General features: G+C 44.8%; 9 protein-coding genes and 1 long non-coding RNA gene across 17 annotated transcripts; 4 read left to right on the top strand and 6 right to left on the bottom strand.

The window, feature by feature from the left end:
• Positions 1–22324: 22324 nt before the first annotated feature.
• On the bottom strand, positions 22325–25601 carry LOC134132751 (uncharacterized). Its single transcript, XR_009956945.1, has 3 exons — positions 24892–25601; positions 24739–24787; positions 22325–22993 (listed from the first exon to the last, which is right to left on the bottom strand). It is a non-coding gene; the product is annotated as an uncharacterized LOC134132751 (long non-coding RNA).
• A 15101-nt stretch (positions 25602–40702) lies between these two features.
• Positions 40703–47397, top strand: LOC134132719 (uncharacterized). Of its 4 annotated transcripts, none has more exons than XM_062564445.1 (3): positions 40703–40814; positions 41847–45850; positions 46116–47397. In XM_062564445.1, exon 2 carries the CDS (start codon positions 42011–42013, stop codon positions 42968–42970), a length of 960 nt encoding a protein of 319 aa, XP_062420429.1. In that variant the 5' UTR covers positions 40703–40814; positions 41847–42010; the 3' UTR covers positions 42971–45850; positions 46116–47397. The 4 variants fall into 4 exon arrangements, with proteins under 4 accessions (XP_062420429.1, XP_062420428.1, XP_062420427.1 ...); XM_062564444.1 differs by having other exon boundaries at positions 41196–45850; XM_062564443.1 differs by having other exon boundaries at positions 40703–40818; positions 41196–45850.
• Positions 47398–50647: 3250 nt separating this feature from the next.
• On the top strand, positions 50648–62276 carry LOC119217801 (ras and Rab interactor 2-like). Of its 4 annotated transcripts, none has more exons than XR_009956908.1 (11): positions 50648–51050; positions 51260–51449; positions 51527–51641; positions 52513–52585; positions 52708–52793; positions 55218–56552; positions 58925–59007; positions 59181–59406; positions 59635–59766; positions 60338–60453; positions 60745–60858. XR_009956908.1 is itself a non-coding variant. In XM_037471728.2 (11 exons), the coding sequence occupies exons 1-11, from the start codon at positions 50983–50985 to the stop codon at positions 61609–61611; spliced, it is 2799 nt and encodes a 932-aa protein (XP_037327625.2). In that variant the 5' UTR covers positions 50861–50982; the 3' UTR covers positions 61612–62276. The 4 variants fall into 4 exon arrangements, 3 of the variants coding, with proteins under 3 accessions (XP_062420425.1, XP_037327625.2, XP_037327626.2); XM_037471728.2 differs by lacking the exon at positions 60338–60453 and adding an exon at positions 61285–62276 and having other exon boundaries at positions 50861–51050; positions 60745–60908; XM_037471729.2 differs by lacking the exon at positions 60338–60453 and adding an exon at positions 61285–61424 and having other exon boundaries at positions 50861–51050; positions 60745–60948.
• A 2597-nt stretch (positions 62277–64873) lies between these two features.
• Positions 64874–72305, bottom strand: tmem132a (transmembrane protein 132A). Its single transcript, XM_037471811.2, has 13 exons — positions 72168–72305; positions 71728–71954; positions 71427–71639; positions 71134–71318; positions 70362–70502; positions 69975–70229; positions 69729–69881; positions 69349–69544; positions 69095–69238; positions 68113–68315; positions 67120–67339; positions 66837–67028; positions 64874–66449 (listed from the first exon to the last, which is right to left on the bottom strand). The coding sequence occupies exons 1-13, from the start codon at positions 72280–72282 to the stop codon at positions 65544–65546; spliced, it is 3150 nt and encodes a 1049-aa protein (XP_037327708.2). The 5' UTR covers positions 72283–72305; the 3' UTR covers positions 64874–65543.
• A 7518-nt stretch (positions 72306–79823) lies between these two features.
• On the bottom strand, positions 79824–88556 carry LOC119217835 (uncharacterized). Its single transcript, XM_037471802.2, has 6 exons — positions 88372–88556; positions 82181–82555; positions 81029–81163; positions 80406–80456; positions 80228–80293; positions 79824–80129 (listed from the first exon to the last, which is right to left on the bottom strand). Exons 1-6 carry the CDS (start codon positions 88421–88423, stop codon positions 80059–80061), a joined length of 750 nt encoding a protein of 249 aa, XP_037327699.1. The 5' UTR covers positions 88424–88556; the 3' UTR covers positions 79824–80058.
• Positions 88557–90419: 1863 nt separating this feature from the next.
• On the bottom strand, positions 90420–97265 carry vps37c (VPS37C subunit of ESCRT-I). The gene is made up of 5 exons (XM_037471793.2): positions 96732–97265; positions 96239–96352; positions 95069–95240; positions 94828–94910; positions 90420–94244 (listed from the first exon to the last, which is right to left on the bottom strand). The coding sequence occupies exons 2-5, from the start codon at positions 96329–96331 to the stop codon at positions 93516–93518; spliced, it is 1077 nt and encodes a 358-aa protein (XP_037327690.2). The 5' UTR covers positions 96332–96352; positions 96732–97265; the 3' UTR covers positions 90420–93515.
• A 1593-nt stretch (positions 97266–98858) lies between these two features.
• si:dkey-9i23.16 (uncharacterized protein LOC571915 homolog) lies at positions 98859–108418 on the bottom strand. The gene is made up of 7 exons (XM_037471809.2): positions 108339–108418; positions 107182–107300; positions 103078–103147; positions 102868–102978; positions 102473–102529; positions 101996–102181; positions 98859–100464 (listed from the first exon to the last, which is right to left on the bottom strand). Exons 1-7 carry the CDS (start codon positions 108390–108392, stop codon positions 100357–100359), a joined length of 705 nt encoding a protein of 234 aa, XP_037327706.2. The 5' UTR covers positions 108393–108418; the 3' UTR covers positions 98859–100356.
• Positions 107171–113990, top strand: tmem176 (transmembrane protein 176). The gene is made up of 8 exons (XM_062564780.1): positions 107171–107304; positions 107445–107514; positions 109090–109218; positions 109848–109958; positions 110122–110178; positions 110476–110625; positions 111624–111740; positions 113113–113990. The coding sequence occupies exons 3-8, from the start codon at positions 109093–109095 to the stop codon at positions 113170–113172; spliced, it is 621 nt and encodes a 206-aa protein (XP_062420764.1). The 5' UTR covers positions 107171–107304; positions 107445–107514; positions 109090–109092; the 3' UTR covers positions 113173–113990.
• Positions 113991–114312: 322 nt separating this feature from the next.
• Positions 114313–116752, top strand: tmem109 (transmembrane protein 109). Its single transcript, XM_037471801.2, has 3 exons — positions 114313–114800; positions 115021–115123; positions 116119–116752. The coding sequence occupies exons 1-3, from the start codon at positions 114594–114596 to the stop codon at positions 116484–116486; spliced, it is 678 nt and encodes a 225-aa protein (XP_037327698.1). The 5' UTR covers positions 114313–114593; the 3' UTR covers positions 116487–116752.
• Positions 116753–118282: 1530 nt separating this feature from the next.
• Positions 118283–128331, bottom strand: wu:fc21g02. 2 transcript variants are annotated; one of them, XM_037471787.2, is made up of 15 exons: positions 127836–127994; positions 125604–125649; positions 124331–124478; positions 124161–124218; positions 123854–123935; positions 123539–123654; positions 123161–123329; positions 122668–122795; positions 122491–122574; positions 122359–122388; positions 122209–122277; positions 121985–122119; positions 121494–121622; positions 120362–120524; positions 118283–120170 (listed from the first exon to the last, which is right to left on the bottom strand). In XM_037471787.2, the coding sequence occupies exons 2-14, from the start codon at positions 125647–125649 to the stop codon at positions 120399–120401; spliced, it is 1320 nt and encodes a 439-aa protein (XP_037327684.2). In that variant the 5' UTR covers positions 127836–127994; the 3' UTR covers positions 118283–120170; positions 120362–120398. The 2 variants fall into 2 exon arrangements, with proteins under 2 accessions (XP_037327684.2, XP_037327683.2); XM_037471786.2 differs by lacking the exon at positions 127836–127994 and adding an exon at positions 128210–128331 and having other exon boundaries at positions 118283–120524.
• Positions 128332–141402: the final 13071 nt, after the last annotated feature.

Raw genomic sequence — 141402 nt, 5'->3', positions numbered from 1 at the left:
GTAAAACTGACAATGTGCGAGAAGACAACAGCTGTTATGCACGGCCTGTTTTTCCAGGTATCTTTGTGCGTGCTGGCAGATGTAGGTGATGTCAGCGCTTGTGCAAAGAGTACGTGACTAACCACTTCTGCAAAACACTTTCGAGGTACTACAGATAATAGTTGTCCACTTGACCAAACAATGGACACCCGAGCTTAAAGCAAAGCTCAAGCTGCATTATTATTGCGAAACTACTTGAACATTTTTACTCCAATAATCCCATTTTGGGGGAGGAGGGGCATGGTACGCTTCGGCAAACCTCTGACCCGTCCACTATCGTTCCCACATGTCTTGAATGTACTGTGAATATCAAACCACACAGCGGTCACTCCACACACTCGGCTGCGTGTGCCGTTGCGATACGTCGCTTTGCAGAAACATCCCTCCTCAGAACTGTCTCGGCTTTCATTCACGTGAAGCTGAAAGGCTCCACACCGATATCTGGCCAACTGGCTGGAACGTATTCTCCCTCCACTATTCTGCCCTTCAGCCCCTTACAATAACAAACAGTGTACACTACAGGATTTTCAAAACTTAATTTGTCACAAGGGATTATTTCGAGAGACTGCACACTGTGATTCTTCCTCCCGAAAAGTGCAGCAAGACATTTCTGCAAAAAGACAACTTGATTTGTCATCAGTTTTGGATAAACGAGTATGTGTATGCCCAGGCCCTGAGTCGGCATCTTGCACTTCTACTGAGTGTTGCTAATTGGCATTAAGTGGGATTGTTGGGTCCGCCGTCTGCTATGTCGGAGCACGGATTGAGAGAGGGATTTCTGGTTCCCACTATTATTGTGCTGTGGAGAACAAGTGGGACACTGCAGGTAGGGGCTGCACTTAGGAAAAGATAATGCCATTGCCGAGGGAGAGAGTGGAGATTTCAGACACTGAGCCGACGTCTGAGAAAAATCGGTTGATTAAAGCGGCTGCTAGAAGGAGGGGAGGCAGCTGGAGCCATGAAAAGCCACACAGACAGTTGGATTTTTGTCTGGGGTCTCCAGCTTTTTAAAGAGTGAGACAAAAACAAGGAACAGGGAACAAGGGACAAGGAACTTTCTTCTTGAGTCATTATACGATACATGGACGTGACGTCAAAATAATTTCCGTTAAGTAAAAGGTCGGGACCTCAATCACCTGCCCGGCTCTGGCATTACAGAGGAGTTTGGCACAGTGTGCGTGTGGAGCAACTCAGATCTTTATCCAAATGCCTGAGTACGACGAGTACGAGACTCTGGAGACCAGCTGCCAATGGAAATTTGATGCATCTAAAATCCCCTTTTTAGGATGGTCTCTACTCAGGCCTGATCTGTTGGTGCTGTTGACGCCTTGTGTGAGTAGGATTGTGTTTATTGACCTTGTGTTCAGCAACTTTGAGGATTCCTGATGAGCGATTTGGATGATTTACAACGATTTGTAAAGTTCACGTTCAGAGCTGACTGTGAAAGTCGACTCCTTTGTTTTTGGTAACCACATTTAAAATCAATGTCTATTCTGCAAAATCCATTATACACAAGGAACCTTGTGTGAACAGAAAAGTACCAAATGAATCATTGTGAGGGTTTTGCCTTTATTAGGAAAATAATCATGTTTAATCACTTTGTTGTATTAGTATGACTTAAACCCAAAGTAGAGCTGTGGTGATGTTAGTAGAGAAGTGTGTCCATTCACAGTGCAACGGTTCCGTGACACTTAATAGTGGCGCCTGTCTTCGTCTAAAGGGTTAAACGTACAGGGCGCTGCATCGTGGGACATTTGCGCTGCTTTCCCACCAGCTGCTACTGTGGAAATTCACATTCTCCGTTGTGGTCTTCTTGTCAAGGGATCGCGTGCTGGTGCAGGCGGAAGCAGGACTCAAATGCAGGTTCTTCAGACGTGTTCTTTATTCAAAACAAAAAACTCACCAGAGACTGTGCACCAACGACAAGTGACATTTAGACAATGACGCGACAGGGGACAACAGGCACACGGGGCTTAAATACACGAGGGAGGTGCAGGTGATTGGACACAGGTGGAAACACTCAGGCAATCACGGGACAAGGCAGGAAGTGAAGTTAACCCAGGACCACAAGGAACATGAAACTTCAAACTAAAACAGGGAAAGAGACCAAACCGTGACAGAACCCCCCCCTCAAGGACCGAATTCCAGACGGTCCTAAAGGGGAGCAGAACCGGAAAAAATCATACAAGGGGAGGGAGGGTGGGGACCCGATGATCCTGGGCCGCGCGGGGAACTCCGGGTGACGGCGGCCATGTGTCAGGTCCTTCGGGGGGGCGGCCGGAACGGGTCTCGGGGGGTCTGGCGGGTCGGCGGCCGGGCCTCAGGGTCTCGGGGGGTCTGCCGTGGCGGCGGCCGTGCGTCAAAGGGGGGCGCCGAGCTGTGCGGCTCCGGCGCTGTCGCGGCGGGGGGCGCCGAGCTGTGCGGCGCTGTCGTGGCGGGGGGCGCCGGGCGGTGCGGCTCCGGCGGCCCAACCCCTGACCCCACCCCCCCCTCAAGGGCCGGATCCCAGACGGCCCCCAAGGGTGGGGGGGAGAGGACCAAGGGATGGGAGGGAGGGGGCACGATCAGGGGCCGTGGGGACGGGCCAGGAGCCTGGACTCTGGGGGCCGGGACGGGCGGAGACTGGACTCTGGGGGCCGGGACGGGCGGAGACTGGTCTCTGGGGGCCGGGACGGGCGGAGACGGGACTCTGGGGGCCGGGACGGGCGGAGACGGGACTCTGGGGGACGGGCGGAGACGGGACTCTGGGGGACGGGCGGAGACGGGACTCTGGGGGCCGGGACGGGCGGAGACGGGACTCTGCGGGCCGGGACGGGCGGAGACGGGACTCTGCGGGCCGGGACGGGCGGAGACGGGACTCTGCGGGCCGGGACGGGCGGAGACGGGACTCTGCGGGCCGGGACGGGCGGAGACGGGCGTCTGGGGGCCGGAACGGGCGCTGACGGGCGTCTGGGGGCCGGAACGGGCGCTGACGGGCTTCTGGGGGCCGGAACGGGCGCTGACGGGCTTCTGGGGGCCGGAACGGGCGGAGACAGGACTCTGGGTGCCGGAACGGGCGGAGACGGGGGTCCTGGGACCGGTTCGGGCGGAGACGGGGGTCCTGGGGCCGGCTCGGGCGGAGACGGGGGTCCTGGGGCCGGTTCGGGCGGAGACGGGGGTCTTGGGGCCGGTTCGGGCGGAGACGGGGGTCTTGGGGCCGGTTCGGGCGGAAACGGGGGTCCTGGGGCCAATTCGGGCGGAGACGGGGGTCCTGGGGCCGGTTCGGGGGGAGACAGGGGTCCTGGGGCGATGGTGTCGTACATGGCCTGGATGTGGGTGGCCAGCTCCATCATCTGCTCCCAGCGTGCGCTGAGGACTTCCCAAAACGGGTCTTTAACGTTGAACCCTGCTGAGTCCTGAGGTGGTCGCGTCATTCTGTCAAGGGATCGCGTGCTGGTGCAGGCGGAAGCAGGACTCAAATGCAGGTTCTTCAGACCTGTTCTTTATTCAAAACAAAAAACTCACCAGAGACTGTGCACCAACAACGAGTGACATTTAGACAATGACGCGACAGGGGACAACAGGCACACGGGGCTTAAATACACGAGGGAGGTGCAGGTGATTGGACACAGGTGGAAACACTCAGGCAATCACGGGACAAGGCAGGAAGTGAAGTTAACCCAGGACCACAAGGAACATGAAACTTCAAACTAAAACAGGGAAAGAGACCAAACCGTGACACTTCTGTGTCTACAACATAAGTTGCATTTTAAAGTTATCTGGGAAAGAGAATGAAAAAATAAAGTGCGTGTCCTTACGTAGCAGTATGGAACATTTCCTCATTAATGATCCAGTCTTAATGTTAAGCAGGGTCACACAGCTGTTAATTAATCACACACACAGCCCCCATCTGCTGTCTTTCAGAAACCATACAGTCAACAACTTGACCTTATCTCGAAGATTTGAAATGGATGTTTTGACCTCATTTCTCCCCACAGACCAAACTCCTTTTCACATGGTGTGTGTTGTCTTCCCCCCCTTAGCAGATGCAGGTCCACCCGAGCTCTTCATCTTCAACGAGTTGTGCGCCCTGAGGGACGAGCCGGGGCCCTGCAAGGCCATTAAGGAGCGCTTCTTCTTCAACATGGACACGGGCCACTGCGAGCTCTTTGAATACGGAGGCTGTGGGGGACACCGTGTCTCCAAAGACTCACTTTCTGATACAAACTCAAGTAAACCACAGTGAAGACATCATTGATACGATCACAGCACGTGATGCAGCCTTGCGTTGTTATGTTGTTGTAATGTTGTTTACAAGTGAAGAGTTTGTCCTTCCTCATTGAATTGCGCCGGCACCTTGGGCATAAAATCCTATCACAAAGTCGTTTTCTTGGTATGTGGCTAAAATGGAACATTGCCAGCACATTAATTCTGAAGTTTTCCTCCAGCCATCTGGTTAATGAAAATATGGGCACATGGAAGAGAGGCTGCCAGCTTTGTGTTATTTATAGGTTACACTGACTAAACTGAATTGAAGTTGAATTTATTCATTAAAACTAGTGATGACCTCATTTGATACTCAATATACCGGGTTCTAAATCAATAAAACCACCTTCTCGTTTCTGGTGGCCCGTTATACAATTTGTCCCTTGCTCTGTGCGTATCTTCTTTGAATATTGTCGTTACTCTGGTTATAGGTAGGATGCAAATAAAAAACTTTTCCCCTTTCAAGCGCTGATATTTTTCAGTTTGTGTAAAGTTCTTAGTGATGTTGGTGAAAAGAGCCACATTTGTGTGACGCAGTTGAGTGGACCTCCTCTCACGCCACACGCATCATTAGAAATGCATATTGCTTTCTTTCTTTAATTGAATTTAATTGACATCTTTCCAATGAAGATTTGCACATAGCACACAGCATACACAATCAGTATGTAGTGTGGACCCAGCTGTATTTTAAAAACAACAGACCGCTACGAGCCAATAGTCACAATCTGGTCTGTCTTAATAACTAAGATGAATTGGTAGGTTGATAAACCAGTGAATGAGACATTTATGAAATATGATATATAATATATATGTGAATAGAATTAGAATTACTAGGTTCAGTTCTTTAGCTTCCAGGGGATTTGTATGGTGGAAATCTTCTTTGATGTAAAGGAAAACATGAAGAGCAGGCGCTGCGCAACAATTGAAACATGAAAAAATAATGGAATGAAATGCAGTCGGGCTCTTAGGCCTCTGGGAATCGCTTTGAAACATTCATTCTCCCTCATTTAATTATCACCATTTAATCTGCTGAGTCACACCTCACATCAACGTGATTCATACCTGTCTCCTCTTTCATGTTTTTGATTGGGTGAGAAAACACTCCATGTGCCTGTTTTTTACATCAACAATAAGTTAATTTATTAACCGCTGGATTTAATTGACTCAGATGCATTGTGAGAGAAACAATAACAAAATCAATATTCATGACTATTCTAACCGAACTATCACCAAATTAAACAAAAGATAACAGATAATAAGGGTAAAACTAGCAAAAATGTCTTTTCAACCTGAAAACCACCCAAACAATGTAAACAGCAACATCTTCAGGCAGGAAGGTGAACTGCACTCATCAGATAGTGAGCATTTAGAGCGTAAGACATTGCCCCGCAGCTGTTGGCAGTGTTGTGCCTGAATGCGTTCATTGAACGATAGTTCATGAACTCGTTCATATTTTGGGTGAACGTGAACTGAACGTACTGTATTAATGCCCGATGAACGTTACAGTGAACTTGTTCATTCTGCTGTCTGTGAACGGCACGTTCTTTCAGGTTAACATCGTTCAATGGGGTGCCAGATTTCTATAGAAAACACACCGTAAACGCGCCTTAATAAGTAGCGGAAAAAACACCCAATCTGACAACACCAGCCACCAGTGTCACACCGCCGCTTGCTTCATCAAAAAAAAGAAATGCATGGAGGCGACAGCTTCGTGTAGCAAAGAAGCGGCATATAATAATTTAAAAGAGTTTTATGAAGTTACTGACAAGATCGGTGAGGATGGGAGGAATCTGAGCTTTCTTTGCAAACATTTGCACCTTAATGATAACTGTCGTGTTTTTATTCCTTATTTAAAAAAGCCCATTCAAGCAGCATGTGTTTGAGAATGTACTGTAGGGCTGAACGCTGCAGCTGCTGCTAGTGTGGAGTGAATGGACAGCAACATTAAAGCAACAATGGGGAAATGCTGTCCCCTCAATGCTAATGTAAACCCTGGTTGGATAAGGATTCAAAATTGGATATTAAGATTAAATCTGATGCATAGCTTCAGTGTAAAAACTGATAAAATAATTGCTGTCTGTGGTTCTGGTCTGTGGCAATAATTGTTTTAAATAATAGCTCGAGCAACGTATGGAAAAAACTAGTTCATTTTTTGGAACTGTGAACTTAGTTCAAAATTTTTGAAGTTTGAACTATGAACTGAACTAGCTAATTTTAAAATGTGTGAACTGAACTTTGAACTAGTTCATGTAGAAAGTGAACTTTTCCAACACTGGCCGTTGGGACGGCTTGCGTTCAGTCAGACGTCTCCACAGATTTCTAGTTTGACTTCAAACAGGTGGTAATGTGGCACATGACGTATGACCGGTCAATTGTTGTCTTGTTGCAAACACTCAATGGCTGCATGTCTTACACAAGATTTGAGAGCTCAAAGGGAAGGTTTGCATTATTTGCAGCGGGGTTGGAGGACGTACCGTCCACTGCAAGCGATGCGTCTCCAGCACCAGTCTGTTCCTGGATCAAATATACCACATCAACAGTACTATCGAGTGCTTCAGGCCGCTGATGATCATATTTAAAGTTACTGATTCCACATCAAATTCAGAGTCAGAGATTAGGTGACAGCTACATGAGATAAAACGAAAAAGAAAGACATTGTGAGGTGGGGAATACAGTTCTTGCCGTGAATGTTTCATTTTCAGCCTGCAAAGGAACATTGAAATCTGCAAAACATGTTACCGTCCAGATGTCGAGACAGAAGTGGGCCAGCTGTGAGCCAGAGGCCAGTGATAGCACATTGTTGATTTAGGAGTGTACTCATGTTGAGAAAAAAATGACAATATTCCATGCCGCGGCCCTGAAACAAAAGATGGCCCCTGAGTGCCTGGTTACACTGGGCGATGGCGTGCTTATGATTGGAGGAGAGTCCAGTTGAGGGCGGGACCTTCATCAACCCATGTACTATTCATGCAACAATTTTTTAATAAGACTTAATAATAGTTGTAACACTTGTTCTCTCTCTTGATGATAAGAACCCGTGTCACCTCCCTGAAGCTTCGGGTCGGGGGCTGCTGACTCGCTACTTCTTTGACGGCAGCAGTCAGCGATGCAGGCATTTCTTCTACGGCGGCTGCTTCGGCAATGCCAACAATTTCAAGAGCATGCCGGAGTGCCAGGCCAAGTGTCACAGCCCAGGTAGGCTACACGTTTATACTTATTTAAAATAAAGAGTGGCCAACACGCCAGCTTCCAGACAGCTGCATTGTGAGGAGCAGTTTGAAACCAGTCAATAAACGCTGCTGGTGTTCGGCAGCTGTGAATATTTTAAAGACCTCGTCATCTGGTCACCCTTCAAGTCAGATATAATGACTTAACCACAAAGCAAGATGCCAGGTGTACTGCAGACCATTACATCTCATTTCACTTGATTTTGCACGTGTAAGTTGTTACAAAGTGAACAAAGCACTCTCAATCAAGCAGGACTTGTTTGTCAAAGATGGTGGGGGCAGGCGAAGAGGCAGGACTCAGACACAAAAACAAAAACAGACTTTAATAGTCCAAAGGGTTCCAAAGCCAAAAACTCAAAATAAAAAAAATAAAAAATTCAACACTCAAAGTACAATAAACAACAAGGGACAAGAGACCCACAGGGCTTAAACACACAGGGGGGGAGGGGGTGCAGGTGATTGGACACAGGTGGAAACATTCATGGACACTGCAGCCAATCACAAGGGAAGACGGGACAAGGCAGGAAGTGAAGTTACCCACAAGAGACATGAAACTACAAAATAACTCATGAACCCAAACCGTGACATTGTTCCCGCCTTAAAATTCCTTTAGAGACATAAATTATCAAAGACAATAAGGAGAGAGTCACTCAGCTGTGGACATTTCCACAGACAGAGAATCAATTTGAAATGGGTTTTTTTATACAAATACCAGACGGATGACTGGCTTCATTAGTGTTTCAATGCTAATTCAATCAAACTATTTGAATTCTGATTGATCGCTGGGATCCATCCATTCTAAATATAGGCATTAGCTCATTGGATGTATCTTGACTAGCTGTGGAGACACACAGTCTCATGTGGTACTTCTTATTTTTCTCCATATAACAGAGCCCTCTGAGGCACCAGAACGCCACACACCTGCTACTGCGAAATCTGCTGCTGTGCAGCCAACCACATTCACGGGTAAGACTACATACGTCCCACTTTAAGTGCAATATATTTAGTGTGTGTCATCTAAAAGAAACAAAGTGAAGGGATGCCATCTTAGCATCAGTTAAGAGGTTAAAAATAAGGTGTAGCTGTCAGAGTTCCCCCCTCTGGACCCAGGTAAAGGCTGGTTTAGGTCTCCCTCTGGTGGATCTGGGAGAGGTTGGCCTCGCACGCACCTGTCTCAGCTCTGCAATCACGCACCTGCACCGGAGCCACAATCAGCTGGATCGTTACTCACGTCGCGTATGTCGACCTCAGTCTTCGCGAGTCTCAGTGATCAGCACCCAGTCGAGCCGGCTGTTGTTCTCTTTTCATTCCGTGTAAATCCCGTTACTTACCTCTTGTCTCACCTCCTCGGTTACAGTGACACCTGTCTGTTCCTGCACGTGAGAGGACCACTGGGTACAGCGCACTGTCGAGGAGATCATCTCCTGGGACCCACTCCTTCACCTGCACTCCTCACGCCCGCTCCTGCTGCACCTCCACAGTCGTGTCAATTAATAAACTGACTAATTCACTCACCTCCTGACAGCTGTGTCTGTCTGTTCTGCGTTTGGGTCCAGCCATGTCCCAACCTGACAGTAGCAGATTATTCTGGATATTTGACAAGTACATTTATTTGTTGAGGGCGCTGAATGTACACTCACCTAAAGGATTATTAGGAACACCATACTAATACTGTGTTTGACCCCCTTTCGCCCTCAGAACTGCCTTAATTCTACAAGGCATTGATTCAACAAGGTGCTGAAAGAATTCTTTAGACATTTTGGCTCATATTGATAGGATAGCATCTTGCAGTTGATGAAGATTTGTGCGATGCACATCCAGGGCACGAAGCTCCCGTTCCACCACATCCCAAAGATGCTCTATTGGGTTGAGATCTGGTGACTGTGGGGGCCATTTTAGTACAGTGAACTCATTCTGTGGATAAACAAACATGAAAAGAAATACATGATATAAAAGATAAAATTATGAATACCAAATACCACCACAATTACTAAAAACACAGATTTGGAACTGAACATTGTAAACGCAGAAAGTATTCAAGTATATAACCGTGTAAGTAATAATGTGAACATTTCTTCAGTAAATACAATAGTAAAAAAGTACAAATAATAATAAAGTGCAAATTTTAAAGTGCAAATAACCATACATAAGTATAAACCGCACAGTAGAATTTACTTTACCAAACATTTTTACTACCATCAGTTGTCAGAGGCACAGGCCTGCATTTCCTAGTTGCAAAATCAGCTATCAGGTCAACAGTTTCAGTTTCTGAGCCATGTCCCCATTGATTTCCAAAGTTAACCTTACCAAGAGCCGTTTCCCACTCATCATTTCATTACGTTGTGAAAGTGTCACTTGTAGCTAGGCTACTTTTTCACTACATAATAAGATTGTTTGAACATAATTGATAACAAACGCAAAAAAAGCATCCTGAAGTGCAAAGCAAACTAGGCTAATAGGCTAATGTTACCTGACTATATCTCTGATGGCTAAAAGAAATAGCAGGCCCAATTTAAGCATAATCAGAAATACCATTGCTAGCTATCTAACGGTAACAGAAACGATAACGGTAACATCAATGATAACAAAAACGTAAATGATAACATAAAAAAAAAATGAAAACAAAAACGGTAACGGTAACAGAAACTTCAGGCGGCCCGCAGACGAGTACCGAATACGGCCCACCGGCGAGCCGTGCGGACATTATGAGCGCAAGTATATGTGGCCAGCCGGCCGCCCGTTGACCGCTAGCAACGGTCCTCACAAGAAAAAGTTTGTCTTACCTCAGAGCGACGCGCGAGCATCATCCCGCTGTCTTTTCTTTTTTCTTTTGATGCCTTTTCGAAGCCATTTCAAAGCTGTCTGCCACATTTGAGATTTGAGGCATAATCGAACAAACTGCCCTACGCGCAGTGCATGATGTGCGTGTGCGGAGCGCCGGCACTGCCTAGCAGTCAGAGTGGGCGTTAACACAGAGTCACCAAAGTTAACAATCAGGTCCTGAGTGGGAGAGTTTTTTCCGGTAGTAGTTCGGTCTTGTCGGGGTTGATCTTCAGGTGATGAGCGGACATCCACTGGGAGACGTCAGTCAGACATGCAGAGATCCGTGCCGCCACCTGAGTGTCCGAGTCGGGGAAGGAGAGAATTGGGTGTCGTCGGCATAGCTGTGGTAGGAAAATGATGTGAGCGAATGACGGAGCCAAGAGAGTTGGTGTAGATTGAGAAGAGGAGGGGACCCAGGACGGAGCCCTGAGGAACTCCAGTAGTAAGAGGACAAGGTTCCGACACTGATCCTCTCCAAGTTACCTGATAGGTGCGGCCGTCAAGGTAGGATGAGAGAAGAGACAGCGCAAAACCTGTGACACCAAGTTCCTGAAGGGCGGAGATAAGGATCTGGTGGTTTACGCACGGGTTCAGACAACCACGAAGCCGGAGGGGATCTGACAGTCCGTCGAGTCTTAAGCGGACACAGCGAGTCGAGACAGGAGGACAGAGTTGTTAGGAGAGTCTCTACGGCAACGTTTGGATGCAAGAGTGCGAAAGAGTGGGTTGAGGGGAGAGCTGATAGAACAGAGGAGGCCAGGGAGGGGTGAGAGAGTGAGCGAATATTGCAGCGGACGGGTATAGTCGGTTGATGGGGTGGGGTCGTCGGTTGGGGAGAGCGGAAGAGAGTATGAGACAAAGTAGTAATCAGAGACATGGAGTGGAGTTACAGTGAGGTTAGTTGTAGCGCAATTCCTAGTGAAGATGTAGTCAAGGTGATTACCAGCTTTGTGAGTAGGAGGGGAGGGATTGAGTTATAGTACAAAGGAAGAAAGTAAGAGTATGAGGTCAGATGACTTCTCTGTCGGGGTGCTGAAGTCTCCTAGGAGGATGAGTTGAGGGCCATTTTCAGGGAAGTTGGACAGGACAATGTTCAGTTCTTCCAGGAAATGACCCAAAGAGCCTGGTGGACGGTATAACAGAGATAAAAGCATCGGAGGCGACAGCCTCATGTAAAATTCTCCACTGGAGGTCCGCAGTCCGTTTTTTGAGGGGAGCTTTGTATAAAATCCTCCACTGTGGGCCAGGTCCATTTTGTCCCAGTCGGTTGGACCACACAGTGGGGAGCCTGTTGCATAGTCCAGTTCTGTTCGTGCATTTCACGCAATTGAAGTAAAAAGTAGGGATGAGCGAGTACAGCATTATCTGTATCTGTATCTTTTGAACCATATGAATTATCTGTATCCGTATCTGTACTCAGATTGGGCGGGGCCTAATCGGAAAGTGGGCGGGGTTTAACCCGGAAGTAGGAAGGATTTACCATAGACATGTATAGAAAGGCTAGATGGCTCAAGAGTCAGCTGTGTCGTCACTTGGTGGCCATCTTAGGTCAGGAGACTGCGCTGCTGCTCCCTGCTGCTGTGGACGGAAGGTGAGTGACATACGCCAACTAAAATGCTCGTAACTTGCTGAATTCTTGACGGATTTACAAACGGTTTGGTTTATTACAAACCTTATTATTATTTATTATATTCTTAATAAACTCCGTGGCTATAATTTTTCACAAGTATGCAGTTAAAAAGGTCAGTGCGTGAAGTAAAAAAACAACTAACTGGTTAGAGCCAACTGAAAAAAAATCCCCCAGCTCCGGGATGAGGTACAATTCAGGAAACGGGTCTGCAGGGTCTGGATCCACTTCTCCTGGCTTGTAGTTCTGGATGAGGCTCCTCTCTTCCACAGTCAGCCTCTGATTCCACAGCTCCAGGAGCCTCCTGGTCACCCGGACAGACTGCAGACCCAGCAGAGAGCCCAGAGCCGGGACGTCGTTCAGCGTCGGCCCCACTGCGTCCACCAGCTGCTGCAGGCACAGGACTTGTGTCTTCACCAGTGCCCCCGTCAGGCCAAGGGTGCTATTGCTGCTGATGTCCAACCTGGCTTTGTGAATCAAAGGTTCTCAACAAACAGTACAGAGAGTACGACTGTGGGCATCTTTTACAATTAAAAAGGGCCCACGATTTTAAAACGCCCTGATAAAACGGAGGCAGCCCTTTTAAATTTAAAAGACTGGAATCAATTAAAAACAGAACAGTATCCAGCCCCAAGTTGTTTGCACGTCTGAGAATGCAGCTGGTCACGTCTCTCCACACCAACCCGAACGGACCCGTAAGATATTTTTGAACAAACTGAAGTCTAAAAGTGGCTTTCCGGCTGGCCAAGTGGACAAGGTACTGACGGAAGTCGACTTGCATCCTCCTCCACATGGTGCCGTGATGGTCTGAAATTGGGACCTGACCAGTGCACCCTGAACTTTAACGTCAAACAGGTCGGCCATGCATCCTCCTCCACATGGTGCTGTGATGGTCTGAAATTGGGACCTGACCAGTGCACCCTGAACTTTACTGTCAAACAGGTCGGCCAGAGCCATTTTTTCCCTTTGAGGACTTCAAGATGTCCTCGATTTCTTGTAGATTCACTTAATCGTTCTAGTTCCACTATATCAGTTTTCAGGTCCTTCATAGATCTAGCGATGTCTCTGGTGACGTTGAAGGTGTGCTGTTGACAGAGGAGCCTAATCTCGATCTTACCTTGGTCCCACCACTGCTTAAGACTGCTGAACTCGCTCTTCCTCAGCCTAAAAACACCCCAGAAATAAAAATGGACCTCTCTGAAATTCTTGTCAAATGTTAGAAAAGTATTAAAATGCCAATATACACTTTTGGGGACAACATCTCTTATAAAAACATCACAAATAAGCAAAGAATGATCAGTAAAACCGGTAGGAACAATGCTGCACATTTTAAAAATATTAAAATGCTGCTTTAAAACATAGAAACTATCAAGCCTGGCCGAGAAGAGTCTACCTTCTCTAAGGTGGGACCACGTGTACTGACGGCAGTCAGCATGCATCCTCCTCTACACATCCACCAGGCCATGGGAATTGACCAGCTGTGAAGCTGGATGTGGCTCTGCATTAGTGCGATCTAAAGATGCATTTTCTGTACAGTTAAAATCCCCCCCACCCAAAATAAAAAATCCTCCGGGGCACAGCCATTCTTAGTACGTGACTTACAGGTGTATTTCTGTTAAGTTACACTTCGAATTGCATTATGGGGACTTCATCTCTGCCAAATCAGTTTCTGGCGGCCATATTCCATTTGTACAAAGCGGGATAAAGCGGATTTGACCTGCATTTTAGCGGTAAGTAATTTTATGGAACATATTAACAAGTAACAAGTTTTCTTAGCAGTATTAGTTTTGAAATGGTGGTACTTTTATTTGTCAAAGTCTTGATGGGCTTCTTACGGTGGCCCTGAAGTGCAAATCACAACGGCAAATAGTAAAACACAACGGCAAATAGGAAAACAGAACAACAAATAGGAAAACACAACGGCAAGAAGGTGAACACAACAACATTAACTTCTTACGGAAAGGGTAGGGCCTTTCTATCAGAGGACGGACCCTTCTGATTGGACAGACGGACTGACTGTCTTTTAACAGGAAGTACTCGCTCACTAGACTTTCATTCGGCGCTAAAATACGGCGAAAAGTACAATGTTTTTCGGTAATTGCGGTCAAAAGTTGTTGCGAACAACCAGAATTTTTGCAGTGGTTGTGGGCAGAGACTTGGAGAAAGTGTGGAACCAGAGTCTCAACCGACTGATGGACCATCTTCAGGTAAGTTACCGTAACCCTATTTGAAGCTAATGGTGGGTTTACTCTGCTTGTCGTAAATGTCATTCCTGATCACGCTAGCTATACACCGCACATTCGATTGTATTAACGTTAGGTAACAATGAACATTAGTTTAAAAAATACGTAACGTTAGTTATGTTTATTTGCATATTATGATCGTTGGCAGACAATCGTGTCGGCACCTCAACATCCCTGCCTAAAACTTCCCTCCCTCCCCTTGTGCCTTTCAGATATTTAGTTAATTATTTACGATCAAGGTGATAATAAGATCAGATATGTGTCAAGGAAACCGTGTTCTCAGCCATGTGTTTTATTTTGTAACGTAACCTTTGTTTCGTTCTATGAACCTGTAATGCATGCTCTGCCATTTTATAAGAATGCATGTTGTGCTTCCCTGTAGTATCACAAAATCCTCCGTCCAACCCAACCCCAAGAACAAAAACCTTTCTGGAATACCGGAAGAAAAAAGCAGAGGAAAGGCAAAAGTTTTCTTTTGGTAAAATGCGGGAAAAGAAAAAGGAGAAAAGGAAAGTGCAGGTAAGCACATGTGATTTGATATAGCTCAGAGTGAGAGTGAATAATTATATAAACTCTAGTGTTGACTTGATGTCGGCATATCATCATCATTTGAACCCTATACCTAAGCCCCCTGATAGGGTCAATTCAATGGCAAACAATATAGTGTTTCTTCAAGTAATGTTGGGAGATTAAACAGGTTTCTGTATTGTTGTCAATTCACTCAGAAAACAACATAGAAGTCCCTGAGTTTATCTATTGGACATATTTACTTTTCAACTGATTTCTAAACATGAATTTTCTCCGGAAATTAATAAAAAAGCGCAATTGGCATTATTTGACCAAGATCAATGGTTGCTCTGCTTTCAGTCATATTTTGAATGCAAGGTCCATTCGGGGGTCTATCTGTAACATTTGCCAACAGAGAAAAAACACTTTAATTTAGCACTGTTATTTTTTCTATTGCAGATTAATCTTGGCTTGATGACTGCTCAGAGGGGTGTTTTAAAGCCAATACGTGGGAAAACCATTCCATTATCAATCGACTCTGACGTCACTGCTCAAAGTCTTCTTCATCAGAGTGTGAAGAAAATGAGGGACTTCAACCAAGACTTGGAGGAAGGAGCCTTCATCCTTCTGTATCCAGATGAATCTGAAGTTATCAATACACCTGGGACTGAAAGACCTTTTATTCTAGAAGAATATAAAGCAGCATTGGGAAAACCATATTCAAGAATCACACTTTTTATCTGCCTAAAGAAGGACTTTGAAACGGGTAAGTTGTCATGTTTTGCCACAGCCATTTATTTATGAGGTTTTACCTCTGAGTGATAAATACAATAATAATAAAATAGTAAATATACATAGTCCCCCATGGTGTTTTCTGCATTCATGTTAAAATTACTGCAAGTTGCAGTTGTAGATGGAAAAAAAAACATTCAGTGAACTGTTTCTGGGGCAGTGTCTCAAACCAGCTTTCCAGTCATCCCTTTCTTCTGGATGTAACTTCTTTTTAAATGTCTGTCTTTGACTAACACCAATCAAGCTAACTTTAATTGTTTTGTTTTTTTCAGTTGGAGAGGTGTTCAACATTTCTGACTCTGACACGGAGATTGTGATAAAAAGACCCCCCACAACGCTTGACCTAGCTGACACACTGGTGAGTGCTATGTAGAGCATTTTTGGGTGTATTTTTTTCAATGAAAATGTTGTTTTTGTTTGCTGTGTTCTGATCAACCCCCATTGTCTTTTTAATTCTTTACTACAGCCATGTGAACCTCTTCATGAAAGCAGTCGAATACAGACGAATGCAGAGGATATCGGCCCAAGTACCTCCGGATGTCCTGGAATGGCAAGAACATATTACAGGTTTGGTTTTGGGGCTTTTGTTTTAAATAGTCTAGAACAGGGGTGTCAAACTAATTTCAGGTTCAGGCCAGATACTGTCCACTTTGATCGAATGCGGGCCAGACCATTAAAATGTTGTGGGTGTGTGGCCCGGGTCGATTATTATCTTCCTTTAAAGGCGTCCAAACCTTCTCCTCTTGTAATTCTCATGGAAGTACACAAAACAGCGGGCATCTAAACTAGTATCAGAGAGGGCCAGAACACCAGACAGCTGGTTTGTATGTAAATGCTGGGGGTTGACAAAGGCAATGTCAATTTTACCCACCGAACTGTCATTCTTCAACTATGACAAGGTAAAATTGGTTTTGCAATCAATTACCCCTTTAACACTCTTGAATATTGATTAGAAAACACACAGTATGTTTCATTATATTATATTTTGTGTACATATTTTCTTTTTGTAGCAACTACACAGACCTGTATGCGCCTATTGTCATTGACGATGACGAAGATGATGAAGTTCTAACTGTCAAAGAAACAAATGAGGCATGTTCTTACGAACCAACGTGAGTCATGAGTGCATGAGTATTATCCATCATTTTGTTTTGCACAAAGTACAAGTAGTCATTAAACAAATAAACATCACTGCCAGTTTGAGTTACTGTGCTGAGAAACTGTTAAAAAAAACAAGGTCAATTAGAGAGATGTCTTTTTGTAAGGAACTCCATTCCAATTTATTAAAATGTAGCCTAATGTTTTATTAACTGCTTACTGTCCTACACAATGTAACTTTTCTCTTTTCTTGTATTTTCTTTTTGTTGTTAGGCATACAAGTGCACCTGAAATAATTGCAAATTTGGCACTTCCCATTGACCACAAGCAAGTCAGCAGATTCAATGTGTCCAGATCTAATGTATGGGACGGTGCTGTCAGAGGTTTTCAGCGTAGCACATACTCCGAGGAGAATGACATGTTTGTTAAGTTTACCGATGATGCTGGCACCTATGAAGAAGGCCTAGATACTGGCGGACCGAGGCGGGAATTCCTCACGCTTCTGATGAATGATCTGAAGCATCGCGCTATCTTTGATGGACCTCCAGAAAGCTGCTACCTGGTGTACAACTCCACAGGTGTCTTTTTGACATGGCAGTTTTTGTTTGTTAATGTATTTTGATGAAAGTATTATTTTTGTTGTACATTAAGTCCCACTTTCTGCCAAAATTAAGAACTTTAAGGTAATCTTTAAAAAAAAGTCTCAATGGAAAATAATGGGGTCCTGTCACCTGGACCACCACCTGAATCTAACAGAAAAGTTGCAATTAACAGAAAGATGGCCTTTAACTGTCATTTTTATGTACTCCGCATGAAAGCTGTCAGGGAGAATGAATATGTCCTGGCAGGAAAGATCATTGCTGTGTCGATAGTACACGGGGGACCAGCAGCACATTTCCTGTCAAAGGACCTCGTAAACCACATTGTAGGGAATCCCAGTTTCGGTGCCACTGTGGAAGATATTACAGATGAGGAGATAGGGAGAGTTCTGCATCAGGTATGAAGTGACCTTGATTCAAGTGTGTTTACTAAGAGCACATGCAATTGTTCGTAGTTCAATTTCAGAGTAAGGTCATAGTGAAATAAACCAGAAGATTCAGACACCACTTCAGTAAGACAAGTTAAAATTCTTTTTTTAATCAGGAACGAGGTTTTCTAAGCCTCAAAGTCTTTTTAACAGGTCCAGGAAGCAGAATCTGTCGAATCTCTGCAAAATGTACTTCTGCAAAACAGCTCCATGTTCCAGACTGCTGGATGCTTCATACATGTGAAGACTTCTGAGGACATGAAAACTCTTGTAGAGGAATACCTCAGATGGTATATTCTGCACCGAAACCAGAGTGTTATTTTAAGGTAATAGTTCTAAAGACTCAATCTCTGCCTCCATTTATTAAATTTCATTCAATCTCATGTTTAAAAAACACATACTTTCCAGTCTCATGATTTATCACTTGAATGCTTTAAAAGTGGCTTCAGAGGATTGTGAGATTCACAACTGGTAAAACGTTTGTTTGATCATTGTTCCTACTAGATTCAAAGAAGGACTTGCAAGTCTAAGATTTTTGACCGCACTCCAGCAGCATCCGTCCGTGTTGGCCCCACTCTTGTGCCACTCTCCGACAAACCTGACAGCTGCCGACATGGAAAGCCTGTTTAGACCACACCTCAGTCCAGCAGGAAGTAATAGTCGGCAGAAAGAAAGCAAAGCCCTTGGATTTTGGGCAGATTTTCTTCTTGATTGTGAAGGTTTGTTATGGCTTTTTTATGTTTTTTGTAAAAAGTGAACATTTCAAAACTCTTGACTTTCTTGTTGGATGATAAAGACACTAAAACAATGTTGACGTTTCCCATTCAGAAAAGGCGACTGCTGTGTCCCTGGAGGATGTACTGATGTTTTCGACAGGGCTCGCATTACTTCCACCTGCCGGAATAACACCACCACCATGCATCGAGTTCTTGACAAATTCGCCATTCCCCATGTCAAACACATGTGCAAATACACTAAAGCTCCCCCTCCTTGAGACCTACAGTGTCTTTAAGACCAACATGGAGTTTGGCTTACAAAACTCTCCGGGGTTTGGGTGCATTTAACTCTGCCAAATCTGAATTTTTGTGCAGTTCATAAAGCATAAAAGAGTACATGCTCAGTTCAGTTCCAAGTATTTTAATCAGTGCAATATGTTTTGCTGAACAGTCTGTTGAAGGTAATCCTGCATGTCTGGATCGCTGCATGAATGAAGTGTTTGCCTTGACTCTGGAAATGTATCCAGTTCCCTGTCTTCAATGGCCAATCCACAGTCCCTTGAACCAAACCTGCATAGTGACACAATAATTCATTTTAAAAGGGAAAACCAAATGTAATTTAAGTGTGGTGCAATTTATTATTTAATACACATATTTGTGTAACAATATGTATAGTCAATTCATTGTCAGTTGATATGGAGTTACCTGTGAGGCAAGAGATAGAGTTCATCTGGAATTCCCCCAGGACATGATGCAAGTCTGGAGGGTCTAATCCTGTGCTTATTCCAAAGGTCTGTGCACTCATCCAGGTCTTTTTGCAGGACATCATTAAAGCAGAACCTCAGTATGTCCTGATGTTCATGGCTGCCATTAAAGTGTCCAGAGTCTCTCAGGTCTCCAAACAGGTCCATCCAAAATTGAGCCCTAGGAATACAATTCATTTAGGATTCTTATTTTACACAAAAGGATAATATAACTATTGATGAACTACAATGAGGCTATGACAAAAATAATGAACTGCTGCGAATATCAGCTAAATTTATCATTATGTGAATGCATGAGTGGATGCCCACCTTCTGTTCTGCTGAAATACATTTTTATTTTACGAAAATATTTTTGGCCGGATGAATACTAACAGTGTATTACTTACCTTCCTTTTCTCAAAATGGTCCACCACGCCTCGATACGTTGATTCCCTACCGATGATCCATAAGTGTGGCTAGAGGAGCCTGCGTAGTAGTCTGTATGCTCGTGTCTGAGGGTACACTGTATTGCAGCCATGGTGCCATTTTCTGTTCCATGGTCCGTCCTCAGTCTCATTGGGACCACACCACCACTCTTGACACAATTGATATAGTGGTAGGCGATTACCGATGGGTTGTTGTTGGTAGTCCCACAAACAAGCCACATGATCCTTCTTGAAAACCCGTCTATACATCCTGAGAGAGCCAGGCCAAAGGGTTTCAGCTTATCGTATCCATCTACATGCCAGATGTAATTTGGACCCATGGAATGATAGGTACGCCTCACAAACCTCCGGCGTGTTCTTGCATCCGTTCCTTGTGGATTTAGTTGCTTCAGCAATCTCATAACTGTGTGTCGTTTAACACGTAGCTTGTGTTTTTGCTGAAGGACTTGCCACATCGTCCGATAGCCGAATAGTTGCCCTGGTCCACGCAGCTCTGTAATGATGGCGCGTCTCACTTCATCGCGTTGTGAATAGTTTTTCCTTCTGTACAACCCTGCTTCTCTCAAACGTGACTTCAAAGTGCGTATACTCATATTAATGTTGTGATGGGTGGACAACATATCAACAATCATGTTGTATGTATGCCCTGCATCAAAATAATTTGTTATAATAGCGAACGTTTCTTCGGTGGTAGTCATGTTTTCAAAGAGGGCGCTTTTCCGTGTTTTTCTTTTTCTACTTCCTGTTAAAAGACAGTCAGTCCGTCTGTCCAATCCGAAGGGTCCGTCCTCTGATAGAAAGGCCCTACCCTTTCCGTAAGAAGTTAATGTTGTTGTGTTCACCTTCTTGCCGTTGTGTTTTTCTATTTGTTGTTGTGTTTTCCTATGTGTTGTTGTGTTTTCCTATTTGTTGTTGTGTTCACCTTCTTGCCGTTGTGTTTTCCTATTTGTTGTTCTGTTTTCCTATTTGCCGTTGTGTTTTACTATTTGCCGTTGTGATTTGCACTTCAGGGCCACCGTAGCTTCTTGATTACATCCCACTTAGACACTACTGTAGAGGTGGCAGACTGCTGGTTGCTCTTAAACACAATCCACCATGGAGCCTGTAAGGGAGATGATCAGAAGCACACTGCCTTCACTGGAAGAGGAGCAAATAGAAACTCTTGTCACAAAGTTGACGGATATTGAAGTTACAAATCTGGAAAACTGCACGTTTTTAACAGCAGCTGACATGGATGGGATTTTGTTGTTGATACAGTCCAGGCGGCTGATAAATGCATTCTCCTCAGGTAGTGTCAGGATCCGGGTCTCTCTCTCTTCCCCTCTGCCATATTCATTCATTTGCCCATTCGTCTCACCTTAGCGCACACACCCACTTCTCCCATAGCCTTTCTATCCACCTGCCGCTCATTACAATCAGTTCTCGCGCCGCTTGCTGTGACACCTGTTTCTCGTCATGCCTAATCACCCTGTCGATTTCTACCATGTGTTCCCTTTGTGTCTTGTCGGATAATTGTATGTCTAGCTCTTGTCCGTAGGAGAGCTGCCAAGCACCCCATGTATCATAGTTATGGGTAAGGATATGCATGTCTATACTAAAAATATATGCAGGTGTTGTGTATTTGTTAATTCATTGAAATATGTATGTTATTGATTATGTTTTGCAGATGAAGGAAGATACAAGATTTCAGTTGATGAAGTCACGGGTAACATCGTTGGCTGTCCACTAGTTGCTGTGAGCTATATGTACAGCCTATATTATGTACTGAATATAAAGTATTCAAAGGGAGCAGCCCTGACTCTGGAGTTCATCCAGAGGTAAGTTTTATTTAATATTGTCTGTCTGTGTTTTATAGTATTATTTATTTTGCAATGTCAAGTGACATTTTTGTTTGCCACAGGTGCCTGCTAGGGATAAACCCAGAACGCGGCACGAAAGCAGAAAAGGGGGGAAACAGTACAATGTCCCCTCAAAACTGCTTTGATTCCTGTCGGATCCGTATTATTTCCTTCCCCTCCATCCTCACTTTCTTCCAACTCACCCAAAGTGTCTCTCTCACCCACCAAAACACACTCATTCACACCGTACACGTCTCCCATTCTCACCCCGTGTAGGTCGGTCACAGAAGTGTAGGTCGCCACCTCCGCAGCCGCGGCAAGAGGGACCTCCGCCGCAGCCGCGACAGGAGGTACCCCCTCCACGGCCCGGTCAGGCGGAATCGGGTCCCCGCGCCTCGGGCAGGCACCCACGGTATGCCCCTCCTCGCCGCAACCAAAACATTTCATTGCCAACAAAGTTGCAAAAATCACGTACTCGTAATCATCTATCTTAACGTGGAAGCAGATGTTAAGCTCCGCGTTCCGATTGTTAAGAATCATATACACTGTAAAAAAAAAAATCGTAAAAAAACGGATAAAGTCCTGGCAGAAAATTACCAGGAATTTATCCGTTAATATCACAGACACTTCTGTTAATCCTAGAATGGATTATTCCGTATATTTACTGTATATTCTGTTTATTCACAGACACTTCTGTTTATCCTAAAATGGATAATTCCGTATATTTATAGTATATCCTCAGTAGCATTTGCTACCAAGAAATGTCTTCACCACAGAAAAATCTGTACCATTTCTATGGGCAGTTTCTTTAAATCTGAAACATAAAATTCTGAATACATTTTCTGGTATTCCACTCTAATGCTAAAATACAATGACAAATGGTATCCACCACAAGACCAAGGTCATGTAATGAGTTAAAATAACTAAACATTGAATACAGCAACATGATCAAATACAATCACAACATATATAAATTCAACATGTTTATTTTTTATGCCATGAAGGATATGCATAAAAGTGCATTCAATGGTTACATTTTTAAATGACAAGTTTTTTACGAATTATTTTAACAATATGCAACAATATGCATATTTGGTTTGCAATATGCGACAATATGCATATTTGGATCAGACTTGTTGCTTTAAAACAGTAACAAACAGAATAAAACCAATTTAACATTAAAACTATTATTCATAAAGTGCATTCCGGGGATGGCCTAGATCATCATGAGATCTTAGAATTTGTATAGCTTTAAACACATAACAGACAAACAATGCATCGAACGAAAATTCACCAAAAAAAATGGTGCGACGCACAATTAAAAAGTGCTCATTTTGTATAAAATTGTTTAAATAGCAAGAAAGTAAACAACGATACATTCATTAATAACATGACAATAATGGTTTTGAACCAAAAGGTGGTCAGAAACAAGTAAAACAGCTTTTCTACTTTCTTTTAAACGTTTCCAAATACATGGCAAAACAGCTCAATTTGCCATCCATGGATTCTCAAAGTTGTTTAGTTCAAACAGGAACTTCAGCAGTCTTGGAGGAATGGGCTGGTGTTTGGTCCCCTTCTTCTCGGCCTTTGACCCTCGCTCAGGATTTATTCCCAGGAAAACTCTTAAAGAAATGGATTTTGTTTTAAGCAACACACGTAATGAAATGCATGAAACCGACAGAGTAACACGCAGAGCAAGTAAAATCCTTGTAAATCCAATTTGAATATTGTTCCATAACAGGACAACTACCGTATTTTCGCGACTATACGCCGCACTGAATTACAAGGCGCACCTTCAATAAATCGCCAATTTTAGAACTATTTTCATATATAGAGCGCACCGGATCACAAGGCGCATAGAAGTAACTGCAGTAAAACGTTTGACTGGGGCTGCGTTATGCATCCACTAGATCGGGCTGTGCTAAATCAAACGTTATTAAGCGTTCTGAAAACTCTTCACTCCCATGGTAACGTTGTTCAAACGTTAATGTGGATATTAACAATATCTCTTTCGTTATTGGTTAATGAAAACATTCTTGGCAAATGCTTTGGTGCATCTTGCACCGAGAGGCAGCGCTGGAACAGACGGTGGCGCCTCGCGGCGGACCGTCAGCGCGATCCCGACATCCAACTACGAGCTTTAATGTACTGTAGCGACTCTCGCTAATGAATCTCTGGACAATGTGGTTATCTTCTGGTTTTATTGTCGAGAAACAGGCTATTGTCGGCCGTAGCCTACGCCGAACAAAAACACACCATCGCTCTCCAAAACAACAATTCCCGCGTCCCCATAGGTGGCACTAAGATGAGTGACGTCACATTGTGCGCCCTTCACTGACCATCCCAAAACTCTGTAAAGTGCAATGCCGCTCCAGAACATGAAAACATAGTCCGTTACAATACGCTGTTGGAGCTGGAATTACCGCGGCTGCTGGCACCAGACTTTCCCTCCAATGGATCCTCGTTAACCAGTATGGATCAACCAATTGAGCCATATATACGGCGCTCCGGATTACAAGGCGCACGCGCCGTTTTTTTAGGAAAAAAAGGATTTTAAGTGCGCCTTATAGTCGCGAAAATACGGTACTTGAATAAATTAACGTGATGGAGTACACCTTTTCAGCTGTTGTGCGACCGCTTTCTAAACCTGCGTGTTTTCCGTGAAAAGATACAGGCAATGAAATTTTCTGTTCACATTAACGCCGCATTTTAAAGTCCGGTGCCAACAGAGCACCTGTGCCCGGTATCTACCGGACGAAATAGCAACTAGGATTACAGTGCAACTTAAATGTCTGCATTGCGCTCTGACGCTTTAAAAAGGATGTGGTTAGAGGTTAGGGTGCAGGGAACAACTGATTGGCTCATGGAGGCATGTGATCAGAGTGGTTTTATGGAGCTTTGGAGAAAAGAAAAAAAAACTGATACAGACCATTCTATGCACCGATTAATTCATTTTAAATATTGCTCGATCACGTGAATTTGATTATGATTAAAAATATAAACAAAAAAAATAACAAGGCACATTCACTTCAGAAACCCACTGAAAACATAATTATTTAGATCTGGCTAGCTTACATTATTTTTACAAGTGGTGTCGCGTTTGTTCAACAAACCCTCCTCATTCTACAGCAACTATTAAACCGGATCCGACAGTAACTAACAGACCCTCCTCCTCCAACACTAATATTTATCAGGACTTTTACTCCACCACATTTACACTGGATGAAGTATTTTAGCCATGTAGCTTAAATTGACTGGCGCTTTGCACAGAGAGTAAAGAGTTGAAAAAAGTAAAGAGTTAGAGTTAACAGTAAAGATTAAGTGAAATCCATAACATGCGTGCCTAAATATTATACAGACTACATACCCATGATAAGGATGCAAGGTGTGCTTGGGATGCTCAGTCCATTTGACTCCTGTTGTTGGAAAATGAAATATCAAAGAAACACAAACGTCATGAACTTTGTTTCCAATGTATATCTGCAAAACAAAAACAACATAATAAAAAGTATACACCTACCTCACTTTGGTAGAAAAGGAGATCGGGCTTTTCTTTGAAGAACTTTGCAATGCCTGAGATCAGTTGTACTGGATCTTCACCTGGTGGCATCTTCATCCCATTTGAGTCTAGGTAGTCTTTGATGCTCTTTCCCTTCATGGACATTTCCTCTGCCAGCTTTGTTTGCACTGGTAAGCCAATGAGCGTACATGTGTGGTCAAACAGGTGAAGCGCTTCAAAAATGAAGGGCCACTCTTCCTGTACAGTTTTTACAGTGCTTCCTTTGTTTATTGTTGCACGCTGGATGGAATATGTTTCAGTCATCAATTTGCGAACACACAACTCTTGAAGAAGATGGGTTTTGAAGGCACTTTTCAAGTCATCTTGTTTAGACTCTAGTTCTGCTACATCCTCAACAGCAGGCTGCCACTCCACACACCCATAACGATCAGAGAGGGTAGACTTTTTCCTTTCTGCGTCTTCACCCTTTGCTGCCTTCTTAGTTGAGCTGAAGGTAAATGGCCTTCTAATATTTTCAAGTCTGTTTTCTAGCTGTATGAACAGAGCATCATATCCTGTTCCAATGACTTTACTTCCATTGAGCTCTCTGTCTTGAAAAGAGCAGGGATGTTGTCCTACAATCTTCTCGCACTTTACTGAGTACATCGTCAATGACTATCCGAACCAGCTCTCTTCTCTCTTTAGGCATCGGCCTTTTCTTTTCACTTAAGGCAAGCATAAGTTTTGGGGGCATTTTGTGCCATGGGACATCAGCTGGCAGTTTTCCCCCGCACCAAAAGCAGGACAGTTGTTTCACTTTTGATAACAATGCTTGCTATTTCCCCCAACTGCAGTTGTCTTTTGGTATATCTCTGTACGACAAGCATACCATTTGCATATGAAGTGCCTTTAACTTGCACTTTATCTGTAACAACGGAGTTAGATGAGTTAAGTCCAAAGTCTGAAACTGCTGCCCTTATGCCACCATCATAGAGCTCAGGATAAAAGCTAGTGGAGTTTGACACCTGAACCTGGGGGCTGAAAAAACTGCCCTGACTCTGATAAGCCTGAAACAGCTGAAGTCTATCAGCGAGTGACTTAGTGACATTTCTGAAGTTTCGACTTGACCTGATACATCTTTTGAAATAGCTATGCTTACTTTCAAAGCGCATGGTCCAAGTATGTATGAGTGGACCAAACTGTAGACTCAAGTCTGCATAATGAAGAAGATAGTGGTGTTTTGGTCTCAGATTTGAATGTGGGAATAACTCTTGCCTCATTTCCACATACTCTTCAGTCAGTACCTTCATGTAAGCAATCTGAGACTCTGAGAGGCTAGGTGCACAGACAAATTCAACTAACTCCCTCAGAAGAAGTACCAGCTGCCCGACAGCATTGTCAGCATCTTCAATTCTGTCATGTACCAAAATAGGCAGGAACCGCAATAGCCACCTGTTTTGGGCTGCATGGCCTCCAAGCCTTTTTCCTTTGTTTGGAATTGAATTTGGCTTGTTGCTGCTTTCTCCTGGAAATAATTTGAGTGTCATTTAGTGACTTGTAACAGAGCCACTTTTCTTTAATTAAGCACTGCAAACACATCGCCAGGTCATAGTCCACAACACCCTCGAACAAGTCATGTGCTAAACATGGCGGCAGCCCAGGCTGACACACGTGGAAATGTGAGAGTTTGTTGAAAACACTGTTGCCTTTAATGCCCTTATGCATGGTCACTTCAGGGTGACTCTTGTGGGATGTGGGGTTCTCTGTGTGTGTCTTCTTGTATTTACTTTTAAGCTTGTAGAATAGATGTCCGCTTGTAGGACAGATGGCGTGACCGGATCGGTCCTTATAAGGCAGACAATGTGAATGGTGGAAGAGAGAGCACAGGAAAAATGAAGATAAAATCATATCTGAGATAACACACCTGCGACCGAAGGGAGAGCCAGTTTGAACCCTGTGGTGGCGGGCGTGGTTTCTGCCCGGCTGCAGGTGGGAGAGAGGGGGAGTGGCTTGGGGAACAGTGCCAGCTGGAGACAATAACAGCCAGCTGGGGATTATTGTGTGTGCTTTTTCCCCCCTATTTGAGCATGGAGGCGGGGGTGAGCGAGAGGGAGGAACACGAGCGAGCCCGACGCCGGCACACTTGACGTGGAAAATAAAACTTGTTGCACGTGATCCTGGCTGAGCGTCCCTTTATCCGCACGACCCACGCACATTACAAACCCATTTTCAGGGCAAGGCTGCAGGAGAGAGTAGGCAAGGCATTTGTTACAGAAGGATGAACTGGGTTGAACCAACGTTCAAGGGCACCAGAGGGATTAAAACAGGTCAGTGTCAGAAGGCAGGCAGACTTTGGAAGGGATTTGCTTGCGATGCGTATTTCATTGTCTCCAGATATATCTGCGGAGAATTGCTCATGTACAACTTTTTCTCTTCTAAATAAATGTTAAACTTTTTAACTAATTTCCTGTAGTGGATTCCTCTCGTCAACCAACTCGGGTGGATAAGGAATATCCTAACACTCTCCAAAAACTGCACAGACTCATTTTAATCAGCAGGATCTCTATGAGTGAAAACTGTGAGCGGGTTAGACAGAAACTCATCTTTTGTGACTAGACAGTATCTACAGAAATACTGAGCAAAACTGAAATTTTCTGTAAACCCACCAATCATGTGGGAGCCCAGATTATCTCCCATTATGCATGCAACAGTAGCTCTGTTTATCTTATCCTCAAAAGACATGCTCTTTTCCTCCAGCTCACACAAGTCTGACACAAGCTCACCAAAAACTTTATCCACTCCAAAATATTTACAGTCTTTCTCTGTACAGAGACTTCCCTTTTTCAACATTGCTCTGAGACTATCCAGTAATGGAATGTAATGATAGTATCTCCTTTGACCTCTATCATTGTAGCCAAGTGTCACTTCAACAGGCTGAACATAGTTAAAGTGCGTCTTGTAAGAATACTGCAGCCTTCGATGGTGTGTAGTTAAAGGACCACTTGCATGCAAGGCCTCATGCATAGGGCTCTGCTCATATACACTCTTCCCCAGACATGTTAATGTTTCTGTTGGAACACCATACTGTTCAAGTTCTTGAGCTAGCACATCCATTGTATACTCCTGTTGAATATCCTGGAGAGTTTTCATCTCATTTGCTATCTCTGTAATTGTGGAGGCTGGGACTAAATACTTTGCCTGCAAACCCAAGTAAAACCGAGCTAGATTTTCTGTGTAGGCATCTTGCACTTTATCATTCTCAGCAGCCTTACTTTGGTCTACTTCAACATCATTACTTTCGTCTGCATTACTCACATCAATTCCTTCATTCTCTGCAACATGTGCCCTCTCACCTGGAAAATACTGTTCTGCAGGTTCACACAGATGAACAGGTGCTATCTGGGTGACACTCCACCCTCTGTGATATCTGGACAGATGAGATGAAAACGATGTTTTTACATTAAATGTCTTAGAACATCCATTAAAGGGACAAGTTACAGTCAGACCCTCTTGTATGTGGTCACTCAAGTGAGACACAAGCCGTTTAACATCTGCACATTGTCTGCTGCAAAAATTGAAGAAACACTTCAACTGCACAGACACACTCCGGTTCCAAGTTTTTCTGAAATCTGTGTCTGGGTGTGTTCGTGACATGTGAACAGCAAGGCAGTTATATGAGGAAAAGCTTCTTCCACAATCTTTATGGCCACATGATAAAAGTACATTATTAAGATGTCTGTGTGATCTGCAGTGCTTCAGGTATTCTGTCAATGAGAAGCATCTAAACTCACAGACATTACAAGCCAACATGACGGCACTCGTTAACCGGCGTCATCGGCGTTAACTATCTTTAGCCGGCCCAACTAGCCAAAACCGAGGGCTAATGGCTAAGCTATCATTAGGGGCTAAACTTTAGCTAGTCCCTTGTCTTGCCAACAGGTGTTCGCTGGTTAGCAAGCTTCTAATTCTCACGGAGTGAAGAACGTTTCAGAGCGGCATTCAGCTGGGCATTAGCCTGATAGCGGTGTGTGGAGACTGAGGAAACCGCCTTCACAATACCTGCTATTTCCGTTCGTTATCCTCTGCACCGAGAGAACAACGGGGGCTCAGAAACTGCACTAAAAGCTCAGCCCCCAAATAGAAGGTTACATTCTGCTTATCCCGGTAAGGTTAAAACGACTGTAAAAAAATATGACGGAAAATTCCTTCACATTAACACGGTACATTGTACCTTATATTTACGGACTTTTCTTACAGTGTAGAGGTGTCTATGGTGAGACACTACGTGTTTCAGTAACTGAGACCTACATCCAGACAAGATCTTTTTGATTGGTGACACCACCTTTCCGTGTCTGGAGAGTTCTCTGCTGAGAAAATCGTCGGTGATGAATGAAGGGACGTTTGATAAAATCACCTTCCTGGCCGGTTGCGTTAATGCCAATACTTGTACGGACATGTCGTTTACCGTGAGGCCCGCCTCAACGACTCGGTTCACCTTACCCACCTGGTCCAGGAAAATGACTATGGCCCCGTTCATCTGAGCGGCCGATTTTACGCTGTAAAGCCCGATGTCCTCCACGCTGTACGGAAAGCCACCATGCCATGGCGTCCTAAGGACGCCGAGCAGGGAGACACCGGCAGGAGAAAAACACTAAACAAACAAAACAAAACAAAAACTCTCAAAAAAGATTAAAGTGAAACCCAACTACCTAACCACATTAAAGTAATACACGTAAACTAGGGAAAGAAAACGAAATAAATTCGAAAAAACCAACTCACTCGCTCGCAGACCCACTCACACACATCCACTCACTCCCAGCATGCACCGAGAGAGAGGGAGATTTGAGGTTTAAAAGAATCCTTTACCATGGAGCCAGGGTATACTTTAAAACATACACAAGTAAGAAAAACACCAACAACATAACTATCCAACCAGCGAAAAAAAAAATAGAGACAGATGTCACAAATGTCTACTATTAAAAATTGAGCACCAGTTCAGCACCAACATCCTCTAAGCAAAAAATGCTCCTGGTAGGCAGGGCTGGACTGGTAATGGGGCATACCGACGCACTTGGGGGCCGGTCAATAGGCGTATACAATTTTTTATTTTTTTTGCTTTCGACCGGCCCATAAAGCAGGGACAGCGGCCCATTGGTTCATTTTCCATACTAACACTGGGCTGGCCCAATCGTCTCTTAGCAGGCTCCACCCCTCCCTCTCCGTGTGTCAGTTAGACGCATTCAGTGGCTCAGAGCCAGAAAGAAATGTGTGGATTAGGATGGAGAAACAAAAACTTAAGAGCAAGGGGGGTGCGGAGAAATTGCGGGCCAAAAAAACCCCGACATGTTTAGTGCTGTAGCTTCAGTTTCCAAAACTACTACAGTACCTGACGACATTTTGCAGAAACATAGGGTTGCCAACTCTCCCAACCCCAAATCAGGGACACTTTCGCGGGCTGGCGGGGGTGCTAGCGGTCGGCGGCCGGGCTGGCACAATCTATTTTTTCTTTGCAGCGCCAGCCTCACTGCTCATTTTAACAGATAGGACAGCTCTCACCCGGCACCCGCGCGCACACTGGTCTGATGCGTCACAACTTCAATCCTTCAACTTCAATAACCAGGAGTTTTTCGCGCGTCATTGACTTAGCAGGCTGTGATTGGAAATCAGGACTGGAGCTGTCAAATCCAAATTGCCCATAATTTGTGATGTCCCCGGTAATACGGGACGGTTGGCAACCCTACAGAAACATTAGGTGAACATAGCACATGGAGGAGAGGTGCCTAGCCATAGCGATAGCGGTGCTTGCGGCTCGCAGGCAGCAGAGGAGAAGGTGCAGCAAGTGTCCGGGGCTTACAGTGAAGTCCAGGAGGGACAGAGTGAGCAGGAGAGTCTCATTGAAACGGTAAGAAAGCAGGTAGCTGAACAGGGAGGGAGTGTTAATCAGGGCGGGTGCATGAGGATAGTGTGTGTGGGCCTGGCTGGGCCACAACGAAGGTGATGACGATTTAGCTGTCAACTCATTTAATGAATATTATAATAAGGCAACAAACATAATCGTTGTCGGTTGTAGCTATTATGAAGTCTGAGTGTCCGGTTGTCATTTGTCAAATTGTCACTTAAAAGTTACTGCAATGGCCACTCAGCTATAGTCAAATAACACAGCATAAGCTATGTAAGGTGTGCGGGGTCAGGTTTGGGAGGAAGACGCTGGAGACCAGTCTGCCAGTTTTTAATTCTTTTATTTTTCTGCTTTTGCAGCACACGTGCCGGCGTCCTGCTCGCTTGTTCGGGGGCCTTTCTTCGCTCGCCCGCCTCACTGCTCAAATGGGGAGAGCACACACACACAATCATTGCCCGCTGATCGTTATTGTTTTCACCTGGCACTGTTCCCCGAGCCACTCCCCCTCTCTCCCCACTGCAGCCGAGCTGAAACCACGCCCGCCACCACATACCCCCACCGCCCGACTTAGGCCGGGGAGCCGTCCGGCCTAGCTCACTCCCCCCCCCCCTCCCTCGAGATGGCGGGAGAGGAAGTCCGCCACAACCATCTGCGTCCCCGGCCTATGGACCACCTTGAATTTAAACAGCTGCATGGCCAGATACCACCGAGTGATCCGGGCGTTAGTATCCTTCATGCGGTGGAGCCATTGGAGCGGGGCGTGGTCCGAACAGAGGGTGACTGAGCGTCCCAGGAGGTAGTAGCGCAGGGAGCCCACCGGATTGCCAGGCACTCCTTCTCCACCGTGCTGTACCTGGCCTCCCTCTCCGACAGTTTCCGGCTGATGTAGACCACCGGGCGGTCGACCCCCTCGACCTCCTGGGACAAAACGGCCCCCAGCCCTGTGTCCGACGCGTCGGTCTGCAGAACAAACGGGAGAGAAAAGTTAGGTGTGTGGAGGAGTGGCTCCCCACAGAGAGTCTGTTTTACCTTCTCAAACGCCCGCTGGCACTGCTCCGACCACTGGACCGGATCTGACGCACCTTTCCGGGTCAGGTCGGTCAAGGGGCTGGTGAGGTCCGCAAACCCGGCGATGAACCGTCTGTAGTAACCTGCCAGCCCCAAAAACCGCCTCACCTCCTTTTTCGTCTTGGGGCGCGGGCAGGCTGCAATTGCCGCTGTCTTGTCTACCTGGGGACGCACCTGCCCCCCCCCCAAGTGGTACCCCAAATACCGTACCTCCCTCCGTCCAACCGCACACTTCCCCGGGTTGGCGGTGAGCCCGGCCCGCCTCAGCGACTCCAGCACCGCGCCCACCCGCCGCACATGCTCCGCCCAGGTGGTGCTGTGGATAATGACGTCATCCAGGTATGCGGCTGCATATGCGGCGTGCGGACGCAGCACCTTGTCCATGAGGCGCTGGAACGTGGCCGGGGCACCGAACAAGCCGAAGGGAAGCATGGTAAATTGGTACAAACCATACGGAGTGGAGAAAGCCGTTTTCTCTTTGGACTCTGACGACAGGGGAATCTGCCAGTAGCCCTTAGTTAAATCCAGGGTCGTAAAAAAACGTGCAGTGCCCAGCCGGTCCAGGAGTTCGTCGACCCGGGGCATTGGGTAAGCATCGAATCGTGACACGTCGTTCACCTTGCGGTAGTCCACGCAGAACCGCACAGTCCCATCCTTCTTGGCCACCAGAACGATGGGGCTGCACCAGGCGCTGTTGGACTCTTCTATTAACCCCATCTCCAACATCGCCGCCAATTACTCCCGAACCACTTTTCTTTTGTGTTCTGGTAGTCTGTAGGGTCGTGACCTCACCGTCACCCCCGGGGGTGTCTCGATTCGGTGCGCTATCAGGTCGGTGCGGCCTGGCTAGGGGGAGAACACATCAGCAAACCGCTCCTGCAACTGGGCAATATCTGCTCTCTGGTCCTCAGAGAGATGACCCTCACACGGGAGCGGGGTGGGATTGACCGCTTTTGGCACCTCCGGCCCCAGGTCCTCTCTTTCTGATACTGTGGAAATCAGAGAAACAGACTCCGCCTCCCTCCAGGGTTTCAGGAGGTTGAGGTGGTATATTTGTGTAGCCCCGCCCCTGTCAGACCGCATCACCTCATAATCAACATCCCCCACCCTCGACCTCGAAGGGCCCTTGCCACTTAGCCAGGAATTTTGAGTTGGAAGAAGGAAGTAATACAAGTACCTTTTCTCCCGGTGTGAATTCTCGCAGCTTGGCTCCTCTGTTGTACAGCCGCTGTTGTCGTTCCTGGGCCTGGAGCAAATTCTCCCGTGACATCCTACCCAGTGTGTGGAGCTTTGCTCGTAGGTCCAGGACGTACTGGATCTCGTTCTTCCCGGGGCTCGGACCTTCCTCCCAGCTTTCTTTAATAAGGTCCAGCACCCCTCTTGGTGATCTGCCAAGCAGAAGCTCAAAGGGGGAAAACCCGGTGGAGGCCTGGGGAACCTCCCGAACTGCAAACAACAGAGGGTCAAGCCATTTATCCCAATTACGTTCATCGTCGCTAATAAATTTACGAATCATGGACTTCAGCGTCCTATTCATCCGCTCCACCAACCCGTCCGTCTGGGGGTGGTAAACGCTGGTGCGGACGGACTTAATGCCCAGTAACCCGTAAAGTTCTCCCAGTGTGCGCGACATGAACGAGGTGCCCTGGTCTGTTAGAATCTCTTTCGGGATTCCAACCCTGGAGATGACCTGAAACAGCACTTGCGCGACGCTCTTTGCAGAGATATTGCGCAATGGCACTGCCTCCGGATACCGGGTTGCGTAATCCATGAGGACTAGCACAAAGCGGTATCCGCGTGCGCTCCGGTGAAATGGCCCAACTAGATCCATGCCGATGCGCTCGAACGGGACCTCCACCAACGGCAGCAGCCGCAGCGGGGCACGCGGGATGGCTGGTGCATTGACTAACTGACACTCCGGGCAGGACGCACACCAGCGGCGCGCGTCCGCCCGGATGCCTGGCCAATAAAATCGGGCCATTATCCGGTCCAGTGTTTTCCCGTATCCCATGTTACCCGCCATCGGATTATAGTGAGCCGCCTGGAAAACCATTTCCCGGCGGCTTTTCGGCACCAGTAACTGTGTGTTTTCCTGCCCCGTTCGAGTGTCACGACTCACTCTATACAGCCTGTCCCTAATCAATGAGAAGTGCGGGTACGACAGTGCTGCGTCAGGGCGCACCAAATGACCATCAATTCTTATCACTTGGTCGTAGGCTGAGCGTAGAGTATCGTCCCGAGACTGCTCGAGTGGAAAATCTTCCATGGAGCGGAACTCCACGGTTCCCCCTCTCCCCCGGCGGCGTCAGTCGACCTCGCGTCACCGCTGAGCACAGCACAAATACCGCATGTCCCTGTCGGTCGTGAACGCACCCCCGCAGCCTCCCCCATTAGCGCGTTAAATCCCTCCCAATCCGTTCTCAAAATTACGGGGTGCGTCAGGTGGGAGCTAACCGCGACCTTAATTCTATATTTTTTCCCCTTGAACCTAAGTTCGACGGACACTATGGGATACTCATGAATGTCCCCGTGCACACACCTGACATTTTCACCCGCGACGCTTCTACCAATGCCCCCGGCCGAACCAGGCTCTGATGTATCATGGACTGCGAACAGCCCGAATCCACCATCGCCTGGCGTGTACCCCCCTGGATTCTTACCGGAACGCGGTACGTCGCTCCCGGGCCGGGGGAGGGTGCTTGAGCGCCGGCAACCCGGATCACCTGCCCCACCTCCATTAGCGGGCACTCCCTCCGTAGGTGGCCGGGCCGCCCGCACCTCCAGCACTCCTGCCCTGGCGCTTGAGAACCTCCCTGTGGGTCAGGAAGGGGGCCGGGGCCTGCTGTGGTTGGGGGGTCGCGGTACGGGGCCATCGGTGTACGCCGTGGGGCCGGTCCGGGTCGTCCTGCCGCCTGCTGCTGGCTCCATCCCTGGGGTGCCGCCGCGGGTCGGGCCGGCGTTGGCGCACCCTCCCTGTCGCCCGGTCCGCGGGGGTGTACCGCCAGGTGGTCCTCTGCCAGGGTGACGGCTGCCTCCAGTGTCGGTGGGCGGTGATACCGGACCCACGCCGCCGTCCGGGCCGGGAGCCCCTCCACGAACTGCTCGAGGACAACTTTCTCGAGGACGTCCGCGGCTGATCCCACCCCGCCTGGCAGAAGCCACCTGGCGGCCGCGTCCTTGAGCCGCTGCCCGTAGGCGAATGGCCGGTCCTCGGGTCCCAGCCTGGACCCCCGGAACCGCCGCCGGTGGTCCTCCGGCAGCAGCCCCAGTCTGTCGACCACTGCCTTGCGCACCGCCACGTAGTCCCGCCGGGCCGCCGGGGGCAGCCCCATGGCTGCTGACTGCGCCTCCCGTGTTAGCAGCGGGAGCAGCCTCACTGCCCACTCCCCGGCCGGCCATCCGCATGCCTCCGCCGTTGTTTCGAAGGCCTCCAGGAATGCCTGTGCATCGTCCTCCGCCGTCATCCGGTGGAGAGTCAGGCTCGCCATCGCCGTCGGGATCGGTGGTGGTTCCGCCCGCGCCACCAATTGGAGCAATTGATGGCGCCACCTGGGCCTGGAGCGCCCCCAGGAATTGGCGGTTGGCCTCCGCCTGGTCGCGCTGGATCGCTGCCATTTCTGTCAACATCTGGCCCAGTGCGAGCACTGGCTGGGCCGCCATCCCCTGCCGTTGCTCCTCGTCCGCCATTTTTCCTCTCCGCCGAGTTGGGCGCCACTGTAGCCGTCTCTGGCTATCGTTTGCCGGGTTCTCCGGAATGAGGGCACGGACACTTGTCGTATTGCAGAACTCTGTCTTTATTCGTATTATTTACACCGTGTTGTCTGCTTGCCGCTTGTTGTCGGCGCTCCAGCCCGCTCTGCTCTCGGGTCCTCGCTCTCCCCTCCTCGCTCGTCCCCGCCTTACTCCTTAAATGCAAGGGAGCCCCCACACACACCCACAGCTGATCATTATTATTTCCACCTGGCCCTGTTCCCCGAGCCACTCCCTCCTCTCTCCCCCCTGCAGCCGGGCTGAAACCACGCCCGCCACCACAAGTGGGTTTTGTTGTGTGCTACTGCAATCAGGGAATGCATCACCACGTTCAGGAGGGGGAGGGGGGGGCGATTACGTGGCAACGGAATGCGATGATGACATCAAGTCATGTGTCACTCACATAGAACTTCAGAGTGATCATTGATCATTGCCCTTCTTCACAAAGGCTCTGGCTGCTCGACTTAAAAATAAGACGAAAGGCCCTTTAGGGTGACTGATTCAGGGCCGGCGTAGGGAGTTGGAAAAAATGACGCGTTAGATGCAGAATTAAGAATCTCATCAGCTCATCCATCTACCGCCCGGTTCCCGTCCAGCCGCGCATCAGCCCCAATAACACCTGGGGTTGACAGCGCCCCCCTGCCAGGTCCAGGCAGGGAGCCACATCCTCATTCATTGCTAAATGTCATGCAAAGGGAAAACTTTTATTCCCTGTAAGTGTTGTTCTTTTTCTAATATCATAAGACGATAATATAGGACCAATATCACAGAAGATAATATAGGGCTAATATCAAATAGCATAATATTGGACTAATATATAACATAATATAGGACTAATATCAAATAGCATAATATAACATAATAACAAGTTTTCCCTTTGCATGATATTTATCAATGAATGAAGACATCCAACGAACTGAAAAACAAACAACAGTTCTTGGAGTCTGAAGTAACAGGGTTACTCTGCACCAACGCCAAAAACAACCAGTTGGCTTCAAAGCACAAACTGCTAAAGATCGAAACAAAGGCTCTGGCTGCTCGACTTAAAAAATAAGACGAGATGCCCTTATGGTGGCAGGGCTCATGCACCTTAAGCCATGGGACCAACTTCAGTTGTGGAGCAGCGGTGATGTTTAGATCAGCAGCTAATGCAGCAGTTTTGTCTGTCTGAAGTATGGAGGACCAAAAATTACTTAAGTATAAATAAATGAATAAATGTGTAAATAAATACATAACTAGACTAAATATATAAATAAATGCGTAATTAAATGAATAAATGTATGAATAAATAAATGCATAAAGAAATGTATAAATCAATACATTAATGTAATAATATAAGTTGATATCTAAACAGAACATAATTAAATAAATCGATTTCTACATTTCTGTATATCTACATTTATTTATTTATACATTTCTGTATTTCTTCATTTATTTATTTATACATTTCTGTATTTCTTCCTTTATTTATTTATTTATACATTTCTGTGTCCGTATGTAAATGAGCTTAGGATGGGCCGAACCTCATTCTTGAGCAGGATTGGTCACAGGAGTGTGATCGCTCCTGGTCTACTATTAATGTCTTACACATGTTGTTGTAGCTAGCTCTTTGCAGAAGTCTTCGTTAGCATTTGGCAACATGGCATTGTTTTTACAAACCATTTCACATCAATTGCTAGCTTTAGCAAACGACATTCTTCAATTTCGGCTGGATAAATTGACAGAGGACTTGGCTCAGCTCAATGCCGTTATGGATGTGGAAGTGGACCAAACAGTGTTCGAAAGTCTTTAAGAAGCTGCACGCCAACTTCATATCATCCCGGAACCAGAGGAGGCGACCCAAGGACGTCCGTCGTATATTTTACCTCCAAACATTATTGAGGCGCATTTACTTTGGGGTCACACCGCTGGTGACATAGTGGAAGTGTTCAGAGTGTGCGAGAGAACAATTTGCCGCAGTATGGAATCAGGTAATAACCCCACGTGTGTTTTTCTGGTTTAATTTTCTATCTTTTAAAAGTTGCACGATTTTTCCGCGAAATGTTTATTAGTGGTAATGTAGCAGGATGACTACTTTTCCAGTGGCTCTGCCCACTCGCAGTATTGTCCCCCTTAATTGTTTATTATATAAGGAGGGATCTGTAGATCTGCTCGCTCTCTCTGGCAGCTGGTACGCACCTCCCCCTTCCGGTTTACCTGGCTGCAGGTTCGGCAGACGCTCGGCACTCTCTGCAGTGTTGCGCAAATTGTTCCACCGTGCAGCCGCTGGCAGGTCGGTTGGTGGCTCGTTCTGTCCCGGAGCTATGCCACGCTGAAGTCCCGACTACCCTGAACCGTATTTGGACTGCTGCTGCTTTGTGGGGGGGATAAAACCCACACTTTTTACGGACATTGCCTGCTGCTGCGTTCGGGTGTTGAAATCCCGGTGTCCGTATTTTAATGCCTGTTGTATTGTGTTTTCATGTTTAGCTGCCTGAGGCAAGGGAGATTTTTCGTAATCATTTTTGTAGCTATTTTGGATTATTTGATGGTTCAGTTCTTTGAGTTCACACTGTAACCTGTTTCTATATTTTCTTTTTTTTTGGATTTGTATTGGAACTTTATTGTTGTTGAATTTATTTTCAGTCTCCCATTAACTGTCCATCTTTGTGATTCCAGGTGCTGAGGGCCTCACTGGTGATCCTGTTTAGTGATGGTGTCCCTTCGTGTGTAGTGTCTTATTCACTCCCCTGATTTGTTTTGCTTTGCCCTTGTGTGTTTGGAGTGTTAATATTGAATTGTGGTGCTCCTATTTTAAGTTTATACCTCCACCCCTCACTCACCTTGAGCACGAATGCCCCAGCCCTGGAAAACATGATAATTTATACTAATAGGATAACCTTTTTAGATTTGAATTGTGCCAAATAAACTGTTGTATATGTTTTTGGAAACACATCTCCCGCCTGCTCAGTGTAACGAACTTGTGTTGTCCTTTTGTTTAGATTTAGTAATTTACCTTATTCATAGATTTATTTATTTTCCCTGGGTGACTTCTCCCAGGGTGGCGTTGCTGGTTTCCTTTAGTTTCCTTTTTCCCTAGTTAGAATATAGATTATCGGGGTAGTTCCTACCCCACCTCACGCTTGCCACAGTAACTTGGATGAACTTTTTACATAGTCTGCCATAAAAGGTTTGCCTGAGTCGACAGTAGGTGACCTCTTAAACTAAGACGTGGTGTTCCTGTGTTTAAATAAAAAAAACAATTTTTGGAATTAAATCAATTCCATTTCATGATCAGGGCAGGATCCCAGGAACTGTTAGTTAGTTAATTAGTTTAGGTATAAACAACGAGATTTCTCCCATCTCCTCCAATCATCATGAATGACAATGGTTTGCGTGTATGATGTGGTAGCTCACCATTGTGACCGGGCGCACAGCTGCCCCTGTTACATGAAGATGACTTCAACAGCACCGTCCATGGTCGCGTTCAGACAAAACACTAACATCACGTCTGTCAGGTTGACCAATAAATTAGTAGAGGAGGTCTGCAATGCCCTGCCAAGTAACCTGAGAGCAGCTGCAAGAAACTGCTCTGTCTGACCAGTGGGATGAAGAGGGCGAGTACAGCCCTCCCACCCTGCTCATTGCTCCAGCTGTGGGGGACAGAAACGGAGGGGGGAGGAAACAAGCTACTGACGTTCACAACCCCCTGGACACGTTTCAGATGGCAGGGAAGAAAACAATAGGAAATCAGCGTGAAGGTTGTGAACTTGCGCTCTCTGGTGGGGTTAAAGGAGTTGAGATGGACCGAATTTCTTGGCCGAGGCGCATCCCCGAAGGGCAGCTGGAGGTGTTTGTATAAACCACCTGTGCACGGTGCCACAAACAGATACCGGGCACACCTGGCTCCACACATTGGGGAGGAGTGTGATTTTTGCTGTCAGACTGAGACCCTAGAACACTTGTTTGTTCAGTGTCCTCGGCTCTCAGCTCTCTTTGAACTTTTGAAGGGATGGTTTCAGGGTCTTGGAGAGGGCTTTTCTCCTGTTTTATTTATATTCGGTCCGAAAAACTGCAAAAAAGGCTGTCCACACATTGATGAACTTTTTGTCTTGTTCTGCCAAATTGGCCATCTGGCTGACTCAAAAAAATAGGGCCAGGGGTGCTGGTATTGCAGACCCGGTGAAGGTGATGAAGGGACTACTGAAAGCCTGAATCAGGCTGGAACATGCCTACTACCAGACTGTGGACGATGTGCAGGCTTTCCAGGATAGATGGACTACCGGCAGGGCTGGACTGGGACAAAAAAAAGGCCCTGGCATTTTTGCTCAGACCGGCCCACCACAATCGGTCGGACACAACCACCAACCAGTACACTATCCTTGCAGTCCCAGTAGATATGCATATCTACTGTTCCGTTCCCAAAAACCCATACAAAGCTGAGAACTACTGTAATTGCCATGGACCAGTTTACAATTGCAAGTATAGGTTACTTTGTTTTAAAGGGATAGTTCACCCAAAAATGAAAACTGTGTCATCATTTACTCACCATCAAGTTGTTTAAAACCTGTATGATTTTTTTATTCTGCTAAGCACAAAGAAAGATATTTGAAAGAATGTCGGGAATCAGACAGGTGATGGACCCCATTGACTTCCATAGTAGGAAAAAAAAATACTATGGTAGTCAATGGGGTCCATCAACTGTCTGATTATGACACCAAACAACATTTACCTCTATTTGTTGAGATACTTCCCATAAAAAACCTATACAAACAATTACTCACACAAAACGTCCTGATAGTATATCAAATTTAGAGTATTCACTTGCCGTAAAATTGCATATATTGATGATATTGGAAATTCAGAAGAAACATTAGAAAATATCTAGTTAGTTGAATATACAGCTTTCAAAATGCAAAGTGGGTTTTTAACCCCAAAATAACATACGTTAGCTACCTCTCCTAACGTGTAACTCATTGTGGGCGAGTAATAATACGTTTTTTTCTAGAGAAGAAGAGGCCGTTATGAGTTTTAAAAGGAAACATTATGTAACCGGTGGGTTGTTTGTCCCTAATGAGCCGCCGTAGAGGGAATTCCCCCCCAAGCCGGTACGTAGACTTCCGCATACCATTACATTAGCACTCGTATATAAACACACAGCAGACACCCGTACTGACGCTACATCCCTGTGCCACTTGCGCCAATCGTGGTCCCTGGGGCGGGTATTCCGCTCACTGCTGAAGGCCTGGTAGGTGTGTTTGTGCTCCTCATTTTTTAGTGAATTCTCAGTTCTCCTTTTTGTGTTTTAGACGCTGGCTCAGACTGCTGCGTGTGTAAAGGAGGCGGCCTGCTATGACGTAGCCGCTCTCTTGTAGTCATACTAGGTAATGCCAGTTTACAAGTAGAGAAGGAATATTTATTACATGTGTTAACTCTTTCTTGTCCTTACAGGCGCTGAGTGCCTTGCAGTTTTTTATTTGGGTCTAATTGGCATTTAATTTCGTTTTTGTTGTTTCTTTATTTAATTTACTTATTTACTATTTACTGTGTTTGTTTGGTGCTTAGTTGATTTTAATATATTGAACCCTGTGATTGGGTACTTGTGCTCATTGTGTCTTTTCCTGCTCAGGGTCTGGTCCGGGCGTGGCTTCTCATGGTGGGGGATTTGGTGATAGAGTTACTCACTGCTGCACCATCACTCCTTTTGAATGCCGTGGTATTTTGCACCTCCCTTCACCACTTGTACATTTTCAGTTTGCCTCTTTTCTTGATTTGGTGTGTGTATGAATGTGTGGCACGGAGCGTAGTGAGTGCTCTATTCCAGCCCCTTAGTCCTCCATCGTTGTGGCCGCTACTGGCCAGCCCTGAGTGTGGCTTTCTCTCTTTCTGGTTAGCATTGGAGCACATATGTTATAATTGGTATTTTTAATGATTATATTTAATACAATGAAATAAAAACATATATTTTCCTATTTTTAAGTCTCATTTCGCCAAATAAATTGCTCAAAATTGTATAATTTGTGTCTGGTCAATTACTTGTTGCATGCCACCATTATTCCAGGACCCAGCGGTCACAATTAGAATATCCCAAGTTGCAATTGAATAAGTGAACTCTCAACTCTGCTAGCTACAAAAACAGTGCCAAATAGCTTGTGGTGGCGGGCGTGGTTTCAGCTCGGCTGCAGGGGGGAGAGAGGGGGAGTGGCTCGGGGAACAGTGCCAGGTGAAAACAATAACAATCAGCAGGCAATGTGTGTGTGTGCTCTCCCCATTTGAGCAGTGAGGCGGGCGAGCGAAGAGAGGCCCCCGAATGAGCGAGCAGGACGCCGGCACGTGTGCTGCAAAAGCAGAAAAATAAAAGAATTAGAAACTGGCAGACTGGTCTCCAGCGTCTTCCTCCCAAACCTGACCCCGCACACCTTACAGTGGCGCCCAACTCGGCGGATGACGGACAAAAGGCAGCAGGATATGCCGACCCAACCGGCGCTCGCACTGGCGCAGATGATTGGGGAGCTGGCGGGGATCCAACGCGAGCAGGCAGAGGCGAACTGTAAGTTCATGGGGATGCTCCAGGTCCAGGTGGGGAGGCAGGCCCAGGCGCTGGAGCAATTGGTGGAGCGGTCGCGACCCGCACCTCCACCACCGGGGCCGACAGCGTTGGCAAGCCTGACCCTCCACCGCATGACAGCAGAGGACGACGCCCAGGCGTTCATGGAAGCCTTCGAGGCAACGGCGGAGGCGTGCGGATGGCCGGAGGGGGAATGGGCCGTGAGGCTGCTCCCGCTGCTGACCGGAGAGGCGCAGACGGCCGCCATGGGGCTTCCCCCGGCGGCCCGGCGGGACTACCCCGAGGTGCGGAAGGCCGTGGTCGACCGGCTGGGACTGCTGCCCGAGGACCACCGCCGGCGATTCCGGAGTGCCAGGATGGGACCGGAGGACCGACCCTTCGCCTACGGGCAGCGGCTCCGGGACGCGGCCGCCAGGTGGCTCCAGCCGAACGGGGCGGGGACGGCGTCGGAGGTCGTGGAGAAGGTGGTACTGGAGCAGTTTGTGGAGGGGCTCCCGGCCCGCACGGCGGCGTGGGTCCGGTACCACCGCTCACCGACGCTACAGGCAGCCACCACACTGGCTGAGGACTGGCGGTGCACCCCAGCGGGCGGGGCGACCGGGAGGGCATGCCGCCATCCAGCCGAGGAGCAGCCGCGCCACGGGGATGGAGCCAGCAGCCGACCGCGGGGCAGCCCGTACCGGCCCCACGGAGGGCGCCGATCGCCCTACACCGGGACCCCCCAACCTCAGCAAGCCCCGGCACCCTTCCTGACCCGCCGGGAGGTTCTCGAACGTCAGGGCAGGAGTGCTGGAGGTGCGGGCAGCCCGGTCACCTGCGGAGGGAGTGCCCGCTGATGGAGGTGGGCCAGGTGATCCGGGTTGCCGGCGCTCCATCACCCTCCCCCGGCCCGGGAGCGACGTACCACTTTCGGGTAAGAATCCAGGGGGGTACACGCCAGGCGATGGTGGATTCGGGCTGTTCGCAGTCCATGATACACCAGAGCCTGGTTCGACCGGGGGCATTGATGGAGGCGTCGCGGGTGAAAATTAGGTGTGTGCACGGGGACATTCAAGAGTATCCCATAGTGTCCGTCGAACTTAGGTTCAAGGGGAAAAAATATAGAATAAAGGTCGCGGTTAGCTCCCACCTGACGCACCCAGTAATTTTGGGAACGGATTGGGAGGGATTTAACACGCTAATGGGAGATGGTATTTGTGCTGTGCTCAGCGGTGACGCGAGGTCGTCCGACGCCGCCGGGGGAGGGGGGGAACCGGCGGAGCCTCCCGTGGAGACTCCGGCGGTTCCCGAGTTCCGCTCCATGGAAGATTTTCCACTCGAGCAGTCTTGTGACGATACTCTACGCTCAGCCTACAACCAAGTGATAATAATTAATGGTCATTTGGTGCGCCCTGACGCAGCACAGTCGTACCCGCACTTTTCATTGATTAGGGACAGACTGTATAGAGTGAGTCGTGACACTGGAAGGGGGCAGGAAAACACACAGTTGCTGGTGCCGAAAAGCCGCCGGAAATAATACGAATAAAGACAGAGTTCTGCAATACGACAAGTGTCCGTGCCCTCATTCCGGAGAACCCGGCAAACGATAGCCAGAGACGGCTACACCACTATATACTCACATATACATATATATTACACATAGTGGGTTATATATTCTAAAATTACTTTAAAGAGAGAAAAAAATCTACTTATGAGCATGAGAAAAATCTGTAGTATTTTTTTTTACCTTGCACACTATGTTAAAATTGGATGTCAGCGTACCAAAATACAAAGACAGTGAAATTGCCAAAAATGTGTTATTCACTCAATTCAAAATAGCGGAAAAAGACATGCTAGCGGTCGGCGGCCGGGCTGGCACAATCTATTTTTTCTTTGCAGCGCCAGCCTCACTGCTCATTTCAACAGATAGGACAGCTCTCACCCGGCACCCGCGCGCACACTGGTCTGATGCGTCACAACTTCAATCCTTCAACTTCAACAACCGGGAGTTTTTCGCGCGTCATTGACTTAGCAGGCTGTGATTGAAAATCGGGACTGGATCTGTCAAATCCAAATTGTCCATAATTCGTGATGTCCCGGGTAATACGGGACGGTTGGCAACCCTACAGAAACATTAGTCGAACATAGCCTGGCTGGGCCTGGCTGGGCCACAACGAAGGTGATGACGATTTAACTGTCAACTCATTTAATGAATATTATAATAAGGCAACAAACATAATCGTTGTCGGTTGTAGCTATTATGAAGTCTGAGTGTCCGGTTGTCATTTGTCAAATTGTCACTTAAAAGTTACTGCAATGGCCACTCAGCTACAGTCAAATAACACAGCATAAGCCCCAGTCTACCTCATCTGATGGATTTCTTGTCCAATCTTTTTTGATTTGCTTCCACTATTAATGCTCTTTTAGAGATCCTAAATTGAGACTCTGAAAGATCAGAGAATAGGAGACAATACAAGAGAAGAAACAAACAGATAAGTTCCGTGTGCCACATTATCATGTTAAAAACGTTTACTTAGCTCTCTACCAACCCTTTTATTTCCCTTCTTTGCCTTTCTCAAAATTGTAATATGCTTCTTTAGACAGAAACGCTTTCGTTTGTCTAACCGGTCGAACGCCACCTCCCTCTGCACCACCCCAACAGATCAAATGGACCTGTCAATGTCGCCCACCGCCGCTCCGCCCGCCAGTCCGTTGGCTGTAATAGCCGCACCCTCTCCAGCGTTAGTCGTGCCGACTTGCTTTCTCCGCGGACACGCGAACCGATTGTGTGCAACCTTGCCACACTCAAAACACCTGAGCTGCCCGGAGCTGGAGCTGCTCTCTGAGGACGCAATTCCTTCGAAAGCACCTCAACAAAAATCTCAAAGAGTCAGTTTTGAAACTCACCTGCTTAGCACAAAAGATTATTCTAAGACAATCGAACACGATTCAAAAGAATCTGACACTCGCACGACCCCTCACGCTCTCACTCACCAGAACCGGAAAGAGAGAGGGAAAGAGAGAGGAATTGCGAGAAGTGTGACAATTCCATTGCGGTGGCCACCTCGGTTTGTGTACCCTTGGTTGGTATGTGTGGCCGAATCGATATTGGTAATATATTAATGAATGCACAGAACAGACACGTGTCTTTATTGTCATTTATACGCACGCCGTGTTCTCTGTACGTTCGGAGGCTCTTTTTCGGGTTTTACGGACACGGCCCTGCGAATGTTGCGAAAGCGGTCCCGTGCTATTTACGGATCACCGCACAGTCACTCGCCCGCTCGACACCGTAAAGTACAAGCCGTATGCTCTCCCGACATGTCGAATGTCTACCTGTGCGGTCCCGGTGAGTGTCGATGTTGTCCCGTGCATGTGTGTGTGCGTGCGCCAACAGGTAAGCTCGCGAGTGCATCCCAAGAAATCCCCACGAGGCAAACCGGGGCGAGGCAAAATGATCCAGGGTTCTTTCTCGCCGCAGGGCCTGACGAAGCGGGTGTGGAGGGAGCCCGGAGAAGCCGTGACCGTCAGGTGCCGATCTTCCCATCCGAACACTGAGTACCTGAGTCTAATGACAGGTCCCTGCGGTGACGTAAGAGTCCTGTTCAAAGACGACCAGCCGGGGGGGTGGCACCGCCGCCCTGGAATACCAAGGCAGACTTCGGTGTAGCGGAACGTTCCCGGACATTTTATATACTCTGCAGTGTGTGGGTGGGAGATCTGCTCAAGCCTCAGCAGTAAGTGTTTTGCCCTGTTTTGCTGAATGCAGTAGTAGCATGCACTAATGGCAAGGAATGCTTTTTGTCCACCCCAATTGTGGGTTAGAAACTTGAAATTATGACTTAAGATATGCGCATGCTCCTTCGTTGTTTGGTAGATTCCAAACCCTATTGGCGACTTTTTGTCAACAGCGACGAATCCAGCGACCTTATCTGGTTTTATTGGAGACTTTTGTGGTGTCTGACGTGAAAGCACGTGTTGTTTTGCAATTACTGTCCTCAGAGAGTCTCACAGAAACTTCGAGGCTTGCAGCAGTTCCAGCTGCACTCTTTGCTGTCCTGGCTCCCAGATGGTGGAATGAGCTCTCTGACGACATCAGGACTGCAGAGAGCCTCTACATCTACTGCCGAAAACTCAAGACACATCTCTTTAGACTCTACCTTGAGTAAAACACTAACAAACTGTAGCACTAACAAATCATAGCACTTAAATTATACTTATAATGGCACTTTTCTATAACATGTTTTGAAACTGCTTATTTGATGAAAAGTGTACTTTCTTGTTACTTGTCCTTCTGAGTTTGTATCTCTATGTGGAAATGGACTTATTGTAAGTCGCTTTGGATAAAAGCGTCAGCTAAATGACATGACATGCCACAACGCCTTGCACCACGTCACAGTCAAGCATCATCTTGTGCTGCATTACAGGTACCAAACCCAACTCCATACCTCGCATCAGAATAAAATCCCCTGTTTCTGTTGCAGGTGAAAAAGGCAATGCTGATTTCAAAATAAAGGAATGCTTTGCACCCGTGTCTCTCAAAATCTTTATAGACACACGCCCCTCCCTTCCCACCAGAAAAACTACAGCATCAGCAACAAAAGGCTCAAAATCATGACTCTCTGGACTAACATTCAAGATTTGGCCCCTAAACACTGGAACAGGACAGAGCTGTAGCAGATGGATACAACTTGCGTTTATTCCTATTCCGTAACACAGGGCACTGATCTTACCAATGGCCCGAGCCGTGACAATAATGACTTTTGCCACCATCATCTCTCACCCATGAGGCTTTAAATGCATGCGTGGGACGGGCTACTAAAGACTGGACCCCAAAAGGAGCGCTCCCGAAGTTGTTACCTTCATGTCTCCGATCAAGGGTTGAGCACCCTTGACCAAAACCACTTTTGTGCAACACAAAATCGTCCGCCAGCTCAGCTGCTCTAAGGGTAGTGGTTGCTTCCTGTTCACTTAAATACGTAGCAATACACGTTACCAACGTGTATCTAACGTTACCAACACGTGGCTAACGTAACCAACACGTGCATTTAAGAACCTCTTATCAAAGAACCGAGGTTATGTTAAGTAACCCAAAGTTATTTTTCTGACTTCGTTGCGGTCACTATGGGAGATAAAGACCGCTCCCATGCCATTCCAAGTCATCCCAAGCCAAGTCCAAAAAAAATTAACCCGGTAAAGACTCTCACACGGACGCTGGCGCGTTGGCCTTTAGCACAGTGTGTGCTAACGACGGCCCTGAGACATCGAGCCTGTAAAACCTTACAAAAGTGTGAGGTGTAGACCAGCTCACTGCCGCACAAATATCCTGCACTGGAACACCCTTGAACAGGGCCCATGAAGAGGCCATACTCCTTGTGGAATGAGCCCTCAAACCCTGGGGGGGCTGCAAACCCTTACAACTATAGGCTAGGGATATGGCCTCCAGCATCCAGTGGAACAGCCTCTGGCGTGACAATGGCTTGCCTTTGTGAGAAGTGGCCCAGGACACGAACAGCTGATCTGCTTTTCTGAAACCTGCTGATCTACTCACAGATCCATCCAAGATGGCGCCGCATATGGCTGCCTCGGTGTTTCGGTGCTTTTTGTTTTTTGTTTTCGTCATCTGGATGAGTTCGCAGAGGCTGTAACTTCCTACATCGGCTTCTGTGGGGACGAGTCCGCCTACAGGTGGGAGTCTGACCACCTGGTGACGTGGTGCAGCGAGAACAACCTAAAGACAGTGGAGATGGTTGTGGACTTCAGAAAGAACACAGCCCCACCTTCCCCCCTCACCTTGTGTGACTCCCCCGTCACCACTGTGGACTCCTTCCGTTTCCTGGGCTCCATCATCACCCAGGACCTCAAGTGGGAGCTGAACATCAGCTCCATCATGAAAAATGCTCAGCAGAGGATGTTCTTCCTGAGGCAGCTGAAGAAATTCAACCTGCCACAGACGATGATGGTGCACTTCTACACGGCCATCATCGAGTCCATCCTCTGCTCCTCCATCACCTTGTGGTACGCTGCAGCCACAGCCAAGGACAAGGGCAGGCTGCAGCGTGTCATCCGCTCTGCAGAGAGGGTGATCGGTTGCAATCTGCCGTCTCTCCAGGACTTCTTCACTTCCAGGCTTTTGAAGCGGGCCAGAAAGATTGTAGCCGACCCCTCCCACCCCGGACATGAACTGTTTGTGCCCCATCCATCCGGCAGGAGGCTGAGATCCATCAGGACTAAGACCTTTGTCACTTTCACTTGTCACTTGTCACTTTGTTTAGCTGGTGCACTTTATCTTTATTTCTAATTTTATCTTATCTCCTCTTACTTACTAACCCATAGCCTTAGCTTTAGCGCACTAACCCATAGCATATATTTTATTATATTTCAATTTTATTTTTATCTTATTGCTGCATCTCTTCTGCATCTGCAGCTCTTCCGTCATGCACCAACCACCACAAGACAATTTCCATGTATGTCCAACATATTATGGCGATTAACGTTTCCTGATTCCTGATACAAATGCAGTGCTTGCACTGGGCACAACGTGTTAAGTTTTCGTTCCCCTGAGGAGGAAAACAGAGGTGGGTAAAAAGCTGAGAGCTCCATCGTGGGACAATTGTACGCTGCCTCCAACACCTTAGCCACAAAAGCCTGGTTGGGCTGCATTCAGACCCTAGTGAGCCCTGGAGAAAACTGTAAGCAGGAGGGGCGAACGGATAAAGCCTGTAAGTCACTCAGACGCTTTGCTGTGTTTAAAGCCAAGAGGAATACTGTTTTAAGTGAAATAAACTTCATCTCCACTGCCTCTATAGGCTCAAACGGGTGTTGAGAGAGGGCCTCCAACACCACCAATAGATCCCACAGAACCAGGGGCCTGGAGACGGAGTGCACTCATACAATCAAACGCTGCAAGACTGTATGCAATATGTTTGTGAATGTGTGACGAATCAAGCAACCGAGGCAGACACATTTGCTGCTGTCGAGTAAACACAAACACGCACGTGTAGAGAAACCAGTAGGTTTAAAAAATAGTAGGAGTATAACGCCATTCTTGAACGCTTGCTCTGGTTAAACATGCAAGAAAAACATCAGTGGTTCTTTTCCGATCAAGTCCATTTCAAACAAACACAACACGTCGGGTTTTAATCAATGAAAGCGGTGCCTCATGCGCGCCGTTGCGCAATAATTATACGCGCTGATTCACCATCGTGGCTTCTGAAACTTCAAACATTTCCATCGCTGTGAATACGGACTTATGAACTCCACTCGTTTGGCCGTTTTCCGAGAAACAGCGAGATCCTCCTTGTGGAACTGACAAGCAATGGCAACTGAGTGGCACCATGTGGCACCTCGTGGCACGCAGTGGCAAAAAAAGGCAAGTGAGTGGCAATTGCCAGTAATTCAGTGGCAAGTCCAGCGCGAGCATCACAACGGCACGCTGAGTGGGCCGAGCCAAGTTTTCCAAGAAAGTTTTTACTTCATGCAGTGGCTATTTGTCCTTGGGACCAATACATCATTACATGTCAAAGGGCCACTGCTGCACCTACTTTTATTTCTTTGAAGCAGCAAGAGAGCGGATTATCCGGGGGATTTTTGTTTTTGCATTTATTCTACAGAAGCCACCAAACACATAAAACTTGGCTGCCTTTGCAGTGCTGCTCTGACTCGCTGGTAAAAACTATATGTCACCGAGATGCTGGTCCCATACCTGGCTATGCCCTTAAATAACCTCTAGGTGCCCACAGTATTACCCAATTAATTAGTGGTCCAATTAACCAAACAATTAACCAAAACTATGCATATTCAGTGACAAAAAAAGATTAAACTAAACTGACTACAAAAGCTCTCAATATTATATCAACCTAAGAAACCAAACAATAATATTTAAGAATAAATAACAAAATAATAGCTCCCACAGTAAGATTGTTTCATTGTGTTGAATTAATAACCCCAAAATGCAGCAGTTCGAACAGACCCACAACACTGTAGAAACAGAAAGATAACACCACACAAGTGTAAACAAATGTCTGCTGTTGTTCAGTTGGTTTCCTGTTTCATTGTGTCTCATTTCGGCGGCTGCATCCTCCGGACGCTGCTCATCATGTGTCGACCAATTCCGTCACTTCGGGCGCCACGCCCAAATGAAACACGGCTTGGGTGTCCCCTCTCTCTGTGTTTGTTTGTCTGTTATGCTTGTGCTCCTTTTTTTCCTTGATCTTTGCTCTCCAATATGTTCCCTTGCTCCCCTGCATGTATCCCTGCGTCTATTTTCCTAAATGTTTTGTTCCATTTATTTGTAGACTTTTTTTTTGATAACCCTGCCCTTCAAGATTGAAAAACCTTTTCTTCAAAATGAATCTACCCTGTGTTACATGTGTAGCTTTGCGTTGTGTCTTTCCCATCATTCTCATCATTCCTAAATGGTTCCATTACACTTCCTGTTTGTGTTCTGTGAGGCCATTAGACAGAATGCACTTTCATATCTTTCATCATTATTTAAATTGTGGGCTATAAGCCATGCGAAGTGACAATCCTGCATCCGTTTATTTTAGTTAAAAAAATGATGACATGACCACAGTGTCTCCAAAGTAGAGTTGCCTGGCTTTAGAGCACAGCGTTCTGCATGTGTGTGCACACAGAAGCTGTCACCGTGGATGTTGATGTGGGTCGTTATGTTTCCTGCGTAAAGGAAATGAGGTCTGCACACAGGAAACGGCTACCCTGCCCTTTGTTCCAGACTTGACCAGCACAGTCCCTCCGTCTGTGGTTTTCTTCATGTTTCAGTAACGCTGCTGCTGTCCCCCTCCTCGTCACCTTGTTCCCCTCTCATTGGGTCTCCTTCCAGCTGATTGATACATTTGCGTCAGAGATTATGGAGCTGCAAAGTGAGATGGTCTTGACCTCTCCAGCAGCTAACAAAGAGCTCATGGATCTACGAGGGTAAGACTAAATTTCCTCTTATCTCCAACTTAACTGGTGTGGTCTTTGTGGTGTCTGAAAGTCTTTTAATGAGCCACACGATCTGCAGTCTGTTGAATGTGATTTTGTTCGCCAGTGTTTGTGAACGCCTCTACTCATTGGTACTAGTTTCTCACCAGCAGATGGCCAAAGAGTTCCATTCTCGCTCTCTCTCTGTGTTTCTCTGCCAGGGAGCAGAAAAAGGTGAGCGCCGAATACCTGCAGTCCGCCCGCTGTGGGGGTCAGCGGGATTCTGGATACGACTCGTTGGGAAGGAGGATGAGCATGTTGGACAGGCTGAGTCAAACCCATCAGGTGTGGCTGCTGCTGGCCGTCAGTGAAGAGGAGGCCGGCCGGATTCTGCTCAAACAGCCTCCTGGGGTGAGGGTAACCATCTGGATACAACTGCTAATGCGTCTCGACTGTTGTCGTCACATTGTCTCTTTCAAAACTCTCAGGGTTTCCTGGTCAGGAAGTCGGCCGCCCTGCAGAGAACGGTTCTGTCTGTGCGTCTGAAAGAGGATTCAACAGGAAGTCCAGTCGGCCACTTCCCAGTCAGAGAGAGCAAGTACAGTAAGGAACATGATTACAAGCCGTGTCTCATTTGGTGAGCTGCATCTTCATGAGGAACCTTCACAGTCTACGTGGGCTGGGTCCAATACTAGACTTGAAGTGATATCTCAGGCTCACTTTGATCAATTTCTGTTCATAATATTATATTATCTCTAAAACTGTCACAACCTCAGTAAGATATTATTCTCTAAAGTTTGAAAGTTAAGGTTAAAGTGTTTTTTTATTACTAACTACGTTTGGATGCAGGCGGGCATCCTGCCGTTGAAACTAAATGCTGCCATGTCATATCAGACTGTCAAATAAGCCAGCTCCAAAGCAAAAGGCATTGCCGCTTATTGGTTCAGTAAACAGTGGACGGAGGAGTACCTTGATGAAACGGTTTGCTGAAGAGGGCTTTGAACCCTGCTACTAATGTCTGTACCAATCAGTGGAGATGCAGTCTCTTGGAGGACAAAATGAAGATTTTGACCTACTGATAGCACTACATTAAAAAGTCAACGATCAACAAATTCATCAGACCTCATTCCTTAGAATTTCTCAATATAACAATCCATTTTAAACTTGCTTACACTGTAAAGAGTCAAACTGTCAACCATCTGTACTGAAAGAAAAAGCAGGAACCACCAAAATAATTAAAGTTTAACCTAAGACCTTGTTTCTACAACATTTCTGAATAAATTATTTGAGAAATTTAGTGTAGATCGGAGTGAATGAACTCAGCTGATCAATGAAAAGGTCTGACTTCTTCTAATAATCCCCTGTAGTGACCGAATAAAGGCTCCAAATACAAACGACCTGTGAGCAAATACAACTGGCGTGGCTCCTATTTTTGAATTGTAATTCAGACTGTTAACATGTGCTTTGTTTGCAGCCTTTTCTCTCGAGGAATCTGGGATCTGCTTTGCCGATCTGTTTCGCCTGGTGGCGTTCTACTGTATTAGCAGGTAAAACAATCCATCCATCACATCCCTTCCCTCTCTGGGTTTAATTTTCTGCCAAAATAAAACTATTTATAGTATAGTATTTCTAATCTTTATTCTCCCTCGCATTATTCATCTTTTCATAGGGATGTCCTGCCTTTCACACTCCAACTCCCAGAGGCCATTGCCTCGGCTCAGAAAGAACTGGAGGAGACGGCTCAGCTGGGAGCAGGTAGTCTACTGGTTGTTTCATTGTGTGAATTGTCATAATTTTTTGTAACTAACCCCTGCCAGGTTCTGCACCACGTGTTTGTTCAGAGCCCAATGCTGAAGCCTCCACACAGACCTTATCTATACAACACTATGAATACAAAATGCTGGGCTGATTGATAAACAGGTTGTTCCATTTATTGAAGTGTCGCTGAGCAAGACTAACATCTCCTTCGGTCCCTTTACGGCAGCACACTGCTCCCACTGTGCGGGATGGGTTAAATGCTGAGAATAATTCCCCCACAGGCATTAAGAAAGTATACTTCCTTCTTCTTAGTTACTGTCATTTTATACATTTTTGTCTTATCTATAAATGAACTTGTTTAACCAAACAGGCTATGTTTGTTGACCAAAATGGTCCATCAACCCTTTCATTAGAAAATCTCCCTGAGAGAACATAGTAAATAGTGAGAATGATTGGAGAGCAATAACTGTGGGACCCTTCTATCAGGATGGAGAGAAGTCTGATATTTGACAATACAATGAATCTCTCCAGTTGCTGCTAGGAGAATTTTGGAATTGGTACAGGGCTAAGCTTTCTGTTTTCTTTATGCCAAGCTAGGCTAACTGCCTCCCAGCTCCAGCTCTGGTGCTAAAATGCTAATGCAGGAGAAATGCCCCTACACATTTTCTCTAACACTAAGTTAAATGAATCTAACAATTTTGTCCCATTCATCAAACAAAAAGTAAAGAGGCCAAAGTATACCAGACTGAACCTCAAGAGCGAAAACGGCACTGTTTAATCTCGGTGTGCTACAACATGCTAACACTGGACTAAACAGGCAAACAGAGACAAAGCAGACAGTATTTGTGTGTCCCTTCTGCTGAGCATTCAGGTCTGGTTCCTTGGGCAGCACTTCATCTCTGGAAGTTATTCCACGTTTGGCTCTAGGAACCTGTGAGTCAGCTTCCTGCGGTAGGAGCCTTGGACATAGCTCCGAGCTTAGTGTGGGGGAGAAGGGAGTGGCAAGTGGAAAGCTATCCGCAGCGAGAGCTGACAAACATGAACAGTTGCCCTCCTGTGCTTGGAGGTGGGAGTAATTCCACACCAGCCCGACATAGCTGCTGCGGAGTGCATGTCATTTCTCCCTGGTGGTTGTGATTCAGTAGTCCCATATAAGTTCGTCCCAATGGCTTAATGGTAGGAGTTGACGGCTGAAGAGGCGCTCCTGTAGCTAGAATGAATACAGTTCATGTCGTAACAGACATCCACACGTCCAACAACCTCCTCTGTGGATCCGCTGGAGCTCTTCCATGGAATATATATATGAGATCCTAAGCATGCACTGAAATGACTCCATTGGACATGAAGGAGTTAAAGCAGGGCCTCCTTCAGCTAACCCATGCAGTCTTCAAGGGAACCTCCCCCTTCACAGGAACGCATCTATTTAAAGTCTCATATGTTGGTGAATCTGTGTAGCACTTGTAAAACTCAAACAGCAATTGTCTCGACACTCCTGCCCTTTCTGCCTGCATATTGCCTATTGAGTTGAATATGCAGCCGGAGAGACCTGCTTTGATCTGTTTTGCTGGTCATAATCAAAGTATCAAAAGCTTTAGTTTGAGAATTTGTTTTTGATGAATGTTAAGTCAGTAGTGAATGTGCTTCATGGAGTGGGCTGCCTGCTGACAGACTCCAGTGTCAGGTAGTCATTGATCACATGGACCAGCATGCAGTCTTCGCCCCCAGAGGTACTACAATAGCGATGAATCACAGCTCTTTGTGGTCGATGGAATGCAAAAGTTTAGTTTCCATTTTTAGCCTGCTGAAGTCATCACTGGCCTTATGCTGCAATCCCTGCAGAGATATTTTAGTGGCCTGCTTTTAGATTTGTACACCGTTGTTGTATGTACATCATCACACTAGGGCTTTTCACGTGTTATCAAAGCTGACTGTGCTGCCATACAGCTGAAGATAATGGATGGATCCATTGGAACAGCAGCACCGAAAGGCGCTGCTTTGCTTTGTCAACATGAAAAGCGGAGAATATCATTTGAATGAGTTTCACTGGTAACAGCAGCTTAGTTTAATAACGGAACATTGAACTACAACTACTCCGTAGCCTGTAGCCGTATGGGAGAGGAAAAACCAACAGGGTGGAGGGGTGGAGGAGCTGTAGCGGCGTGTTGTGCCCTCCCACTCTGTGATTAGCATGGGCGACTCCCTCTCTGTCTCAGGGTGTGTGTTGGCACGCTGTGACTCTGAGCGAGGCAACGGCTGGGCTCACCAGCAACACTCGAGAGAAGGACTGTGCTGTTTGTGAGAAAAAGTTGACCTTGCTTTTAGTTTTTCATTTTTCTCTAGCAGTCTCTTAGATTTAACGCTGAGCCTTGAGTTGAGGGGAGGTGTGAGTGTCGCTTCCTGACGGTTGTGTCTCCATTACAGGCTTCTGGAACACCCCCTGTCCCCGTCGTACCCTCAGCCCCCAGCAATCTAACAGGGAGAGGGAAGTTGAGGGGTCACGGCTGGGACACACCGGGACTCTGTGGGACAGTGCACCGTCGACCCTGCGCTCTGTTGCTACTCCGTTTTCTTTTCCTCTTGAGAGAAGACGTTCCAGTGGTCCTCTGTGCTTTGTCGACCCCTTGTTTCCCCAGACACATCGCCAGTCCCGCGCTGAGGAGCCCCGTAACGAACTGTACAATGAGAAGTCATCTGTGAAGCCGCTCAGAAGCAGCCGAGGCAGCGAGCAGGACAAAATCCAACCGAACGTCAAATCGCCGCCTCCTCGCCCACGTCCCCCTGCTCCTCCCCCTCCCCCTCGCCAGATGCCGCGCCGGCGCCCTGCTCCACCACCACCTGGACCTCCAGCAGCAACCACCAGAATTGAGAGCATGCCAAAAGCCGCTACTATATCTTCACGACCGCAGCCGTCCCTCAGCAGGCGCCCGGCTCCAGCTCGACCAGCGATGGGTTCCAAGCATAGTGGTCTGTCCAAAACCGCCAGCTCACCAGCCGCTGTGCCCTCAAACCAGCCCTCCCCGAGACCTATGAAGTCTGATCTGGAAGCTCATCGCTGCCACATTGCCCTGGATGACGAGACCATAGCTAAAGCTCTGGCCCGGGCCAAGCTTCCACCCTGCCAGCCTCAACTTGCACTTCCCGTCGACATGCTTGGGAGTCTCTCCACTCCTAAGGAGAGGAGACCGCAGCGGCTCAGTGACATTAGCATGTCCGCTTCCTCCTCTGACTCACTGGAACATGTGCAGTCTCCTGGATTCTCCCTGGGTTCTATTCCATCACAACGCCTCACTTGTCAAGACCCAGTGGAGGTCAGCAGTGAAGATGAGGACGGAGAAGAAAACTTCGAGGAGGAAGACTATGGGGTCAGTCTGGAGGCCGACCTAGAAACACGCTGCCGTCCGTCCTTCAAAGCGCGAAGGCGAAAGGTTGGCGTCAGTCTAAGTACTGACCCCTTCGTCCTCCCCAGTGCACTAAAAGGACACCTCCTTAAGGTGGGCGATATGCTGGGCTCCCTCAGGAACCCTGAGAAGCAGGCGGTGAAAAGGATCGCTGAGCTGTCCAGGGACAAAAGCTCATACTTTGGCTCCCTGGTCCAGGACTACATCAGCTTTGTTCAGGAGAACCGAGGCTGTTGCACCTCGCAGCTGGATTTTCTGCAGACTGTCAGGCAGTTCATGACCCAGATGAAGGCTTACCTGCGCCAGAGCTCCGAACTGGACCCCCCTCTAGAGTCACTCATACCTGAAGACCAGATCGGTGAGTTTGCCAAGAATGCTGTGAAACTTTAAACCAAGACATGTGTGGTTGGATCTCGACTTGGTGAAACCTCTTTGTGTGTGCTGTGTTTTATACATCCCATTTCCTTTTTTCCTTCCAGTATCATTTGTTTCTAATTTCAAAGTCTTTGATTTGTTCCTTGAGGTTGAGATTGTGAAAGTTAAGTTTGCAAAGGTGAGCTACTCCATCAAAGGGACAGCTCATTCCAATCAGATTATTGTGCACTTGAGTATTTGCATGAATATGTAAGTGTCTTTGCACTCATCGCATGTCCCTTGTCCATTGTAAAAATAACAGAAAAGCCTTGTTCACAGAGCAGAGGTCCATTGTGATGGTGCTGACAGACCACAGAAATGCACATTAAGTGTGTCACACTCAAATGTTCCCTTTGGAGAGGGGAAATGTGCATGTGATTTTACATGAAGACACAATGGAAATAGAATTCGGATGAGCTGGAATTCCTAACTCCTTTAGATGTGCTGGAGGCCTTATTGTTTAAAGGTTCCTCAAAGTAATTGTTCTTAATTCTTCCATGTAGAAAGAAACATCTATCTGCATTCCCAGAGAATGAGTTCAAATAGAGCAAAAGTAGTGTGCACCTCAGTTTTTACAGGAAGGTAACAGTTGACAAGGGGTGGGGGTGGAACTGGCGCTTTCATTTCTGGGAAAAAAGAAAACTTCTCACTTGTGTACACACTGTTTTATCGTCCTTTCAATTTGGTGAGGAAGGCTTTGAACAGGCGGGGGGGCCAAGGGGAAGCAGCCTTTCTGGAGGGAATCAGGAAGTCCGGTCAAAAATCAGGAAGTCCGGTCAAAAAGGTGTGTGTCCTCAATGCTTCTCCTTGAGCCCACAAGGGGATAAGTGGGGTCTCTCGGACCTCCCCTAGTTCTTCCCTTCAGGCGCTTTTCCCTTAGCGGTGTGCAGTAAACACCCATAACACCGTGCAGAGTTTTTTATGCCATAGTGCAAGTGCAACACCCCCCCCCCACCCCCCCGACTCACCATAAAGTTTGTCATTTTTCCACAAGAGCAGGGTTCTTGTTTGTGCACGTTCGCCTGTTCATGCTGTTGCAAAACAAGCAATTGCTTGTGTGTAGCTCATTGCATGTGCTTGAGGCTGGGATGCTGCTGTGTGATCAATCCCAGTTGTGCATTTGTAGATAGTTGAGGTCAGTGTTGTGCCTGAACGCGTTCATTGAACGATTCATATTTTGGGCGAACGTGAACTGAACGTACTGTATTAATGCCCGATGAACGTTACTGTGAACTCGTTCATTCTGCTGTCTATGAACGGCACGTTCTTTCAGGTTAACATCGTTCAATGGGGTGCAAGATTTCTATAGAAAACACACCGTAAACGCACCTTAATAAGTAGCGGAAAAAACACCCAATCTGGCAACACCAGCCACCAGTGTCGCAACGCCGCATGCGTCATCAAAAAAAAAGAAATGCATGGAGGCGACAGCTGCGTGTAGCAAAGAGGCGGCATATAATAATTTAAATGAGTTTTATGAAGTTACTGACAAGATCGGTGAGGATGGGAGGAATCTGAGCTTTCTTTGCAAACATTTGCACCTTAATGATAACTGTTGTGGTTTTATTCCTTATTTAAAAAAGCCCATTCAAGCAGCATGTGTTTGAGAATGTACTGTAGGGGTGAACGCTGCAGCTGCTGCTAGTGTGGAGTGAATGGACAGCAACATTAAAGCAACAATGTCCCCTCAATGCTAATGTAAACCCTGGTTGGATAAGGATTCAAAATTGGATATGAAGATTAAATCTGATGCATAGCTTCAGTGTTAAAACTGATGAAATAATTGCTATCTGTAGTTCTGGGCTGTGGCAATAATTTTGAAAAATAATTGCTTGCAGCAACATATGGAAAAAAATAACTGAACAAGTTGGAACTGAGAACTTAGTTCAAATATTTTGAAGTTTGAACTAGTTCATTTTAAAATTTGTGACTAGTTTATGTAGAAAGTAAATTTTTCCAACACTGGTTGAGGTAGGGACGAGCATATTTGAAGGCCATGTGTGTAGGAGGCAGGTACAGAGCAGGTCGTTGTTGAGGTCCAGCTGAATGAGTTCAAAGTTGTCTTTACACAGTGTTGTTATTGTATACATTCCAGATGCTACTGGCTTGGTGTGCCCCCCTTTAATGGTGTTTGCTCAGCTCTGTGTTCAAATTAAACTATATATAAACGTCTTCAAGTTGTGTTAGTTGTGACAGTTGTGACATCTCACACTCAACTGAAACTGCAAAGTTGGGTTTAAAGGTTTTTTCCTCAATGATATGTGATTATTGGTTTGTATTAATGTGAACCATGTGTGTTACTGTCATGTTCTACAGACCGGGTGCTAGAGAAGGCCATGCACAAGTGTGTCCTAAAGCCTCTGAAGAGTGTGATTGAGAAGGCTTTACAGGACTTCCAGGTAAGAGATTAGTCTTTTCGTTTCTCCACCATCCCATTCCACACAATAAGGAATCACCAGATTCCCATACTCACAAGAAAAGGATTAATTATTAGCTAGAAGAGGAGACAAAAGTATCTAGTCTAAGTATCTGGTCTTTACTGGTGACCTTTGTGGTCTGTGGTTCTCTACAGGTGAGCAGCGGAGCTTCGCAGCAGCTGAGGAAGAACCTGGCCCTGGTTAAGACCAAGGGGCCACAGGAGATGGGGGCAGACGGGGCTGTGCCTCCTAACCCCGAGGCGATCAACAAGATCCGCCACAAGTTCCTAAGCATGAGGAAGATGTACTCCCCCGAGAAAAAGGTGTCACTTATGCTGCGTGTGTGTAAACTCATCTACACCATCATGCAGGATAACTCAGGTAGGGAGAAGTGTCCCCGTGCATGTAAAAGTAAAATGGTTATTGCAAGGAATGACTGCATTCAATCCAATTGATCTGACAACCTCCTCTGGGCTTTGACCCTGGCAGAGGGTCGGAAGTCTCCTCTTTGAGGAGTATTAGATGCTTTGTGAACCTAATTCTTCAGGTTGTGTTTACAGCGCTGACCCACCACACCCATCTGACTGCTCTGCGTCTGCTTCCTCCCAGGGAGGATGTTTGGCGCCGATGACTTCCTGCCCATGCTGACGTATGTGTTGGCTCAGTGTGACATGCCTCAGCTGGACATAGAGATCCAGTACATGATGGAGCTGCTGGACCCGTCCTTGCTGCAAGGAGAGGGTAGGTCCTTTTGGTCTGCTCCATCTCGAACTAAAGCTCAAAATAACAAGTTTTATAAATAATACGTTTTGAAAGTGCTGACCCTGATGAGGACAGACGACAAAGAAGTACCAGAGTTGTTAAAAATGTACATTAATATGGAACAAACTGCCCAGTTTAAGTTCTTTTAGCTTTGTAGCTCGAGTTTGTTGAGGCCATAAGTGACTCTTCCAGAGTGATGGTAACGATACCACACTGAAAGCTAACGTGAGCCACTATAAACTCTGGCTCATGCTCATAGAGTGTGTCTGGAAGGAATGTATTTTTAAGTTTTACAGTCTCACTTGGGAGGATGAAGTGCAGCTACTCACAGGGTATGATCCATGACAGACTTTCCATTTGGAAAGGTTCAGCCTAAAGCGCTTTGGAGTGCCTCAACCATCACTGCAGTATATTCATGAGGTGCCTATTGCTACTGCAGCACCATGGTCAGCAACTTCCTTACCGCTAACACTTGTTGGTACATGCTTCTCAAATGAATGCACAAGACTTGAAGACTTTTCTTGTCATTTTGTGGTTGTTAAATCTTTAGCATCGTAGCACATGTTCTGCGGGACCTCTAAGTGGAGCGGACTTCTTTGAGACGGCTCGACAAAGGAAAGTCCTTTTGACATTGGCAGGAAATTCCAGCGTGTTTGATTTGTAAAGGTTGGTGCAAGTTCAGAGGATAAAAGGAGGTCGACTCCTCCCAGAAGGAAATATTTTCCTCTCTGCGTCAACCTGTCTGGAGAAATTATCCCATGAGCTTTCTGTACGTGCCAAAGTACGTGGTGTGTGTGTGTGTGTGTGTGTGTGTGTGTGTGTGTGTGTCCTCAAGCTTGATTGCATCCTGATATGATTAGTTTCTATTCCTAAAGAGGAAGTGTTCACCTTTTGCTTTTGTAATGTCCACTGGTTTCCTTTCTACGTGACTAGCTCAGTTTGGGTTCCTTTTTTCAGGAGGCTACTACCTGACCAGCGCGTATGGAGCTATGACCCTCATCAAGAACTTCCAGGAGGATCAGTCATCGCAGGTTCTGAGGTCTCAGGTCAAGAGCACGCTGCACCAGTGGCACAAACGGCGCACCGCCAGGCACGCAACGCAGTCTGTCGACGACTTTCAGGTATCGCTCCTGACCTGAACCCGACTTGAACATCCAGGCAGTGAGTCAAAGTTGTACCGGTTCTTTAAAAAAAATCCAATAATCCAAATGTCCCGTTCAGCATGAGCTTCGCTACCTTTCAGCCCTAGCCAGTGAAAAGTAAACACAGTACTTGCATTACAGCACGAGGACCTGAAGCCACACTTTAATTCATGTTTTTGTGGGGAGAGCGCCCTCTGGTGCAACATGAAACCACTGCGTGGGATTGTTTTCGTTCTTTGGCTTTCACTGCATGGCTGCATTTTTGTGTGTGTGTGTGCCCTCTTGACCTTCTTCATTGTGGATATTTGCATCACTTCCCAATGTTGACATTGGACTTTTTGTTCCCCCCCTGTAGAACTTTCTCCGTGTAGCCCTGCAGGACGTGGACCCCAGCTGCACGGCCAAAACCCTTGTCGTGAACCTGCACACCACCACCGAGGAGGTGTGCGCTCTCTGCGCTTACAAGTTTAAGGTCTTGGACCCTGACTCCTTCGCACTGTTTCTGGTCACCACGGACACCAGCCAGCAGCTGGCCTCGGACACGCACCCTCAGCGGATCAAAGCCGAGCTCCACGGCGGGCCTCGGACTCACAACTTCCACTTTGTCTACAGGAAGGTCCCGAACCTCAACCTCTCTGTCCCCACCGTCCTGCACAACGGGAACTGCCTTCCAGTTGAATAGAGTCCTTCTCAGTACTTGTGCTTTGTGGTGATGGGTGTAGATTATGTGGTTTTTGGGGCTGTCGTAATGGAAACAGAAATCAAGTTGTACATAGATGCAGATGCAGACAAAACATGATTGCGGTGATTAACTTAAGAGGAGCGACCAAGAGGGAGGAGGAAGAGTGGGGTCAAGACTGGCTGAGTTTGGGTCAAACGGGTAGTCGGTCAGGTGGTTTTAGGTTGTGCATGCTGGTTTGCAAGATTTTGAGTATGTGATTTATCATAATGGAGGGGAAATGTTTCTTGGACATGTACGCTAGCTTAAAGCAGAGGTCATACAGTTTAATATTGCATTTAATGTTACCAGCGGTTGCCTTAACTGCTGCTGTCCAGGCTGCCTTCAAAAGGAATTGAATCGACTGAAAGCTTTGAGCTAAGAATTTTAAATTGTATTGGTTTATTTTTATTGCTCTTATTATATTTTCATGCAATTGCTGGTCAATTGTAGCTTTTGTTTGGACTTTATATTCAAATTTCCCAGCACTAAAGTCTTTTCATTTAATATTACTTTAAAGGAATTGAATTTTCTTAAATGAATATATCAAAACTCTATTTTAAAATGTTTCTATTGGTTATGGAGAGTTTGAAGATGACTGGAATTAAATGCAATCCTCTCTAACATCTGATTTGGTCAATCTTTAACTTCTTCTAAGTTATTATTTTGACTGCACGCTATTTTAGTGGGTGTCTAGATGTCATCCGCTTTAATTCCCACCCAAAACATGCAGCAGTCATGAACACGACGTGCAGAGCCTACAGCAGTCTCACAGAGGGTCCATCTGAGGGTAAGGTTTGAAGTTTATGTTTTCTTCTGCATGTTGAATGTTTTAATGGGATGAAGGGCAGGCTCCTGATTGGTCAATAATTTACAGACGTCAGAAGCAGGCTTCTGGTACAGACACATATTCACTGTATGACATTCTGGAATTGTTACCACTGCTCACCATTCATCGCTAAGAGTCAAACCACATTACTGATGTTGTTTTTTCAAACGTATTGTTGTGTGTTGGGTACCTGTTTCACAAATGATTCAGATGTGGTCATCCATCAGACCCCCTTTATACTATGTTAGCTGGTCTGAATCTCTTTTTCTTCCACTGACATGGCCTCTTTAATTGCTCTTAAAAGCCCCCCCATCAAGGCAGAAGATGTTAAATCACTGCAAGCATCTACTGTTTGAGGTTGCTCCAATTTAACACAACAAAGCCAAACGATTCGGGCCGGCCATCAAACCTCAGATGAAAAACTATTTGCAGTATTTCAGAGTAGGATCCTCCATCAGTAGGATAGCACTGGAGTCAGTGATATTTTTAACCAGTGTTGGACATTCGGCGCATGCTGAGCTCCACATGATGAAGTTCAGTCTGAAAGGCGGATGAATGATGACCTTGTGAGCATGAGAGGAACGATCAGTTAACTTCCTTCTTCAATCAGGTCTGTTGGTGTATTTCAGCCCAACAGATGGATTAAAAGAACGTCTTACAACAAACAATACTAGTAACGCAGTAAGGAGGATTCAAAGAATGCATAAATCAAGGAATGAATGCATTATAGGAAATGTACCTTTTACTGTATACAAAAATAGAAATACATTTATACATAGACATTTATACACACATACATATACATTACATTCATACACACATATACATGTGTCCAGTTGTGGTTTGGTTTGCTTGATTTGTTAGATTTCTGTCCAGCTGTGAACTGTAATAGCTTTGAGAAGAAATGAGAACAGCCCAAATGAGAGGGACACTATGCTTTTTTTGTTTTATATCTTTTTTTATTTTAATTTGGGAACAGACAGGCGACTGTTTTCAACCAGCAGGGGTGTTGGAAAGGTACAAGTACATCGGAACAGTTTGAGCACAACAACATGAAGCCGTGAGGAATCTGCAGCCTCTCCTGGGCAGGTGAACTGGTTCGGGTTGAGTCCTAAGGTGTCGCCAACGTGCTGCTTCATAGAAAGGGTTGTTACTATTCAGAAATCTTGGTAGCAATCACTGACCACGCAGAAGAAAAAAAAACATGTTGTGGTTTGCTTCTCCTGCTACCATGGAGAACCTTGGGATAGTTCCTCTGCAGTTCCTCCATGAAACAGCACTGGTTTTGGGCCTTGAAGTGGCTCACCCAAAGGAGCCACACAGAAGCCCTTGTGTACTGAAGGCTGGGCCTCTTTCTGGACTAACCCTCCCATAACTTAAAACATGCTTAGTATTTAAATTAGGGCCAGGACTTTAGCGCGTTAATTAAGATTAATTAATTACAATGTGAATTAAGATTAATTAATTACACAAAAAATAACACATTAAACCTTTTTTACGCATTTTTACACTTATTTTTTGCACCGCGGGACGTTTCTCACTGGATGAGTTTCGGCGTACCGATTATACTGGAGCACCAACTAGCGTTCATGACTTCAGACAACAACAAACCACAGTGAACAACGAAGAAGCTAACGAGACCGTGTGGGTTGGCCCCGTGAATGGGAAATTTTATTATAAAAACAAACGGATGGAAGTGTCGATAAGAGCGTGGTTGTGTGCAAGCTATGCAACAAGGAATTCGCATCGAGCCTCAAGTATCACCTCAACGCAAAACAATTAGCAGCTAGCGTGGACGTTAGCCCGACTCCGAGTACAAGGACCCACACCCAACCCACACTGCACCAGATGACTGGTTTAAGGACCAGGGTAACTAAGTCCACGTCTGAAAAAATAACCAATGTTCTGAATGTACTTGAAAGTATTGGTCTACTTAAAAAAAACCTAGTTTACAGAAGGTCTACTTACCTATAGGCTACCTGAATTTCTGAAAGTACTATATTTCTAAATATGCTATTGCTACACTGGAATTGGTTGAACAAAAATAAAAATCCATGTGAAAAAAATGACTTCTCCCTGTTCTCAGGTAAAATATTTGTATGTATAATATATGCGATTAATTTCGATTAATTAATTACAAAGCCTCTAATTAATTAGATTAATATTTTTAATCGAGTCCCGGCCCTAATTTAAATCATTATATTCCAATTCCGTTCTTTGCCGAATCCTTTTGAAGATGATGCATTCTATTGCGTCTGCAGTATTATACAAGTGCTTTGTTTTTCTCTTCAGCACCATCAATGCTGTGCAGGTTTAGCTGCACAATGGGACACATTTAGACAGAAAAGGACAAGCCGACAGAACTCAGAATGCTAATTACTTAAAAATTGTTGCTGTTGTGGGCAAACTGATGTTCAGGATGATTTGCGAGGCATCCCAAGGAACTCATGTTGTCAAGTTATATTAAACAAAGCCTTCTCTCCCATCTCCTACAATCATAAATATTGATCTCTTCCATCTGGTGAAAAAAGTGAGCAGACATGAGCTATTCATTTCAAGTGCCCCAATATTCATATATACAGCCTGATACTTACTGCCTAACTTGCTAAACACGGTCTTCTACAAATGACATCACCATTCAACACAACACAACTGCATTGCAAAATACTTTAGGAGGGAAACACATTTGCTTTCGATGTATCACAGACAAAGTTAATAGTTGACATCGAGAGGAGGTGAGGGTGGAGGACAGGTCAGAATGTTTGTCTTCTGTCCGTTTGTTGCGTTTGTGGCCTGTTTCACAAATGTCTTCATCTCAAGCCAAAATATGTTTAGTTTGGCATGGAAGATTAACAGTAGTTTAAGATAAAAAAGTATTTTGTTGTTTTTTACTTTAGAAGGAAATATGATTCCCTCTATGTAATGTGTGGGAATGTCCTTTTAGAGGGGACATCCAATGGTCTCTTAGTGTAATATGACAGCAACATAGTGTGCTATTACCTTGATGACCTTTCTGTTACTTCTGAGTCCAGGTTTGAGCTACAGTTCAGCTGGGCCTGTGCATACTTCAGCAAATGATCTCTACCTCTTTATCTAACTCAATGTTGTTCGTCTCATCCTGCTGCTTCATCTGCACTTCACAGTCTCTTTTATTCCACTCGTCTTCCTCATCTTCTCTTGTAGCTCCCTCCAGTTCTCCCTCCCTCTCTTTCTCCAGGGCTGTCCTCTTCCGGTCTCGCAGGGCACAGGGCAGACAGTTTGCCAAGAAGAGGACAGCGCAGAGACCGAGCAGAGAGAGGACAGCACCCAGTCCTACCTCAAGCTCTCTAGCTCCTTGCCCTTCCGCCTCCTCCTCCCCCTTTCCGTCTTTCTCCTGGCTGGGGGAGAAGTACACGGCGCCCTCCTCCTGGCTGGGCATCAGCATAGCTCTTTCTAGATTGTTCCGTCTGACCATCTCTCCATACCCCACCTGGTTCCAGTGCCTATCAGGTCTCTTCCCACTGTTTTTGTCATAATAGTCACTGTTTTCTTTCTCACCTTTGGCCTCATCAAAGTTTGATGCATAGATGCTGTCGGATTCATCCGGCGTGCCTGAAAAGTCGAGGTCAAACCTGTCCACATCATCGTCCTTATCCCCTTCTGGCTGCAGGAAGTCTAGGTTGACTCTTATCCAACCAGATCCCTTTGCCAGCCTCCTGGTCCCGCTTCCTCCACCGGTTACCGTCCAATCCCTATCACTGATGGAGTTGGAGGTGATTGGCTTGTCAGTGCAGGTTGAAACCAAAAGTTCTGCAGGCAGTAAAGGCCCGCCTCCATCCCCTTGGGCCAAAATGCGTGGGCTGGAACCGGGCATCACAACAACCACCGTCTCAGCCAATGAGGAGAGACGTAAAAAGAAGGGGAGGTCACTAAAGGAGGAGAGGAGGGAGGCGGTGTCATCGCTGAATTGGAGCCAGACACTGATGGAAGCTTCCTGGAGATACACCAAAGGAAATGAACAGGAATCAACTTTACTGATCTTTTTCTTCATAGTAATTCTTTAAACATTGTCTCCATTGTTTCTCAAGTTTTAATTTAACTATAAATACAAACTCTTAAATAAACTTAAATAAAACTAAACTAATAACCACACGTGTAATTTCAAATTCATCACTGAACGCTAAACATTCATCTAGAAAATGAAGTGTCTGCCATCACTTGCAAACGCTTTTGTAACAGGAATGAATTCAATATTGGGTGGTAAATAGTTCCGACATTCATACACCGTAGGCAGAGCCTTTGAGATCTTCTGATTGACAACCTGCTCGACCACTGAGCAACTAATGCCTCAAAAAGTCATCATCAATCGGCCGTCAGTCACCTGATGGCGGTTGTAGAGGATGTTGTAGGCAGTTACTGTCGTTGTTACAATGGAAGGATGTGTTGGGCTAGCAGTGACTGACATGCCAAGGCCACTGACCACTTGCACAGACAGGTCCCCAGGAGTTACGGGGTCAGAGGTCACAGTGATGTCACATCTCCCCAGCACGCCATCCCACTGCTCGGAGACGATCTAAGAGAAAGAGAGCATGCAGGATGATGATAATGATGATGCCCAGTCGGGTGAAGACGTTCAATGGGATTGATATACATCTATCACCGACATGGAGTGACGTCTTTCCTGGATGTAAACCAATCAGGTCGTTGTGGGCGCCGAGGGAAGCCACTCGAGGGTCTTCTACTCTCAGCCAGTTACGGACCAAGTCTGTGACATCCACGAACCAATCGGATGAGCTCAGGAGGTGTGTGGTTCTCCCCTGAGAATCCTGAGCTGTGAACCGAGTCAGAACCTGAAGGGAGGAGCGTTGATACACCGGTACACACCTGAAGAGACAGGACACACATGTTGCACTGCATTGATCATCCTTGTGTCACCATCCGTCAGAAACGTATTAGGTTTTCTGTGGGAATGTATGACCTCAAGTAGAGCTATGGAGTTTTCTTTTGAGTTTAGGTTCTCACATGCAAATGGGACATGGGTGATAAGACTTATAAAATACACACTCAATGCTTTCACACTAAGCAATTGACCGAGATGGGCTGATATTTAAAAAATGATCCTGCAGGATTATGTTGCTCTGAAAAATGGAGATTTCAAAGCTTATCCAAGGAATCCGAGGGCTGAAGATTTGGATTCAGAGTTGGTGCTTCAAGCCTACCTTTAATCTGGTCAAAATTTGACCGGCACGTCTAGATCGCTGCTGGAGGTTGACCCTCACAGAGATTTGGTCAATTCTGAATGTAAACATACCTTCAGTTTTTTTTTTTGCAAGAAAAACTCGACAGAGAACCTTCGAAAGTCTTGCCAGACTGATGATGGCACTAAAAAATCCAGTCTTGTCTACAGTGATACAGTGATAACAGGACAATTCATTCAGAACATCACAGGGCCACAAAGAGATTACGTTGAGACTTCACAAGTTTAATACAGTCTAAAAGGTTGGGTGTCATCGCTTTAAAAAAAAAATCTATTTGTGATGGCCTACTATTTGAACCTCATTAGAGGAAAGCTACAAAAAACAAAGTATTGCTCTATTGCATGAACTATAAAGACAGTAAATAAACCACAGTGAGGACACACTGGGGGTGTTTCCTACCCTGTCTTTGTGAAGTGGCTCCAGCCATCGATGACGTTGAGAACAGGGTCTGCTAAGGACACTTGCAGGGGCACTGAAGGAGCCCACACCTCCACACACACGGAGCCCCGAAGCACACCCAGTAGAAACTCCACCACTGCACAGGTGTTACCCAGCCCCGATTCGCTGCCATCCACAAACAGGGTGGAACAATCGGTGGACACCTGTGTTATGAAGGTCACATTCAGAAGGCAAGTGCAGAAGACTCCCATTAAACTGGCAGTTAAAGGACATTGGGACATTATTTTTTATTTGGTCCTGAGAGAATCTATCAGGACCAAGACCTCCCATCACACAAACAGTTTCTTCCCTTCGGCAGTCGGGCTCATCAACAGAGCCTGGTCCCCAATGACTGACCCTGACATCCCTCTCCACCAGTTACTCCCTTCACACTCCACATGCACATACACTCACAACGCAATTGTGTAGAGTATGGTTATTTGTTCGCTGGTGCACTTTTTCTAACTTATTTTTTTAATTTAAATTCCTTCTTATTCTTTATTGTTAAATTGCTTATTATATATCCCACTAACCCATAGCTTTATACTGTATTTTGTACAGTAGAGTCAAATTGTAAATTTGTAAAGTTAAACATTTTCTTGCATGTTGTCTTATCTGTCTTGTTGTCGATTGTCTTACTGTCTGATGCACCAACTGCCCTGTCAAATTCCTTGTATGCATATTGACATATTTTGGTAATAAATGTTCCTGATTCCTGACACCATTGACAGCCTTCACGAGATGACTGATGGTGTGGATAGTGCTGCGTGAAATCTCCGGCCCGTGTCAGGCTTAAACCACAGTCTACATCCATCTGATGAGCGAGACTTGGACAAAGGTGATGTTATTCTTCTCAAAGACAGTTACAAACGTTAGCAGTTAGCAAACATATATGATCAGCCTGATCCTTGGACAGATTTGTTTGTGTTTCACTGTGTTGCACCTTAACAGTGTTCTCGTTGGTAGAGTGGCACGTGACTGCAGAGGTGACATCTGACACCTTCCCAGCATGGTCTATGGCCAGCACAATGACAGGAAGTGACACTGGCTGGTTGGTCAGTATGGCTGTGTTGATGATCGTGTTACTCTGAGGATTGAGAATTAGAAAAAGAATACGTTTGAACAGATCAGATTGGATGAATCGTGAAACATTTTTGGTTAAAGTGCATGGATGAACTCTGGATTTGGATGAAGTACCTCTGTGATGGGGGCGATGCTGAAGATGTGTCGATCAGCAAATGAGAAGATGCTCACTGCTGCTCCATGTGGCCATAAGGGCTTTACATGCCCGGAGAACTCCACCCACCAGTTAGCAGACACCGTCATTGCGACACCAAAGCTTCGCCTCAGGCCGTGGACTGACAGACAAACCACCTGGTGTAGTGATGTGGGACTGCAGGGCAACAGAGATCAAAGACTGAGGTGCTAGCATGTAGAGATCCGTCACGGTCCAGACTTTCATAGTATGAAGTCAGGTGAGAAACACCCAAAGTAGTGGGCTAAGACATGAGACACATTCCTATTTAAAGAGGAGTTTAGTGAATTTGCTGGCTATTGTGATTGAACTCTTGACCTACTTGTGTGTGTGCCTGTGTGTGCTGTGTTTGTGGCACAGGATGGTCACAACGTCATGTTTGGAGCCTTGGCTTCGCTCCAGGGTCACTGCCCACAGGTCAGAGGTCAGAGTTTTCTGGGCCACCATTGACACCAAGCCTTTTTTCACTTTTAGCCTGAAGAGACACAGAGATTTTGAATGCAAAAAATCTGATTGGTTGGTAGCCAGTGACACACTAGTTCTTGTACTGGTGTCATTTTGTGTTTACCTTATGACAACAAACTCCCCACTGAAGTTAGCTCTCAGATTCAAAGACACTCGGATGGGCTGTCCTATCACGACAGGACCCCTGTGATAGCGAATCATGACATGGGGGTCCAGGCTAAGCTCTTCCTCTTCCTGCGTGTTCAGGCATGTTTCTTCTTCTTTGGTCCTGCTCTGCTTTCTCTTTTCCTCGTTCAGAGTCACTGCTTTGATGTGGAAGAGCTGCCTCTGGGACTGGGCTCCTCTGTCCTCCACACATCTGGATTGACGGACAATACAGTGCCTTGCATAAGTACTACTACTAGTACTCAAAGGGGGTGAGTAGTGATGTAAGGAACAGATCGATTTATGTGAGAACGCCGAAAAGACATGTGCTTGTTCATTCGCATACCTTGGTGGTGTCAGATCTAGGTCAGTCACGGTGTCGGAGGAGGAGTAGTAAAGTTGTATTTGGTTTGTGATGGGAGCCCGTTGGTATCTGAGGGCCCATGGAAAATGGCCCAGAGTGTCCTCATCAAAACCTAGAGGGTATCTGAATGAAAGCACATGTTTATGGGTCACATACGCAATTGATTATCATCATTTATAGTACCAGAAAGCATATTAAAACATATGAGTATATACTTTGAAGCCAAATCAAACTGTTTATAAAATATACTACCTTTGGTGCCTTAATCCTTAACTTGTTTCTTTCCATGGATTGTACAAATGCAATGATATAGTCCATGATTATGAATTAGGGTTTACAGATATGTACAATTCCTCCTCAGCATTTTGGAGCTTGTCCATTGCTGTTAAACCTACAGATTATGGTTAAAACTAAGACTTCTCACATTCCAAGAGATGTGGGCTGTTCTGAGATTCATGTCCCTCTGATACTCGCTGGATAGATGATACCTCCTCCTCTGTGGCATTACAAACACTATTCCATTTGTGGCTCCAAAGTAAAAATCTGCCTTATGTTAGGTCATTTGAATAGAAACTTTAGAATCAGGGAATCAAACAGACTGAAATATTTGTCCCTTTGAAAGAGGCACGATGGAATCATTGCAGCGCTTCATAAACCATTAAGATTTTTTCCATGAAGAAAGTCAAATATATGAATTTGGAAATGTGCATATTATCCATCTGAGTTAGCCCTTCGGCTCATCGAAGGGTAAGACCTTGGTTGGTTGGCCACGTTGCCGCGACGATGCCCTCTCCGCTGCCGTTCTCGGGTTTGCATCCAGCGGCGGTGGTAGGTGTTACTGGGCCACTTTTCCATATCCTGATGTGATTGGTTAGTGTGTTGATCCTCAAACCAATCCCTAGGCAGTGTGAGAGTTACCACGCAGAGCCCGAGTGGAGGCTGGCAAACGGGACAGATGGGTGGATGGATAAGAAAGGGAAGGAGTGCAATGAATAAATGAGAAGGACCAGGGGAGAGCACTTCAAGGAGATGGGATGTGGTCCTCACCTGTGTGATACACGAGGCTTTGTGCTCCTCAGTCTCCTTGAAGGCATGCAGGGTGACGCACGTCCCTTGGGTGCTGTTTTCACCTTGCTTGTGAAACAGTGTCCTCACCCTGAACCTCGCGTGGCCGCTCTTATCCCTTTCGCTCTCCACATGCTCTGAGAGGAGAGATGCAGACAGAAGGGGAGACAGAGGGAGGAGAGGCTCTGATAGGAGCTGTGGAAAATGAAAGAGGTATGTTACCAGTTAGCCTTACCATTTTCAGTAGACTAATGTCAGCTACCTCACTAATCTCTGTCCGCACCTGTGTAACTGAGTAAGGGCCAAATGAAGCCTGGAAACCTGGTGTGGGCGCATTACCAGGCGGGCTTACCATGAAGAGGCTTTGGGAGGAGGAGAAGGGGGTGAAGTTGGAGAAAAGAGGGCCCAGCTCCACCTGAGATAGAGGGAGGAACTGCCAGGCCGGAGGGACAACCGACATGTGGACGGGCAGGGAGAGAGGGAGAGGAGGCTGCATGAGGAATGGAGGGACTGAGGGAATAACACAGGAAGGATGGGGTAGGATAGCAAAGTTAAGAAAAAAGTGAGCATCAATCAACTCTGTAAAAACGATCGTTTTTTAAGATGTTAAAGCCCAATTCTCAAAATATGTTTGCCCCTTGTTCTTTCATGGTGTAGAATTAATAACACTTGTTAGGTAAAAGTACCAAATACAAAAAAATAATTACCATAGAAAAGACTCACCTAAAATCCAAAAGAGCAGCAGGATGCTAAGTCCTCTTCTGCCCCAGCACACACCGGCCCAGCTCAAATCTGCCATCTCTACATGCAAAAACATTGAAGTATTCAGCATTACCATGTCCAAGGTCCATTTATGAGCTTCTTATGTCGCTTACAAACAAAACACATGCAGGTCTTCATCAGCTTTAGGGAAGGGAAGTCCTTGATCCTCAGAACGATGAAGCATATAAGTATTACAGCCGTTAGTCAGAATTGCAATGTATTGGTTTCTTTGATGAAATTGCGCTTTCTTTCTTGGGTTTGTATCCTTATGGTTGAAATGCACTTATTGTAAGTCGCTTTGGATAAAAGCGTCAGCTAAATGACATGTAATGTAATGTAATTTATATGGAAATTTATTGTCAATTCTTTGTGTCATTCAGTATGAAAAGAACATGCTAAAGCTAGGATTATTTAATTAACACATTAAATAAATGCATCCATGTGCAATGGTTACCTAATATTAAAATCACGCACCCAACTGATAACTTCTACACCTTAGGTGGCAGGATGAGACCCACTGAACAAACACAAATTTAATTTTAAAAATAAAGTTTGATTTTTTTCCAGGGGCCGGACCAACAGCTTGTCACTATATGAAATAACCAGAAAAGGGTGCACATTGAATGGAATAAGCAACCTGGGCCCCCTTCTGGTGCCCGATCCGGGGGGGTGGGGTTGCTGCCCAGCACAGACCAAACAATCCAAATGAAGACACTCTGTCCCGGTTTGGGTTTGATTCCTGTTTTATCTTGCAGTTTCCTGCCTCTTGTGTCCCTGAGTTAGCTTCACTTCCCGCCTTGTCTAAATTCTCTGGGGAGGTGAAAGTGATGAGGCACAGGTGGATTCGATCACGCCGAGGCACACAATCACAATAGCTGAAAACACACAAAAGAAACAAGATATTGGAAAAAGTCACAGTGTCAAGGAAAGATGGCACAACCACACTCAGAGGCTTTGAAGGCACGCCACCTGTAATAACCACTGTGGTGGCTCGGCTGCAGGGGGGGCAGAGCGGGGGAGTAGCTCAGGGACACGTAATGGGCCTCAGCTGCAGTAAATCAAGTAATTGTTTGTCTCCTCATTCGTACGTCCTCGTTTCGGGACCCCCCCAACGATCAACCATGTTACAATCACCTTTAACAGAAACGTAAAGCTAAAATAGGGCTTCATCTGGTATATTTTATATTTAGGGTCGGGCTGTACTTCAGGCACAGCACTGGCGTTTAAATCCCCAAATCCACTAGTGTCCGATGTGGGCAGACTCTCCGCACCAAATAGTGTGTGAATGCTAGTTACTGATGGGCATGGTAGCTACTGTCATCTGTGTGTGAATGGGTGAATGATGACATGTAGGGTTAAAGAGCTTTGAGTGGTAAGAAGACTAAAAAAGAGTTCAACAATCCATTTACCATATTATATAACTAAACATTGAAACATTTTAAGCTGTCATTAGCAGACCTTATCTTAGCTTTTAAACCAAGCAACCATTAAAGAAGAAAGCAGCACTGGAGTACAGTAAAGTATGCTTCAATTTTTATTTATTTATTTACTTTTTCTTAAATTTAAGTGCATCCTAAAGAACATTAGTTTGTAAAATCAAAATGAATGCACACTTTTGTGCACCAACTATCTCAGAAAAGTGAAACAACAGCATCTTACCATTATCAGAAACTTTTTCCTTTGTATTTGTGATAATGTGCTCATGGAAAGGATTATTTTAACTGGGTACTTAAATCGTTCTTAAAAAATCCACGCCCTCAGGTAACATTGACACATGGCAGCTTGTGAACGAACACCATTGTATGAGTGCGTCTCCTCAGAACAAACACACTTACAGAGAGACACAAATACACAGCAGCTGCATGGAAGTGGATTAATTCAGCGCTGCACTGGTTCAAAGACCAAACAGCAGAACAAATGACACATGTGAGTTATGTTCCCAGAAGACAACAATCACTCCTGATATGTTAGATGACACATTACAGATCTATACGATTCTACATTACACACAAAAATCAAAGTCTGCTTTACAAACACACACACACACACACAAACCCGTTTACCCGCTTGTGTCTGTCCCTTAGCTCCACAATACATCTTTTCCTCAAGGCATTTTTGCAGCAGGTGGTTCCCTTTGTCTTCTCTCAGAGCCGCATCATTGCTACTAACAGGAAATAAAACAATATTCACCTACAAATATTACTTATCTATTGAAAAAAAAAGAAGACATTTTTGTCTCTCTTGGTGTTCTTTGATGGTCTGCTGATGCTATAAACATCTCTCTCTCTCTCTCTCTCTCTCTCTCTCTCTCTCTGCCCTCCCTCCCTGTGCCAGATTCACACAATACAGATTTATTTGTCTAAAAAGCAAAGTAATCCTCTCCCTCTCAGTTATGTCCTCTCCCCCTCTCCTTTTTTACGTCTCTTGTATTTTTTCTTATAGGTTTTGCTGGCTCTCTCGTTTCTCAACCGTCCCCTCTGATCCCTCTCTGATGATATCTTTAAGTATTTTGCCAAAGACAAGGTCACTCCTTTAAAAGTAAATGCTGTTCCTAACACTTAATTATGTGTGTGTGTGTGTCTGTGTGTGTCCGTTTGTGTTATAGTGGCTTTCCCAATAACCCAACGACTATAATGCCACATGAACTAAATGTGTATGTTGTGTGTGCAGTCCTACAGACTCACACACAGTACAATACTGTGAAATTCCAACCTTTATTGTTAAAGCTGAATGCCTGCCTGAGCAGTCCGACAAGAAAGTTGACAAACAAAACAAATCCCATTACTGTCTTTGCTGTCACATGATATATATGTGATGGCAGCGTTGAATGAATGATGACCATATTTCTATAGTTTTATAATTGAAGAGATCACATTTTTAAGTAATTACGGAAGTAAAGTATTGACAAAATGCATCCCTGTCACCCTGCCCATTGCAAATTCTGTTTACATATACACATACATATTAGTCCTCTGTGTTACTTCATATTCAGTGCAAAAATAGTAGCAAATAGTGAATAAATGGAGCTTCTTAGTCCTGATTGTCACAGGATTAAAATCTTTAGTCCTGAGGTAGGTTGTTTAATCTACAGAGAAATGACACTTTGCTGTAATTGATAACTACCCCCACCCAGTCTCTGCATATGTGTGTGTGTGTGTTTGTCTGCATGGTGAGAGTGCTAATGGAGCAGCAGAAGGGGCTTAAAGGACAATGGATCCGATAAAGAGGGGAGCTTAACAGAGGAAATAAAAATATAAAAAACAACAATCAAAATGTAATTAATCAAACCTCCACCTATTAAAACTGCATTCCATATTTTAATACAGTCTTCATTGGTTTAGCAGTGGTCTATCTCTGCGTTACTTTACATTAGATTGTATCAAGATGTAATGGGAATTATTGTTGAATAGCAAATAACTGAATACTTTACTAAATGTTGCACATATTCTAAATGTGAAGGACCTAGATTGGCTAATGGGTGAACCTGGCAGAGATATTTTGATAGACAGCAGATGTTTCAGAAACACACTACTGTCATTTTGCTAGTTTTGTTCCTTTCCATACAGACATTTTCAATATACATTCAATTGTTTTTAGTTGGAACAAGATTGCCACCAATTGGATAGAGTGGTTGAATACCTTTTCTTCAATCATAAGATAAACACAACAGCTTGCAATGCTATAGAAGAGGAGAGAGGAGCTTGGTGTGTCCCAGGAAGTCCCCTGGTGATCTAGTCCTATAGCAGCTTTTCTAAGGGCTGGTCTAGGCTAACCTGAGCCAACCCCATCTATTAACCTGAGCCAACCCCATCTATTAACCTGAGCCAAACCCATCTATTAACCTGAGCCAATCCCATCTATTAATCTGAGCCAAACCCATCTATTAACCTGAGCAAGCCCCAACTATTAACCTGAGCCAGCCCCATCTATTAACCTGAGCCAACCCCATCTATTAACCTGAGCCAACCCCATCTATTAACCTGAGCCAAACCCATCTATTAACCTGAGCCAATCCCATCTATTAACCTGAGCCAAACCCATCTATTAACCTGAGCAAGCCCCAACTATTAACCTGAGCCAGCCCCATCTATTAACCTGAGCCAACCCCATCTATTAACCTGAGCCAACCCCATCTATTAACCTGAGCCAAACCCATCTATTAACCTGAGCCAATCCCATCTATTAACCTGAGCCAAACCCATCTATTAACCTGAGCAAGCCCCAACTATTAACCTGAGCCAGCCCCATCTATTAACCTGAGCCAGCCCTAACTATAAATCTGAGCCAGCCCTAACTATTAACCTGAGCAAGCCCCAACTATTAACCTGAGCCAGCCCCATCTATTAACCTCAGCCAGCCCTAACTATAAATCTGAGCCAGCCCTAACTATTAACCTCAGCCAGCCCTAACTATAAATCTGAGCCAGCCCTAACTATTAACCTCAGCCAGCCCTAACTATAAATCTGAGCCAGCCCCATCTATTAACCTGAGCCAGCCTCATCTATTAACCTGAGCCAGCCCCAACTATGAATCTGAGCCAGCCCTATATAGTTTTTATTATCTTTTTATTTTTCACCTTCCCTTTTGTGTCCTTGAGAGTGTGAGAGGCACTTTCCTATTTAATATTGAAATGTAATGTAATTATTGTAACAATCAAAGCACTATGAATAATCACCATGACATATTCTTTTACATTTTATAAGCACACTTTATGTGTGAATAAAAAGTAAATGGAAATGCACAATAAAACCAAACTGCTCTGTACCTGATCTTCCTGCAGGGTTTCCCCCTCACAATCTGCCGATAGCCCTCTAACACCAAAATATCCACTGCTGCCGTTTGAGATTATCATTTCAGTTTTTAATCCACAATTCTTTTAACATGCACATCTGTCATGTGAATGTAAATACTAAGTGTTTTCACTTTTATGAATATTCTTTCATAAAGTCAAATTCCTGTTTTGTCTCTCTCCTTCCGCTTTCCTTGCATCCTCCATAAAGCAAAATACATAGCATTTAAATAGCCTGCACATGGTGACCATTGACCAACACATTAACACGCAAATAAGTCTGTTATTATGTCCATTCGATGCTTTTACTCTACATTAGCTGGCTCTCATGTACCAGTAATGTTAGTTCTGCTTTCTAAATGCACTAGCAGCAAATGTCACATATATGTAGGTAGGGTTTGCTCAGCTACATTAGTCAATAAACCAGTGGTTTACAGAACGGTTGCTTGTCGGAGGCGACAGCTGCTGCAACTGGACCGACTGAGCTTGTATAAAGAGCATGTTACCAAGGCCCGCCCACCCCCTCAGTCCCTCGACATGCACACCCACACACACTCACAGGCACAAAGACAGCAGCATGTTTGGGGTGGTTGGGAATTTTCATTGTTTTTGATTGAGGCATTAAAACAAATTGGTCAAATTTAAGAAAAGTTCATGCTTTGACTAATAAATAGTCTGTTTTACAACATAAAATCGGCAATGCTGGCTTTTGGCTTCACACGGCACACAATGAAAGTGTGTTTGTCATTCCTGCCACAGATACGTCCAAATAGAGCATCAAGGCCACTGACCAGGCTGTCATATGGCGGCTCGGGAGCACGAGCGGGCTGGTAACGGACTTGTGACTTCTGACCTTGGTGTTGAAATTTTTCAATGTATACTCATTTTTGATTGTTCTTTTTCTTTTCGGTGTTGCTGTTGTGGTGTTTTTGTTCAGTGCGGCATCGATATCACCTTAAAACGTAAGACAAGTCTTCATTCACAGCCATCGGTGCTCAGACGGCAGGGGCTCCTGTACAAGGGGCCCCCCGCCCAACAGGAATAACCAACTTTCATACAACGTCATTCACACACTGCTACGGGAGCAATTTGGGGGTTAAGAGTCTTAAGGACACATCGACATGGACGACAGAGCCAGACGACTAAGTTCGACCACTGAGTCACAGTGCCGCTCACCTTTTGAGGATATACGAATATGAAATGTATGATAATATTCAATGTTTACACATTTGTTATTCAGAAGTAACCCTATGATTCGTTTCTTTCCTTTTGAGTTAAAGGGTAGAAACTGCAGAAATGTAACATCCCCATCACGTCCAAGTGTCTCCTTCTGGCTGTGTTCATCTTTCCACAATAACTTGACATGTCTTTATCTGTGTGAATCTGTCACACACTCACACTTTCATCTTTCTCCCCTCACTCCCATAATTTCTGTCCTCCAAAATCAATCCCCTGCTAGATAATCTGTTGCTGTAATCTGCTGTCATCTGTCATTGTTTCTGGATGGGACATTTGCAATGAGGCCAGATTATCATCTCGTATCGTGACCTGACCAGAAGAGGACGAGGCAAAATACTCCCACTCATACACAGATGGACACACAAACACACACACACACACACACACACCGAAATACGCCTGTTTTGTGAGAGATTGATGAATCTGGGTTAGTGAGCTTGTTTTTAGTGGGCAGGTGAACCACAGTAAACCATGAAATAAAGGGATGGATGGATTGATACCAGATTAACACTGTGGTGGCTGCAACTAACCACGGGCGGTGAGGATGGCGCCGTATCACTATTTGAATTGGGAATCTTCATTTGTTCGAGTGCACGCAGACAAATGTGAGTTAGTCTTGATTAAGAGTTTTAGATTTTCCTGTCAGTGGGTTCCAGCCGATCGTGCTCCTGGCAAACGACTGAGCAGCTGCATCACAGGTCCATTGGTTAATTGGACAGTTGGTTGTGAGAAGCCTTCACATCAGACCTACAGAGGAGGAATGTCTTCACACCCTACAACTTAGCGGGGGACTGGCCAGCATAGTATAAACCTGCAGTTTGGAGATAAGTCAGGGGGGGTCCAAGTATGTTGCGTTTATTAAGTTATTCTGAGTTGTCACTCAGTTTGATTTTGTTACACATCCTACCTTATAAATATCTTGGGTGAATAAAGTCCCACTAAAGTTCCCACTTTACCCGCTGTCCCATGTTCATGCGTACCCTGGTCCCTCACAAACATGCATGGAGATGAGTCACATTGTCTAATTGAGAGTTGACAAAAGAGAAGACAAGAAACAGATGAAAAAACATTGATGATGGATTAAAAAAAACAGAAAACAACAAGAAAGAGAGTGTTGGAATAGAATAGATGGGGAATGATACGCCAGAAATAACACAAACAGGAAGTTGTATCAACGGAAGAGGAAACCACATTTCTGCACTTTGTAACCACCTTCGTCTCTCATTCTCTCCTCTCAGTGTGTCACGCCAAAATCTACAACATTTTCCATTCACCTACTTCCAAAACAACAAATCAGGTCAAACACAACCTAGAAAACTATACAGAAAAGAAAAAAAGATTCAACAACAGAGAATGACTTATGTTACAAAATCAGTGAATCTAATCAGGTTTTCTTTAATCAATATAGTTTTATAGTTAATAGTTTTTTGTTACGTAATTGGAAGCTCAAAGTTTTGTTAGCTTAGCACAAATGTTCAAAGAACAAGGAAACTGCTAGCCTAGCTATATGTAAAAATACCCTTCTTAACAACCCCAAAACAATTGTATTTAATGATCACGTCTGAGCATAACTTTAGTAGGAATCAGTCATTTATTAAAAATGGAATGTAAATGCAGTTTAGACACAATACATGGTGGTACATCCTGATGATTTGTAGTAGAAAACTGATTATAGTTCCGTAAAAAACGTTACTTGATCTTGAAAAGTACATTTCAATAACAAACAGTTCCAAAAAATGTCTAATGTGATGATGCATTTTTAGTCCACGTATGGATGATGATGATGATGATGATGAAGATGATGATACAAGAAGAGGATACACGTCAGAAGTTATAATCGCTGTTCCTGTTGGATGACGGCTCTCCGCTGTCAAACACCGCCAGCCGCTCCAGAGCTGATTGGACGACACACAGGGGAAGCAGACAGGTTCAAAGCAATAGAATCACTGCTGTGGGCCAACTGTTGCTTTGTGTATATGTTTGTGTGAGTTACCCGGGTAGGACAGCCTGTTCTCTGCGTCATTGGTTCTTACTGCAGTTTTTCCTCGATGATAAGACACTTGACAGAGACAAAGCAGATGAAAGATTTTTTTTATCGTCAACAAATCTCTTGTGTGTGTATGTGTGTGTGTGTGTGTGTGTGTGTGTGGGGGGGGGGGGGGGGGCCTCACCACTGTGACTCTGTGTTGGTCCGATCCAGCGATTCTGTCTCCTGTCTGATACTGAAAATAACACAAAAAGACAATCCCTAAATATGTATGTAACTACTGCCGAGGTATCCAAAGGACCAGTAAACGCTTCTCTTAGTCAGCTTTAGCAGTGAACACTCGTCTCTGTGACGTGGTGAAGCCCATCAATCAATCCCGGAAATGTATACAGTAAATCAGCTTCTTCTGTCAGTGCTGGGTGTCATGAATCAAAGTTACAATAGTTGGGACTTAGATTTGTGTTTTCTTTTTTTTTCTCTTTCTCTGGACTCTGGTTGGAGGAATGCTTGGCATCTTGCATCAGCACCACACCCATACAGTCTGTTCCATTGTGTCAGGCTGACAGAATCCGTTGGATTTAAATACAACAGTCCCTTCTTGGACATAATCTTTAATCTGACATGTCTTAATCTGAAAATATAAGAGTTTTCAGGTCAGTAAGCACTGATTGCATACCAACATGTAACCTATGCATATGCATCTGTTTGTTTGTGTGTGTGTGTGTGTGTGTGTGTGTGTGTGTGTGTGTGTGTGTGTGTGTGTGTGTGTGTGTGTGTGTGTGTGTGTGTGTGTGTGTGTGTACTCACGTCTCTTCTGCAGGACTTTGACTGTGGGCCTAGTGAAGCGGATCAGTAGCAGGACCAGAAGCACACAGCACAGTAACGCTGTCACCACTTTGTAGGCATGCAGTTGCCCCTGTACATTTTGGAGGTCCTCATCAACTGGACAAACACACAAAAACACATTGACAGATTAACGTTGTGCACTTTAGTGCAAGCGCGGTGCCGCTAATCTGCACACGCCTTCAGAGGCTTCTGCACTTAAGAAAATTGAAAGGAAGAAAGAAAATAAAGCGCTTTATTTACACCACTATCCCACCGGGAGAAATGTGCCTTTATAAGAATCTGTACCAGTTGTCTCTTTTTAGATATTTCTGCTTACTTGTGAGATTTAATTGAGGTGAAAGTCCTCCTTCCAACTAAAATTAGATAAAGGATATTATAGAAATAGGAATTACTAAACAGAAAATCTCCCGACGTCATTTATGATTCCATCCATTGTGCAAAAGTACATTCATCTGAGACATTAATAACACTGACATTATAACCCAGTCACTAAGCCTGTTTTATAAAAAGGTGATTTCAAGTCAGTTTCAAGGTATAGCTGAGCTTCATCCTGCTGTCTATTATAGATAGTTTCATCTTTTACTCTAAACATTAACCTGCCGTGTAATTCAGCTGTTGTGCTCATTTAAAGTAAGTATCCACGTAGACATACACGGTATACTTTTTAAATGACTTTTCCGAGGGGTTGGCTTGAGAGCATGTGATGTGATGAGTCGTTTACAAAATCTATGGGTCAAAGCCTGACAATTGGCAGCCCTGTGACTGAACAGCTTGATCTGAGCCTTATGATAGACGCTGGTCTCTGTGGGGGGGGGGGGCGACAAACTCTCTGGTTTGCTATTGACTCGTCATCATCAGCGGTGTTCAGAGATCCCAACTGGAAGTAAGGAGGGCCGGGGCTCAGTGGTCAATCCCCAACTCCTCTCACTTTAATGTGTCCTTGGTCAAGACACTTTACTCCAAATTGCTTGTATCGGCTGCAATTGGTGTACAGTCCACACATCCTGACGTGATGCACTGCGTCATGTCAGCCTCCTAAAGGCTGCGTAGAGGTCAGTCCACAAAAGGACATTCGGTCACTCACACACAGCGGCACACAGACAACTGACCGACCTGTGCTCTGGACCTTCAGTGTCTCACAGCTGGTCCTCTTCACTGCTCCTTCTTTTGTGATGTCAGAATGACGTTTGTCTTTACAGCCTGCCTGGCTTCCACACACAATACCCCGAAGACTCTCAATGCTCTTTGCACTGCCTTGACAAACGGCCGAGGTGGAGCTGGAGGAGTGATGGAGGATCAGGGTATCTGCTCCTTCACATTTTTCGATCGTGAGGAGAGCCGGGGCAGGTGGAGGGCTGATCGTGTTGGAGGTGGGGCTGGCAGTGGATGGTCGAGTAATGGGGCCGGAATAGTTCCTGCTGGTGCTGTCGGTCTGAGTGGTTAAGGGAGACGGGTGTGAAGTGTTTTTCCCAACATTTGATGTTTGGTCTGTTTTGGAAGACAAGGAACAGTTAGTCTGGAGAACACACATCCAAAAGGTCCATTCACGCGAAGAACAGTATCACTCTGTCCTCGCTCACCATCAAATGAGAGAATCTAAGGATATGATTGGCCTTTCGATACCCGGCTCTTCCAGTCTGGATGCCTGAGTGTCCTTTGGTGAGATACTGAACCCAAATGCCTCCTTAAGCCTGAGCCTTTATGTTTATGTTTATAGAAAGTAGATTCAAGTCCATGTATTATAGTAGATACAATTAAAGTATAATTACAACATGTTCCTAGGTTATGAATTTAATTTCTCCAGTTGGCTTAAAACATCCCTGGACCAAAGAAGTTGAAGTTCTGCGAAGGAACAAAAATGTTACAGAATTCCACCTTAAACTGTTTTTCCTCTTAGTCATTACATGTGTTGCGCGATGGTTGAGAGCACAGGAAGCTGACTGCTAAAACACCATAAAAGGGAATCACGGTCGTAAGGTCGGAAATGGGTTAGGGGGTGTGGCTTGCTGAGGTATGGCGGAGCCGGTCACGGTCTCCCGGAGCTGAATGTGTTGGATGGGTGTGTGAAAACAAGAAGGACATAGATAGCGCGATACAGGCGAGAGATTTTTAGTGTTATTCACGTTATAGCTAACTGGTTCCAGGCTGGTGGGTGACACACTTTAGGTCTCTATTTGGTCAATACAATATTTATGCGATTCAATTTGTGACTTCAGTCTGTTTGGTCACAAATAAACATCCTTTGACTATGATTGAAATATATATATAAATATGTATATGAAATTATTTTGATGACGGACCTCGTTCTGGCACGGGGCGCAACAATACCTTCAAATAAGTCAATTTGCAGTTTTTATGCATCCAGTTGCTGCTTGCTGAGCTTTTATTTTATATAACATGAGATCGGATGGTCATGTAGCAAAGGTGAGGAAATATAATATTATTCATAATGAAATAGTTTGTGGCCTCTGCCCAGAGTTTGAAGCCCAGAGTATTGTTTGTTGTAATGTTATCTAATTTGTGCCATAAAGCTCGAAAAGGATGAAAAACACATCAGTGAGCCACGATGTTACCTCGTCACCGTGAAAACAAGGACTGTAGATTATTTTCACGCAATCTTATGTACACACGAAACCATAAAGAAACCCTGTGGAGTATTGTGGATTTATTTTATAGTTTTTTCCTGTAGTATAGTTTCAATCTCACTACGTCATCATTAGGACATATCATCTGTCATTTAAACACGGCCTTTCACTGTACTTAACAGTTACGTAATTAATTACATTACATATAATTTAGCTGACGCTTTTATCCAAAGCAACTTACAATAAGTGCATTTCAATCATAAAAATACAAACCCAGAAGAACAAGAAAAAAGTGCATTTTGATCAAAAACAAGGACTGTAGATTATTTTCACACACGCCATGCTGCCACAAAAAATCCCTTTGGAGTAACCCATCACTCAGAGTACACATTATTTATTTATGTCTCTGTAATGTTTCAATGTAAAAAAAAAGGTTAAAAAAAAGGTCAAATGACTGGCAGCAGCGGCTGCCAAACAAAACCCGTAAAATTAAGTGTTTCATTGTAACACTACAGGAATAATCTAAAAAATAAATGTGTTTCTCTGTAAAATTGTTAAGGAAAATGTATGGTTCTCGCACATCATTTGAATTAAGTTATTTTACCTTAATATTACGGGTTTTGTTTGGCATACTTAAAATTACAGTTGGACTGTTCATTTACAGATAATATCTTTTTGTACATAATTTTTAAATAATAATTTTTAAATAAAATGTAATGCAGCTGCTCAGTCGTTTAATAAATTAACAGAAAAACTATTGTGAAGATAGAAGTTATTTTCCGTAAAATTAGGATATTTTTTTACAGTGTTGCTAAGTACTACAGTGACCAGCTGTTGTAGGGAATTGCATAGCATTTTGTTAAATTGACACAATAAATCTGTGAGGCGTTTCCAAGATTTCCACCTTTTACAGGAACGAACAGACACGAGCTTTGAACCTCCCTGTGATAGTCTGCTTTAGTCCTGAAGTCAAGTAGGGCCTCACACAGACCATGCAGATTAGTGAGTTAAAAGCAAAAGGCTCCTGTGCAATCAATAGCCTTCAGCCGTCCTTCTGGTGTTGTCGGTGCTGAGACGTTACAGCAGACACCACATATACAAACAAACTCTTTTGCATGAATGTAACAGACTTTCATTCATTTTAAGTGCCACACATCATTTTACTACCGACATGTGTCATCCTTTTGAGGTTATGCCCATTATTTTTGATATATTACTTTTGTTTTCATTAGAACTTAAATTGTTAAATCATCAGATTTTAATTTAATGCAAATTGTAACACTTCATTTGTACTTATAATGGCTCTTCTTTATAACATGCTGTAAATCGGCGTATTTAATGAAATTGCGCTTTCTTTTTTCTTGTTCTTCTGGGTTTGTATTTTTATGGTTGAAATGCACTTATTGTAATTCACTTTGGATAAAAGCGTCAGCTATATTCCATCTAATGTAATTAAATAAGTGAGTGTTGCGTACGTCTTTGAATGACAAATGATATGTCCTAATGATGACGCAGTGAGATTGGAACTGAATCTGCTAAGTCCGACCTCTAGCCAATGATAACCTTACATCAACCCGCTCTGACCGCCATGGACCCATTCATTGGTTACAGATAATAATCATATTGAGGCCGGTTTAGGGCATTTGGAGCTCGTCCTAGTTAGACCTTTTTTTACCTTTTACATTGTCACCCTAATCAGCATGGTGAAGGAAACGATACAACACAAATGTCAAACGTCCAACCAGCTGCGAATGTTCTTATTTATCCAATTGGGTTTGTGGCGATGCAGATATTTAGTTCATACCAAAGAAACTATTTTCAAACCGTAGATTGCACAGTCGTTGCTCTTTCTTAAATGTCACTTTGACGCCGTGTACACGCACACAGCCGGGTTTCTATTTAGCTCCGCCGGTTCTCAGTGGCGTGGATTTCAAAGCTGTGCAAACAGAACTGAAACCGTCTGCGTAATTACGTACCCCTCCGCCGTCGGAAAACAGCTTGTAGTTTGGATAAAGAAAGTTGTCGACTTTTCTTACTGGAAGTATTTGGGGCTGAGCTTTATTTCAACATTCAACAAACTCACCTCAATCACTCTGATATGTTTTCTGTATATTGTAAATTGTGTGTGTGATTTTCTTGCCGTGTTCGATATGTTTACATAATATAAAATTCTCAACACAGAAAAGCATTCTGTAATCTAGGGACATTTTTTATCATCATGAAATTACTACTACTAGTAAATTACTTGAGCCACTAAATACTATCTGCACTTCAAACAAGTGAAACAGACATGTTAAAAAACTGGTTAGCTTATTGTTGGAAACAAAAGAGATCAACAATTTAACCTTTAGTGAGGATAATATCTAACAAAAGTCTAGAACCTCTAAATGTGTCGCTGAAATACTAGGAATTTTTTTTTACCCAAAAGCAGAAATCTTCCATTAGGGAATATTGAATTGCAATTACTAAAGTACCTCAGTATTGCGAGTATCGGAAAAGTGTCATTATGAAGCAGGATTACCCTTCATAACTTAACAGTAAATTATATTGTTATTAATTATCGTTATGAGCACATTAAAAATGCGGGAATTACATTATGTCCAATTTGTTATATTGTAATAAAATCAGGAATATTTTAAGTTATTCATGCATTTCACGTAATCATAAACATGAATATTTTTTTGTGTAATATCTGAATGTGAAAATCGCCTAACTGGTTATGTACAGCTGCTAATGCGTGTCAAGGTAATGTATATTTCATTTTTTGTAAAGTAACAAACTCGGTAACTCATTAGAATATATCAAAAGCGTATTTATCCCAAAATTTCTTTACATTTCAAATATGGCTTGAGATGGTAGATTTTGTTTCCTAGACTTTTGAGTATTTAATGTACTAGTTATCTGAAGATTACAGAATACAGAGAAAACAGAGTTGTTTTTAAATGGCCGGATTTGTTACACAGTAGTTCAGATATTATGAGACTTTCATTGGAGCACAGAGGTTTGTAAATATGTGAGAGCGTAACCACATTTGTAAATCTGATGAAGAAAAAATGTTAAACTCCAAAAATCTGTTTGCATTGAAATGATTATTTTGGCAGATCTGTAAATGTGTAGATTTTGTGGCCCACTGCGGACAGAGAGCTGCTTGGTGGTAACTGATCCCGTAGCTCTTAAAGAAAAGTATTTCATGATACGAATGTACGCATTTAAGATTTTCTAGACCATCTACAAATCAGATTAAACGCGAGGATTAAATTACCCAACTCATTTGAAACCATTTTGCTGCAGCATTGTGTCCCAGAGGATCCGTTGTTGAGTTTCCATTCAAGTCAAAAGTATAGGCTCAATTCTATTGCTTCATATATAGAATGAATAATTAACCAAGTTAATATTAAAGTAGGACTGTGAGAGACTTTCTGCAGTCCTTATCGTGTAATCTAGTTGAACACGATTATCATTACTATGTCCCAGTGATGCCCCTTCACTCGTAGCAGCTGATGAGCAGCTGTCTCCACGGCGACGCGGCCCAATCCGTCCATTTGAACAGAAGCACAGAAGGAAATGCAATATTAGAAAAAACACAACTGTGTTGGAACATGTTGTTTTATGAAGCAGTGATGAGGATTTATTGAGTTTGATGATGGTATCAGATTCACATGTCAAAACACAGCGCTGAGGTCTATGGGAATGTAGACTGGATTTCCTTTCAGTGGATGGTTGTCACGGTGACCATCATTTTACCCAGGTCCCCCCTGAAGGTCTGGTATACATTAGGGTCACATTTGATGTTACAAGTCATCCAGCTGAAAGATGCGGCCGGCACACGTTTGATGCAGCGCCTCGAAGCGTGAGTCGCTCACGCTCTAAATCAGACAAGCTGACCTGACTCAGCAGGGAAAGCACAGGTGTGATGCATGCTTTTAAGTCCTCTCATTGGTAGAGCGAGGAGTGGGACCGCTCGGTCCCGCCTGAGCCACGGGCCCAAATGGTCCCCTAAACTGAGGAACAATGTTTACGGTTCAGATGGAAGCAGCACGCTCAGACCCCCATCCATCCGTACCTCACCTCTAACCTCATAACTAGAGGTGCTTTACACATAACGCAGGGTTCTTATTTGCATATTATGCACCACGGGTAATGAATCCCGCCCACGACATATTGTGACGTGATCATTTTTCCGCAGGTAACCGTGTAAGCGACGTCAGCGGGAGTGGGAGCCCCACACGAGAACACGTTTAGCCAGAATTCACATGAGAGTCGACCAACAGCGGTAGGCTTACGTTGGCTTAGCGATGGGCTAGCATCAAGCTAGCATCAAGCTAGCATCACAGGCTGGCATGAGCGCTCACAACAGGCCCCTCAGTGGGAGCGTTCCACAGGGAGATGCACATTAAAGCTGCCGTTATGTGGCAACATTTTCATTATCTGAGAAAGTGGAATGTAACTTTCCCCATGTGACAATGGTCAGATGTTTAGCTCCTTGTTTTCCCTCACGTCCGTCTCATTGATCACGTTCCCGGATGCATTCAAGTAACTTTGAGCTTTTGGAGTTGTCTTAGTGAAAGCCTCTTTCTGCTAGTTTTACACTTTATTATTGTAACAATATTCAGCTCTTTTCAGACCTGGTCGTCTTCACCAAACCAGTTTATTACCCCAGTTCTGCTGGGGTTTTTTTTTTCCAATATTTTGTACCTCCCAAAAGTAATGTCCACTTACCAGCAACAACGAATAAAAGAGTTGAGAAGGTCACAACAGTCCTGAGATCCATCACAGTAACAATGGACCAGTAGAGGAAGAAGACAGACGGACGGCAGGAGAGCAGGCGACACCAAGGAGATTGAGAAGAACAGATGAGAGAGGAAACAGTGCAGAGGTGTAACCCTCCTCAGCCTCTCTCTATCTCTCTCTCTCTCTCTCTCTCTCTCTCTCTCTCCATACTGTGAATCACTTCATCCCCGGCCTGCTGCTGCTGCTTGTGCAAGAGTGCAGATTTCCTCTCTTCAAAGGAAGCTTGCAGAAGAGAGGCATTTAGGGGTGGGGAAAATAAGAAATGGTGAAAAGAAGCGAGGAAGGAGGAAGAGGTAGGAGGAAGAGTTGAGTGACTCTCCGGTACGAGGACTTATAACGAGCCTCTGCTGGGTGACACAGAACACAAGAACATCAATGCACGAAGGACTCAAAAAACCCATTACTTAGTAAAAATGAATCTAAAAATCTAACTTTGGATTCAAAAGAGCATTTATGGATTGTCACATTTATACTGTTTTTTTAAATGTATTGCTTTAGTTTGATCATTAAATAAATCTGTAGCAGACTTCAGATTAATTTAATTAATGGGAATTGAGGTATATTTACAGTATCGATGGAAACGACAAACGGTCTGAAAATGAATCTTCTACAATGTGTCATATTTTTACATAAAATGGTGTTTAGTTCACTCTTGTTTTCTGTCACCCTCCGCCTTTGGTTTACGGAGGTTTACGGAGTCTCAAAAACACCGAAAGTCCCTCCGACTTTTCCCTCCCCCTCTTCTTGCCTCAGTGTTTCCTCATTGGGGGCTGCTTAAAGCCGTCACTTAACCCCCAAATAATAACCAGGGTAAATATGACAAATATTCTATTGATATCCCTTTATAGCCCACATTTAACCGCCTATGACCTCACGTTCAACACCAGAAACAACCCTGGGACAGGATTTCTGTCCCTTAATTCAGACACATCATTAAAACGAAAAGAAGGAAACGTTTTCTTGTGACGAGCACACTTTTCAGAGCGTAGACCAGTGGTTCTAAAACTGGGTTCAAAGGCTGCGAGATTTATCTTTGTGATCAACAACAAAGCAAATATTCTCTTCCACAGCATCTTCTCTCGCACAATAAAACTAACTATATAGATAAAAATGTATTTCATTACTTATTCTATTTACATCTATGATTTTATTTATTCACCAGAAATGTTTTTTTCATAATGCTTCAAGGTAAAGATTTAATAACCAAATGTGGAGAAGAGTTGAAAGTTTGAAAGTGAAACGCATTGATGTGGTCCTCATCTACGAAGATCTTTTTCTTCCTGTTCTAGTAGTGATGGAATGTCATTGGCTACTCAACACGGTCCTTGAGAAAACCTCTGAGGAGCACAACTTTATACTTTTAATCCACTTCATCTCTCACTTTTATTTGAAGATACCGATTACTAATAATTCTACTTTGCTGTTTCAAAGGATAAATCAACTAAAACTGATGATTCATTATTAGGTAGCATGTAGCCTCAAATTAAGCCTGGTCTGATTAGGAGGGACGGTATCCATCGCGCTCATTTCAACCAATCTGACCGGGTTTCTTAGTAAACTGTATCCATGACAAGAGAGTTCAGACCACGAAGCAGAAAAGCAGTCTTACACACTTTCTATCATCTTAATCTGCTCTGTTTGTCAGATGTAGAAGTAATAAGAGGCCTGACGACAACCAGGGCTACAGCTCCATTGTGCCGGCATAGCATTGCATAAAAGATAGAACTGCTGAAAGATATAGAAGCGTGTCATACGAGTTAGCACCGGGATATTTTATAATTTCATTTTCATACAAATTCTTCATTAAAGGGTGCACGATTTGAGAGAAGACCATTTTGATTGCCTCTCATTGGGCAATGTTGAGGTCGCTTTGGATAAAAGCCTCAGCTAACTGACACGTAACGTCAAAATGATGATTGAGACCGTTTTGGTTTGGATCAACTTCTGTTTTATTAGTCACAATCCAAAAAAAGAGAAAGAAAACAAAGTATTTTTAATAATCAGCAGTCCTCGTTAACATCCATTAATTCATCGTATTTATTTACAGTATAGATAAACCCATCTAAATATTGTTTCCTTCTGCGTGGTTTAAATACATCACATTTGTGCTTCTTCTAAAATACTGCCATCCTTCCTTCTCGGTACCAACCCACAAGAATTATCGCTTTCTTAAAGGTGAATATGATCAGAGGAGGAAGTGCAGTCCAAAACCACACTGGTCTGGGATGAACTCACTGAACCAGGTGATACAGAAGTAAAGTAGCAGAAGTACTGTGTGTGTGTGTGTAGGACACCAGGTGGGCCTTTACTCTCCATGCACATCGCAGATCAAGAGCTTCTCACAGGGTGATTGCTGCAGACTCGCTGACAGCAGGAAACCAGAACCGCTCAGTCGGATCAGCTGGAGCTCGCTCCACCACCTCTGAGCTGCTCATTCATCTCACAGAAGGTCTGTGGGTTCTTAGCACAGTCCCCTCCGTACAGGATTTGCACACAGTAACACATGTATAGTAATGTAAGTATGGTATTGTTTCTAATCCATTAATGCTTGTGCATGGATTTCTTCCTCACTGTGATATTTTGATCCAGCATGTCAGAAATCAAATGTCCAAGATACTAAGAACAGATCCCAAGTACGTGAGCTGGACCTGACCTGTGACCTGTTTGAGGCCGAAGTGGGTTTGTAGCTCAAATCTAAACCTTTGTACAACATCTTATTCCCAAATATTGATGTTTTTCCATAACCCAACTTACTGTGTTATTTTGTCTTCACTTCAGTTTTATGTGAAGAAAAGCTGCTCAATGATGAAGCCAAGTGTTGAGATTTGAAAAGAGATTTTCCAAATGGAACATAATACCTCATTTTCCAAGATGATATAGTGGTAAAAGATGTGACCGATGGCCAATGTGCTTGGACACTAGGGTCAAGCTTCTGACACAAGGAGAAAGCTTCTTGCGGCTTCGCTGGCCAACAACGTCTGACATGCAGCGTCATACCCGATGATTTCATGATTCAATGAGGACCTTTCAACTCAGGGGTCATCTTGACCTCTCTCCCATGCTTGCTGTTAATTGCTGTGCAGCATTTTAGAGACCAGGAGCTCACATATATATATCAAATATATTATTATTAGTAGTAGTATTGGCATGTTGGTTGCAGTTACCCTGAATTCCCTCCATTACTTTATTTGTGAGCTTTCAGGCTGAGTGGGAGTTTGAGGTCTGTATTAGGGGTCCTACACTAACGTTATGAATAGTGGACGATATCGATGAACACCCTGAAGTAACGGACAGAAGTTAATAAAGAGAAATGATGATGACTTTGATGAAATGTGACAGTTAACGATTTCATGAGATAGTATAGCATCATGTTTATTCCACAGTGTAATACAAATTTAGAGAGGTGGCATGTACCTCTAAAAGTTCCATTAATGAGCTTTCATCAATTACCTACATTTCAATTTCAATGATATTATTTGTATTGATTAAATTGACACAGAACTGAGCTCCAACTTTATATTTTCACTTCATTAAACTATACACATCACATGTATTCTCACGGATAGCGTGAACTTATAGAAATAAAACTATTTTCTTCTGGTTATCATTGTCAAGCATCAGTTCATATTCAACAAGCAGATGACAGGAGGAGGAGAGTGATGGAGAAGAGGAGGAAGGCATGAGGACACAGACGTGTTACAAAGAAGTGAAAGTCTGCTGAGCTCAAACTGTGAACTGCCCCCGACATCCAGGGTTTAATGTCCTTGCTCATAGCGTCACTTTAACAGGCCGTGTGGTTGCGCCGCACAGACCCCCAGAGACAAGCGTATCAAAAGGGGAAAGAAGCTCCAGGGCTCTGAAAAGCACCGAATCTGAGGGGGAGTTGAACTTGTTGTCTCAAATCCGTCTCACGTTGTAGTTGACACTTTACAAACCTCCTACAGTACTACACTTCCTGTCTGGCCTTGCTAGTCGCATACATGAAGCTAAAAAGATCGGACCCGCCAACAGGGACGGCTAACAGCTGAAGACGACAGCTGCCGTCCTGAGACTCGTTGTGGGGACAACGGCAGACAGGAAGGAAAGGTTTCAGTAGACCAGGACTCTGTGGGTTCCTCAGTGAAATACCAACGAGCACGTGTCCACACCGTCCGCATCCTGGGACTCAAGGTTGAACTGCCCCCAAAAAAGAAGTAACACATGTGTTACAAACTGATGAGGGGAAAATATGCCAGAAGACGCTTGGTTCACTACCAGGTGGCTAGCATGTTAGCGGTTAGCTAAGATGCAACTAGCACAGCGAGCAGTCACCAAACCAACAGCACAGCTGCGACTTCCTCTTTACATGAAGACACACAAAGCACTGGGATCTTTGGCTGACGAAACAAAAGGGGGGTTAAAGGGGCAGTAGGTTTCTTTGCCCGATGTCTACAACCCCTGCATATGTATAATGGTGGATGGGGGGGGGCCTGGAAGAGCTGATAGACCCAGCAGCTACTGCATCTTAAACTCACCCCATCCATTCCCGGCTCAGTTTGCATTATATGAGCCCACAGGCCAGTTCCATCACAAGCCGCTTTCCCTACGCACTTTGTGCTCATGAGTAACAATGTAGATCAGACAGCCACTGGACACGGGGGTGGTGTTACAAAGACATGCATTTGTCATAAGGGGGAGTGCACTTGTGTGCTTAGAAGGGCGTTCTGATTGCCAAATAGCAACACACACACACACACACACAGAAGAAATGGGAGAGGGTAAGAGTGAGATGGTTAGGAGTGAGGGGGTGAAGGGCCAGATACAAGTGTTTTAACACTTTAACACAACAACCTGAGACTAGTGTGGGGGAGTTGGTGGGTTGTCAGGGGGGACAGAGACAGGGAAAAGAAAAGAGAGTAAGCCGGAGAGGTCACCAGACCGATATTTAGAGAAAGAGAGAAATAGTGCAACATAGATAAGTAAAGCGTGACATCTCAGAGGACGAGAAACAAAGGGGGAGGAGGACTGGAGGTGAGAGAGCCAGAGAGGGAAGATTTGAGAGGAAGAATTGAGACGGAGGAGCAGCGGTGCTTTCATGAGTACGGCTGTGGAACTCCGTATCCCGGTCTGTAGATGGGTCTCCCTGTTGGCGACTGGGGATTGGAATACGCCGGCCCGGCTGGGTAGCTGTAGCCGCCGTAGCTGTAGGAGGCCGGGTAGGGCGCGGGGCCGCTCTGGGGCTGGCTCGGGGTGTACTGACCGAATGCAGAGCCGGGGTGTGGGGTAGGAAAGGAGGGCGGGTTTGGGTAAGGGCAGGTGGATGCAGCCGGAGGCCCAAAAGCGGGCCTGGGCCCGGAGTAGCTTCCTGCTGGGGTAAAAGGTGAGCCGGGAACCGCGTACGGAGGGTACTGTGAGGGTGTGTTGGCCGGGACGGAGCCTGTTGCCGCCACGGGGGCATGGTTGGGGGGGGAGGCGGGGTACGGGCTATAGGCGAGACCGGGGGGGGGGCCTGCAGACGAGGTGGCCGGCTGCGAGGCGTTTTGGTAGCCGGAGGGCTGGGGCGTGGAGTTTGGCTGCTGAGGATTTGTCGCCGCCGCCGTTGTCGCCTGTTGATTCCAAGGGGAGGCGGTGGCGACGGGGTCCTGGCTGGCGCCCGCCGATGATGTCATGGTGTTGGGGTTGCCCTCGCTCCTCTGCCGTAGGATCTCCTGGAGCTTCTCTATCCGCACCCGTCTCTTGTGAGCGAGCGATCGTAGGGAGAGGAAGCGATCCAGGAAGGGGTCCAGTGACAGAGACCCCTCCAGAAACTCATCAGCTAGAGCCTGATGGCAGAGACACACAAACGGCGACTTACTGGCGAGCACACAGTACCAGAACTAGACCCAGGACAGGTCTACTTGGATCTGTGCATCATGTCTTTTGCGTTTACTTCCTCCAAGCAGCGCTTTACGCTAGCTGACAGAGGCCAACGTTCTATGACACACGAGATTCCACAAAGAACTTAACCGCTGAGGAGCGATCACAAGATCAAACAGCAGCCGGGAAGGATTCTATTTGAGAAGTACTACAGATTCAAAAACAATTCTAATTCATAAACGTACAAAGATCAATGATAAAAAAACAGGCTATACAAATACAATAAAGTGCTGAAGAAAACCTGAACAAATACATGAACACATGTTTATACAAAAGGTGAAAGGCGCTGCATTCCTTGTCACCACAGCTCAAATCTGTGTTTTTGTGAATTTCTGTTTATTTGCACATGTGTACTTCGCGGTAGGAGAGCACAAGAGCTGCTGAAAGGGTTCCAAATAACATCAGTGATGTGATTGAAGCAGTGATGTCTGAGCATAAGCATACATCATTCCACTGTGTGTGTGTGTGTGTGTGTGTGTGTGTTCTGACCTCGGACTCTTCCTCCGTTTTGCTACCCTCCGTCTGTAGTCTGGAGAACAAGGCCTCTGGGGACACCTGACCCACCATCCCATCTGGGGACGAGAACAGCATTGACAAAGGGGACAGACACAAGCAGAGCATATACTGAACACAGGAGAATACAAGCAGTGTTTGTCTGCAGCGTGTGTGTGGTTAGTTCTGACTGATACCAGTAGAGTGTCTGTGTTCCCCCCTCACGCCTCCCTCCTACCTCTCAGGGAGCAGTGTTGTCTGTAGGTTTCTCTGATGGCCTCCAGCTGGGAATATCTTTCCATCAGTACCTCCTTCTCGGACTCCAGGCGAGGCTTCACGTCCAGGTTTTGCTCCGCCAGACTGCGATTTGATGCTAGTGCCATTTCTCTCTCCAGCTGGATGTTCTGGATCTAATGGGGGAAAACAGGCATCAGATTATTTGTGGATACTAGAATTAGTTAGCTGACCACCTGCAGACCCCAAAGCCAGAAGTGTGGTTCAGGGCTGTGGTCAGATTCAGCATCTGGTTTACTTTCTCAATCTTTTACATTACATGTCATTTAGCGGTCGCTTTTATCCAAAGTGACTTACAATAAGTGCATTTCCACATAAAGATACAAACTCAGAATGTTCCTTGCATTTCACTTGAATGTTGTTTACACTGATCCCCATTTCCTCTACGAAGTAAAGAAGCCACTCTGTGCACACTTCAGTCTGTGTGACAGATGTGAGCAGAGGGAAGTCAGTAGCGGCGCTAGAGGATTTATGATGATAAAATAATAATGTTGTATATTCACTCGTTGAATTCATTTGGAAAGGTTTCATTTTGCAAATGTGTATGCTCCATGTTGGTAGCACCTTTTTCCACACACGCTTTTAAGCAAAATCAAAATAAATTGTAGTTCAGTATTATTTATAACCACATAAATTTCAGGCAATGACACATAATTGCAGCTGGTTTAACTAACACAGCAGGCCTCAGGCAGACTGGACACTGTGGTGCTTGTTTTGTTGTAATACGGTGTAAGAGTTGTATTGGCATAAAAAAACACCAAGCAAGGGTTTAAGCAAATAGTATGATGGCAAAATAAAGAGTTTTAGGAAATAACAAAGAAAAGTGAAAGTACATTAGGATCTTTGCTAAATCAGATCTCCTCCTTTGTTACCAAGGAAGAAAAAAACTACTCCCTTCCCCCACCAGGACGATGCAATAAGCTACAAACAAGACATATCTTTCATTGGCATTATTTGGAGTCATTTGATTTAACCCATACTCAAAATATCAAGTAACAAAAACACCCTGAAAGTATTAATAACATCAACATTATCCAGTTCAGCCTATGGAAAAGATGAAGCATGCTGAAGTGCACAAATGAAGACCAAATGGAAAGTGAAGCATCATTCGTACCTCGTCAGACTCCAGAGCCATAGACTCCACCCTCTCTGGGCTGTCCAGCAGCTCCTGGAGCTCTGATTGGCTCAGATCCTGGAGCTTCTCCATTTGATTTGCCAGGATGGCGGTCTGTCACAAGGGAACCAGGAAATGAGAGTTAAAAACAATGTTTAGAAACATAAAGTGGACAGTCAGAAAGGCCCGGCCTCCGTATCTTAAATGCAACCACAGATCATTAGTAGTCACTGACTTATTGGGCCATTGTGAAAAATTCAAGTCAAAACCAACATGTTACCAGCAGCCACTCCCTTCATAAAATAGCAACCAGTGGTATGTGACCAAAGTAGACATGTCTGGTTCATAGTAGCGATAGAAAACGGCTTTTTACACAGTTAATTGTTAGTTGTTTCACGTTACATTCTTCCCATCTAGTGAAGCGACTGCAGGCCACGGAGCAGAACAAGTTGTTCACCCGCGTCCACGACAGGTCAACGGACATGGTACTCACGCGACGCTAGCGAACCCAGTAGAGCCCGACGCGGACTGACGGTGACATCCAACACCAGCGATCTGTCTCAGCCGACAGGTGACGTGACACGTCCACGGGATCTCCGACCGGGGACCCGCAGGAACCCAGCTGAACCGAAAGCTAGGGAGTCGTTGTCGACGCACTTTGACCGCCGAGCTAACCAGTTTACCCCGGCCGAGTCCAATCTCACCGGTCCGTTCCGCGTTGACCGAATCCAGAAACGACAACAGTCCGTTCGACCGCAATGTCAGGTATCAAGCCACCGTCAACTTCGTGGAAACCCAGCAAGTTAGCGGTGAAAAACGGATTCCAGAACGACGCTGCTCGGTCCCGACGACTGCCACCAAATGCCTCCGTATTCCGTCAATGCCAACTTTGATAATCAGGCGACTTGGGTCAATTAAACGGGTTAAAAAACGACAAAATATTCACTGAAATAGCAAAGTTTCACTCCTTACTGACAGAAACCGCCGCCATCTTAGGAACGATCCACGTTAGGTGATTTGCGGGGGTGTTTGGATTCAATTAAACTATTTTAAATCGTCACAGTTGAACCGAAACCAAATCCCAACTCGTATTAAAACACGTTATAGATACACACTATTTACCAACATCTTTCTGAGCACTTCGATTCAACTAGGCCCGTCGTGCCTCCGTCGACCCCCCCCCGTGTCGCAGGGTAATGGTGGATTCCTCTCAGCTGATACAAGGGAAACCCCTATGTGACGGTACGGTCTGAACATCTGTCACCTTGCTATGCTGGAGGAGCGGCTCATGACGGCTTCCTTGACAAACGGGTCCATGAAGTCATGACTCTTGCTGTTATTGATGTTTGCAAACGTGTGTTTGCAGAACCACCAACTTCAAATTCCCTTTAGGACATTGTTACAGACTACTTTCTATTGTCCAAACTGGCCCATACATCACTCAGTGCTTCCTCTCCGGCCTTGATGACCTCTATGAAAGACTTGAGGAAAGAAGGCAAATGAGGCCGAATCCGAGATGTATTTTGACTGCGATGTGCTGTTTCCCCATCTCCATACATACTCTCCATTCCTCAAGCTCAAAGAGGAATCCTTTTTATGATGAAGGTGCAGGTGTTTATTATCAGATGCCCCTCTTGTACACACTGCCCTCTGGATATATAGACGTATGTGCAGAAGATTGTGAGCCATGGATCAGGGATGCAGTCTTTTATTGTCTTTATTTCCTTTATGGATTTCCATAGTTCCATTTTTTATTTTATTTAAGTGGTTGAGAATTAATGAATTTTTTAGTTCCTCTCCTGTGGCCACATTAATTGCAATATAATGATGAATGATTACATTGATCACATGAGTTCCTTGTTTTCGCACTTCATTGTTGGGTTTCCTGTTTTATTTTCTTGTTTACCTCTCTCTCGTTTCTGAACCTCACTTCCTGCCCTTGTGTTTCTCCCTCCTGTGTGATTACCTTTCCCAGCGCTGATCCCCGCCTTTTGATGAGGCGATGTCTTCACCCTTAACCCCTTAACTGATATGATGACAGAATATGAAATCAACTCACACGGGCTGTGCTCCTCGTTTACCTTTTGTTTACAGCTCTGTGCTTCACTGCAATGGCTTGTGGGTAATTCTCTTGAGCAAAGTGAGCATGTGAGGCCGACCGACGGAAAGAGTTCATGAAGGGCTCAACATGGACGGAGGTAAACCCTGAGGGAGACAGAGGGAGTCCGTGAGGCTGAGACTGGGCCTTCTCAGAAACCTCTGGGCGACCATGTGTTGTAGTCTGTGATAATGAATGGATGTAGATGGAAATAGATGTATTCTGTTTATTTGATTCATAGACAAACAGAAATCTTGGTAAGGGGAGGTAATGTGTTATTTAGCAGGGTTTTTGGCGGTGGGTCCTTTTTTTATACTTGGATGGAATTTATCTAGCTGTTTTCTCCTGCTTCCAATCGTGAAGCCAAGACTGCCGCCTCATGGATACAAAGGCGGGTACTAGTCTCCTCATCTCACTCCTAAAAATACATGTTTCCCACACACATCCACACCAACGACACGGCCCAGATGGCTGGGGATTGAGCTGGCTACTAAACAGTACATCAAAGGCATCACACAAACAAACATGGACATGGGTTGTTTATTTACAGTTTGTACTGTTTGGGATAGAGTACATGTGATATGTGGAGCCAGGTGAACTGAACTCCACGCTGTACTCGTTTGATTTTAGCCCATGTAGATGACAAAGACCATAATCAATGGAGCTCAGATACCACGATTTCCCGTGGCCACCGGTCATCAACAAGCAGAGTGTTAGAAAGATTTTACTCCACACCGGTGTGACATCATTCAACAGGACATTTATTAAATGCTTGCAAGCATGGAGCAGAGTTGAAACACATACAAGTTAGGATTCAGGGCTACTGTTTGTTGGTGAATCAGCTTCCAATGGTCATTGTCATCCATTATTGAAGGAGATGGAAAAGAACTAGTTGACTACAAGGGTCACCTCCACACCTTGGGAAAGATAGCATTGTCATTCATGATTAGACCTAAACAAATCGGCTTGCTGGGACACTGTGCTGATCCTGAACCCAGGAAACCGTGTCCCCATTGAAGAGGTCACAGACCTTATGTCCACTCACTCTGAACCTTATTTGAATGTTTCCAACATAAAGCCTGCAGTTTAATCCAGTGGAAGTGCAGCTATTAATACATACGAGCTCAATGTGGTCTGCGCACAAGTAGTTTTTTTCTGCATTGTTGATTAATTCATGGCTTTAGATCTAGTTTACATTTTTTATATATTTAAAAAGGGCCAGCAAATGAAAATAAATGAAGAATACATTATTAATAGTAATAATTAATTAATATAGAAATATATATGCATACATACAATATACAAGCATACATATACATATATATATATTTCTATATTAATCATTTGAGTGTGGGAGAGAGATTAGTAAAGCTAAGATACACTACTTTTTATTTCATTTTTGTAATTGTCCACATAACAATGGATTTAATTGTCGGTCAGCAGAATATTTAATGTTTAACACTTAACGAACAGCATTCATTCGTTTTTATTTTAGCTTCTTTATGAATGTAATACAGAAGAATTCAATACGTGCAGCCTGTTCATTAACACATAAGCTCCATTATTACAGGAATTATGTTCCAGTTCAACATCAGACCACAGCGGTTTTATCCTCAGCTGAGGCGTGTTTTGAATTCTCTTCCAATTAACGACCGTCAACACACATGTTGTTGATGAAATCCCAGAGCATACACACTGACATTGGTACATCTGCAACTCGCTGATACTGTCCAACCCGTCTGCTGGCTGTGTGTATCAGTGTTTGGTAGAAAATGGGTCACCTCATTAAACAGGTGGCTTCTGTTAAAATTCCAAATTCACTTTTCTTTGTTTGTTTGGGTTGTTGTTGCTGGAGCTCATGAGCAGGCCTGCGTTTGATGATTCATTTGGACGCCTGTCAGTAATCAGAAAGACTTTCCATTTATTTTGGGAACTAAAGCATTTTTTTTAAATTTTGGGCCATCCATTAAAACCAATATCTGCTGGATTAACACTTTTGTCAGGACAATTTGCTTGTCTATCAGTCTGTTTTGAGGGCTTTGAGGGCGGAGACAGTCAGGAGCGAGTGCATGACCGCGGCCCCGGTGTCATAGAGCAGCAGCAGCAGTGTCACACTCCAGCAGAAGGCCTGCAGGAGAAAACAAAACACATTATACATTTATCTGCTCCAAAGTGACTCAACTGCAGTCATCTAAAATACCTCCATGGCCCTAACCCAATCCCCATTCAGCTTCGTTAGGGACACCGGGGTCAGGTGTCACAATCATTATATCTTGCCACCAGAAGGGGCTGTTTTCCCAAATGTTGGTATGGTAATGTCTAGAAATGGAATCACAGCCCACCTGCTGGAGAAAGAGCTAAACTCAAGAAGAGAGGATTTTTGTGTTTTTCCCATAAAATATATAAATATTCAGAGCTTCCCACAGAGAGATTATTATTTTGACACAAGTTCACCGTGGTATCATCAGCATGATGACTGCCGTTTTCCTGGGAGGCCACACAGTGGTGTGTGAAGAGGGTGTACAGCAGGGGACTCAGTACACAGCCCTGGGGGGTCCCTGTGCTCACAGTTCTGGTGCTGGAGGTGCGATGGCACTCTTTGACTGATTGGGGTCTGCCTTAGAGAAAGTTTGGCACCCAGTTGCAGAGTTTGTGTGGAATGACTGTATAAAAAAGCTGAGGTAAAGTCTATGAAGAGGAGTCTTAGGTGTCCTTGCCCATGTGTGGATGACGTTGTTCACTGCATCGTCAGTAGACCGGTTCTGGCGATGTGCAAACCGAGCCCCACAAGAATTCCCTGTTCCCTTTCAGAAGTTGTCGTAGCAATTGTCTCTGAAAGTCTGTGGAGAGGTGGGTGAGTTTGTATGGTCTCCAGCTCTGCTTTTCTGCATCAGGGGGGAGACATTTCTTTAATTGGCCTGACCTGCTTAGGGTCGGGCTTAATGTCTTCTTGTGTCACCGTATGTCCAAAATATCTGACCCGAGATGCATTGATCATGAGTTTTGTCGTCCGGTATCTAGATTTCGCATCTAGTACACTGAAGTACTGTCCTCCAGCTTGTTTTAGTGGGGAGTGGACAGTGGGGTCTCTGTACAGTCTCTGTAGTGTCTTTGTTTAGGGGGCGGGGATATGAACACACCCTCAGCTGTCCTGTTTTTGTCTTTTCAACTACCACTAGTGCATCTACTCACTCATACAGTGACCTTTTGGATCATACCCGTTTTTTCCATTTCATCAATCTGTGGGGCGGCTGCGCTGGGCATATGGGACGCGGCGAGGTGGGCGCACCGCTGGCGTCGCTGAGGGTTTACGGTGAAAGGTGCATTCTTCAGGAAATAGTCCAATGCCTTTAACTACGCCTTTATTGCCTTTAACTACGTCAGCAAACTGTGATGCTGGCGTGTGCTTTTGGCTGTGCGTTAACCATGTATTGATTGTAACCACTATGTATTTATTCATATTTACAGTATATTTTAAACGGTTAAAAAATATTGTTCAATTTAACTAAGAACATTTGCCTAAAAAGTTGTTATTTAATGTCGTCAATTGGCGTTTTGTTCGTTAAAAATGTTTAGTCATCAGTTTAGTTCTTTTGTCTTGTTTTTGGTCAAGTAAAGAACAGAGAAGAAAAATACAAGTTTAATAGCAGCACACTGACCGCCAGCCATTCCTCTGGACAGCCAGAAGTCATCATGCGACGGTAGCGGTAGGTGGCCTCACTGACGGTCACACTGGATGCACAGTGGTCTACGTTGGAGACAGCGTTGAGAGTGTAGCAGTAGAGGCAGAAGGCCAGCAGCGTCCCCAGCAGGCTAACTAGGTGACTGCACGCACAACCTCGAAGCTGTGGAGGAGCACAGTCAGGTTCCATCGCTGTACACTTACACATACACTGATTTTATAGAAGCAGATTTGAACATATGAAATCACTGTAACCAAATTATTAATGTCTTGTTTTTAGGCTTGGGGTAGGTGACTTTTAATTGTATTTACATACCCATTTAATAGAAGAAAGTGTCATATATAGTATATAAATAGACATGGCAGACAAACAAATATTTGCATTTTATATGACAGACACATTCTGACTCACATTAGGGGTATTATTTATTTTGAAATCATGTTTTTATCGTACCAGTTGTCGGCTGGCGTTCCTCTCATTAGCAAAGGTGAATGATCCTCCGGTCATAGTCTGCAATACACACATTATCTTACTTTCATCCAAACATGCAGCAGAGAGTTCTATCATTTTATAATAAATAATTTCACTGTGTAATATTACTATTAGCGAGATTATTGCCAGCTGCGTGAATTAAATTAATACATTTTACTGGTTTATGTCTGCTGCCGGTTGGTCAGTCCGGTGTTCACAAATATGTGTAAATATTTGCACATGCATCCAAAATAGTTATTCATTATTTTATTGTATGTAAAGATTCCAAAGAAATTGAAAAGCCGGAAACCCTGATGTAAATAACCTTCTTCTCCCCCCCAGACTCAGAATCAGAAGAAGAATCGTGAAGTACGTACTAGAATTCCTAAGAAAAGTGGTAGGAGGAAGAATTTTGGCAGCGTCTGCTCGGCGTAAGCTAGTGGGACAGATAACAGCACCTGGAACAGCCCTAACAGGATGGTCACCACCTACAGGACACAAGGGAAGTACACTTCACACAATTAGCATTTTTAGGAAGTCAGGCTTCTGATTCCAGTTAAGCAGACTAAGTGGATTCCTGATCTCACCGCAGCAGCTTCATGGTCAAAGCCAGCAGGCAGGAAGTGTGACCTGGGTTCAGCTGCAGGTGACATGTTTCTGCAAAACAGGAGACGTCAGTCACAAAAATCTAAGGAGCAGATCCAAAGTGAAGACGCTTTTCTTATCAGAGATCCACTCCTATAATAATCGAACCAACGTGGAGTTGATATCAACACATAGACAAGACAATCTCGCATTGTTGTACGGCAAACTGAACGCTGCTGAACACTCGTGGTGAATCAGAACTAAATCCAAGTACTGCAGTTATTTAAAGATGGAGGTAATTGTTTGTTATTTGAGTATTTTCCTGCCGCTTTCTACTCTACTCTTACTAGACTTTTACACTTACACAAGGTCTAAAATGTTGATATTACTTCTCTACAATCAACTGACACATTTAGTTACTTCTTATTTTACAACTTTATATTTATATATTTAGCTACTTATCCTGAATGTAGTGCAAGTACTGTCCCTGACTTCATTATGATTCTTCAATGATAACTAATGGTAAATGGACACTACCTGTCATCACACCTGTTCATGACAGGAGCTGGCATTCACAGTGTGCAACATGCCCATCATACACCAGAATCCACAACTGAACCCCCAATCTTCTTTTTGAGGGAAGACTAGCTGTACATTCTGAGCCGCAGTAGTTATTGCTATTTGTAGCCAAAGTACGTGGTGGTGGTAGCAGAAACATCGCTGTCGCCCAATGGAAGGATGTTCTACTGTAGTACATCCTACAACCCCACTTAAAATGTAAAAAAAAGAAAGAAAATTTGTACAAGAAAATACAATAAAAGACAAGAATAAACTCCAAGAGCAGCAAAGACAGAACCAGTGATTATGACACACTAGAGAGGGGAATGGACTGTAGGAAGCATCTGTATTTTTATGCATGATCATCTGTTCAGACAGGAAGGATTGGAGAAACAGAGGTCCGACATGAGGTAGTGAAAGGGGGGAAAAGGGAACTGAGAGAGTGAGAGAGTGTTAGTTCATCAAAACCACATGTCGCAATCCTCTTAGGAAAAACAAGAATGCTTTTGGATGAGAAGCAGATGTGGTGGAGGGAAGAGGAGCTAAGAGGTAGAGCGAGGAAGGGAGAGTAAGAAAAGAGTGAGGTCTGAGTTAAAGAAGACACAAAGAAGGGGAGTTTTACCAAAACAAGGGTTGACAAGGCCCCCCAGAAGTGGGAGAAACATTTAGAAAATTGGCGGTCTAGAAAAAAACATGCTTGTTTTAAATCATGCACGGATCTGTCACTGTGTTTATTCGCCCCGACCAGCGGTCACGCGGTGGGTGGGGGCCCCTTTTGAATCACAAGCTTGACATGAGTAGGGTTCTTGTTCATTTTCCTTTTACAAACACTTTACCAAAGAATTTTTGGATAAACATCAATTGTGAAATCAAATTCAAACCAGTAGTTTAGTTTTAGTTTTGAAGTTATGACTGTGTGTGATCACTTCAAACCCAACTTTGAACCCCTTGATATTCTCAGAAATGCACAAAACAAAACATCAAAACCAGTGAGCACTACAAGGATGAACCAAGTTGAAGTCTGTCTACAGCAGGGGTGTCAAACATACGGAAGTGTAAACATGACAGAAAGACATAAATTATATTATATAAATATATTACATTATTGCATTATGTAAGTAGCTGCTATTCCTAAAATGTCAACTGGGCGTGACGGCGCGCAATCCCCGTGGACCCGAACATCTGCATTCATTTTTTAGAACTCGGTAGGGATATTTGACTAAATGTGGTGTCATCATTGTTGTAATTTACAATGTCTAATTTCCCAATTATAAAAAACGTTTTCTATGGCCTTGGTATACCGGATTACTCACATGAACATGTAGCGGGTTTCATAGCGCCCCCTGATACGCCCCTTAGTTTGGTCATATATTTTGTACTGACAATACTTTCATTGTCATTTGACAACATGCAAACTTTTCTCAAATCCTTCTAAAAGGTTTGTCAGAGTTGTTTCAAATTTGGTTGGTAGAAGAAAGTTGTTGTGACTTGAATATATATTGTCCAATTTGCCCTTAATTCTTCAAGGGTCTAGGCCCCAAATAAGTATTGACTAACAGTCCTACACCCCATTATTTAGTGTGTAGTTTGGCATGATTGCCCTCAGCAAAAAGTTTTATATTGTGTGTTATCTTCCCAATAAATATTTATCTTTTATTTCTTCTCTTCAGTGGGGCAGTAAAAAGGGGGTGCATACAGGTGTTGATCCTAAATATAGTTATAGACAAGGTAATACATATACAAGTATCAATACAAGTATTGACAGGGTTCATAATGGTATGGACAGGTACAGACAGAGTGCAAACAGGTACATACAGGGTACAGGCAGGTATGGACAGGTACAGACCGAGTGCAAACAGGTACATACAGGGTACAGGCAGGTATGGACAGGTACAGACAGAGTGCAAACAGGTACATACAGGGTACAGGCAGGTATGGACAGGTACAGAGAGGGCAAACAGGTATAGACAGGTTAAAAAACAGATATGGACGGGTACAGACAGAGGGCAAACAGGTATAGACAGGTTAAAAAACAGATATGGACGGGTACAGACAGAGGGCAAACAGGTATAGACAGGTTAAAAAACAGATATGGACGTGTACAGACAGAGTGCAAACAGGTATAGACAGGTTAAAAAACAGGTATGGACGGGTACAGACAGAGTGCAAACAGGTATAGACAGGTTAAAAAACAGATATGGACGGGTACAGACAGAGGGCAAACAGGTATAGACAGGTTAAAAAACAGATATGGACGGGTACAGACAGAGGGCAAACAGGTATAGACAGGTTAAAAAACAGATATGGATGGGTACAGACAGAGTGCAAACAGGTATAGACAGGTTAAAAAACAGGTATGGACGGGTACAGACAGAGTGCAAACAGGTACATACAGGGTACAGGCAGGTATGGACATGTACAGACAGTGCAAACGGGTGCATACAGGGTAAAGACAGGTATGGACAGGTACAGATAGAGGGATAATAGGTACAGCCCGGGTTGCAGACCAGGTAGATACCATCATATGTCCTGTGTTTGACTCTCTGTCTTTGTTTTCTGTGTATCACCTGGGTTTTATAAGTCTCTTCACTCCATCTTCCTATCAGCTATATCACCCAACTAATTCTCTCTCTCCCTGACCAACATTACAGCGACAACACAATCCTGTAGGTACACGCATTACGCATCTCTCACTCAGAAGGCGGCACAAGTACTGATTCAGATTCTTGTCATGACTATTGTAACTAACTATTGCCTGCATCCACTTCAAAACTTTGGTACTCACGTACCATGCTATGAATGGATCGGGTCCAGTCTACATCCAGGACATGGTGAAACCCTACATCCCAACCCGCACACTCCACTCTGCATCTGCCAAACTGCTTGTTCCTCCCTCACTGGGAGCAAAACACTGGACACAATCATAACTCTTTGCTGTCCTGGCTACTATAGTACTACTATAGTGGAATGAGCTCTCTGATGACATCAGGACTGCACTGAGCCTTCACATCTTCCACGGCAAACAAAAGACACAGCTCTTCAGACTACACCTTGACTAAAAACGATAAACAAATTGTAGCACTTAAATTTTACTTGTAAAAAACACCTTTATTGAGAGCTGGGCAAAGACTTTGTAATTAGTGTTTTTCTAGAACAGTCAATTAAAACAACTTCTCACCTAACACTTTGCTTCCTGGGGATACACCTGCCAAGACCTAGTCATATCCCACCCATGGCATAACTACGCAAGGATCAAACTGGCATACAATTTGGTTCAGCGTTGGCCAACTTTACTAATCACACATCACCACACAGCGTTGGATTTATTTTGCTGCTTTTATGTAAAACTTGTTGAATTTTGTCACCATAATATATTAGCTTCCCCCAAAACAAAAGAAACCCTAAGCACTTCAAAAATATGCAACACTGCAGATCAAGAAAGGAATCAACATCACTATAAGACTTTCCAAACACGCCCCGTCAGAGATTTTAATATAGACCTTTCGTCCTGCTATGTGACCCCTGATGGTGCTCTGTGGGTAACTTACCTCGACTGAATGTTGCAGGTATCTCGGAGATGTCCTTCTATGTCCCCCCTCCCCCGGGAAACAGTTCTTCTGATGGACCAAGAATGGAGAAGACTCTGGACAAGAAAGAAGGCAGGAAACTGGGTAAGGAAGCAAAGGAGGAGCTCTACTAAACTCTCATCAAGGGACAAACAACATATTCCCCCTCTGTCTCTCCCTCGGTCTCTCTCCCTCTCTCTCCTTCTCACTCTCCCTATCCCTCTCTGTGTCCGGCTGTATACAAGTATCCCCGTGCGAGAGGCCAGGGAGTGATCTGAAGAAAAGAAAAGTAGTCCATCTCGAAAGAAACAACAGGTAGGATTGGGACGTTTTGTGTATTTTGAAGACTAGACATCAGCCTTTATGTGTGTTTTCTCCGTCTAAGAAATTCTAATTTAATATAAAATGTTGAAAAAGACAACAGTGTTTCCCAAAAACAGCCTCAGTCATATGAGCTCTCAACATTGCGCAATACTTTGTGCCTAAACGGAAGCAGCAGCTGCGCTGCACAAAGCTCTCACTCATCTGATCATTGTACAGTTATTTGCCAAAAATGGAATGAAAAAAGAGGGGTATGTTTCACATGTGTTATTGACTCATTTAGGGGAACCAGTCTTTGTCATCTACAATATTTTAAACAGGGGCCCTTCTGCTTCAATAAAAAGGAACACCATGCACATCTAGTGATGCAACAGTACATCAAAACTGTTCAAAATCTGGCTGAAGGTGTGAAATAGTCCTGAGGGGACACACTGATGAATAGCAATGATGTGTGGAACACATACATGTTGCATTGTCACAGGTTGGATTCTTACTTTCAATTAAAAATTCAAACGTTTAATTTTTCCGAAAAATCTGAATTGTCATTTTGTTCAAATATTTTAGAGTGTCCTCATGCTGCTAAGTGCTTGCAAAAAAATCTGATAGCTTCATTCATTTAAGAGTTTTTATTAGGGCTGTCAAATGATTAAAAATTGTAATCCAATTAATCAGAATTTTCAGTGGATTAATCATGATTAATCACTATTTGCAAATACACCTTAATCCTAACCATTTTTTCTTTCTGAAATGCATACTAAAGATAAAAAACAGGACACAGATACATAATTATCATTATTATTATCATCATTTTCATCGACCTTTCTCCCGAATTTCTCCCGGTTTCCACCCGAACAACAAAATTGCTCCACCATCCGTCACTGGGCGCGCCGTTTCAGACCGAACAATAATAAAGGATACACTGAAGTCGAGCGCGGCGATTAGAACGGAAAACGATGAGACTGGCGCTGCAAAGAAAACCGCTAGCACCCCCCCCCCCCCCTCAGTTGACCGCTAGCACTCGCACCCCCACTGCGCATGCGTGAAATGTGTTAAAAAAATTGACGTAATTAACAACAAACAACTAATTAACGTCGTTAACGCGCTATTTTTGACAGCCCTAGTTTTTATTAATACTATTTTATACCAAAAGCAATGTATCGTTCCACTCACTATACCATTAAATAAGATAAGATAAATGAAGACAATTCTTTATTATTCCCACTGCAGTAAAACCATACACTCTTCACTAAATCCATCGGCCATTATGGTACTTTTCAATAGTTTGTGAAAATTGTAGTAATTGTCGCTACTACTTTATCAGCAACAAGTGATAAAGTCAAATTCATGTCATTATAATAAAAAATTCAGATATGGGCAATATGCTGAATAACTGTCCCCTAAACCTAGGTTTCATTCAATTATGACATTGCATGTGTATTTCTATCTGTGTTGTTTTATATGTTGCTGTGTTATAACACAATATCTGATGTTTTTTGTGTGTGACTTGCTCTACGAGATGATCCCCCAGAATGTAATAAAGGGTGGGCGGGTCTCTGCTGTCCTCTGCAGGTTATGGCGGTGTCAATCTCCAGGGATCTGACTGTACAGGTGTTGGAGGATGTGAATATTGTCAAGCTGAGTGACAGACAGCAGGCTCTACGCGCTGCCATCCAGAGGGGAGAGCCCAAAAGTCTGGGGGTGAGTGCATATTTCTCCCCTCTCTCACCCTTTAACCCTTTCTCTCTGTAGTACATTGGCATACAGAAGCCACACAGAGCTGGAGAGTGTGAGTGGAAGTTTTGAGACCGCCCTAAAAGAGCAACATTTTGTAAAGACACAATGTCGCTGTTGTGGAGACATGACGAGAGCATTGTTTCCTTTGTACTCGCTTTAGAGAGAGGTCCTGGATGTGTTTAGCGTAGCTTAGCACAACGACTGGAGGCAAAGGCAAACTGCTGGCTTAGCTCCTTCAGCTCCCGCCCCATGCATGTAACCAAGTATAACTCCTGTTTTAAGCTCTCTGTGGACCTCCAACTAATGTTCTATCCGAATGGATCTAGACGGGTGCAGAACATTCAGAGCGTTCAAGGAGCTTTGATAGTATTGTTGATGGTGGTCTCATGTGTAAGAGAGAGTTTGTCTTGGTTCCTGTTTTTGCCAACAGGCATTTTTGGTTTTGGGAACCCGCGAGTCTGCGCCTGAGTCCTGATTGGCGTCTGACGATCATGCATGATGCACAGTCATGCTAATTACTTAGCCAACTTGATCCTGGATCCTTGTGTCACTAAGTTTGACTGTGTGTGTGTGTGTGTGTGTGCGCGTGCCAGGTGATTCAGGTAATGCTGGGCCTGATGGTCATGTCCTACTCCATTCCTCTGCACTGCAGTGTCAAAACGGAAGTGGTCCACCTTGGGGTTCCTTGGTGGAGTGGATTAACGGTGAGTCTGTCTGCTGGAGCTTCCTCTGTTGTAATAATCTCATTTGATTCAGATCTCAGATTTAGATCATGTGTTGTTAAAATAAAACTCATTACAGGACGCAGTCAAGTCAGAGATGCCGTGACGTAATGTTCATACTGTATTCCATGTCTCTTGTTCTAAGTTCATCACAGCGGGAGCGGTGGCCATCGTCCTGGACAAACACTGCACAATGAAGATTGTGAGTTTCTACACAACAAGTACAACTTATGTGTGCGTACATGTGTGGTTATCTCCCGGAGAATGCTGCCCCAGGGACACTTCCCCAAGCTGTTTGAGTTCAAACAAGCCCGTAACATCTCTGCTTAGTGGTGATACATGCTTGTTTTCGAACTCAACCACAATCTGCCATTATTCAACACATCCCCAAACCCCCTCAGCTCAAATCCCAGCTGTGTCTGCTCACATGACTCCCAGTGCGCTCTTTACTGCCATCTCCAGGCCTTGAAGAGATTGAATGTTGTGGCTGTTTTTCCAGCTGAAAGGGTGTCTGATAGCAAGTGGGGCGTCCATCCTGCTCTCGGTGGTGGCTGTGATCATCTACTCGGTGGACATGGACAGAAATCCCGCACTGCCGTGCGGCGAGACAGCAGAGGACAGGTCCTGTACTGAGAAACACTACGCCACGGTGGGTCGCTGCCTCATTTTGTGTCACCATATTTCCATGGCAACAGCATACCTTAACACTTTGAAATACTTCAGGGTACCTTCAGATGAGATTAGACTTTATTGAAATGCAGGTTTTAGCAGCACAAAGACAGAATAGTACAATTAATATACAAGTAAAAACAAGTAAAATATGATATATGATTATCACAACTAATGTAAGAGTAGAAAATACAAAAATGTATAACAATTTAGACAAAAATGCAAAGAAGTGACAAGAAGGTGTAGTCAGTCAGTCAGACAGACAACAACAGGCCAGTTAGAGTCACCAGATGCACACATGCAGACTCAGAACATGTAAACTCCACACAGTACAATACAATACACAAAGTGAATTGTAAAAAGAAATTTTTTGCACACTTTGGGCAAACACAAACAAGTTCAGTGATTTTTAACTGCAGTATTCCCTTTACACATTAGCAGTTGACTACTTAATTAATTAATTAATGTAATGAACTCAAATATAAAAACAAAGCTATTAACCACTGCCAGGACATTGTTGTTTTATCTAGTTTTTTTTAGAAAGACAAGTTACCCTCTGAGATCATAACATTATAACAAGTTAACATGTATAAATCGGTTCATCTATTTCTTTTGGACAGGTACCAGCATAAACATGTTTCTTTGATTAGGGGGCAGCATTACTAGTCTATCTATATATCAGTAATCTATGTTCATTATCACGTGTCCCCTATTTAGTTATATTTTCTTCATCCATATATTCATATACTGGGATTGTTGTTCCCCTATCACGGCATCACCGGTTTGCAACACACTGACATCAGTCAAATTGCCTTCATTTGCCAACAGCGATGCTTGTACACCATTTATAATTTGCATTTTGTCCATTTCTTGCCTTTTATGACTTTATTGTCAGCAGAAAGTCGCTCCTCACCACCAGGTGGTGTTTTGTGACGTTGTGTCCACACCAATGGAAGTGTTGCGTGTCCTCTATGACAGGCGCTGAGCCGAGGGCTGAAGTCGGTGCTCCTTCTCTTCACCGTGGCTCAGAGCGTGGTCTCCGCTGTAGTCTGCTTCCTCCTCATCCGGCAGAGACGGGGCCTTCAACAGTACGCTGTAAGGCTACACCACCTTCTCTCACAAAGACATCTTTCATCTGTTGTTTCAGTGCTCACATACAGCCGGGGGCTTGGGAGACAACACAAAGGAGGGTGATGTAATACAGAAAAAAACAAATACAAACAACATTTTGCACTTTAGTTTTTATTGGTTTGTAATTCAGTGTCCCATCATGGTGTAAAGATCAGACACAGAGAGACAGTAGATAGACTCTGGACTAAGCACACCAGTGGGCTGTGGGAAAATGTCCAATATCACTTAATCAGTCCAAAACAAGTATTATTTAGTTGCCGCAAATAATTTGCCATTGTTGAGCATCTGAATAGAGTGTCTGGCCTAGTTAAATACTCTTCCATGCCAGTGAGGGGTCAGCAGGTTGCGCAATAATTACCAGGTTAATTTAAGACAGAAGTAAATGATGCGCAGGAGAGAATTTCGGAAAGAAAGTCAATGGAGAAAAATTGAAAAAAATAGAAATGCAGAACTGAACTGAAGATGAAAACATGACTGGACAAGACCTTGTGCTTGGTTTTCAAATTCAGCTCTGAATCTGATGAATGAATTCTGGCAGATGGCTTAGTTTGATCGTCAAAGAACAGGACTTGAACCCCTGGAGCCGAGCCTGTAGTTCCAGAGTCTTTTTTTAACAAGAGGAGGCACAGAAATAAGAATTATCCTGCAAAGACTGACACACAAACAGAAAGAGGAAGCTTGCTGCCATTTGCTGTGGAAATCTCATTCTGTAACCTCTAAAGTAACTCTAACCCACCAGTTTAACAGAGACACTTTAAACCCAGTCATGAAGGATCTAATCCAGGTAGCAACAATCTAAAGCCAATCAGTAGTCAAATAAACCTGATAAAAAGAGAAGTATTAATCTATAGTACATTGTGCCAATATCTTGTGAATGATCCCCCTCTGCTTCTGAAAATCACAGCTGACGGGAAACACTGATGTGTGACCTCTGAGTTCTTACCTACTAACGTGGATGTCTCAAACCCAAGGCGGCTTTGCTGCATCCTTACATTACTGTCCTGTAGTTCTCGGTCAACGTGAGCATTTGTTAGCTGCTCAAACAAAATCAGTCCTCCACCTGTCATGATTTGACTTAGATTGTGTTTTAGGCCTTTTATCGTACACTTTTAGAGGTGGAACACAGAGGTTGGCGCGGGAGTGGGCCCAAGGTCTCGGATCAAGGAACACTTCCAAAGTCTTTCAAGCTTGAGCTTCTGAATGATCTTTTGTGCCAGTGACCGTGGTAAAGCTTCGTTTCTAGCTGCTAATAACCCCTTCAGTAAAACATTTGCCCCCAACCAATAAGACAATTCCGTCCACAAAGATGTTCACCCTGTCCGTCTGTGTTTCACAGTGTCTCGATCAGGCTGCTCCATCAACACCTACGTCAGTAACCCCCCCCCACCTGAACTGATCACTGGACCACCAGTCTTTGAGGTGACGGATCGCTACCATCAAGTCCTGTGACTGCTCACCTGTCGTATGTGTATTGATTCGGTCTTGATCTGCTTGTATCTATATGGCTTATCCACAACGCTACCTAAAATGACACCTAAAGGGTGTCAGCTGGTCTGCTGAGATGAACAATGTTTCACATAATTCACATTTCTGGTGTAGTCCCCCTCTCCCAGTGAAGCCCATGACGGTGGAATCAAACCCGAGGGGATGCTTCTCTGCAGCACACCTGGTCAGGGTCAAATGAAGGCACCTCATGTAGATGTAGTCTGGAGGGGATATTCACTGTTAATATATAGCTATGGTACATTTGAAATAGCAGCACTTATCTGAAACAGACATAGAACAACCCTTAGGTTCACGTGCTTTTTTCTTACATGAGTTTGAGCTGATGGAGGTGGTCAGGCTGTCGTTTGGCTGAATCAGATCAATCCACCAATGAGCACGTGAGAATAGAATAAAACATATGAGATGCTTAAAAGGTGGACTTTTGAATTGGGATTTTTGGGCAAAAATGAATTCTATGCTTAATGTTAGTATCCTGGATCCAGATCTCACTCCAGCCCAGAATCTACGGGCAAAAACAAACATACTGGATGCAAGGAGGAAAAACACACACCACATTTGAGTAAGAGACCTCACTGCATGTCAGGCAGGGATGTCCTTGCTACACTTGCGACGCTAATTTCAAAATGGTTCCATTGTTTTTTTGTAGTCTTCGGTTTCTTCCCCTTTTGGGACAGATGTGGGTTCTTAATAAAGAATACATTATCCTACGGTCTGTTTATATTCATTCATAATACATGTTTCTGAATTTTGTACTAACTTCGATATATTTTTGTTACTTTTATGCAAATAAAATTGTATGTAAATGTAAGAATTAAAAGAAACATTTCATGTGTGTTTAACAGAGTGTACACACACACACACACACACAGTTGGCATAAAACATATAATAAGAAGAAACAGATTGCCACATCAGGAAAGAAACAGAACAAGTAATTTGGAAATAGGGGAAATTCCCACAACATAACTGCAGAAGATATTATTTGCTTTTGGAAGCGATGGAGAGAAGCTCTTTGAGGAAGTACGGTTGAGTATAAGCTCATGTCGATCCCCAGAGTTTGGGTTCTGGTGGGAGAACATCACGATGAATCAAACTTCTGGCCGTGTGATACAGTGTCTCACTGGGACAGGGGCGGACACGCCGTCATGGAAACTTAACCCCGCTCGGCCCGGAGGGGGCACACGTCTCCGCCCGGCTCCCGGACGTCTTTCCGCATCCTGTTCAGCCTCCCGCCGCCGTGTACCTGCGGGTAGAGGCTCACTTTGTCGTAACTTTGCTCTTTTACTTTGACGTCGGGATTCCTTTTGTCCACCATGTCCCACCGCTCGCCTCGGAGCGCGCTCCTCGGTGGACTGTGCGTGCTGGCCGCCCTGTTGCTCTGCGTGTCGGCTGAGAAAGACTCCGAGAGTCGCTACGGTTCCATCCGCGAGTTCCGGGCAACCCTGGCTGAGCTGGCCGGGGAAGGAAGGACCTACCTGGGCAGGCTGGCCGGGGAGCAGACGGTGCTGTCGGTGCAGAAGGTGAGAGGTGGAAACAACACGGAGCCGGGTTACTGGAGAAGGCTAGTATGTTTTGTGACATGTGACATCTGAAGAAACACGTACGGAAATAACACGAGGTGGACTTTGGAACTGTTCTCAGCAGTCACACACACACACACACACACCGATGAGAAAGTGAAGAACACGTAGCCAGGTCCTCCATGTGTTGGGGGTTCACGTTGTCCATGCTCCTCCTCAGGCCTTCTCTCAGGTGCTCGCCGCCGTGGCAGGAGGTCTGTCCGCCGGCCTCAACGTGCTCTCCCAGAACGTCTCCCACTTCCTGCAGGCTGCTGGCTTCCACGGTGAGCACCAGCAGCATGTCTCCCACTGTCATCGCCCCACTGAGGGACTCATAGAGGATTATCCCTTTTTTTAAAATTTCCGTTAATATTTCTAGAAGAGTTGGGTGGTCAGGTGATCAGACTAATGAGAAACAAAAGCAGGTTTTTTAGAAAAAAAAAAAAACGGAAACAAACCCACTTCCTGCTCCAGCTTTGAGTCACATTCAGTTTTATTCTCTCCTGCAATGGGCAACCAGGTCCAGCATAAGAGCGAGACGACCACTTTAAGTTCTTCACATTCCATGGAGACAGGACAATAGGTTTGATCGTTTGAAACAAACCCTGAAAATCCAGGTTTTGGTCATGAACCAATACATATAAATTTAAATGCATTAATGCATTAAAACTAATATCAAAATGAATATTTTATTTTAAAAAATTCAAAAGTGAATCCAAATTCCAGCTGATAGTTACCAACTGTGTGTCTTCTCTGATGAAACTGAGCTCCCATGATGCAGCAGCCGGCTGAGTAAGGACCTTAGTCCATATACATATCAGACCTGTGGAACTGGATGCTCCATCATCCTCTGCCATCAGCATGTCCTCAGAGAGGCTCAGTGCCACGAAGGAGCTGTCTCGTCCCCCGATGTCACAGCATGAGAAATGCTAGGTGACGGCTTGTCATAACTTGGGCTGCACAAGTGGACAAAGATCCAAGGGCTCCTCTGTGTTCCAATCCCTTTGATCTCTTAGCACACTTTGCCCTTTCACAAACCATTAAAGTAATCAGCAGATTGGTTGATAAAAGGAAATCATGGTTATTTTTCATTGGCGTTTGGTGGAGATCTGGTTTTTGGGCTGAAGGGATGCCAAAATCCATCATCTGAAAAAAAGCTTAAGATGTTTACTCACTGAACTTTTTCTCTTTTTTTACATTTGAAAATGACCCACTTGGGTTTATTAAAATGAATTAAAAAAAGCATATTTCTGAACTGCTCTCTTTGCTCTTGCCACAGCGTCCCTTCCCATCAGCGAGGTGACCCCAGACGGGGTGGTCTTCGTTGCCCAGTGGGTCCTGGCGGCTTTCATTGGCTACTGGCTGATCTCCCTCGTCTTCAGATTGGTCGCCTCCACTCTGAGGCGGGCTTTGTGGCTGCTGAAAGTGGGCGTGGCTCTGGTCTGTTTCGGGTTGATCCTCAGCGACCACAGCGTGGGCAGTGACACCATGGCGGCGCGGCTGGCCGCGCTGGTGTGTGTCTGCGTGCTGCTGGGCGTCGGCGCCACGAAGAGCTCCGATGCCGCGGACCAGACGGCTCGGCTGGAGGAACAGGTGAAGATGCTGGAGACGCGGCTTCGAGAGCTGGAGAAGCGTAGGAGGACTTAGGAGTGATGGAGGGACAGAGAGAATCCCAATGTGGGTCTTCCCTCCTGACGCCACTTTGAGGGCTTCTTGAACTTCAATTCAGAAATGTTTCCACATTTTTAGATTTTCTAGAACTTGTTTGAAAAGTATTCCATGACTCATGATTTGATACTGACAGTTCCTAAGAATGGGACATGTGTGACGGAAAGGCTTTGATGTCCAAAGATCTGACCGTCTTTATAATGCATTAAAGAAATATTTTAGGAAATAAATCATCTCACACTCGGCCAATTAGTGTGTTTTTCAGATGTTTAAAAGTGGTAAAATCATCTGAACTGATCATAGACACGGTATTTACCGTACCTTAATGTCTCTGCCACAGGGTGTGCTTGTTTAAATGTGGCTACCAGCATCTAGCTTGAGAGCTCTCTCATGGTTAATACCTGTTTCTCCGTTTGTGTACGCAGGACAACAAAAATAGTCCCTGTTCATGTTTTTAAGTGATCAGTGTTTGGTTTGAAGATGACCTTTAAGCTTAACGCGTAACAGTCGATGAAGGTAAACACAAAAGAGAGGGATACCTTCTGTCTGTTGACCACCAGTCGTACGAAATCTCTCCCATGGCATACGGCAAATAACTTTGGTAAGATGTGGTAGAATATAGTAGTACGTGGTACGTTTGGATATGTTAGGATAAGTTAGTATATAGTAAGAAAGGGTATGGTAGAGTACGTTATGGTAGGAAAGGAGTGTATAGTAGGATACAAAAGGGTAGGTTATGGTAGACAGGCATAGTTTTTACTAGGATACGGTAGGATAAACACTTCAGTTGAAGTCATGGCTTTACTTCCATAATGCTTTGAATCCATTTGGAGGGAAAATCACATTAGATACTTTACATTAAGAGCATTTGTAAGGAGCTGTTATGCTACTGGTGTTTCCTGTACCTCAGTGTACCTTTTAACTCACATTGTGAACATATGAGATTTTAGAGGAATAAAAAGCCAAGAGAGTGCTTGAGATGAAGATGTACAGCTGTGTGTGGGTCCCTGCTCTCTGAAAACCATCTCAGTGGCTCTGCAGATCTGAAGTATAAATTAGGCTTATCACATTTCCAAGGTGCTCAAACTGCTGCACTTCAAAACACTCTAGATCCTAGAAATATGTTAAATATTCAAACTGTTGCTAAACAGCATTTGTCAGATTCCCTGAGCTTTATCCTGTAGAAAAAAGCTGTGCTTAGCTTTAGATAACTTATCAGAATGGAGTTTGGAGTACAAACAACATTCTGACAACAAGGATTCGTCAACCTCGTGATGGATGGAAAAACACGTTTCCTTCAAGCAAAATCGCCCAAACAGTTCATATTTTATAACTGAACTCAACTCCAGGTGGAAAAATGATAAAGTGCAATTAATTTCACATTTAGAGCCTCTGTTTCCTTTTCAAAATATGCAACACTTGTGACCACCTTTAATCACATTGTGCATATAGATTCCATCGTTTGCCAATTGATCAAAAACAAAATATCAAAGAAATGTAACTTGCATTTTCTTTTTAGAAAGCTTTCATGGGCCTCATTTTTTCTAGAATAATTTCTGGAGGATTCCTTTATACTATTATGTACTTATGGCGGCATTCATGTTATCCTTTTATTGCTAACAAATGACAGTGTGGAGTCGGGTTGTCAATGTGACCTTGGGTTAGTCACTGATGGGCAGGTGGCTCTGTGTGTGGTAGCTGCTCTCATCAGGGTATGAATAGTGACACGTAAGTTAAAGAGCTTTGACTAAAGACTAAAAAAAGAGAAATACCAGTACAGTTCAATTACCATTTATTTTGGGTTGGAATTCGCCGTAGCCTCAGAAAAATAAAAAATGTGTCTTTGGGTTCAGTAGTTCTGAGTTGTTGCAAAGTGTACAGTTATATATTCATCTTTTGGTCTAACAATATTTCCTTCATTGACATTTTGAATAGATATGTAGCATCTGCTGCTTTCTTCGTCTATAGTGAACGGACAGGACTTTATTTCTTCCGTGGTTTACGTCTACATAGAAGGTGGTAACACGTCACTGTGCTGATGGCACACACTTTATTAACAGAGTCAAGTCATCCACCTGCAGCGTTTCACTCCAGCTGTCTCCTGTAAAATCATTTTAATGTTAAAAATCAACCCCCCCCCCCCCGGTATATGTTAGTAGTTATATAAAAGAGTTATACATCTAAATACAATATGTATACTATCATCATTTCAGGTATAAAATGAGAGGTATGCAAACAAGGTTCATTAGCATATAACCCAGAGAACAATAGTAGTCTCCAACTAACACCCATAACAATTTACACTTAGCAAATATCATTGGTTACATACACAAAAACAACTGAATACACAAATCACATTTTAACATGCAAAATAAAACATTTTAAAGAGAATGTTTGTCCCAGTTTAATATTGAAAAACCCCCAATTTGCTTCGATATCATGCAAGACATCCACTAATTACAGTATTTGACAGCAGTGTATTTACACACCTTCAGAAACAAAGTGATTGATGTTGGGCCCAATCCCAATGTCCCCCCTGAACCCTAAATCCTGACCCCTGACCCCTCAGGGACTTCACTGACGACACCGGGTAAGTGGATGGATGTGAGAGTGTGACGGCTTTAAACGTTGTAAATATTTAGGGTACAGCACTTTGCTGCCACGTGTCACCATGACAACGTCAAAAAATAGGACTTACAATTGAGGGTATTTATTTCATACTTTTTACTCTGATTTGAACGTTTTTGAGGCTCATTTTAAATAGGGTTTTACTTTTTTTTGTCAAAATGCTTTCAATGACAACATTCTATATTTCATGACTTGATGAATAAATATTGTTTTAAAGATTTAAGTGTTTTTTTTTCTCCATCTTTAATCCTTGATATCTTAACATTTTTAAATGACTGTCTGAACACACGTGTGCCGTCCTCTTGTTCACGTCTCCATGCGTTATCGAGTTTTTGACGTCCTATTGCAATGACTTGTGAGTGATTCTATTGGACCAAGTCAGCCACTTGTGGAAAGGGTTCCTAAAGGGCTCGAAATGTGCACCAGTGAGCCCTCAAACACGCAACGATTTGACAACGGCACAGAACCAAACCCTCACGGGGTTAGTGAGTGTGGGATTGGGCGTTAGTCTGAAGGGGAAAAGTCGTCCACTTTTTGACATGTGATCTGGAGGAATGCTGCTACTTCCTATCAACTGTTACTCACTGAAACATTTCCGGGAAAAAGACAAAAGGTGGATGAGTGATATGTTGGGGTTTTTTGCTATAAAAAGGAGGCATGAGGCAGTTAAAGTGGTTATACTGGTAGCATTGCTACGGGTTAGTGGTTACAACAGGCAGACATCCAACCAAGCCAGATTGCGGGTTTATAGAACAATAAAAACCCACTCTCTGCTCAGCAGCCAGATGACTGTAGCTGGGGGTTGACTGATTCCACACATCCGCTGTACAGAAATGTCTGAGTAAATTACATTTAATATAATAAGGCAACTTGAGAACCAGCCTGGACTGACTGAGGGGAGCAGAAGTGTAGTCCTGACCCGGTTTTGGAGTGGGTGGTGTTACTGTGTGTTCTTTGTGGAGGAAGAAGGCGCTCTGAAACCCGTTGTTGACTTTTAGGTAAATCTCCGGACTCTTTTTTGATTGCATGGTTTTCCTTGCCAATCAGATTAAAAGAAAAAAAGAAGGTTGGAATCAGAAGGAAACAATCATGTGCCACGAGGACATCTCTTCTTCGTTTGGTGAACGGAGCCAGCCCTGTTTTTAGGATGTTCATCATACATTTCTAATTCACATGAGAACACACTGCAGTGTGTTAGTCTCCTCCCAACTGGGATCCCCAAATACCTGTGGTGACCACGCTCAGCTTGAGGGGTTGGCCGCCCTACAGGAAGTTGGTGGAGTTCTTTCCATCGATCTTGAACTCGTAGGCGTTGCCAGAGCTGAGCATGTTGTTGGAGGAGGAGGAGGAGGAGGAGGGGGGGGGCACGGGGCAGGATGCAGCTTCAGCCTGAGGGGAGGAGGGGTAGAATGGACATTTCTCTCCACATTCATTTGAAGACACATCACGATGCCTCCCTTCATTCACAGATTCCTGTGTGTTATTGGCAGATGCCGTGCATTGGGAAGGTGGAGCTTCTGCAGCTGTATCTGCAGCTGTATCTGCAGCTGTTCTGCAGCTGTATCTGCAGCTGTATCTGCAGCTGTGTATCAGGAAGTTGTTAGATGCACAGGCGAGGTTCTCATTTGTGCTCTCAGATTTTTACATAGATTTGCCTTTTTACAAATGAGTAAAAACTAGTTTTTGACAAAGTGAAATTATGTGTGTGTACCTGTGTCCTGTCAGTATTTTACTAATACATCATTTTAATTCCTACACATGTTAGTTTAATCTACAGTTATGCTACGGCTTGTATTTTTATAAAATGTATGTTTGTAGCGTCCATACAGAACATTATTTGCCTCTGAAAGTACATCATGTATCTTTGAGGGCTAGAGGAGTAATGTTTAGTGGCTGATTTAAAACACCTTTATACATTCACGTAGAGTCTGTGTCAGGAGACAGACAAGGATTGTGACCAACTAAATCTAGAGATATGACTGGATCCGCCCACCAACCATAAAAAGGAAGCTAGTGGTGAGCGAAGGGAAGGGGTTTGAGGGCAGAAGAGTAGTGCTAGAGGTTGTAAAATCGAAGCGTTGTTTTCTCCTCACAGGCCTCTAATCTATCTGATCTAATGAGGAGAATATATGAGCTGCATCGCGCTTACACCCTACGTGTTACTCAAAAAGCTCCTTGATTCAACGTCAAATCTCTCCTACAAACTGCTGTCACCAAAACTCACTTTACAGTCTTTACAGTTACTAAGAGCCAGCCACTCGGTTACATATCATCCCAGTTATACATGATCTCTTTCCTTTGGTGGGAGCAGGGAGACTCTCTTTGTGTGTGTGTGTGTGTGTGTGTGTGTGTATGGACCTGTTGTGTTGGAGTCAGCAGCTGGTCGGCAGGTGAGTAACCCATGTTCTCCATCTTCACCTCCTGAGGAGGTCCACTGGCAGCTGGTGGTGGTGCAGAGCTATACATGACTGGAGCTGGAGCATAGCCCTATGCAGAACACACACACACACACACACACAAACATTTTGATTCCTCCCTTGACACCTCCGTTGAGGACGCTGAGTCCCAGTGAAGGCATGTGGACAGCGTTCTGACTTCAATGTAGTTTGGAACTACTGAGTCACATCAACACAAAACCAATTCATAAATCTAGAGAAACACACTGAGCATGAGGACGTCCCACCAAGTTGACATAATGTCTTTGGTTCTGTCTGTCTTGCAGTGTGCTCAGCATGCTTTAGTTCAATTTAAACAGAGAACAGCGACAGAAAATGACACTCATTATTAGGAAAAGGTGTCCGACACATCTAGCCTGTAAGAATTGATGAATTGAATTGATCGGGTCGTACCACTGGAGCTACAGGTCCAGTGGGGTAGGCAACTGGTGGTGGACCGTTCCATTGGGGAGGCTGGGCATGTGGGTTCATGGCTGGACCAGCAGGAGGGTAGGCAGGGTTCTGGGGGGGGTACGCTGGGTTGAAACCCTGCAGGCAGAGACAAATCCGGAGTTAAATAGTGAGGGAGGAAGCAGGACACTGGAAATCTAGACAAACTAGATTAGTGTTGTACTAACCGGGGAGGGCGGGGGGCCGTTCCACTGTCCTGGGCCAGCGGTCGGAGGGGGGGGGTGGAATGTAGGACCCTAGATGAGAATACACACTTTGTTATAAGGTGCATAATGATGTGTACATAGATACTGTATAAAGCATGTGTAGTCGTGTACCATGTTGGGGTCGGGTCCGTGGTAGTAAGCCTGCAAACACAAAGGAACACACCCATTCTTCTACTTGTAGCCTTCGTGGACTAATACAGATTGATCTGAATATAGACGAGTGTCAGTGTGGTGGAATCTCACCACTCCGGGTTGTCCAGGAGTGTTGTAAGGTGGACAAGGTCCTACGGGACCACCAGGGGGGGGGTGGACGGCAACTGGGCTGCACTGCAGAGAGAGAGAGAGAGAGAGGGGTCAGAATCCTCTGATGCTCACCAACTCTACCATGTCTCCATATCGCGTCCTCCTCGTCCTCAGTACCTGGAGCGTTGCAGCAGTGGTGGCTTTCTTCTTGAAAATCTTCTTCCTACAGCAGCAGCAGATCCCAGCAGGGATGCCGAGCAGCACCAGCAGAGCCAGGAGAGGGTTTCCGTTAGTCTCACGGCGGTCTGCAGAGGACACCACGGGCCTTACATCATTGTGTGTGTAGTTACGATTGTTACATCATAGATTTTGGACACTCTGTTGATCCATGAGAATGAAGTAAACTCACAGTTTTTGCCCATGGATTGTTAACATAGCATTAGCAGTCTCCACAGGTCCAGACATTTATCTCTGAGGTAAATGATGAACACACACGCTCTGTTGAGTTTGTATTAGCGGCTTAATCGAATAACCAAAACGTAGCGGGGCAAGCTGGAGCAGATGGAACTACATGAAGCCTTCATACCAAAATAAAGTCCTCTGTAATACGAGCCTGCATCAAATACGGGCGGGTAGCCTCTGCACTATTCTGTGGTATATGAGGAGCCACCTGTCAGGTCCATCCGGGTCACAGACACCACGCGGCCTCCCCGGTTCTTGAGGGTGTATTTTCCCACATCACTGTAGTTGACATTTCTGATCTCGATATTCATGGAGTTGGTCCGAACCCGGTCCCAATAATCGGGCAGGTCCTGGGAACGCACAGCACCATCGTGCACCTTAGGGAGCAAACGTTCCGTCAGAGCATCATCGCAAATATCCATCTGGATCACAACTCATTTGTAGCCGGCTGTGAAAACCTGAAAAAATCTCTCCCTTTCATTATAATATATAAACAAAACAAATCTATTAAAACGTTTGGGAACCACTGCATTAAATCCATCACTAATCAATCAACCAGCATCCATCGTGCATCCATCTAGCTCACCAGTGTAACATTGTAGGCCTCCGCAGTGAAGTAGAGGGCGGCGTCGCTGATGTCAATGCCCTCGAGCTGGATGTACAGACTGTCCCCTGCCACACACTTTGCATTGTTGTGTCTGACTAGAGAGGAGAGGAAGAAGGAAACACATACTGAGAAAGAACAATCATATCATTAACCGTCCATAACTCACCAAAGCAAGAATGTGTAGATGTTTACTTAAAAAACTCAAAACGTCAGTGAAAGTCATTCACTGAGGGACCACTGTGGACTCGCTGAGAAGCTGTGTTACCACAGCAACAAAGCGCTGAGCTAACTCACGTGTGACGGCTACTTTGACAGATGAGAGCTCTTTATTCCAGTAGTCTCTTTGGGTGTACGTCCCCTCGTCCTCATAGGTCACCTGACATAGCAACATGTACGTAGTACTTTAGTAAACTGGAAATCTACAACCTCGGCTCACACATAAGCAGGCAGTTTGACTTCTGACAGACAAATACAAGTAGCATCAGAGAGGTGTGCCAAAGACACAAGTACGAGGTCATAGGGTTAACCCTAACCCTAACCCTCGGAGGGGGGGGGGGGGGGGGGGGTAGATCGCCATTAAAAAGTAGCTCGCTCGGGTTACCTTGTCAATGTACCAGCGCCGGTCGCTGCCTGTCCCCGACACCCGACCTTTATCCGTCCTGTAGGACAGAAGAAGAGCAGTTAACTGCAACAACAGTGCAAGGAACTCCCAGCTGCCCTTCACGGCTCAACCACAGGGGGGGGGGGGGGGGGTGCATGAATGTGTCAGACCTCATTCTGTTTTTTTCCCAGTACACAAAGGTCTGACTGGGATGATTGGCTGGAGTGAACTCCAGCTTCTCCGCACTCTTGGGCAGGTAGATCTTCAGCTGCCGGCCGTGGGACAAACGCTCATTGACGTCATGGACGACGTAGGACTCTGAAACAAACGTGGGGAGAAAGATGCTAAAACACACACAGCTTTAGCAGTTCATATTCTACATGATGACACAAAACACAGCGTGGTCGTTTCAAATAGGAAAGATGCGGTGGTGTTCTGTTGGAGGCCTGTTTGTGTCCAACTTATAAATAGCAGTAACTATATCCACTCGGTGTTATTAGCACGAGGGCAACAGGTGACGTGTGTGTAGTTAAGGTTGCGCTGAGATTGTCACCACTCACACACAGGGGGTGGAGCTTAGCCCTCTGCAGAGAGACAGTCGGGGTCTTGAGGGGTCGTGAACCCAACAAGGCGCCTGATCCTTTGGTTCTTCCCGAGGGGCACCGTGAAGGGTGCAGAACCAACTTCCGACTTCATCGCAGCAAGAGGCTAACAAAGAAAACGAGACACCAGTCGCTAGCCAGGACGATGCGGAGGACGCGATATCCGTATCAATTCTGAAATTAATCAGTACACAAGCAATTTCAGCACCTTCCGTGCAGGTCTTAGGGGGAAAGGTATGTTTATCATTATCATTTTACGCTCTACCGGTTTTGGCTTCTAAGCGGCTGGAGGGCTCTCGCTCTTATTTCTACACGGGTTTAGTCGGATCCAATGAAACTGGTGGAAAACTGGTTGGAGCCAGATATTCAGTCTTCAGGCAAGAACAGGGTTTAAGATTGTAGACACTGGAACAATTAAAGTATTAAACACACCAGAGGATCAGAAAACTGCGTGTGCTTTAAAAGGGACCCTGTATCATTATTATGTCTTTGTGGGCTTATGTAATCAAGCACAATCATCCCATGTGAGGAAGTGTAACCAAACACTGCGTCCAGAGGTTCTTCTTATAACCACCTTCTTCCTCCCCCACCAACTACGTGACAGTTGTGTGACGAGCATCTCTTCCAGGCAGGGGTGAGTTCTCCTGGAGGAAGGTGGTGCCAGTACTGGTGGTACTGGTGTTGAATGAACTATAAGGAGCTGGTACAAGGAACAAAACGTGTTCTACAGGGCTCTGATCAGTATCAGTAGCCTAGCCTAACCTTTGACCTCATCCACATTGAGCACGTGCAGTCGTTGCTCCTGTGCGGCCTAACAAAGCGCTGATGATGAGATACTCACCCACGCCGAGAGCAGCAGCCAGCAGGATCGCAACCCTCCACATCATCTGCAAACAGGACGGAGAAGAGGAGGAGCGTCGGTGAATGTGTGTGAGAAGATCATCCGTCTCCTCGTTAAATGTGACACAGCTGTGAGCTAGATGCTAACATGTTAGCATGCTAACATGTGCTAATCAACACCAAACACTAAGTACGGCTGAGGCTGTTGGGAATGTTGCCAGTTTATCATGTACTTGGTCATATCATATTTGACAAGATTCATATTTCTGACCTAAAATAAATATATTTTTCCAGGTGGCAGTAAAGGAAAACTCAACCAAAGTAATATATATAATATAATGATATATAATATTGATCCTCTGAGGAAGATGAACGTCTTTGCAGAAGTGCATGCGGATCCACCCAAACGATGTTGTGATTTAGGTCCATTTACCGTTATTCCCATATTCATGTCGCTAGCATCATAAACACACTGATTAGTGTATGCGGACTGAATACACTAATTAGGGTAGCTGTTAACCAAACAGGGATCAGGAGAACGATCATTATGTCTTATGTCTAAATAAAGAACAGTGTGCATTCGGCAACTTTATATCTGCAGGAGGCACAATATAGTGGAGTTATTGAATAATGATGTTAAACGTTGTACTCATTCTCAGAGTATACTATGTTTACAGTACAGCCTTCTAACTGTATATAGTACATGTACATATTCTCAGAGTATACCATGTTTACAGTACAGCCTTCTAACTGTATATAGTACATGTACATATTCTCAGAGTATACCATGTTTACAGTACAGCCTTCTAACGGTGTATAGTGTATGTACACATTTTTAAGAGTATACTATGTTTACAGTGTATCAACAACAACAAATATGTAGCTCCGGTAATTCACAGGCATCAATCCAACAGAGAGATCTGTACACATCCTTCCTGTAGGTTTTATAGCGGCTCCCTAGGATCTAATGGGATCTAATGGTGTCTAATGTTTCACAGCGGTGTGGAGCTTGTCCATTATCTACGTGCACTGCATTGTGGGAAAACAGTGTCCATCCACTGAACAGAGAAGACATGAGAGTCTACATTTTTTTGTTACACATTACATTATCAAAGGTTGCTGTGGATTATTGTTGAGTCTGATATTAGTAGGAGTTATCATGACAACACATGATTGACAGATATGTATTCTCAGTCCAGATAACAGGCGGAGCGATGGCGTTAATTGGATGTGATGCAGAAAGACAACTCAGTCCAGTCTGCACCTGCTAGCAGCTCACCAGCTGCTCTTCTATTCTGAGCAGAGCGCCGTCCAAATTTAGAAAAACAAGCTCAGGAAAGAACAGCAGCTTTGATTGAGGTAAACTAAAATATAAAACTCACATCACCGCACATATTAACTTCTGTCGTTTGGATATATTAAAATTACATATTTCAATCATGTATGCACCGACAGGACCTGAACGCCTCACAGACCCAGCCCTAAGCAGATGTGCGCAACCCCTCCCTGTAAGCGATGATATGTCCGTCAGGACCTGAACGCCTCACAGACCCAACCCTGAGCAGAGGTGTTTGCAACCCCTCCCTGTAAGCGATGATATGTCCGTCAGGACTTGAACGCCTCACAGACCCAGCCCTGAGCAGCGGTGTGTTCAGCCCCTTTCCATAATCTATGGATCGGCCCCCTCCCTGTGAGGTCTGACGGTATGTCCAACAAAACGTAACAACATGGAGGCATTCGGCTGCCTTTTGCTGGCCTCCTTCAACTAGAAAGAAACACACACGCACACACGAACAAACACACACGCACACACATATATACATATATATGGCTATATATATAGCTATATATATAGCTATCTCAAACACACATATATATAGCTATATATATATAGCTATATATATGCTGTCTATACAAAGGCTCAGCTACTGCTACACGTGCGTATAACACAATAACCCAATGATGATGGTGTTTTCTCCCATTTAACGTTACTGTAATGAAGGGGCGTGGCAGACGGTAAAAAGGAGACGCGGACGATCATCCAAATGGAGCGCGCGCTGCACGCGATGGAGGCGCGCGCCTCTTGGAAGCAGCTTTGGGCCGATTGGAGCAACTTGGGGGCTGTTAGAAGCTCCTGTTGAACGTCGATCACTCATGCAACCATAGTCCCGTCTGGCTGCTGAAACACACCCCACCCAACACGCTCCCCGCTGCCTCCACCCGTCTCACTCACCGTCCTGTCCCGACCTTCTAGTTGGTTCCGAGCCCAAAGCACCTCCGTGGGGTTAATGCGACCGAGACACACCGCTGCGTCCCACTAGGCGCAACACAGCAAAGAGACGTGAGACTGGAGGAGATGAGCTTCAGGACGTGGTGCCTTCACGACCCCATCGGAAATATCATGCAGATGCCGGAAAGTAAATTACACCGAAAAAAAACACTGACGGGAAAAAACGTAGAGGCTTCATCGATTTGGCTTTCTGTTTTTTTTCTGGTAATTATGACTACATGGCCCATTGTCACACAAGTTCCTGTGTAATTACCCTTAGAATAAAAGAAAATAATGATCGTAACATTAATTTATAATTCAATGTAGAGTTCACTTACTGGTTTAGGTCCTGAGCCGATGGTTTTGTAATATCTGCCACTCCTCTTGCGGAACAGTTAAAAAAAATGTGTTCATTAAAAGTGGAACATTTGTAGATTTTTCTTTTTCTCTTTTTACATGAACACATCTAGTTCGTGGGTGTGAATGCTGTTTGTCTAGTTTCATGCACACCTTTGTCATTGACTCTCTTTTGCCCGCCTCTCATCTGACGCTAATGTTGGGTCCTCCCACCGCCACTTTGTTCCACTGCTTCCTCTTACCTGTTCTCCAGGGCCTCTGCCATCCTGCCCCGGTCCTTTTAATGCCGCTCATGTTTGTAGTGTAGCAGTGGACGTTGACATGGTGCTTGTGGATGGCTGTAATGTTGGTCCGGCCTGGGGAGCATGCAGTGTGGAGTCCGGGTCAGGATCCACTTGATCCTGTTCCTCTGGCAACTAAAGAGACAATGTTGCAGTATTTTATTTTTGCAACTTTCGGACCTTTGTTGCTTAATATTACACATACTCCAATGGTACAACTTTCTCAAACACGGATGAAACTCTATTCAAGCAACAACTATACAGACCGATCCAAGATAGAAGCTACCTGAATGGCAAAGAGCAGAGACTTACAGTATATCAGGATATCAAAACTATTAACAGTGTGGAGCACAAATGGAAAGTTACGGTATACACATTCATCGATCCCATAAGCCCTGAGACTTATACTAACAAGCCCCTACCATTGCCCTGCTTATTGGCCTTCGACATTTGAAAAAGCAGAAAAACAAGAATAACAGGAGTCCAAAACAAAAAAATTTCCAAGAAAGGACCAAGACTTCCATCTGCTGGCCAGAGTTGAGCCGAGCCCCTTTGTGGCCGGTTTAAAGTCCTCTCGTCTGGTACATCTTCTCAATGGCTGTGATTCAACCAAGTGCTAAGTGTGTTTTGTAGAGCAGAGCATGAGTGGAAATATACTTATATACTTTATATATACTTAAAAGTCTCGCAGTGAAAGCATACAGCACATTTCAGAGAGTTAAATTGACTCTGTGAGATTCAATTTTAACTCTAAGCTGGTGTTTGTATTGTCCCAATCAAGTGTTAAATGTAGTGTTAAATCAACACTCAACGAAGTGTTAACAATTTAACTCGGAATAAGTGTCAAAATATATCTGCACAGTGTTGAATAAAACGTTATTTAGCTGATGCTTTTATCAAGTTCGAGTTTACATTTTAGCCCAGGGAGCAATTCAGGGTTAGGTGTATTGCTCAGGGACACTTTGACATGGAACATGGGTAAGCCAGGGTTTGAACCAACAACCCTGTGGTTCCTGGTGCACCATCACCAATCCATGCACCATATTACATGGAGCTAAGCCTGATACCAAGATGTGTGACACTGCAGTTACATTTCAATCCTATCAAATAGTTATTTTAACTCTACTAAGTGTTGCAAATGAATCTGATCTTGACACTGGATGATGACTCCAGCTCTTTTGTACAATTGACTCTGTAAGAGTTGAATCTTTTTTCAAGTTTGATTTCAACTCTGCACTTCATTGCCGAACACCGGAAAATTACTATAGGTTCTAGATTCTAGGTTTCTTTAGACAGGACGCTGAGAATGAGTACCTTTTTAATTCTTCAATAAATTGAAAGTGGTTTCAGATCAAATTAATTTCCAATCATTGTAATAGATCTTTATTTGATCTGATCTGTGTAATCATTTATATTCATTTTGCATGCTCAGACCAATGTACATGCCTTAAGACTGTCAATATCCAGAGTAAATATGACGCAGTGTTCAGGGATGTGAAGGTTGACAGAAAGCGTTTAGTCAGTCTGGCTGATCCAGTCCGACACAACGGGTCTGCATGAAGGTGTGTCACGTGGTGTGCTCCACTTAACAGGCTCTTAAAAAGAGATTTGTATCATAGAAAAACACAATCGTACTGGTATAATGAATCATAGGATCCAACAAAGTTTGCGTTTGTCCACATCTTTGAGGGGACAGAGTGGAATGGGTTTGGTCCTTAGTCTCTGATCAAGCAACCCATCCGGAAAGTGCTCCGAGTAGCTAGAGTTAGGATGCTACAAAGTTCCACAAGAGTTGAACTTGGAAAGCGGGTATTTATGATGTTTCAGGTGTAGTTATATGGACCAACATGTCGTGTTACCTGATTTCACCACGCTGAATCCGATGCAGATTATGAGAGGTGTAGCGTACCCAGTGGAAGGGCCGGGACCATAGATGCCAGAGATTGTTTGCGGCTTCCATTGTTTAGGACAGGGGTCGCCGAACCGATGGCGAGATGGAGCAGGGACCCCCTATTCTACGGAGTTTTGAGCTTTGCGCTCTTTAGACGTGAGCATAACCGCGATCTGATTGGCTAGTGCCTGTGCTGTGGTATTTGCATGAAAGGTGCTGTGAATGAACCCAGCTTGAGAGAGAGCTCCTGTAGCTGAATGTGTGCATTGCAGACTGAAAGATAACGTCTTCTCCATCATTTTATCAGTTCGCTACAATATGTTGGATTCATGTTCATGTGTATTGAAAGACAATAAATACAATTCTGATTCTTATTCTGAAGACATTTTAATTTGTGGGAAAAAGTTGGTTGAAAAAAAAGAAGAAGAAAATCAACCAAAAATGTTGCTGCAGTACCTCCGCGGACCCGCTGTTGAAGACTTCTGGTTTAGGATGTGGAAGCCTGATTTATTTATGGAAACGGCTAATTTAGTAGAAGTTGCAGCATCTCATCAGACGGACAGACAGAGAGAGAAGAGTAAATATGATTTAAAAATAAAATATACATGTTTTCCTTTATATTATCCATTCTACCATCTTCAATGCTTTCAGTGAAATGTGATAGCTAGATAACTAGTTTAGTCATAGAAAGTTGCTATTTCAATGAGAAGCGCATCAAATGGAATATGTGCTGTTGGGAGTGTTCATACTCATCCAATTTTGGGTTGTACCTCCATTTTTCCATTTCGAGCTTGAGTTACTTGAGAAATTTACAGATTTCTTTTAGATAAAATAAAATCATATACAATATCTTTATCTTTCTTATTCATTCAGTTTTGGGTGTTTCTCCAGCAGAAACATGCCGATTGATTACTTTGGAAGGAACCTCAAAACAGAACATCTGCTGCTTTTGAATAAAATCACATAAAACCATGCTGTGTTTCATAATACATGACCGGAAACAAGCTTGAAACAAGAGGGAGGTTAATTTTCAAAATAAAACAAGAAATCACAAGACACACATTGACACGAGACAACCTGACTAACACCGTTTCCTGGACATGACAGTATGTAGCTTGGAGCGTTGTTTCTTTTATTTAATAGAGAAAAGTACTTTTAATATTTGAGTGATTGAAAGGTGTGTTTTTTTATGTCTACTTTTTAGAGACAGTTACTTTGACGATATAGAATCAATGTACTTTTCATTTTACACTGTAAGCTGCTTCCTGGGTAGTTGAGGCTGCTCTCTCAGATGATTGGGTGTATTTGAGATGGATTCACCTCAGAGGGCACGATTCATTGTCTCATGAGCTGAGGGGTCTTCTCCATGCATTTCCTCCATCTCCCTTATGGGGCCCCCGTTCCACATGGACCCCCCAGTGGTACACAGAGAATGGAGTTGTACTTGTATAACGCCTCTCGGGTCCTACAACCACTCAAAGTGCTTTTTGCACCACATGTTATTATTCATCAATTTTGTCATTATCATCAACATTCAGAACTTTCTTCAGCCCTCGCTCTAATTTCTATAAACCCGTCTGTCTCATGTTAGCTCCACTCTTCAACTGAAGGGTAACTGAAATAAAACAAAAGTCACAATTTCCAGCAAACATGAACAAATCTGTAAAGTAAATATTCCCAAACCTTACAAAGTTACCATTGAGTTACTGTACCGGCCCTTTTTTCTCTCAACATCAATATGAAACTAATCCATAATGCATTAGCTGAGATAATTGTAAAAGCCACTGGAACCATAACACAGCTAGATCAAACCGGATTCATCAAAGGTAGACACACATCCACGAACACATGCAGTTTCATTTGATGAATTTATTGTCAATACAGCACCCCAGAGCCACCGTGTCCATCTGAGATGGAACCAAACGGGATCCAAACAGTCAACAGACATAACATCAGTCTTTGTGCAGATGATCTACTGCTGTTCCTCCAAAGCCTCGACTCTTCACCACAGGAAACGAATAAACTCATTGAATTATCCTTCCATATTTCCAACTACTCCAGAAACGGGAACAAATCATCCTTCCGTTAGACAGTAACTGTTGTGATAGAGAGGCCCATAGAGCGACGACCCTTTCATGCACAGATGAAATCACATATTTATAAATATTTCCCCAGGCTGTCAGAGGCGTTCACACTCAACCTCACATTCCACAACTGAAAGCAATAAGTGATGAGCTCGTCCTCTGGGTGGACCTACCACTATGAGCAAAATATATACAGTTCAAATAACAATACTCTCTGAATACATATTCTGAATTATACTGTCTGAATCTACTGACTCAATCACTCAAATCTACTGCTGAGTAAGACACCAACAGTGAAACCGGCCACTCTGGTATGGAATGCCGTTTTATTCAAAATTAAATAAATGAATAAATACATACATACATGAAATATGCATTTGAAATACATCGTGAAATAAATAAATGAGGTAATAAATACATAAATATTAAATAAAGTTAATCATTTCATGGTACTTTTATTTCATAAGTACACATTTATTTATTTCAAGAGACTTTTATTTCATAATGGAACTTTTATTTATTTCAAGAGACTATTATTTCATAATGGCACTTTTATTTCATAATGCCACTTTATTTCACGTTCTTATATGCAAATCAGGGGGCGTGGCTATCTCTCACGTTCAGAACAGACAACAGAGCCGTGTGCAAAGAAAGGCTGGCTAAGGGACGTGAGAGTGTTGACACAATGGAAGACATCGGCGGCCTCCGAGATAGCATGCTAGCATTAGCGGATCAAAACGATCAACATGGGTTATCTGCTGATACTATTTTGACACAGATTGAGGGTTTTTTGGAAATACTAGGGCGGAAAAGGGCTCTTCAAGACATAAACATAGACGACGAAGTTTTAAAATGTTTAAAGACTGATTGAGCACCGCGTGCGTGTGGAAGAGGTCCAAGTTCAAGAAGTCAACATTAGCGCTGGTACCACAAGCACAGGTGCTGGACGCCCGCCTCTGGATATTCGTGGCGACAAGCTGGCTAACTTGGTGTTGTCCGGTCTATCAACCCGAGAAATGGCGGCTCAGTTCGGTGTGTCATCCAGCACGATTCAGAGGAGATTGGTCGAAGAAGGCCTTTGGTAAGTTAACGTGCTTATTGAGCTAAAGAGTAGGCTATGGTGGGCAAAAACATGTATAATACTGGTGCATTTTGGATCAGTGCAGTATGTGCAAATATTTTTAGGGATGTTTAAAGGTTTTAGGATATATGGGAAAGAATATAGTTCAGGATGTAGGATAAGCAATCTTTGGTCAACTTTACACCAACTAACATCATTATGTTATATGTTATACATGGACCTGTCCCCTGCAAGTTAGCTAACACATTTTCATTTTCTTTCTAATGTAGAAAATCCGACCGGTACTCTACTATTATGAGATGATGATTTGGATGCCTTGGTGATGGGGATTCAGCGCACACATCCAAATGCTAGCTACCAAATGATGCTGGGACATGTACGATCTAGGGGCGTATACATTCAAAGTAAGAATTAACTTTGTTTGTATAAACTCAAGGCAGAAACCCAACCCCCATTATAAATGACATGGGTTTAGCCAGTACGAACTTGTGCATATTTGTCAACTTGCTGCTTGTTTAAGAATTTAAACAGCCACATCCTTCCTAGTCTTTACACTTAAACTTATGTGGCAGCCCGAAGGAAACATGGCGTCACACAACAGGTGTAGGCAATTCCCCCCACCTCCGGCAGGGAGCCTCAGCTGCAGACGGTTGGGCAATCAAGAGCGGCATAAAAGAGAGAAGGAGAGAGGGAGCAGGAGCCCGCTCGGGAGGACGTGAGTAAGCTACGGACAGCTTTACTAACCACATGTCTCTTCCGCCCCTGCAGACACACGCATGAGGAAGCCGGGAAGGACCGAAGAAGGCGAACCTAAGTTGTAGTTTCTCCCACTCCCCTCCCCCCCCCCCCTTGTATGACAAATAAAAGTTATGTTTTGTCGCCACCCTACTCTGCCTTGTGACCGATGTTGACTGAAGCTCTCCCAGCCTTGCGACGAGGGGGTTACATATGGTGGAGGATGCGGGCATGAGTCGAGCCCCGCGTTGGATCCAGACGGAGCAGACGTGAAACGATAAGATGGAGGAGGCCCTGACCGCCATTCTGCAAGCTCAAACGACACTGAACGCAGCAGTCACCGAGCTCTGCCGAAGGACTGAGGCACACGGTAGGAGACCCCAAGATTATTTGACCAAAATGACTAGAGAAGACGATGTTGAAACCTACCTCGACCTCTTTGAAAAAACAGCCCAAAGAGAGAGATGGCCCACGGCAGACTGGGCTAACCTGATACTCCCTCTGCTAACGGGAGAAGCGCAGAAAGCCTGCCGTGACCTCACAGTTCAGGAGGCAACCAATTATGAAGCGGTCAAGAGAGCAATCCTCGCCCAGTATGGACTCAGCATGCCTGCCAAGGCCCAACGCGTCCATAGCTGGGAATACCAGATGTCGCTCCCAGCCCGAGCCCAGGTAACCACACTAAGCCGCGCTGTGAGGAGCTGGCTAGAGGAAGGGGAGGGGCCACCTGCCGTGGAAAGAATAGTGATTGATCGTTGCATACGCAGCCTGCCGGCCGATGCCAAGAAGTATGTCGCCCAGCAGGGACCACAAAGTGTAGAGACATTAATCGCTCTCCTAGAAAACCACCAGGTGACCGTGGACTTGTTGAAGACTGAAGCAACCAAAACACTCTCTTGGAAACCGAGGCCAGAGACCTCGAAGAAGTACCCTGACGCGGTTCGAACCAGACCCCTAAAAGCCCAAGGAAACTGGAAGGATGAGAGGCCTCCGCGAGATCCTGGTCCGTTTCGGTGTTTCGCGTGTGGAAGGGAGGGGCACCTGGCCCGTGATTGCCCAGGCAGAGAGGAACTCATGCCCACGGCCAGTGCTACCGAATCATCAAGGCCCCACTGCCATCTCCTTACCACCTGCTGGGCTCATGAAGGGATAGCCGCCCCTAGGATCCCTGTTAAGATCGGAGGCAGGGACACAGAGGCCCTTATAGACTCAGGGAGTATGGTGACGCTGATCCGACCTGAGTTCGCAGGGCCTATTGGGGGAAGAGAGATCTCTGTCTCCTGCATTCATGGGGACTCCAGAAACTATCCCACGACAGAAGTAAGCATGGTTACACCACGAGGGCAGTTCAAATTGCAAGCAGGAGTTGTGGACCACTTGCCAGTCCCTGTCCTAGTTGGCCGAGACTGTCAGGCGTTCTTGGCCTACTGGACAGACCGAGCTACAGAGGGGAAGAGACCCACTCGACGTAGACGAAGAGACCGCCTGCCCCATCCCCACCCGTCGCTAACCACCGCAGAGACCACCGACGCAGAGGCCGCCAGCCCGGAAGAGCCCCCCCCGGATGATAAGAGTAGGGAGGATTGTTCGAACCCCACTGCCACGGCCTCTGAGGAGCCGGGAGGGGTGCAGATACTTGATGACATAGAAACCCATGAAGTATTCTCTGAATTTCCGTCAGCAGAAATCGTACAGGAGGGAAGGCTCGGACGGTTCGGCACTGCTCAACTGCAAGACCCGGCGCTGAGGCAGGCCTGGGGGAATGTCCAGGTGGTAGAGGCCCAGCTACAAGACGGGGTGAGTAGACTCACGTATCCACATTTCATGGTCAAGAATAAATTGTTGTATAGAGTGGACCAGCGAAGAAATGAAATTGTAGAGCAGTTGTTGGTCCCCAAACCATATGCCTCGAAAGTGTTGTACTTAGCCCACACTCACCTGCTGGGGGGCCATTTGGGGGCAGAAAAGACCTACGAACGGATCCTTACCCGCTTCTATTGGCCCGGGGTCAAGAAGGCGGTCGAAGACTATTGTCGCCACTGTGCTGAATGTCAGCTCCACAGCCCCAAGGTAACGTACCGAAATCCACTCATTCCTTTGCCAATCATTGAGACCCCGTTCAGCAGGATTGCGCTGGACATTGTGGGACCCCTACCAAAATCTAACCGGGGACACCGATATATCCTAGTTATTCTTGACTATGCTACCCGATTCCCAGAGGCGATACCTCTCCGATCAGCCACCTCGAAGGCTGTGGCCAAAGAACTGGTCCAACTCTTCAGCTGGGTGGGAATAGCAGACGAAATCCTTACGGACCAAGGCTCGTGCTTCATGTCCACCGTGATGAAAGAGACCTGCCGACAATTGAAGGTGAAGCAACTCAGAACCTCCATATTCCACCCCCAAACGGATGGGCTGGTAGAAAGGTTTAACAAAACTCTTAAACAAATGTTAAAGAAAGTGATCGATGCCGATGGGAAAAATTGGGATCAGCTCTTACCATATGTCTTGTTCTCTGTTAGAGAAGTCCCACAGAGTTCCACTGGTTTCTCACCCTTTGAGCTCCTCTACGGACGACGACCGCGAGGGATGCTGGATATTGCCAAAGAGAGTTGGGAACAGCAGCCGTCACCCTATCGCACCGTCATTGAGCAGGTAGAACAGATGCACGAACGAATGACTACGGTCTGGCCCATCGTAAGGGAGCACATGCAGCAGGCACAACAACAGCAGGCCAGGGTATACAACCGAGGGGCACAGGTCAGAGAATTTCACCCCGGCGAAAAGGTACTGGTTCTAATCCCATCCAACGAGTGTAAATTCTTGGCCAGGTGGTTGGGGCCCTATGAGGTCATAGAGAAGACAGGCCCAGTCAACTACAGAGTACGCCAACTCGGCCGAAGAAAGGGCCAGCAAATCTATCACGTGAACCTCTTAAAACCATGGCGTGAACCTCCTACACCGCCAAGCGATGTCCTTACCGCCAGTGTCCACCCCCCGGTAACTCCGGACGTGAAGATGGGTAGCCAGCTCTCCCCTAGACAAAAGCGGGACTTACAAGAGCTTTTGTGGCGGAACCGGGAGGTCTTCTCTGACCTCCCGGGACAGACCTCTCTGATATCCCATGAGATAGTAACAGAACCCGGGAAAGTTGTTAGGCTTCGACCATACAGGATTCCAGAAGCCAGAAGGGAAGCCATCCAGAAGGAGGTAAAGAAAATGCTTGAGTTAGGAGTCATAGAAGAGTCTCAAAGTGCTTGGTCAAGTCCCATTGTTCTAGTTCCAAAACCAGACGGAAGCACTCGATTCTGCAATGATTACAGGAAACTGAACGAGATTTCACAGTTTGACACTTACCCGATGCCAAGAATAGACGAGTTGATTGAGCGGTTAGGCCCCGCACGGTTCATAACAACCCTCGACTTGACCAAAGGGTACTGGCAAGTACCTCTAACCCCCCAAGCAAAACCAAAAACCGCCTTCTCCACGCCTGAAGGGGCCTTTCAGTACCGGGTTCTTCCGTTCGGGGTCCATGGGGCACCAGCCACGTTTCAGAGACTCATGGATAGAGTCCTCCGTCCCCACCAGCAGTATGCTGCCGCCTACCTGGACGACATCGTCGTCCACGACAAGACGTGGGAGGAACACCGTTGGGAAGGGAAATGTAAAGCCCCAACCTAAGAAAATTGACTCCATACTCACCTGGCCCCGGCCGCAAACCAAGAAACAGCTAAGAACTTTCCTCGGGCTAGTTGGTTACTACAGGACATTCATACCTAGCTTTGCTACAAAAGCAAACCCCCTAACCGAGTTAACGCGGAAATACCTCCCAAACCAGGTAAAGTGGACGGAAGAAGCGGAACAGGCCTTTGTTGAGCTGAAGCAATCCCTCTGTTGCGAACCCATCCTGCAGGCCCCAAATTTTAACAAACCCTTTGTTTTGCAAACAGATGCCTCGGAAGTAGGGATTGGAGCCGTGCTGTCCCAGCTGCAGGATGGTATGGAACACCCAGTGATGTTTATTAGCCGTAAGCTACTGCCCGCTGAGAAGAATTACGCCACAATAGAAAAAGAATGTCTGGCTGTCAAATGGGCTATTGAAAAATTGAGATATTACCTGTTGGGCCGAAAATTTATCCTAGTAACTGATCATGCCCCACTTAAATGGATGTCTCAAAACAAAGGGAAGAATGCACGAATCACTCGCTGGTTTCTTCAGTTGCAGGACTTCCAGTTTACAGTGGAACATCGGGCTGGGAACTCTCATGCGAATGCGGATGCCATGTCCAGAAGGCCTTACTACCCTGGGACGTGCGCTCCAAGCGGGGACTTGAAGCTGGGAAAGGGGGTATGTGGCAGCCCGAAGGAAACATGGCGTCACACAACAGGTGTAGGCAATTCCCCCCACCTCCGGCAGGGAGCCTCAGCTGCAGACGGTTGGGCAATCAAGAGCGGCATAAAAGAGAGAAGGAGAGAGGGAGCAGGAGCCCGCTCGGGAGGACGTGAGTAAGCTACGGACAGCTTTACTAACCACATGTCTCTTCCGCCCCTGCAGACACACGCATGAGGAAGCCGGGAAGGACCGAAGAAGGCGAACCTAAGTTGTAGTTTCTCCCACTCCCCTCCCCCCCCCCCCTTGTATGACAAATAAAAGTTATGTTTTGTCGCCACCCTACTCTGCCTTGTGACCGATGTTGACTGAAGCTCTCCCAGCCTTGCGACGAGGGGGTTACACTTATCAGTCCACATACTTGCAGTATTATTATTATTTTTTTAGGCAATAACAGCAATCTAATAATGAAGTTTTCTTCAGAGATTATTTCATAATGTTAATGAATCTCCTACAATACAATGTTCCTGCACCAAATAGTCTGTGGCATATAGATGACAATCACAAGCCGATCAGGTCCGTTTTTCCTACTTATTTTTGTACTGTCCATCAGAATTTTCTAGGCCAGTGCTGTCTGGACTACAGCATTATTATTAGTCGAAGAGAACAGGACAAGTTGAGGCAATTACAGGATATTATTTTTCACATTATATATCACACAACCTGCCAAAACCATACCCCTCCAAACCTTAGCACTAGATGTGCCTCTACCAACTGTGATTTGGACCATGAGGTCCCAGTCAAATAAATCATGTTGTATTTCACGCAGGTGGAGGATTGTTGTCCATGGTGGCATTGATGGATTCTCCAGGCTGATTGTTTATCTAAATTGTGCCACCAACAACAGATCTGCAACTGTTCTTGATGGCTTCATGTCTGCTGTTGGTCAATATGGAGTACCATCCCGAGTTAGGTACATCATTTTGTCCTCTAAATGTCTCATAATAAATGATTGAATTCATGAATGTACAATAGCTCTTTTTAGAATTAAATAGCAGTTTTCATAGCATTTGAAACACAGGTACAATTATGTTGGATAGTCATCTTCAGAGAAAGGTAATTTTTTTCCAAACAGATCTGACAAGGGGGGTGAGAATGTTATGGTTTTTCATTTCATGGTACAAACCCGCGGGGAGAACAGGAACTCTCATATTACCGCAAGGAGTGTTCATAACCAAAGGTATGAAGATAACAATTAAACACATCATTAAAAGTGGAAGAAACCTGGAGAAAAATCCTCCACCGTATACTCGATTTCAAATAATATTTAAATTTAGGCGGTGCTTGAGGTGATAGTCAGGAGTTTTACTGATCTTTCTTAACCAGTTTAACATAATTTTAATATGCCATCATGACCTGAAATCCAGCTGACTTTTCACCGTAGTCACACTCTTTGTCTCATGGGTCTCTACTTAGGTGGCAATCAGCCATAACTCACCAGAGGAGGGCTCATGAGCCATAACTTTTCTATTCTGCTAACTGTTGAATAACGTTCATGATGATGATCAAGTAATGTATACCATCTTATGCCCTGCCTCAATTAAAATGATTTACCCCCTGTATAATGGCCTGAACACCTGTATTTCAGGTTGATGAGGATTATGGCGTCGCCTGGGAAGGACCACACACTCCCGGTGCATCTTTTGTCAGTGTTCCTGAGATCCAGCTCCTGCGGGCGTTGAGTGAACATGAACTTGCAGGCCTACCAAACTGTAATGTTCAATTCAGTGAAGCATTGGCAGTTTACATTCAAACTGTTCAGACACTCAAAGGCATGTTAAACCCAGAACCTTAGGTCAAGCACAGTTTCATCAGGAAAACTTAGGCTACATTCTACATTGCTGTTTTGGTTTTTAAGGGTGTGAATTTTGAGCCAAACGCGATGTCTGTGCACAAAGTGTTTTTATCTCCAGTACATTACATTCTGGTGTACTGTACATAAAAAGGAGGCGATATTCATTAACATGCTTTTATTTGTTCGAAAAAGTGAAATATCTTTGCCTGTTTCATTGCATGTCTCAGATTGTCTTCTCATTTAGAGTTTGGTCTACAGAAAACTCTTAAACTCCAAGTTCCATAGCCATGGTAGAGTTTAGCAAATCAAGCAAAACAAAGATTTAAAAGCAGAATATAAAACGTTTACAGTTTAAAAACGGCACTGCACTTTTTTGTTTGGAGCACATCTAGCTGGGCCAACATTTATTGTGAACCTGAGTGACTGAACTAGACCAAGAAATGGAACCGTAATGGTCTGTGATAAAATCCCCACCCCATGAACATAATGGAAAAAGATCTGGTTTTGTTTAAGTAACTTGTGACAGTGAGTCCATCCTAAATAAGACCAAAGCCTGTGTCAGTGGAGTTGAAGCAGGCCTGAATGTCACTAGCAAAAGCTTCGTAGTCTTTGTGGTGTGCAGGAAGACGAAGTGTTTCTAAACACGTTGAAGACTTGGGAAAGTCACTCCTGACCACTTCCAGCGTTGGTTCACTGGGGAGGAGCTCCCATCCTGTCCAGAATTGGAGGAGTCTTTTGATCTGTGTACAGGAAGCTATTAAATGATTAGTGTTAACCTAGTTGGTCCTCTGTCGCATTAAAAGTACACACTTGAAAATAAAAATAGGTTATGATGGAAAGCCATTACGAATGTATTCACAGACTAGGATGATGTTAGAACAGAAAAAGAAAAGATAAGACTATCGTTACCATTTTCA

The sequence above is a fragment of the Pungitius pungitius genome, chromosome 9 (assembly GCF_949316345.1).
Source record: "Pungitius pungitius chromosome 9, fPunPun2.1, whole genome shotgun sequence".
Classification (NCBI taxonomy): Eukaryota; Metazoa; Chordata; class Actinopteri; order Perciformes; family Gasterosteidae; genus Pungitius; species Pungitius pungitius.
The sequence above is the reverse complement of the archived record's forward strand: the minus strand, read 5'-3'. Positions and strand labels throughout refer to the sequence as shown.

Excerpts from the sequence above, each read along its gene's own strand:
- LOC134132719 (XM_062564445.1), top strand. The coding sequence starts at position 42,011 with ATGACGGACAAAAGGCAGCAGGATATGCCGACCCAACCGGCGCTCGCA.
- LOC119217801 (XM_037471728.2), top strand. The coding sequence starts at position 50,983 with ATGGAGCTGCAAAGTGAGATGGTCTTGACCTCTCCAGCAGCTAACAAA. Across the intron at positions 59,407-59,634 it reads CATCATGCAGGATAACTCAG|GGAGGATGTTTGGCGCCGAT; the intron begins GTAGGGAGAAGT and ends GCTTCCTCCCAG. Across the intron at positions 59,767-60,744 it reads GTCCTTGCTGCAAGGAGAGG|GAGGCTACTACCTGACCAGC; the intron begins GTAGGTCCTTTT and ends TCCTTTTTTCAG.
- tmem132a (XM_037471811.2), bottom strand. The coding sequence starts at position 72,282 with ATGGTAATGCTGAATACTTCAATGTTTTTGCATGTAGAGATGGCAGAT. Across the intron at positions 69,545-69,728 it reads ACACACAGGCACACACACAA|TCCCACATCACTACACCAGG; the intron begins GTAGGTCAAGAG and ends GTTGCCCTGCAG. Across the intron at positions 67,029-67,119 it reads CAGGAAAGACGTCACTCCAT|ATCGTCTCCGAGCAGTGGGA; the intron begins GTCGGTGATAGA and ends TCTTTCTCTTAG.
- LOC119217835 (XM_037471802.2), bottom strand. The coding sequence starts at position 88,423 with ATGGATCTCAGGACTGTTGTGACCTTCTCAACTCTTTTATTCGTTGTT. Across the intron at positions 82,556-88,371 it reads TCTTTTATTCGTTGTTGCTG|ACCAAACATCAAATGTTGGG; the intron begins GTAAGTGGACAT and ends CTTCCAAAACAG. Across the intron at positions 80,457-81,028 it reads CAAAGTCCTGCAGAAGAGAC|TATCAGACAGGAGACAGAAT; the intron begins GTGAGTACACAC and ends TGTTATTTTCAG.
- vps37c (XM_037471793.2), bottom strand. The coding sequence starts at position 96,331 with ATGGAGAAGCTCCAGGATCTGAGCCAATCAGAGCTCCAGGAGCTGCTG. Across the intron at positions 95,241-96,238 it reads TGGCTCTGGAGTCTGACGAG|ATCCAGAACATCCAGCTGGA; the intron begins GTACGAATGATG and ends TTCCCCCATTAG. Across the intron at positions 94,245-94,827 it reads AAACGGAGGAAGAGTCCGAG|GCTCTAGCTGATGAGTTTCT; the intron begins GTCAGAACACAC and ends CTCTGCCATCAG.
- si:dkey-9i23.16 (XM_037471809.2), bottom strand. The coding sequence starts at position 108,392 with ATGGTGGAGCAATTTTGTTGTTCGGGTGGAAACCGGGAGAAATTCGGG. Across the intron at positions 102,530-102,867 it reads CACTTTTCTTAGGAATTCTA|ACTATGACCGGAGGATCATT; the intron begins GTACGTACTTCA and ends TGTGTATTGCAG. Across the intron at positions 102,182-102,472 it reads GGAACGCCAGCCGACAACTG|CTTCGAGGTTGTGCGTGCAG; the intron begins GTACGATAAAAA and ends GCTCCTCCACAG.
- tmem176 (XM_062564780.1), top strand. The coding sequence starts at position 109,093 with ATGGCGGTGTCAATCTCCAGGGATCTGACTGTACAGGTGTTGGAGGAT. Across the intron at positions 109,959-110,121 it reads CTTGGTGGAGTGGATTAACG|TTCATCACAGCGGGAGCGGT; the intron begins GTGAGTCTGTCT and ends TCTTGTTCTAAG. Across the intron at positions 110,626-111,623 it reads CTGAGAAACACTACGCCACG|GCGCTGAGCCGAGGGCTGAA; the intron begins GTGGGTCGCTGC and ends CCTCTATGACAG.
- tmem109 (XM_037471801.2), top strand. The coding sequence starts at position 114,594 with ATGTCCCACCGCTCGCCTCGGAGCGCGCTCCTCGGTGGACTGTGCGTG. Across the intron at positions 114,801-115,020 it reads CGGTGCTGTCGGTGCAGAAG|GCCTTCTCTCAGGTGCTCGC; the intron begins GTGAGAGGTGGA and ends GCTCCTCCTCAG. Across the intron at positions 115,124-116,118 it reads GCAGGCTGCTGGCTTCCACG|CGTCCCTTCCCATCAGCGAG; the intron begins GTGAGCACCAGC and ends CTCTTGCCACAG.
- wu:fc21g02 (XM_037471786.2), bottom strand. The coding sequence starts at position 125,649 with ATGATGTGGAGGGTTGCGATCCTGCTGGCTGCTGCTCTCGGCGTGG. Across the intron at positions 124,479-125,603 it reads GGCTGCTGCTCTCGGCGTGG|AGTCCTACGTCGTCCATGAC; the intron begins GTGAGTATCTCA and ends CGTTTGTTTCAG. Across the intron at positions 124,219-124,330 it reads TGGGAAAAAAACAGAATGAG|GACGGATAAAGGTCGGGTGT; the intron begins GTCTGACACATT and ends TCTGTCCTACAG.